This window comes from Elaeis guineensis, chromosome 13, assembly GCF_000442705.2.
Source record: "Elaeis guineensis isolate ETL-2024a chromosome 13, EG11, whole genome shotgun sequence".
Classification (NCBI taxonomy): Eukaryota; Viridiplantae; Streptophyta; class Magnoliopsida; order Arecales; family Arecaceae; genus Elaeis; species Elaeis guineensis.
The window spans coordinates 48,289,664-48,429,025 of record NC_026005.2 but is presented as its reverse complement, the minus strand read 5'-3'; the positions used below and the strand labels follow the sequence as shown (position 1 = coordinate 48,429,025).

The window sequence follows — 139,362 nt, the reverse complement described above, 5'->3', positions numbered from 1 at the left end:
TTTTAATCTGACTTGGTGAAGTCAGTGGGAGGATTGAAAATTGGCTGGATGATTTCTTCTCTACTATTTCCTTTAATAAAATCCTCAAAATAATTAGGTCCCTAAAATGATAAATTATAATGATAACTAAGTCATAGCCTCTCATTAAGTGAGTGATAATGAGTCCATTAGTTCAATGATCATTGGAGGCCCAAAGCCTGTGCTCATTGGCTAATGGAATTATCATTTATAATATGATAATTTGGTTGAGTCTTTTTGATGGTGGTTAGGTTGGCCGGCCAGTAGTCGAGCCTGATCATTTATTGGTCTGATTTACCAAATTAAGTCATGTTAATGTTGAACCTAAACCAGATTTTTCAATGGAGCCAAAGCCTACTGATTAGTTCTGAGGCAAATCAATTACTAGAAGTGTTTAGAGAAACAACTGGTTAAAACCTACCATAGATGCACATGGGTGACCAACCAAGTTGGACTCGTGTGTAGTCTGTGTGGATTCTAGTACCCATTAAGAATTAAAGTAATTCCTTGAATTGAAGGTTGAGGCTACCAGTTCGTAAAAATATTGAAAAATTTTAGACTAAGTCTAAGTCTTTAGTATTAATTTATGTACTAATAGAGGTCTAATTTTTCTTTATACAGCTATGGCCACTACCTTGTCACTCCGATCATTATTAGATAATGACAAGCTATGGGACCTAATTTCGATAGCTGGTATCAAAATTGAAAATCATCCTTGAGCATGAGCGGATCCTTTATGTAGTAACGGATCCAGCACCTGAGGAGCCAGCTCCGAATGCTAGTAAGGCGATCCGAGATACTTACCAGAAGTGGCTCAATGACTGCACCACCATCCGATATGTTATGCTGGCAGCAATGAATGACGAGTTCAGTCGCAGGTTTGAGAACGCCCCAACCACAGGATGTTGCTCCTAGATTGATTTTGATGACTACAAAACAGTTGGAAGGGATACAAATAATTTTTATGTGAAAAAGACCTTATGCTCTACAGGGGCAAAATCGTAATTTCATCAAAACTCTGATTTGATAACATCATCGTGTAGAACAAATGATATGTAATCTATTGGTGAAAGTTTCATGGTTTTTGGACTTATATTTTTGGAGTTATGAAGGTTTGAAGTTCATGAGTCGACTCATGAGTCAACTCATGAAACTATGAGCTGATTGGCACGCAAAGATTAGCCATGGCACGCTGGTTTTCTGGCTTGGCACGACCTGTGAGTCGACTCATGAGTCGACCCACAAGGCATGAGTCGACTCATGAGTCGACCTCTGCTGTTTTGGGCCAAGAAAATCCAGAAACCCAATCTCTGGACTTTGCAACAGAGGTCGACTCATGAGTCGACCCCTGAGGCATGAGTCGACTCATGAGTCGACTCATATGTCGGGATTTGCCTGTAACGGCTAGTTTTTGGCCAGATTTGGTTGCTTTTTAATGCTGCTTTTTGTGCTCTAACGGCTCTTTTTCTGCCTAGTTTGTTTTCCCTTGTCTCTTAAGGCTATAAAGGTTTCAAAAGGTGGAAAACAAAAAGTAGAGAGATCCAAATATCCAAGAGGCATTCAAGTGATTTGAAAAGAGAAAATCAAGAGCATTCAAGAGGGCATTCAAGTGCATTCAAGAGAGAGTTTTCTCAAGCCAACTTCTCAACCTCATTCAAGAGCTCATTTACAGCCTTCAAGAAGCCTTCAATCAAGCTCACCAACTCCTCAAGCATTTACTTCATCTCTCATCCACTTTGAGGAAATCCAAGAAGGGCTTCTTCATTTGAGTAAAGCGTATTTATTGTTATATTCGCTCACTTAAGGAGCTATTCTTGTACTTATTTGTGCTCTAAACTGATTTTATCTTGTGAGCAATTGTTTTTGTTTTGGAGGGTTTCCAAAACAAGGAAAGGTTGATCCGAACCTGAAATCGGAGTGTATTGGGTCGGCTTGTACCCGGAAACAAGTGGACTAGCTTGGGATAGCTAGTGTCGGAGTTTCCGACGGTTGTATTCGGGTTGAATACAAAGTATAGTGGATTGGAATTCCCAAGTAGGAGCTTGGGGAGTGGATGTAGGTGCAAGGTTGGCACCGAACCACTATAAATCATTGTGTTTGTGGCATGCTTTATTGTTTCTCTTTAATTCTCCATTATATCCTTGCATTCTTGTTTTAAGTAATTAATCTCAAACCAAAGTCTCTCTCTTCATTCATCAAGTTTTTGATATATAATTTTTACAAGTAATTAGTTAAGCCTAAAATTTTTAAAACCCAATTCACCCCCCCTCTTGGGTTGCATAGCTGGGCAACAAGTGGTATCAGAGCCCGGTGCTCTAGCCCTTCTTTGATCTAACAATCAAAGAGCCAAAGATCTATGGCAACCCACGTCGGCACTTCTCTAGCCGAGGGGCAATCTACCAACCGACCTCCACTTTTCAATGGGTCTAACTACACCTATTGGAAAGCTCGGATGAAGATTTTCATACAAGCACTAGACTATGATATGTGGAGTATCATAGTGAACGGTCCACACACACCCACCAAGATAATAGATGGTGAGGAGTCAACCAAACCCGAAAGAGAATGGGATGAGGTTGATAAGAAATTGGCACAGTTAAATGCTAAAGCTATGAATGTTCTTTACTGTTCACTTGATGCAAATGAATTTAATCGCATTTCTACCTGTGCATCTGCTAAAGAAATATGGGATAGGTTAGAAGTAACCCATGAGGGAACAAATCAAGTAAAGGAGTCTAAAATAAACATGCTTGTACATAAATATGAGTTATTTAAAATGGAGCATGATGAGTCCATAACTGCTATGTTTACTCGCTTTACTGATATAATTAATGGTTTGAAGAGTCTTGGCAAATCTTATACTAACAGTGAACTTGTAAGGAAGATTCTCAGGTCATTGCCAAGAACCTGGGAAGCCAAGGTGACTGCTATCCAAGAAGCAAAGGACTTGAACACTCTACCTCTAGAAGAGCTTCTTGGATCCTTGATGACTCACGAGCTTAGCATGAAGCAACATCAAGAGGATGAAGTCAAAAAGAAGAGAACCATTGCCCTCAAATCCACAGCCTCTCCTGATGAAGAAACTGACGATACAGAAGATGAAGAACAGGATGAAGAAATGGCACTCATCACCCGAAGATTCAAGAAGTTCCTAAGAAAGAGGAAACAGGGGATGAGAAAGAGACCTTTCACAAAAGGGGAACAAAGCAAAGAGAAAGAAAAAGATCAACCCCTTATATGCTATGAGTGCAAGAAGCCGGGGCATTTCAAATCCGAATGTCCACAATTGAAGAAAGGTCCCAAAAAGTTCAAAAAGAAGGCAATGATGGCCACATGGAGTGCGAGCGACGACTCAAGCTCCGATGAGGAGACCTCAACAGAACAAGCCAACCTGTGCCTTATGGCACACGATAATGAGGTAATTTCTGAAAACCCTAGTGATTTTACTTTTGAAGAATTGCATGAAGCCTTCAATGATTTAATTGATGAATTGAAGAAACTAGGAATGAAAAACAAAGAACTAAAACTGAAAAATCAGTCTTTAGTAAAACAAGCAGAAAATCTTTCAGTTGAAAAATCTACTTTGCTTCAAGAGAACCAAAGCCTAAAGAATGATATTAATAAGCTGAAACCTATAGTAGATAAATTCACCTTAAGTTCAAACAAACTAAATATGATTCTTGAAAATCAAAAGGCCGTATATGATAAGGCCGGACTTGGCTATAACCCCTTAAAGAAACAAAAATTTCTGAAAAATATTTATGTAAATTATTCAAGTAACAAGCCTACCAATACTACTTGTTTTAAATGTGGTAGAATAGGGCATAAATCTTACACTTGTGCAAACATAACTGTAAAGAAAATATGGGTTCCAAAAGGAACCATCTTGACTAACCAAAAAGGACCCAAGAAAGCTTGGGTACCTAAAACAAAAACTTGATATTTGTTTGCAGGTGTGTCTAGCATCCCATGGAGAAAACAGGAAATGGTATCTGGACAGTGGATGCTCGAGACACATGACTGGTGATGAATCACAATTCATCACGCTTGATGCTAAGGATGGAGGGATGGTCACCTTTGGAGATAATGGCAAAGGAAAGATCATCGGGATAGGTAACATTGGTATCACTCCCTCCAAATATATTGAAAATGTTTTGTTAGTTAAAGGTTTAAAGCATAACTTACTTAGCATTAGTCAATTTTGTGATAAAGGGTATAAAGTAGTTTTTGAATCATCTGTTTGTATTGTGACTAGTCCTGTTAATGATGGCATCAAATTTATAGGACATAGACATGGCAATGTTTATATGGTAGATCTAAATGATTTAGCCAAATTAGACATGCAATGCCTAGTATCCTTAAATGCTAAAGTTAATGAGACTAGTTGGCTTTGGCATCGTAGACTTGCTCACATTAGCATGCATTCTCTTTCAAAATTAATTAAGAAAGAATTAGTTGATGGCTTGCCTAAACTGAATTTTGAAAAAGATAGGATTTGTGATGCATGTCAATTAGGTAAGCAAACTAGAGTTTCATTTAAATCCAAAAACATTGTTTCAACTTCTAGACCATTAGAGCTTTTGCATATGGATTTATTTGGACCAACTAGAACCACAAGTCTAGGAGGAAAACGATATGGTTTTGTAATAATAGATGATTATTCACGTTTTACTTGGGTTTTCTTTTTGGCACACAAAGATGAAACTTTTCATATTTTCACTAAATTTCATCGAAAAGTCACTAATGAAAAAGGATTTTCAATTCAAAATATTAGAAGTGACCATGGAACTGAATTTGAAAATCAAGACTTTGAAAAATTTTGTGATGAGAATGGAATCGGCCATAACTTCTCTGCTCCTAGAACACCCCAACAAAATGGGGTAGTTGAAAGGAAAAACAGAACCTTAGAAGAAATGGCCCGTACCATGCTTTGTGAAAGCAACCTTCCAAGATATTTTTGGGCGGAAGCTATTAACACAGCATGTTACATTCTAAATCGTGCTTTAATTAGACAATTTTTTAAGAAAACCCCCTATGAACTTTGGAAAGGAAGAAAACCAAATATTGCATATTTTCATGTTTTTGGTTGCCGATGTTTTGTATTAAATAATGGTAAGGAAAGACTTGGTAAATTTGATGCAAAATCAGATGAAGCAATCTTTCTGGGTTACTCCTCTACTAGTAAAGCTTTTAGAGTTTTTAATAAAAGAACTTTAGTAGTTGAGGAGTCCATTCATGTTGTCTTTGATGAATCTAACGATCTTCCTTCAAGGAAGAATGAGGGTGTTGATGATGCAGATCCATTAATAGAAGGTATGAAGGAGATCACTCTGAAAGATTCAGCCACTCCAGAGGACAAGGAACAAGAAGACAAACAAGATGAGATAGGTGAGGAAATTCAAGAACAACCTCAAGGTACAAATGACCTACCCAAGGAATGGAGGTATGTTCACAACCACCCTAAGGAGTTAATTATTGGTGATCCTATGCATGGTGTAAAAACTCGCTCTTCACTTAGAGATGTGTTTAATCATTGTGCTTTTGTATCTCATTTTGAACCTAAAACTATTGAAGAAGCTGAAAAAGATCATAATTGGATTAATGCAATGCAAGAGGAACTTAATCAATTTGAAAGAAATAATGTTTGGACTTTGGTTTCAAGACCTAAAAACTGTTCAATAATTGGCACAAAATGGGTCTTTAGAAACAAATTAGATGAGCATGGTAATGTAATTAGAAATAAAGCAAGATTGGTTGCTAAAGGATATAATCAAGAAGAAGGGATTGATTTTGATGAAACCTTTGCACCAGTAGCTAGATTAGAAGCCATTAGACTTCTACTTGCATATGCTTGCTTTATGAAATTCAAATTGTTTCAAATGGATGTTAAAAGTGCATTTTTAAATGGATTTATTGCTGAAGAAGTTTATGTAGAACAACCCCCTGGATTTGAAAATCATGCCTTTCCTAATCATGTCTTTAAATTAAATAAGGCATTATATGGATTAAAACAAGCACCTAGAGCATGGTATGATAGACTAAGCAAATTTTTACTAAGTAATGGTTTTTCAAGAGGTAATGTAGATACAACCCTCTTTATCAAAAGAAATCAAAATGATATGTTAGTTATACAAATTTATGTTGATGACATAATTTTTGGGTCTACTAATGAATCCCTTTGTCAAGACTTTGCTAAGCTTATGCAGGGAGAGTTCGAGATGAGCATGATGGGAGAACTCACCTTCTTCCTCGGACTCCAGATCAAACAATCAAAAGAGGGAATCTCCATCACCCAAAGCAAGTACACCAAGGAACTACTCAAAAGATTTGGAATGGAGAACTCCAAACCCATTGGCACACCAATGAGTCCCTCATGTAAGCTTGACAAGGATGATGAAGGTAAATGTGTAGACTTAAAATACTATAGAGGCATGATTGGATCATTATTATATTTAACTGCAAGTAGGCCTGATATCATGTTTAGTGTTTGTTTATGTGCTAGATATCAATCTAATCCTAAAGAATCTCATTTGAATGCTGTTAAAAGAATCCTTAGATACTTAAATGGTACTCAAACTTTAGGGTTATGGTACTCTAAGGACTCACAAATAGATTTATTAGGATATTCTGATGCTGACTTTGCTGGATGTAAACTAGATAGAAAAAGCACAAGTGGAACTTGTCAATTTCTTGGAGTTAACCTAATCTCATGGTTTAGCAAGAAACAAAATTCGGTAGCACTGTCTACGGCTGAGGCCGAATACATTGCAGCCGGAAGTTGTTGTGCTCAAATCTTGTGGATTAAGCAACAACTCGAAGACTTTGGAATTAAACTTAATGAAACACCAATAAGATGTGACAACACAAGTGCCATAAATCTATCTAAAAATCCTATTCAACACTCAAGATCCAAACATATTGAAATAAGACATCACTTCATAAGAGAACATGTTCAAAAAAAAATATAATTCTTGAATATGTTTGCACCGAAAATCAATTAGCTGATATCTTTACAAAGGCCCTTAGTGAGGATAGATTCTGTGAAATTAGGAGAAATCTAGGAATTCTTGATCCATTTGCCTGAATTATTTTTCAAATTCCAATGATTTATGGTCAAAATCTCCTAAGAGCTCAATTTCCAACACCTTTCTTGGTCCCAAAAGCTCAAGTTTTTCATTCTAAAAACTCATCTTAGAGCTAAACTCCTTCTCCCCAAAATTCAAATTTTTCTGGAATTTATTCACATTTTTCCTGATTTTCTGAACTTCATGAGTCGACCCCCATGAGTCGACTCAATGGCAAACTTGTAATTCCCAGCAACTTCCAACGGGCTGAAGGGTTTATATGTTGAATTACTGTTCGTGAGCCGACCCTCACGCTCGTCTTCCTCCTTCCGAAATCCATTCTCCCTTCTCCCATTTGCTCCATTTCCTAGGCTTGAGCTAGTGGAACTCCTCCCGCCTCCTCTCCACCGCAAATAGCCACTCCGGGAAAGGTTCTTTTGTGACCTCTTCCCTTGTTCTTCACGGTTGGAGCGTGCCCTAGCACTCCACCGTCCCTCTCAAATCCACTCATTCTCTCCTCCAAAACCTCAAATCACTCTCTTATAATCCTTCCTCCACTCCTTCACTTGCTCCTCAAGTCTCCTCGCCTGCTATTGAAGAGGGTATGGCACCAAAAATGAAACTTCCCCAAAGGAGAAAGTCTGTCCGGGAACTTGAAGAAAGTGTCAGAAGGAAAAGACAAGCGGCACAGTCCACCTCTGCTCCCGTTCCAGATTCAGTTCAAGGTCCTTCACAGTCTTCTCAAACTCCCAGTAAGAACCCTCTCTCAGATAGAAAAGTAGAAACCGGGAAAAACATTGACTTCCGGTTCTTTGAAAGTGAGGGATTTTCTTTAGCAAGTAAGATCAAAACTCAGGGATGGAGCTTTTACTGTTTACTCAAAGAAGTCACCTTTGTTGACCTTGTTAGGGAGTTTTATCAGAATCTTATTTATGGAAATGGGTCTGTAACTTCAACTGTGAAAGGGATTGATATCTGTCTGGATCCTGTCATTTTAGGGGAGATTTTACACTTACCTAGTGAAGGTTATGCATACATGGAACTCCCCGTGAAAGAAGAAGGTATAAGTGTTATACTTGGAGGAACCTACCAAGGGAATTTGAATAAACTAGAGGCCAAGATTTTACCTATAGAAATGAGAATCTTACATCAAATGGTCACAAAACTTTTCTTCCCTAGGAGTGGTAGGCACGATCTTCTGTCAGGCAGGGACATATGCATTATGTTTCACATTATCACAGAAACCCCCCTAAACCTCCCAGCACTTATGATAGAGGCCATGAGAGAGACTCTGAACAGATCTAAGGCACATTTGCCTTATGGTATGGCCCTGACTAGAGTTTTCAGGAGGTTTGGAGTTAGTTGTGAGGGGGAGGCTCCCACCAAACTGTCTCATGTTGATACCTTCAACCTTCACACCTTGCATCGAATGGGGTTCACAAAAAGTGGTGGTGGTTGGATCAGGGGAGCTGAGGAGAGAGCAGAAGAAAGAGCAGAAGAGAGAACAGAAGAAAGAGCAGAAGAGAGAGCAGAAGAAAGAGCTGAGGATACAGCAGAAGTCAGAGCTGAAGAAGAAGAAGGTCCATCATCTCCTGTTCATGGCTTCAGGGCAGCTTCACCAGATATACAGTTCTTTCCGATCCAGAGGCTGGCCCTTCTGAGTTTACCAGGATACCCACACCTGTGCATCAGCCAGAGAGCAGAGCACCTCCGCCAGAGTTCACACTGTCCGATTATCAGATTGAGCGGATTGCACAGCGTATGGTCTCTTTGATGTCGAGTCAGATGAGCAGTACTTCATTTGTACCAGGGGCTACTTCTACTGATCAGACTTTGACTCCCCACATCTCCACAGTATATCAGATGATGGCAGATCAGTCCATGAGGATTCAGCAGCTTGAGGACACTGTTCTGAGATTGACTGGCAGAGTTCTCGAGTTACAGGGGCAGGTCTTCGATTTGGCACACCCTCAGCCTCAGGAGTCTTCGATTGAGGTCACTGATCTCACTGCAGAGGCCGGCAGACTCAGAGGAGCTCTTGAGGGCGGTTATGAGTTACTGAGGAAGGAGATCAGAGGATCAAGTGAGCAAGCTACTACTCAATTCACTGCACTTCTCCAGGCTGTCTCCAGGGCACTGACTGTACTTGACTCCATCAGACTTACCCTTTCAGTTCAGTCCCTAGCTTCTCAGCATTCTCAGCCACCCAGTTCCTCCCGTTCGCCTGCTCGTGCCAGTTCTTCCTCTCGTGCCAGAGGCAGACGGGGTCGAGGACGCATCTCAGATCCAGATCCATCTGATCCTTATCACATTTCTGATGATTCTGATCATTGATCATTTCTAGATCCTAGGTCTTAGTATTTAGTCCTCTCTAGGATCTGTATTTTTGGGGCCATGTATTGACATGAGCTAGTTGACTTTGTATGTTACTTTTTATGTTACAATCTATGTACTGAAACAATTATGGCTTTACCTTTGGAATGATGATTATCTTACTTTGGTCATATATTCTCTTTTGTGAAATATTGTCTTCTCTTTATGGTATTATCATTTTATGATTGCTGTTAATAGTTGCTTCATTAAGGGGGAGCAAACCCTACAAGAGGAAAAATTAAAGAATGCTTCAGAAAAAGGACTTAACCTTGTTTGATGATGTCAAAAAGGGGGAGAAATTAAACACAAAGAAATCCATCAAAAGCAAACACTACAAATTATGAGAAATTAATACATTGACAATTTTAAGTACAAATGCTAAATATACTGCAAATAAGTACCTTTTAAAATTACTTATACTCTAATTTGCTGTAAACCATTGAATATGCTTTGATAGGCTTTGAAATTTCAAACCTACTCTGATATATTGAATACATTGCTCTAATACTTTGACAATTTTACTACTCCGATACATTACTCAATTTTACTCTGATACATTGAAAAACTGTTTTTATTACTCTGATACTTTGTAAAATTGTTTTTCCTACACTGATACATTGCAGGATTTTCATTTCTCTTGCTCTGATACATCTTAAACTTAAATGATCTAATACTCTTTCCAAATCAACTATTCAATATGCTTTGGCACACATGACTAGTTTTGAGAATTGAGAAAATTTTTCAAAATACAGTTTGCTCTGATAATAAAATCAAATTTTCTGCTCTAACACCAAAACAATAATCCAATGAGCATATCTTCCAATCTTTAAGCAAATGGGCAAACTACTTATGCATATAACCATTTGTTTCACATGCCAAAAGAATCATACTCTTTTCAAGCATATGCTTTTGAAATTCATGATTCATATAAATGCTTTTGTTCAAATGTTTTGTCATCATCAAAAAGGGGGAGATTGTTGCTCCTAGATTGATTTTGATGACTACAAAACAGTTGGAAGGGATACAAATAATTTTTATGTGAAAAAGACCTTATGCTCTACAGGGGCAAAATCGTAATTTCATCAAAACTCTGATTTGATAACATCATCGTGTAGAACAAATGATATGTAATCTATTGGTGAAAGTTTCATGGTTTTTGGACTTATATTTTTGGAGTTATGAAGGTTTGAAGTTCATGAGTCGACTCATGAGTCAACTCATGAAACTATGAGCTGATTGGCACGCAAAGATTAGCCATGGCACGCTGGTTTTCTGGCTTGGCACGACCTGTGAGTCGACTCATGAGTCGACCCACAAGGCATGAGTCGACTCATGAGTCGACCTCTGCTGTTTTGGGCCAAGAAAATCCAGAAACCCAATCTCTGGACTTTGCAACAGAGGCCGACTCATGAGTCGACCCCTGAGGCATGAGTCGACTCATGAGTCGACTCATATGTCGGGATTTGCCTGTAACGGTTAGTTTTTGGCCAGATTTGGTTGCTTTTTAATGCTGCTTTTTGTGCTCTAACGGCTCTTTTTCTGCCTAGTTTATTTTCCCTTGTCTCTTAAGGCTATAAAGGTTTCAAAAGGTGGAAAACAAAAAGTAGAGAGATCCAAATATCCAAGAGGCATTCAAGTGATTTGAAAAGAGAAAATCAAGAGCATTCAAGAGGGCATTCAAGTGCATTCAAGAGAGAGTTTTCTCAAGCCAACTTCTCAACCTCATTCAAGAGCTCATTTACAGCCTTCAAGAAGCCTTCAATCAAGCTCACCAACTTCTCAAGCATTTACTTCATCTCTCATCCACTTTGAGGAAATCCAAGAAGGGCTTCTTCATTTGAGTAAAGCGTATTTATTGTTATATTCGCTCACTTAAGGAGCTATTCTTGTACTTATTTGTGCTCTAAACTGATTTTATCTTGTGAGCAATTGTTTTTGTTTTGGAGGGTTTCCAAAACAAGGAAAGGTTGATCCGAACCTGAAATCGGAGTGTATTGGGTCGGCTTGTACCCGAAAAACAAGTGGACTAGCTTGGGATAGCTAGTGTCGGAGTTTTCGACGGTTGTATTCGGGTTGAATACAAAGTATAGTGGATTGGAATTCCCAAGTAGGAGCTTGGGGAGTGGATGTAGGTGCAAGGTTGGCACCGAACTACTATAAATCATTGTGTTTGTGGCATGCTTTATTGTTTCTCTTTAATTCTCCATTATATCCTTGCATTCTTGTTTTAAGTAATTAATCTCAAACCAAAGTCTCTCTATTCATTCATCAAGTTTTTGATATATAATTTTTACAAGTAATTAGTTAAGCCTAAAATTTTTAAAACCCAATTCACCCCCCCCTCTTGGGTTGCATAGCTGGGCAACACTGTTCCCATCGACTAGTCGATCAGGTCTGTACTCTACCGACTTGATACTTTGGGGCCGCTGGCTAAGTTAGCAGTCAAGCTGAGAGAATTCAACATCAAATATCTATTGAGGCTGTCTATCAAAGCTTAGACACTGGCCAATTTTGTCCAGGAGTATACCATCCCAGATAAGGAATAGAATGGTAAGGATGCAGCTTCAATGATCGTCGAATGTTGGGTTCTCCATGTAGATGATTCTTCGAACACCACGGGCTTGGAAGTTGGACTGATCTTAACTAGTCCAAATGGAGTGATCACAGAGTATGCACTACAATTTGAATTCTCTACCTCAAATAATGAAGCTGAGTATGAGGTGCTCGTGATTGGTCTGAGAATGGCAAAAGAATTGAGAGTTCGGCACCTTAGAGTTCACAGTGATTCTCAGCTCATTATCGATCAGGTTCAGAGAGAATATGAAGCATGGGAGCCGAATATGATAAAATATCTACAAAAGATCAAGGATCTTGCCTCTAATTTAACTACCCTGAACATCCAATAAATATCGAGGATGGAGAATATGCGGGCTGACCTCCTCTTAAAGCTCGCAACACTCGGTATGGCTGACCTGAAAAGAAACTCATACCTTGAAACCCTCAAGAAGCTAAGCATTGAAGAATCCCCCATGATGCAAATCGATCTTGAGCTGAGCTGGATAGATTCAATTTTGCGCTACCTACAAGACGGAGTATTGCCTACTGATCAAGATGAAGCTAAGAAGTTGAGAATCTCGCACCGCAATACTTTGTCTATGATGGAAGATTATACAAAAGGTCCTTCACCTTATCCTTACTTCAGTGCCTCCATCCCTCAGAAGTTGAATATGTCCTGCGAGAAGTTCACGAGAAAATCTACGGCAATCACTTAGGAGCAAGGCCCTCATCCATAAGGTGCTACGACAGAGGTACTTTTCGCCAATAATACAGAAGGATGCTACGGACCTGATGAACAAATGTGACCAGTGCCAGAGGACCTTGAATATCCAACACTGACCTACAACCCCTCTGGCTCTGATTTCCATCCCCTGGCCCTTCACCCAATGAGGGATGGACATCCTCGGACCTTTTCCCATCACGACGGCATAAGAAATTTTTGCTCATCATAATCGAATACTTTATCAAATGGGTAGAAGCTGAAGCACTAGTGACCATCACTGAGGCCAAGGTCCGTGATTTTGTGTGGAAGTCGATTATCCGCTGTTTCGGCTTGTCCCGAGTAATCATCACCGACAATGAACGTCAATTTGATAATCTAAAGTTCATAGAGTTCTATAATGAGCTCGGCATCTCCCATTGGTTGACTTCAGTAGCTCATCCTCAGAGCAACAGTGAAGCTGAAGTAACGAACAGGACCTTACTGCAAGGGCTAAAGGCTCGGTTAGGCCAGGCCAAAGGATTATGGGTTGAAGAACTATATCATATACTCTAGACATATCGCATGGCTCAGCGAGTTCTAATCGGAGAGACCCCCTTTAAGCTGATTTTTAGGACTGAAGCTATCATACCACTTGAGATCAGCTTGCCCACGTTGTGAGTGGAAGAGTTCGACGAAGATAGCAACTCCATTGGACTGAGGGTGAACCTAGATTTTCTAGAGGAGACCTGAGAGCGAGTACGAATTCGGATGGCCAACTATCAACAAAGAATAGTTCAGTACTATAACTCCCGAGTCAAAGAAAAATCCTTCCTGACTGAACAACTAGTTCTTTGTCGAGTTGAAGTTTCTTATCCAACCGAACAATCGAAGCTTGCATCGAACTGAGAAGGCCCTTACCGCATTGCTAAAATAATTCGATCGGAAGTCTATCATCTTTGTCGGCTGGATGGAACTCTGATTCTCAGGACTTGGAACTCTAACAACTTACGTATTTATCATCTCTAAATTATAATTTTTATTTTAATAAATAATAAAGAATAATTTTTGTAGATTTACATGTTCCTCTGAACCATTGCATGCTCCTCGACCACGGTTAAGGAGCAGAACACGTCTCCAATCGATCGCCATCACGTGCTCCTCAATCACGATCAAAGAGTAGTATGCATCTCCATGCGGATCTCCATCATGTACTCTTCGAGCATGGTCGAGGAGCGGAACATGTTTCTAATCGATCACCATCATGTGCTCTTCAACCGAATGCATATCCAATCGATCACCATCGCATGCTTCTTGACCACAGTCGAGGAGCAGTACGCATCTCCATGCAGATCTTTATCATATGCTTCTCGACCATGATCAAGAAGCAAAATGCATCTCCAATCGATCACCATCGTGCGCTCCTCGACCACGATCAAGGAGTGAAATATATCTCCATGCGGATCTCCATCGTGCACTCCTCAAGCATAGTTGAGGAGCGAAATATGTCTCCAATCGATCACCATCATGCACTCCTCGACCAGAACCGAGGAGCAGAATGCATATCCAATTGATCACCATCACATGCTCCTTGACCATGATCGAGGAGTGATATGCATCTCTATGCGGATCTCTATCGCACGCTCTTTGACCATAATCAAGAAACGAAATGCATCTCCAATCAATCACCATCATGCACTCCTCGATCATGATTGAAGAGTGGAATATGTCTCCATGTAGATCTCTATCATGTGCTCCTCGATCATGATCGAAGAGCGGAATATATCTCCAATCGATCTCCATCATGTGCTTCTTGGCTACGGCCAAGGAGCAGAATGCATCTCCATTGTGCACTCCTCAACAACGGTTAAGGAGCGATCCGCATCTTCACTTGGTCTCCAATGCATGTTCCTCGACTACGATCGAGGAGCAGTGCGCATCTCCATTCGGTCTTCAACATGCGCTCCTCGGCTATAGCTGAGAATCGAATATTTCTAAGCTTGACCTTCCACCCATCGAACTACGACAGTTGGAGTTCACTTGGAGACATCGATTTTCAATCCTAGCCACCAAAAAGATGACCTAAAGATGATGAACAGCCTTCCCAATATTTGATATAGATCAGACACTATGATGAGGAAAGATTAATTTCATTAAAGAAAAATTTTTATAAGAGGTTGGTCGGTCTAGTATAAAAATACCTCGGCAAATGTGGAGGTCTACAAAATGGACCGACCTATGTTCAAGCCCAAACATGCCTAAGTTGAGGTACAAAAACTTAAGCTCCCTCAAGAGCATGGGACTCACTGACCTCTGCATGGTCAGAGAGGATGATGGCAGCTGGAGGCAGAGCCAACGCCACCTCCTTGGTCGCCCGATCTTCATGAACTGGGCTGAAGATGTCCTCAATTTGCAACCCTTCGTCTTCGACCTCACCGACCTCCTCTCCTTCGCCGTCCGACTCCAAAGATCCGAGATTGAGGTTAGGAGGTCAGAAAAATGATTCCTTACCTTTTTCTTGAAATCCTCAATCCTCTGCAGGTATGAGGCTGAGCCGTACTCCATCTTGATATCTCGAAATTCAATCGAAGAACAGAAGGCTTCAACCGTGGTGACCTTGGCGGCCTCTAGCTTCTCTTCACATTTATTTTTTCAGTAGATAGCCAAGCTTCAATGTCAGCCCGGGCCTTGGTGAGGTCAGATTCAAGCCGCTTCACCTTGACTTTTAGCAACTTATTCTCATTCTCGACCTTGAGCTTTGAAAGTTGGGCATCATCCGCCCTTCTGGTGGCCTTATCCTCAGCTTCCCTAGAGATTCACCGAGCTTCCCAAATTGTCTCTATGAAATAATCCACGTGGTGGATGAGCTACAAAAAAAAAGAAGAGAAAAAAAAAAGAGAAGAAGAAAGATCAGTATCAAACGATGAGATTGGGAGAAATCGAGGAATGATGGAAGGTCGTCACTTACCCAGAGTAAAGAATCATACGAGTCATGGACTCAAAATGCACCGCCTTCAATATTGAAGGCTTCGATGTCGGCTGGCAAAATGGCCGACCTAAGAAGAGATCGGGCTACCAGATAATCACCGTTGCCCTTCCTGATGTCCTAGGCTTCAGCAACTGATGGAGCTCCCATCGGAGGAGAGATCTCAATTGGTACATCGGTCGGATGCGATGACATGCATACCAAAATTTGGGGGCTGCCCGAACTCTGTTGAGATGAGGTGGTGGAAGGCCGGGGGCCGCATCCCCCGATACAGCAGATCAGAGGGGCACCACCACCTTTGCTGGTGTCGAGCACTCCTTCCTCGGAGGGGTGTCGCTCGACCCCGAGGATCCCCTAGTAATGGGCTAGGCAAGAACGGCCTTAGTTCGGCCACATTTGGGAGTTGAGGTCGTGCTTGCCTTCTTTCTCTTTGCGGCCCGACGAAGAGCTTCAAGGTCCTTGGGATTTATCGCTGCACAGAAGATGAGGTTAGTCAGAAGAAGAAAATGCCAAACTAAAGAAGATATAAAAATACTTACTCTTAGGGTCGGCTAGACTCAATCTGATCTTGAACAAACTCTCCTTGGTAAGAAGCTTGGATAGCAGAGGGAGAGTAAGATTGAAGATATGCACCAATTTTTAGATGTATGCCCAAGATGCCAGATTGACTCACACATTCCTGTACAAATGTAAGAGCAAATTTATAATTTTAATTATAAATGAATAAAAAGATTATTCAACTATCACATTGTGTACATTATGTCTGTGATACATTCTTTGAGTTAGTAAGAATGTTAATTCATATTTTCAAGAGTTGAAAATTTAAGGTATGAATTTACATAACTAACTCATAAACAGCTCCTAACCTTAGGATCATCACGAAGATGGTGATCGATCCGGAAGATTGGTGTACGATCGCTTCCTTAGGATAGATGAGTCTTGAGTCTACGGTGTGGAGACATCGGAGTGAGAGTATAGATATTCATTGAGAACGAGAGTACTGAGCGTGATCACCTCGAGCAGTCATAAAGAAGTCTACCTTCTCGTCGATGACAAGCTCGATGCTGCAGCTGTGTGTCTAGTTCTTTGACCTGAGGTGCATCGACAGTTCACCTTGAGTGTGTTATAATTTGACTACACCATAACTCGATCTCCTAACCATTCGAAATTCTGAGGTGTATGTTGGTTGTAGCATATTCATTATAGGAACCAGATTGCACCAAGATGGGATCTATCAACCTCGGTAGATGAGAAGAGTAGTCCTATGATGATCGAAAGATCGAGTCCTTAAGTCCATGGCCATGGCAGAGTGAAATAATGGAAAAAAAATTTCCATTGAGGTTGCACATCGAATTCAGATCAATCAATTAATTCATATGACTGATGTTGGGTTTGACGAGTTCACCTTAATCCTAATTCAGTCGAGACTCATGATAGAAGAACTCAATCACACAGATAGCTGCACCGAGAGGTTTATCTTCATTTCTGATGGGTTGCCACCATATACTGTTAGGTGTCACTAATAGATTTTGAGAGTAATTAGAATGATCTTGATGATTGATCGTTCTAATTGTCTGAATCAGAAGAGTTCTGATCCATCGAAAGGAGTTTCGATGATGTCGATGATGAGATCACGACATGTCTCATTACCATAAGAAAATGAACCTAACTGGATCACACAAATAAGAGTTAGGGTCTGGATGTCATCAATTGAGCTAGTCCAATTCGATTGATTTGGATTAGATCCAATTAGGTTCAAGAAAATCATGCTAGCACACGATTGAGCCAAACTTTTTTCTCGTGCAATCTTTTTCATCTCGACTGAGCCAAATGTGATTTGACTCACCCAGAGAATCTTGAGAAGATTTCTCTCAATCTAACTGGAGCCAGTCTAGATCAAAAAAGTCTTATCTTAATTTATGAGATGAATTTAAGACAACACCTGTCAATTTCTGTCACCTGTTATTTTCGTTTTAGGACATCGGTCAAACGTTGACTTATAGATCTTGAACTGAAGGCCACTTGATAAGAGATCATTGGAGAGCTTTTATGGAGTGTCCACCTGCTAAATTAGGCCTCAAAGTGGGTGCCAATATCAGATTGGGTGTGCACCCCAAGTGGATAAGGATAGAGTCCCATGAGATGAGGACTCTATGCCTTGATCGATTCAAACTGTTGGGCGTCAATCTCACTGTGTTTATCCAGTGTTGGCACCAATAATAGGAGGATTTGGTGGGGTTCTTATCTGATATGATCAAATGATATCACTTCATTAATCAAAATTTTTTCAGAATTAATTAGAATTTTTTGATTGATCGAATGATGTGGCACTCCATGGCGCAGCAAGGTCTATTTAAAGCCTATCTGCACCTAGGGTTATGACAATCTGCTCAATACCCAACAAAAGCCTGATATCCCTCCACTTCTCCCATCCCTTCTGGTCCTCTCTCTCCCCTCTTCACATCCAAGAAGTTGGGCATCCATCTGGTGCTTGTCCAAGGCGTGGTGGCTCCCTGATCAGAAGGCTGCAGGGATTTATCGAGAAGCTACTGCTCCAGCTTCAGAAGATCTTTTGAAGATCTTCCAGATCAGATCCAGATTTAATTTTTGGAGTAGATATTTGCAAGGAGAAGATGATCTAGATCCTGCTTGAGTGGATACCGATAGAGGACAGACGACTGCGTAGCTATTTTTGAATCTCGGGCATTGCTGCGATCATCTATAGGGTAATCTAGTTACCCTAGAGATATTTCTCTAATTCTCAAGTTTTAAATTTAATTTTAAATTAAATATCAAATAATAAGAATCAAATCTAATAGAACTTAGATCTAAAATAAAGTAGGATAATTTTTTTTAAAAATATTCTGCCCCAGATCTCATTAGATCAGGAAGATCCTACAAGAAAAAAGGTAGTTTTTTCTTCAACTGGTATCAGAGCCAGATTGATGGCTCTATTTCAGATCTAATTTAGATCTGATTTTTATTTTTATTTATTTGATATTAATGAATTTTAGATATCACATCAGATATGATTGGATCTAAAATCAAAAAATTTAAAATTAAATCTAAGTAGATCTAACATGTATGAGATACATGACTAGACTAGGAATAGTTTAAACTATAAATAGTCTTGAAGTTTTATATTTTAATATGATTAAAATATAAATTAAATCTAATTTATTCTTTGATTTTTTGATGTTATAAATGTTATATTCAGATCAAAAAACAAAAAATAAAATTTAATGAATTCATAAGATTGATCTACTACATGCCTAGACTAGTTGTAGAATTGTTCTAGTAACTGTCTAAAATAGATTTTATATTGAATAGTTCAATTTAAATCTTATTTTTCAGATATTACATGTGATGTATCAGATCTGAAAGCATACTAATTAGATCAGATTTTAATACATAAGATGTATGCAAAGCATGTATAAGTTAGATCTGAAATTATATATGTGATATGTAACTTAGATCTAACTAGTTTTGTAGTTAAATCAATATTTTTGATTAAGGTGTTCCTCATGGCCGTCCGATCATAAGAATAAAGTAGGATTTAAGACCCTCTCCTCTCATTCAATGGGGTGTTCTTATGACGTGTAGCGGTGCTGCACGTTCATCCTTAATCAGTAATCAAACTTACTTTTCTGCAAAATCCTAGATCCTGAAATCCTAGGATTTATTTTACATATTTTGTTTATGAACCCAAGACTTAATTAATGAATTAAGCTTATGAAATCAAATTAGGTCTAAAATTGAGAATTTTAGATCTAAGTCATTTTCATAAAGTTGGGTTCGGACTTGGGTAGCTCAATTAGGTCTAGTGGTTGATCAAACCAAATCAAAAATTGGTTAGGTGAGATCATGAAAGCTAATAATTGATCAGCCTAATAGGATTAAATCTAGGTCAAGGTCGAATCACATTCATATGTGACTCAATCAAGTTAAGACCTAATTTGGCTCAGTGGTTAAAGCCTGGATTGTAGACTAACCCAATTGGTTCTGGTTCGATAATTTGATGTCTAAGGTAAGTTGGGTGGATACGATCGAATGATTTTTAATTGGGAGCTACTCGACTCGAATGCGTTCTTGTCAAGTTAATGGCATATCCCTCCCACCGGTCTCACTTATCTGGCCATATGTGTCGATCCAGTTCTGATTTGAGATGATTAATAATTCGAGCTAACCCATGTCACTAGGTTAGTCATAATTGTTATGACTATGTCAAGTCAAATTTAATAAGACCTAAATTAAATCTTCCTAAAAAAATATTAAGTCTAAGGTCTTCCACCATTATGGATGGGCGGGCTCTTTCCGGGGTTGATTGTTCGCGGCTGGTTACAGTGGTTCAGTTGCACTGGAAAGATGCAACCATATTCATTAGGCATTGGATGCTACGGATTAGAGGATGGGTTGTGCTCAATATTTTGGATACGGTGAGGGACTCAATCAGGAATCTAGTTCGTGCAAATGGTGGGTCTGACTTAACTAAGGATTGGAGCAATATCTCGGGCACGGTGAGCTTCATGAATTAGAGATCAAGTTTTGGATGCACCATGATTAGAGAATCATTAGACAAGAGTTGTCCACTCATCGATTGACCCATCATCAATAACTGTTAGGTGAGGTGATGAGCCAGTCGATGAGCCCACACCACCCACTAGAAATCACTAATCACGAAGATTTTCACATCTCTACCTAGAAAGTGTAGGGATCTGAAAAAATAGTGGAAGCCTAATTTGTTTAAAAATAAAACTCCTAAATAAATTGATTAAGTCTGATTACAAAATTTAATTAAAAATTTTTAACTCTCTACAGGAAACATGTCTGCGTCCAATCCCCTGACCAAAATACTAGACACCCACTGATTGACTGGATCTAATTTTAAGGACTGGTTGAGGAACTACAGAATTATTCTGAATTCTGAAAAAGTGACTCATATCTTGGACCAGGACCCACCTGCCATGCCAGCACGTCCGACTGCTGAACAGAGAGCATCTCTGAAAAAGTGGATGGATGAAGATAACAAAGCCAGGTACTACATGTTGGGTGCAATGTCTGATGACTTGCAGCGCCAGCATGAGAATATTATGACTATCCACCAAATGTTGGCTCACCTATAAGAGTTGTTTGGTGAACAAAGTCGCGCAGCCAAGTATCAAGTCTGCCAAAGACTTTTTAAGGCTAAAATGCGTGATGGGCAGTCAGTTCAAGATCATTGTTTGACAATGATCAAGGACCTTGAGGAGCTTGAGAAGCTCGGTATCATCTTAGACAAGGATTTTCAGATTGATGTGATCCTTCAGTCCTTGTCCGATGCATAAGGTCAGTTCATCATGAACTTTCATATGCATAAGATGCAGTGTACCTTGGCTGAGTTAATGAACATGTTGGTTACGGTTGAGCTTTCTTTGAAGAGTTCAAAAGGCTCAGTCCTTACTGTGGAGCGGATTTCTTCCAATAGAAAGTCTTTTGGAAAGAAGAAAAAGTCTGAGAAGAAGCAGAAGGTGGATGGAAAAAGGAAGAAGACGAAACCGAAGAAGAAGGCTGCTGAAAAGGAAAAATATTTCCACTACAATTCAGACGGTCATTGAAAACTGAACTGTCCTCAGTACCTGGCCACCCTAAAGAACAAGAAGGATGGTCCTTCTGGGGGTATGCTCGTTATAGAATCTAATCTTACGATTTCTTCTGCATCCAGTTGGGTACTTGACTCTGGTTCTAGTGCTCATTTGTGCACTTCTATGCAGGGTCTTGAGGAGAGCAGGAGGCTGAGGGATGGGGATATGATCCTACGCATCAGAAATGGAGCAAGAGTTACTACTGTGACTGTGGGAACCTACCCTCTGTAATTACCGTTAGGATTAGATTTAGTTCTTAGAGACTGTTATTATGTACCTGCAGCAAGCAGGAATTTGATTTCTATTTCATGTTTAGCACAAGAAGGCTATGTGATTAGCTTTCATAAGAACCATTGTAACATATTTTATGAAAATAATAAAGTTGCAAATGATTTTCTTATTAATAGTCTCTATTAGCTACATATTGATGTATCTGTATTTCATATCGAGCAAAATATGAATGCCATAGGAATTAAAAGGCCTAAAGATAGTCTAAATGATAGGTATCTGTGGCACCTAAGGCTAAGTCATATAGTGGAAGATAGGGTTAACAAATTAGAGAAATTCGGACTATTGAGTCCATTGACTTTCGAGTCATATCCAGTTTGTAAATCATGCCTTCAAGACAAAATGACCAAGCTTCCTTTTGTGGGACATGGGGAAAGGGCCACAGACCTACTTGCCCTAGTACATACGGATGTGTGCGGCCCATTTGATGTGCCAGCTAGAGGCAACTATGTCTACTTCATTACCTTTACCAATGATATGTCTAGGTACGGATATATGTTTCTAATGAAACACAAGTCCGAAGCCTTTGAAAAGTTCAAAGAATTCAGGCATGAGGTAGAAAAACAAACAGAAAAGCCCATTAAGATTCTTCGATCAGATCGAGGAGGTGAATACCTTAGTCGAAAGTTCCTAAACTATCTTAAGGACAATGGCATGGTCTCTCAATGGACTCCACCTAGAATGTCACAACTCAACGGGATTTCAGAACGGAGAAATCGGACCCTATTAGATATGGTCCGTTCCATGATGAGCTTCACGGACCTCCCTAAGTTTCTTTGGAGACATTGTCTCATGACAGCAATATATGTATTGAATAAGATTTCCTCTAAAACCATTTCTACCACACCGTATAAGATATGGCATGGTAAGAAGCCAAGTCTGAGTCATCTCAGAATTTGGGATTGTCCGGCTCATGTCAAGAGACAGCAGGCAGACAAGTTAGAGTTCAGGTCTTTTAGAGCTCGATTCATAGGATATCCTAAAGAGTCATTAGGATAGTATTTCTATATTTCGAAAGATCACAATGTGATTGTGAATCGACATGCTATTTTTTTTGAAAAATAGTTTATTCAAGATAGTGGCATCGGAAGAATAATTAAGCTCAAGGAGAATGTCTTCCAAGAGCAACGAGCTAAAGAACCTGAGGAACCAAATTAATTAGAACCAGTCCTAATACAACCTCTTTCACCTCATAGATCGACTAGGGTTTTCCATCCTCCTGAAAGGTACTTAGGTACTATACAAGAAGAAGTAGAGGAAGTGTTCCTCATGGAAAATGGGGCTCATGGTGATGACCCCAAGACCTATGATGAGGCGATATCAGATATCGACTCTGAGAAATGGTTAGAGATAATGAGATAAAAAATTGACTCGATGCACTCAAACCAAGTCTGGACCTTGGTAGATCCACCTGAAAGTATTATACTTATTAGGTGTAAATGGATCTTCAAGAGAAAGATAGGTGCAGATGGGAATGTGAAGACATTCAAGGCTAGACTCGTAGCGAAAGGTTATAGTCAGCGCGAAGGCATTGACTATCAGGATACCTTCTCGCCCATAGCCATGCTAAAATCCATCCGCACATCGCTTGCTGTTGCAGCCTATTTCGATTATAAAATATGACAGATGGATGTGAAAATGGCGTTCTTAAATGGATATCTTGAGGAAGATATCTATATGGAACAACCGCTTGATTTCACATCCAGTGATGATGATCACAAGGTCTGCAAGCTGCAAAGGTCCATTTATGGACTTAAGCAAGCATCTTGGAGCTGGAATACTCGTTTCAATGATGTGATCAAAATGTTTGGTTTCATCAAGAACGAGGAGGAACCATGTATATTTAAGAAGGTCAGTGGGAGCACAGTTGTCTTTCTCGTACTGTACGTTGATGACATCCTCCTAATTAAAAATGATATTTTTATGTTGACCTCAGTCAAAATATGGTTGTCTAAGGAGTTTTCTATGAAAGATCTAGGAGAAGCATCCTTTACACTGGGTATTAAGGTCTATAGAGATAGACCAAATAGGATGCTAGAACTTTCACAGAAGATGTACATAGAGGAGGTGCTAAAAAGGTTTAGCAAGAAAAACTCCAAAAGAGGTTTCGTACCTTTTAGACATGGCATTCATCTCTCCAAGAAGATGTGCCCTAGCACACCTGAGGAGATTGAACGCATGAGCAAGATCCCTTATGTTTCGGCAATAGAGAGCCTCATGTATACCATGTTATGTACATGACCTGATATAGCCCATGCTGTGAGTGTCACAAGCAGATATTAGTCGAATCCAGACGAAGAGCACTGGACTTCTATGAAATATATCCTTAAGTACTTGAGAAGGACTAAAGATATGTTTCTAATCTTTGAGAATGAAGAATTTCAGATTCAGGGATATACAGACTCAGACTTTATGTCTGATATAGATGATCGAAAGTCGATATCTGAGAGTTTGTTCATTTGCAATGGTGGTGCAGTCAGTTGAAAGAGTTTCAAGCAGACGGTGATTGCTGATTCCACCATGGAGACAGAGTATATTGCTGCATTGAAAGCTGTGAAGGAGGCATTTTGGTACAAGAAGTTTACCACAGAGCTTGGAGTGATGTCATCGGATGTCATACCTCTTTACTGCGATAATAATGGTGCCATAGCCCTAGCTAAAGAGTCAAGATCTCACCAGAAATCCAAGCACATCAAGCAACGATTCCATCTGATCCATAATTATCTCGAAAAAGATTATGTCGAGGTTAAGAGAGTCGACTCTACAGACAATGTGGCAGACCCGCTGGCAAAGCCATTAGGCTAGTAGAAGATCAAAGCCCATCTTGAGAAGATGGGACTTAGATATGTAGCCAATTGGCATTAGGTCAAGTGGAAGTTTGTTAGATGTGTGCCCAAGATGCCAGATTGGCTGACACATTCCTGTACAAATGTAAGGGCAAATTTATAATTTTGACTATAAATGAATAAAAGGATTATTCAACTATCACATTGTGTACATTATGTCTGTGATACATCCTTTGAGTTAGTAGGAATGTTAATTTATATTTTCAAGAGTTGAAAATTTAAGGCATAAATTTACATAACTAACTCATAAACAGCTCCTGACCATAGGATCATCACGAGGATGGTGATCGATCTGAAAGGTTGGTGTACGATCCTTTTTTTAGGATAGATGAGTCTTGAGTCTACGGTGTAGAGACACCAGAGTGAGAGTACAGGTATTCATTGAGAATGAGAGTACTGAGTGTGACCATCTTGAGCAGTCATAAGGAAGTCTACCTTCTCGTCGATGACTAGCTCGATGCTGCACCTGTGTGTCTAGTTCTTTGACCTGAGGTGCATTGACAGTTCACCTTGAGTGTGTTATAGTTTGACTATACCATAACTCGATCTCCTAGCCATTCGGAATCCTGAGGTGTATGTTGGCTGTATCATATTCATTGTAGGAACCAGATTGCACCAAGATGGGATCTATCAACCTCGGTAGATGAGAGGAGTAGTCCTATGATGATCGAAAGATCGAGTCCTTAAGTCCATGGCCATGGCAGAGTAAAATAATGGAAAAGAATTTTTCATTGAGATTTCATATTGGACTCGGATCGATCGATTGATTCATATGACTGATGTTGGGTTTGACGAGTTCACCTTAACCCTAATTCAGTCGGGACTCATGATAGAAGAACTCAATCACACAGGTAGCTGCATCGAGAGGTTCGTCTTCATTTTTGATGAATTGCCACCATATACTGCTAGGTGTCACTGATGGATTTTGGGAGCAATTAGAATGATCTTGATGATCGATCATTCTAATTGTCTGAATCAGAAGAGTTCTGATCCATCGAAAGGAGTTTCGATGATGTCGATGATGAGATCACGACATGTCTCATTACCATACAAAAATGAACCTAACTGGATCACACAAACAAGAGTTAAGATCTGGATGTCATCAATTGAGCTAGTCCAGTTCGATTGATTTGGATTAGATCCAATTAGGTTCAAGAAAATCGTGCTAGCACACAATTGAGCCTAACTTTCTCCTCGTGCAATCTTTTTCATCTCGATTGAGCCAAATGTGATTTGACTCACTCAGAAAATCTTGAGAAGATTTTTCTCAGTCTGACTGGAGTCAGTTCAGCTCAGAAAAATCTTATCTTAATTCATGAGATGAATTTAAGACAACACCTGCTAATTTCTGTCACCTGTCATTTTCGTTTTAGGACATCGATCAAACGTTAACTTATAGATCTTGAACTGAAGGCCACTTGGCAAGAGGTCATTGGAGAGTTTTTGTGGAGTGTCTACCTGCTAAATTAGGCCTCAAAATGGGCGCCAACATCAGATTGGGCGTGCGTCCCAAGTGGATAAGGATAGAGTCCCATGAGATGAGGACTCTATGCCTTGATCGACTCAAACTGTTGGGCGCCAATCTCACTGTGTTTATCCAGTGTTGGCGCTAACAGTAGGATGGTTTGGTGAGATTTTTATCTGATATGATCAGATGACATCACTCCATCAATCAAAATTTTTTTAGAATTAATTAGAATTTTCTGATTGGTCGAATGATATGGCACTGCATGGCGCAGTAGGGTCTATTTAAACCCCGTCTGCACCTAGGGTTATGACAATCTACTCAATACCCAGCAAAAGCTTGATATCCCTCCACTTCTCCCCATCCTCTCTGGTCCTCTCTCTCCCCTCTTCACGTCCAAGAAGTTGGGCATCCATCTGGTGCTTGTCTAAGGCGTGATGGCTCCCTGATCAGAAGGCTACAGGGATTTATCGAGAAGCTACTGCTCCAGCTTCAGAAGATCTTTTGAAGATCTTTCAGATCTGATCCAGATCTGATTTTTGGAGCAGAGATTCTCAAGGAGAAGACGATCCAGATCCTGCTCGAGTGGATACCGGTAGAGGCCAGACGACTGCATGGCTATTTTTGAACCTCGGACATTGCTGCGATCATCTATGGGGTAATCTAGTTATCCTAGAGGTATTTCTCTAATCTTCAAGTTTTAGATTTAATTTTAGATTAAATATCAGATAATAAGAATCAGATCTAATAGACCTTAGATCTAAAATAAAGTAGGATAATTTTTTTTTAAAATATTCCACCCTAGATTTCATTAGATCTGAAAGATCCTACAAGGAAAAAGACAGTTTTTTCTTCACCAATGTCTCCTCCTCGATGTTCAAAAGTGTGGGGCCTCTGATCGCCGACCTATGAGGTCGACCCCATAATGTGTTGAAGTTTCAGGGTTGCTTGACCGAGACAAAAAAAAAACGCTCATTCCAATTATGAATCGAGGAAGGAGCACCTCGAAAGAGACGTCGTTCCTTTCGAAGAGAGGCATACCACTATCCAACCTTCGTAGGATGCTCTTTCAATGTGAAGCAAGCACGAAAGAGGCGGAAGGTCGGTTCGACCCCGAGGAGAAGGCAATGGGTGAAAAAAGCTAAAATTTAACACCATAAGTTCGGCGTTATGCTACAGGAACTTATGCAATATAAGTTTGGAAACTCTACAACTAAATAATGAAAAGATAACCGAAGATTGGCCTTCAGAGATTCCTCGTAAAGGCCTACTCAGCCCCGACTAGGAAGAGCTATTCGTTCCCTAGGAACAACAACCTCCAGCCTAAACTCAGTTGAAACTTGGTATTTCAGCTTAATGATCTCCAAGTCCTCTAGGGTGAGGATGGAGTTTATCCTAAATGATCCGAAGTTCGGGACCTCACTCTCTTCGGGTCTACATGAAGAACAGACTATGTCGAACCTAAGGTCCATACCTCTAACGTCGTCATCTGAACTCTATGTGGGCAGGGACGAACTTGATGCACTCATAGCAGGGTGACAAAAAACTAACCTAAGGAATGACGTGGCCGAGCAAGCAAGGGACAGGGAAGAGATCGACCGTAGCTTGGCTTCAACCGAGCAACCGAGTGAAGTCTCTAAGTGCCAGCATTCCCCCTCTGGATAGTGGAAGCAGTGGAAATGAAGTTACGGCGGTCCTTATTCATAAGGAGCTCGGATGGCTTCGATCTATTGTCGATTTACCTCCCTATGTCGATGTTCACCAAATGGCAGCTTGTGATTGGTCAGAATATGGCTCCCGCAGATCCGACGAATCAATGGTCCAGATTTGAAGATGTTCCACCTCAAATAATCGATCTTGGACACATGTCAGCAGAAGGCAGTTCGACCAACTTAGCCTCGACGTTGGACTGATACTCTCTTCAATCGACCTATCGTAAGATCAGCTTCGAGAGTGGGGGGCATCTATTGTGGATCTGTATCTTGGCCTTAGCTGCAATATCCTCGGCTCTAGTCGAGTTATGGAAAATGGCTGCCCATCAGATATACGCACATGTGATAGAGATGAAGGTCGCTGCACATATCCCATCAGGAGAGGTTCTCGACTCTTCGATCTTGGACGATCTATTTTAGATCGTCCTCGGCCGACGTATTCAAGATCGCGTGAAACCAACACGCACTTCATAGTCACCAAGACCTCGGCCTAGGACGATCTACCATAGCTCATCCATGGCCAAGCTATGTTCTCCACCGATAAATTCGTCTCTTCCTCTCCTAAATTGGGAAAGTCCTGATAGAATAGAATTTCTTCGCAATCAGTCTCCCGTAAAAGGGAAATATCTTATTTGAATCAATCAGCACAACAAATCCGAAAGATTATTAAGACTTCGAGATGGATACGATTCTAACTCCTCTTCTATAAATAAAAAGACTTCAGGATCCTCAAAGTAAGTTATTGATTCTGTACTCTTACTTTTCATTGTTCTCCATCTCCTAACTTGAGCGTTGGAGAGTTTTCATCGGAGAACACTCCGATGTTGGACTTTTTACAGGTATTTGAGTGGAGCTTCAGTAGTAGTCTCTTTTTCGGCTATCTCTATTTTGGTAGCCGATCTCAGATGAAAAGATCAGAAGTAATAGGACTGATCTGAATAACCTGTTGAGATAAAATTTTTATTTACGGATCCGATCTAATCTGCTATTAGATTGGGTTTGGATAGAATGTTAGAACACGACACCGACCCATTTGCACCCGTACTATTCGTTCAAACTCGTTAGTGATCTTCTTACGGCAGCACCGCCCATCGTCCATCCGTCTGATGTAAGACGGCTTCATCTGGTCTTCATGGCCGAGTTCTACCAAGAACTCTGGAGACAAAGGGGAAGAAAAAAGGGAGCTATTTTGATCTCGTTTTTGACCGCTCCTCTCGGTCGTGGAGGAGCAGGGGGAGATCACGTGGGTTTTGTGTCTGGATTTGGGATTTGGATATCGGTTTCTTGAGGGAAGGGTGCGGGGGATCGAAGGATGGGGTCGCTCACCAAGGTGGAGGAGCTGGTGGCGGAGGAAGGATGGTCCAAAGAGGCGATCATCTACGTCAACGGCTTCCGTCGGGTACTGCCTGATGGCTTGGCTCACCTCACCCTCCTTGAGTACCTCAGAGGTATAGCTTTCCTCCTTATCCTCTGTTCTTTTGGCTTCTCTAATATTTGACTATAGTTTGCTCTTTTGCCTAGGTTAAAATTATTTTTTTAGGCTTTGGATGGTTTTGGGTATCGAAAGAAAAGCTTAGATTTTTGTTTCAGTGGCTTTAGGTGGACTGGAATTGCTTTAAGCTGCATTAGATTTAATGAAATTAAACAAAGGTCGCCTTTTGCTGTTATATGATGGAGAACTTTGTGAAAGTTTTGTGGTCTTTTGATTTTGTTTTGAAGAAGAGGAATCAGCTTATGTCAAACTGCATACTCTCTTTTTTTTTTTTTTTTTTTTGGGGGGGGGGGGGCTTATTTGGTAACTTGGATTGTTATTGACACTAAATAGTGGCATGACAGGAGTGCTACTTCATTTCAAGATCTTAGACATGAAGAAAATGGAACATGTGAAACGTATGTGGTGATACATTAGTGTGAACTATAAAAGAAATTGTAATTTTGGAGAATGGAGAGGAATGATTATGAATAAAGTTAAGGTGCAAGAATGTTACTTGTAACTCCAGTTTGAATTAGACTTGGTTTTTTCTAGGTTGATTCTAGATCAGAAGTAGATCAATCCAATCTGTTTGCTGCCTTTTGGATTAGCCGTGGCCGGTAAAGGGACTGGTACTATATGTTGAGTTGTTGTGTGAATCTGCTGTTTCCATGTTTAGGGACCTAACATAGCTGAAACAAATTTTAATTTTTCATCTTCTGCTCTGTTGTTTTTTCTGGCAATAATTTTAATAAATCATATTAAACATGCAGCACAACTTCATAATCTCTAAGGGTGCGTTTGGTTACACTTTTTAATTTTTGATTTTTAAAAAGTACTTTTTATTTTTTTTGATTTTTGCTATTGAGTAAAAGCAAAAAGGCAAAAAGTATGTTTGGTAACTATGTTGCTATAAAGCAAAAAGCAAAAAAGCAAAAAAAGCATGTTTGATAAGTACAAAATATTTTGCTATTATTTTACATATTAAAAAACAAGATTCAAATCACTGAATCAAACCATATGCTCGAACTAATCTATTAGCAATTTTATCTCTAATTGCACCTATCTCTTGTCGAGAGTTAGCAGTCCTATCCATACTTGTAGTAATTTGGCTAAGGACGTCAATCTCATCTTCAACAATAATATTTTTATCTGCATATTCAATAAAGAAACTATCCTCTCGTGCCTTCTTCCTGATATAATTATGAATTGCACATGTAGCTATAACAATTTGTGCTTGCTTTTGTAAAGAATATGGAGGCATCTCTCTTAAGATAGGAAACCGCTTCTTCAACACTCCAAAGCAACGCTCAATCACATTTTGCAGAGATGAGTGATGATAATTGAATAACTCTTTGCTTGTTTTTGGTTGACGACCCCTTCCTCACTAGTCTTGAAGATGATAACGTTCACCTCGATAAGGTGTAAGATAGCCATGCATGTTTGTGAAGCCAGAGTCAATTACATAGAACTTTCCTTCTGGTGGATTAGAAAATCTATATTTAGGATTTGTGACTGCGGACACAAAAATCCGAGAATCATTTGCAGTTCCTTCCCAACCAGATATGATAAAAGTGAATAACATATTAAATGAGCAAGCACATAAAATATTTTGAGTTACTATGGTCTTCCTCCCTCGATAAGGAATTTGCTTACTAGAGGGCACATAAGTACTAACATGCGTTCCATCGACATCGATAGCTCCAACACAATCCTGTATGTAAATTATTTTACTTAATATCAAGATAATAAAATAATTTCATTAACTTTAAATAATAATATGGACATACGAAAATACCTTGAAATAAGGATAGTATTTGGGATTATAACGAATTTCTGGAAGAGTTTCAGCAAAAGAAGGTGGCACTATAAGCTCCTTTGCATATCGAACAACTGCCTTCAGTGTCTTTCCAAAATGATGACTAATTGTCTGTCCAGAATGTTGAAAACGATCTGTCACTATTCGATTTGACTCTCTTTGACCAATTATCATCAAGAATATAGCAACTTTTTTTTCAACACTTACAAATCGAGAATCATGCAATAGATTTCTTTGTCTCAAGTCAGAGCAAAAGTTAAGAAATATGCAACTATCCATCCTAAATAAATTTGGACACTTGTCTAGATTTTCAAGAATTACCCTCATAACATATTCAGCACCGGTCAAATTATCATTTCTATATGGTTGCTTGCATAGATATAAATTATCGTACTCCTCAACTGTTGCGGTAACAACAAGCTCTATAGCATCATCTTCCTTTTCATCAAATATACAAGATTTCTTTATTTCTTCTCCATCACTAGAATCAGAAGTATTTAAATTCTTTTCAACTTCTGAGTCAATCTTCTCCACATCACTATCCATATCCTGTTAATATGAAAGAAAATAAGAACACAGATATTAGCATAGAACAATTTAAGTGATACATAATCTTCATAACATCATAAATCCATAGCATAAAGTTTAAAAGACAATAGATCATCAATCCAAATAAAGCATAATATGCACATACATAATTCTTGATATAATATTCTAATACTTAAAGTCCATCTAAACAACTAAAAGCCACAAGAACATCTTACAAACTTGCCAACCAGCCCAACCTACGCTCACTTGACATCTCAATAAATGTTTCCCTCCATCTCTTATCTTGGAACTTCTCAATTGCCTTCAAATATGTAGGCATATTCACTCTTTCAATAGTTTCAAGAATTTTAATGCAATTTGCAATTGAGTACTGTCCAGAACTCAAAGTTATAGATGTATGTTGTTGTATCATCATATTATTCCTTGTCTGATTAGCCTCTGGTAGGGATCTGATGGCATCTGCTAACTCTGAAACTCTTGATTGACTTCTCACACGGCGGATACTCTCATTGGGAATTGGATCTCTTGGACGACGATGGTTTCTTGAACCACTAGACTCCCCATCTATACTAACATCATCAGAAAGAAGCTCGTTGTCTTGAGAATCACTGCTATCTGACACATCTTGGGTGCTTGCCATTGCCTCTTTACCAGTAGCAGTAGTATCCCCAAATATTATTATGAGCTTTTTATATTTGAAACAAGTGGAAGTTCGAAATCTCTTCGCTTCGGGATGAACCTACAATAACAAATTTATAGGTGAGACATATAAGATTGAATTAATTCAGCAAAAATATAATAAATTATAAAAAAGTATAAAAGAAAAGAAAAATAAATGCTTACTTACAGCAATGTAACTTTTCCAGACATCATTAGGAGCTGTAGTGGTTTCCAAGACTGAATCCCATCCATACCCGGTTGGTAACTTCTTCAAATCAATAAAAACACTATAGCGCTTCCTCAGTTGATTGAACTTGTTCTGGAATTGCTTCAACTCATATTTCTTTCTAGTTTTCATATAAAATTTGACACGTATTTCCTTCCAAGATTCCTTTGTAAATGTTGTGGTTGACCTATTCTCTTTTTGAACTTGCTCCATCATTAAATCTATGAACATATTTTCCTGTTCTACTGTCCAATTTCTGCAGCATCTTCAAAACTAATGGATGGTGGAACTCTAAAACTTGTCACTATGCAATTAATAATTATAACCAACTAAACCAATTATAATGATAAAAGTTACTTGATTTATACCAATTGTGTTATAGTAAGTAACAAATTCAGCCCTTGGTGAAACTTTAAAAACTTTAAATCAAACTCAATCTAGATTCAGCCCTTGATTAGAGTCTTGTCATATAGTCAATTATTACTTAGAAGCTTGGACTTACTTTTGTTTGGTGCCAAATAAGTTGAGGGATGATAGTGTTCAGCTTACTGGAGGACCAACCTGCCACAACACAACATTTAAAGCTTAACACATATAGTCTCACTAACATTTAAAGCTTAAGAACTGACACAGGTCATACTAATCTCATCTCTTAATGCAGAACCAACATATCTAGATTATCAGAACTAACAGTTTGAAGATTATATATTACTATAATATATAATGAGAACAGCTGCATGGATTGATGTAGAGCAAGGTAAACAAATTTCATTATAATACATAGCAGCCAGGTAGACAAATTTCAGAGACACCTAGAATAGGAATGTTAGATCCATTATAATACATAACAAATCAACCATAAGATTAAGAGCATGCTGCATCTTAAAAAAAATATAAAGACAGTAACATTCATTGGTTTACCATAAATAAGAAAACAAATTCAACCTGTCGCAGTTTTGTGCATTAACATGGAGTGTAGCTTTCAGTAATATGTAACTTGCAACATAACTTGCGAAAGGATGATGATTGATGAGACAGGATGTGCATGGTGAACTCACAAGCCTTTCTTTTAGATGACAATTGGCTTCTTTAAAATGTATTTCCCATGAAATCAAATGTCAATATCAAGTATAAAAAGAAAAATAATGAATGAACAATCCGTAAGATCATTTCATTAGTGAAGTTCCTTGGAAGTAATTTCCTAAGATCTCTCTTTTTGTTTAATATAATACAAGAATCCTGATGCATGCACAGGCTCGAGCATGTCCATTGTGAAGGATTATCCAGAGTTTGAAAGGGATGACTAATGCCACTTCTTGGTCATACTGGGAAGTATCAGTCAAGAGGGAATACAATGTGATTCAGGATGATTCTTGACCTAAGTTTTTCCAAGCATGACAAGCAACAACATCATACGGAGACATCATCATTCCATTTAATCATATCAGAAAAGAAGGCTTGTTACACCATGGGCTTAAAGTCTTTCTTCATTGATGTAATTTGCACCACATATTTCAGAGGGTCTCAGATAATATGAACTACAACATCACATAATCAAGACCCATGGAGGCATTACAATTCCATTTGATTGTGCGAACAAAGAATGCTTTTTATGACATGGAGGCAGTTTGCACCTCATATTTCAATAGGTCTCAAAGAGTCTGAACAATGGTCACTTGAGGTGAAAAAAAAAAAAAAACTTTTTGAAGAGAAAAAACAACTTAAATAAGATGAATGATACCTGGTTGAAATTTGTTGGAACAATACATGAAATTTCAGATGTGATTTAAGAAAACTAATGAGAGTTTTGATTGTAAAATTGTAAATAACTTATATAACATCAGAACATAAAATTAATCAAACCAGTGATGTCATAGAACCAACAAAATTTGTCATATATTTAAGCTTATGTCTCTAGTTAAGTAGTGTGTTAGAGGTTGCTCAGGAGTATCTTTATGGGTTAATGTATATTTGGCTGTCTGACTGCATCGGCTTAGAGTGGAGCATTTATGCTGAGTTCCTCATGTAATTTGATAATCAGATTCTCATGCTGCAGTCCATAACTCAGAGTATGAGACTTTCCATTTGTGAGTAAAATTAGATCTCCCACCAAGATTTGGAGAGTATAGGACTTAAGCAACAAGTAATCGTCACAAATCCAAGCTGCTCTTATAGCTTTAAATAAATTACATGATATATACCATGCACATAATCATCCACTTGCATAAAAAAACATCATATTTTTGCTAAAATAAAATTGATCCTTTTTTAAAAAGAATCAAAATGATGTAGAGCATAATGAACTATGTGCATCATCATTCCAAAAAACCATAGATGTTGGCAACCAATAATCCTAGCACTTGGCATATCCCAAATGCTGATATCAGTCGAACATCTATGGTGTGCTTTAACTGAAAGCAGAGAACAATAAAATAGCCATATGTTGGTTTGAGGCACCACTGTAAACAAGTCTACTTGAGAGACAAAACAACCATCTAGAAAGATAGCAAAGCCACCACCGCCATGTGAGTCAGGCTTTTCTCCGAACAGTGAGAAAGCATGTTGGACGACCAAAGTGTTTCAATCCTAACGACCAAAATCATATCTTGGACGAGAATTACATATCAGATCACAAGAAATAGCAGGAAAAAAATCTATGACAGATCAAATGGTTTGGATTTCACTGCTCCAGATCGAAACAAATTAAACCAGCAGACCTAAAAGAAAGTCCAACCAGATTTAGTTCAAGTACCAGGGAAACCAACCTTATCTCCAGCGAGGTAGAGGGTGAGCAACTTGACAGCCTAGAGGGCAGTGGAGGCTGAGGAATCAATCTCACTGATCACGAGCTGCACAGGAATGGCAGATCCCGGGAATCAGAGAAGAATAGAGAAAGCAAGAGATCAAAGATCTGGAGAAAAGAGAGGGACAGGTGACCTGCTAGGAGCCGAGGGCGATGTAGGAGCGATAGACGAGGGAGTCGTGCTTGACGACGTCGTCGAGGGAGAGGTTGGGGATTTCGCTCTTGTTGATGGCATCCTGGTACGCTCCCAAGTAGAAGCTATTGCAGAGGCTGAAGAGGCATACTTGGGCGGCAGAGGCCGGAGCCCCATCGATCGGCGGTGCTCGCCGGCCAGGCAGGCAAAGACCAGAAGGGAAGGGGAGGGGGAGGGGCGAGTTGGGTTACTCAGAAAGGAGAAAAGCAATTTTTAAGAAGCAAAAAATTTTTGCTTTCCACATAAATCAATTATTTTGATTATTTTTGATTTTGATTTTTTGCTTTTTACAGTGTTACCAAACATTGCTTTTTGATTTTTGCTTTTTAAAAATCAAAAAATAAAAAAGTACTTTTTTGATAGCTAACCAAATGCACTCTAAGAATATTACCTTTCGTAGCATTTGACACGTTTCATTACAAAATAATCTAGGAAGGGCTAAATGTCTCAATATTGCACAAAATGGACATATATGATAAGTATGATGCCCCAGGACATGAACATGTCTAACATCTGTGCTTTTTTTTTTTTCCCTTTTAATATCTTCTTCTTCTTTTTCTTCCTTTTTTTTTTTTTAATATATATAATCTAGATAAAGAGGATTTCAAAGAGAGGCCTGACATGCACTATGGAGTATTGACTGTCACTGCTACAGGCCCGCCCATTGTGTTGCTATATTTCAAGGTAGGAAATAATTAACTCGATTATATGACAGATACCTCTCATTGTCCTGGACAATGAGCGTCAAATGTGGCCCAATTTGTTTATGGAATTTGTGGCTTGCTGGTCTTTCAAATTTTTTGTGAATAATATAATAGAAAATGGCTGGAATATTGATTTTGACAGGTTGATCTTTTCAAGTCATTGAAAACATTATACAACAAGTAAATGCTGATGGGTTTTCCTAACCTATCATGATGTGCTTTGAAAGATGACTTTTACCTTGACACCAAGTAACATAAGGAGCAGACAAGATCTTGTGTTCCATTGAACAATTATTTGAAGGTAGTAATTCAAATTATATTCTCTGATGTTATTCCATTGTGGACCACCCTATGAAGTGCAATGCTCGAGTATCATGGTATACAAACACATACGGAATACAGACAAGTTCCAATATGTGGCAGCAGATTATACTTTGGAATGTATGGCAGAAGGAATTTTAAAAGGAACAAGTAAAAAGCAGCAAGCATTAGCAGGTGGACAAAAGGTTCCAAGTTAGTTTTTGTTTTACTCATTAATTTTGAAAACTAGATGCTGCTTACTTCGATCATAAAATATTGTACCTTGTCAAATTTAACAACAATAGAACTTCTTAGTCGACTTTGATACCTTAAAGATGAATTCAAGCAGGGATCAATGTGCCAACCTGCGTAGACCTGCATGTGCCAATGGCATATCAGTCTGTGATGTCTGAGCGACCATGCTGTGTCATGCCAGGTGCATGTTGATCCATTCCTTTGCATTGGTATGGGCCTGTGCACAGTACATGCCCTGCCGATTGTTAACTAAAATGGTTGTTGGCATTGGGTGTAAGTAAAACCTTGTTACTTTTCTTTTTTGTCAAGATGCTTTCCAACTGAGTAAATTTTGGAGGGCTGTTCCTAGATTGCATGAATATAATCTGCTACCTGGAGGTACTTCTGCATATATGCCAAGTAGCCTCCATGATCCGCCCTTCTGTTGCCTTGAGTTTGTGTTGGTCAGAAAATTGCCAATGATTTATAGATAGTTGCTGTAAAATTGTCAGTTGTGAAATTCTGCTCAATATTTCATGGGAGCTTTATCAACTTAAGATTTTTTATCCCTTTTTGATATGAATGGCTTGGGTCATAACAGCAAAGATACATAAACTTGTCATGTATTGTCGGTTATTCTCATTTTTATTAATTATTGTAAATTAATAAGTTATGCTTTTCTAATTGCAAATAAAGGGGCATGTTCACTTTTATGGCTATGTAAAGGTTCAAAGATTGTGGAGGTGAATTTGTTGTGGATTAGGAAAAGCAATATTATAAATGGGGTCAAACTTCAACTTAAGAATTAAAGTATGAGAAAATTGACTTTGGTGCAATAACGTCTAATATGGTGGTGGTCAAATATGGTTGGACCATCTGAAATGCTGATGTGTAAAGGTAGAGAAAGAACAGAAAATCTGAATATCAATTATTAGGTGTTGAGGAAGCTTTTTATGCCAAAACTTGACCTTTGATAGAAATTAAATGGAAGAAGATTTGCATACTAAATCTTATATAGAGAGAAGATGGAACTAAATCCATTTTGTACTTATAATTCTGTTGCTTTTCTTTCTATCTTCCACCTTACATACAATGGTTCCTTATTGTGTTTTTCTAAAATATGTTTAAGTTTTGTTGCAATTAGCTTAGTGGATAGCAAGATTTACACTATATGGCTAGAATGAATTTTTATTGTACAAATATTTATTGTTGAACCAGATTATGAATTTTGTTTTTGTATGGGAATATAGATATGCGATTGACAGGAACAAAGCTTGGTTGTGGTGAAGGTGGTTGTGGAGCTTGCACAGTGATGATTTCTTATTATGATGAACATATGAGAAAATCAGTGTGAGAGTCTTGTCCTTATGCTTATGGCCAGCTCATGTGTTGATTCTTTATTATGTCAACTTGACATTGTGAGATACAGATGTTATGGCTTTGTTTGGTCAGTAGATTAGAGCATGAATTTATTATCTCAGTGCAATGAGTTATCTCTTGTTTCGTTTTCTTCATGAAGTTCTTCTTTGTTCTTAAGTAATTGTTTTGAGCAGGGGAAGACCCTGGAACTTTTCCTTTGGGGGATGGGGCAGTATAGAAATTATAAAAGTTTACTATCAAAGAATATATTGTGAATTTATGCTTCTTTTTTTTTTTGGAGAGCTTATAGTGATTAATCTAATACATCAGAAGTCACATTTCACAGAACTTAGATTTTTTTTCTTTTATTTTGAGGGAGAAAAATGAGATAAAAAAAATGCTGAGCACATAAAATGGAGATATTTTTATTTTTTGACTTTGCTTTCAATACAGATGACTTTGTTTTGGACTATGTACTTCCCTCCCAGTTTTAGATAATTAATAGAAGAAGAGGTTAAGAGGAAAAAAATAATCATGATCTTCAGAAAATGAACACATGATCTATGCAAAATACTAGAATTTATTCTGTGTTATCTAGGATATAGAGATTCAAGTGCATAAAAAGTTACAAAAAGATTAAAAATTAGGTAATAACATGTGAAGTATTTTTACAGTCTTGCAGATAATCAAATGCAGTAAAACTTAAAAATAAAGAAATAAAATAATGTTTAAAGGCTATAAATGTGAAAAAAGATGACGAAATAAACCATAAAAGAGATCGGAAAAGATGAAAGATTTGAGAAGAATAAGAAATATACCTCATCGGTTCTTTCGTGCCACCACTTCTTCCAAACTTTTCCCCTTCATTTCTTTCTCACAGCCTTAATGCAATTGTTTCCAAAATGGAATGGGAACCTATACCACAATAGCAAATGGAATAACATTTATTAGAATTATGAGTGTATGTAATTTGTATAACTATTAATGGGAACCATCTATTATAGGATTTATACTAAAATGGATAGGAAAGGACTATTAGTGGCTTGCATGAGCTCTTGGTTTTTGGGAATCATAACTGAATTGAAGAAGCAAACATGATTGTGCAATCAGAAATCTAACAGAGATTGAAACCTCTATCAGTTAATACCAGATTTATGGAGTCCTAGAGGATTTTTTCGTTTTTTTGGTTGGACCAAATGGGGACCTAAGCACTTATTAGCAAGGAGTTTTCAGAATCCTCATGGGTTAGGGGGTGTGGCCCCCTGGAAGTTGCATATGTTGTTGTCTTCTTTTTCGTTGTTATTTGTATGCACTCTTTGGTTCAGTTAGTGCTGTTAGAATGCTTTGTGACGATAACCTACTATGCAGGCATTATGCAATCAATGCATGCTTGGCTCCGCTATATTCTGTTGAAGGAATGCATATAATTACTGTGGAGGGTATTGGAAATTGTCAACGTGGCTTGCACCCTATCCAGGTGTTACATTGTTTTCATCACCTATTTCCTTTACTGATTGCATTATGTTGAAATTTAAAACTGCTCTTTATGATTGTTTGATTGGATGTTTATTAGTGGGGGAATATTTCATTTAATAAAGATGAATAAATTAACAAATAAGGGTAGTATCTAGAACTTCACAGATGTTGATAATTTCCTCCTTGTCTCTTCTGGACAATGCAGTGTCTTGTCGGCATTGTGATATGTACAAAATTCCATAACAAGCATGATTTTATACATTCATTTTTTTTCACCATTCTAATAGCCTGGTATATTGCTTTTCCGTAGGAAAGTGACATCCAAAATTTACAAACATAATAAGATAAATGTATTTATGTGATTAGATACATGAGAAGGAAAGGCAATGTGTAGTCCAGAAAAATGGGCATTTTTACATGTATACTTATTACAACAAGGAAAATGAAATGTAATAGTTTAAATGCCAATCCTAGGATTGTTTTGGTCCAATGCTTGGTCAAGATGCTATTGGGGACACCCTGTCCCGGCACTTGTCAAGTGTTGACACCATGGCAAGTCACTAGGATGTTCTTTTTTTTTTTTTTTTGTTATCATGTGTTTATTGTTAATAATTATTTAGATGTTCTTAGGAGTTGTTTATCAAAGTTTAGGTGCAAAACTAGGGCTTTTAAAAACAGTGAATGATGGGTTTGTCGTGCCACTAGCAGTATCTGTGTCCATGGTTTGAATAAAATTGTAAAAACAACAATAGTTTTAAGTAGAACACTATTGTCAACTGTGACATGAACAAGTAACTCACGAATTTAAATAAAACAACATCCAAGTCACATCTAGTTTTAGGTGGAGTTTTTGTGGGTCTAGTATACATTTATATCTTGTTGATAGCTGGGGCCTTGAATCTAATATCAGCCAGATGCTATCTGCTCCTTGCTGCTTGTACTATGTTTGTACTGTCCTAGATAATCCTTTTGACAGGATGTTCCATATGAACTTGGCCATCCTATCTAGCGGTAATAAATGGCATTATAGTGCTATGAATCTGAACCGTGACCTCCCATAAAGAGTGTAGGGTTGTGTAGGAGTGTACCACCCCAAAATATGATGACTAAGGGTCTACAGTCTACACATGGGTCGTATGTCGAAGTAAGGCCATGATGTCCATTCTTGCTACTGATGCACTGATGGTTTGGCATATGCTAACCACAAGTATCTATTGGATCCTGAGACATCCAATTTAGCCACTTGGCATGCAACATCATTAGTATCACTGGATGCCTGGCTTGATTGAGATCCCCCTAGTCTCCTTTGACAATCTTGGTGCGAGATCTCTTTAGCTTGTGTGTCTTGTCTTTTTGAACAATTTTGTGTCACTTCACTCCATATCTGGTATTTGCATGCATGACTATAATACTATTATTTATTAATCTCTCAATATTATAACAACAGTTTGATCTTGAGAAACTAGCTCCTTTGCCTGCTTCCATTCATTTGAAGCGAGAATCTTTTCTTTATTGTCAACTTGTCACTGCAATGTGGAATTTCCAAGGACTACTTATTGGCGATCCAAGTTCATATTGTGTTGCATCACAGGGTTGCGGCTTAGAGATTTTAATAGATTTAATTTAGTTATAATTTTTCTGTATTTTTCTTTTATTCTGTTTATTTTCAGTTAGTGGGTTATTTTGGATTCTAGGGTTGAGATTAAAATATCTCCATGTTTATCATGGAACCTAATAGCTGTAATGCATTACTGTTCATGGCACTGTTCACAGTACAGTAACTGTGAAAAGTTCTTATTAGCACTTTTTTGGGATATCAAAATTGAGTTGAGTCAGGATTCCTTTTTTGTTATTAAAAGGGACTCTTAGGGTTCAATGTAACCAGATCTTTGCAGATTATGATTGAAATAATGGAGTTCTTGTTTTTCTAATTATTGTCATGTGATTCCACAATAGAGTTGTGAGGCCTTCAAACCTTTTGGGGGTGCTTGGTTGGGGGTTATTGAGGCCTGGAATGGGAATCGGAATGGATGACTCCCATTCCAGCTGTTTGGTTGGAGGGAGTCCCATACCGATTCCGATTCCAAGAAGGAATGGAAATGACCCAATCACTCGTAACTGAATCCAGACTCTCCCCAACGGCGTCAAAATCTCATTCCGGTGGAATGGGATAAAAAAAAAGAACACCCATCGCTCCTGCTTCTCCATAGGCGTGTACTAGCTCCCGAAGCAGACGTACACCACCAACCACAGTGGGCACACATCCAACCAAGCCGCCGCCACCTCCATCGGGATGGATCTTTGGCCACAGCACCCCGTCGTGGAACTAGCCGAGGAGATGGGTCTCACAGCCCAGATGCGATGGTAGCCATGCTTTAGGTTCGCAAGGGGCCCTCGAGGGTGTCGAAGGTGTTGATGATGGCTCCTCAGCTACCTATGGTGTTGGCGAGGAAGCTCTCTGGCATTGACTCCCAGTGCGGGTTGTTGGCCCTGAATCGACGCTAGATGCCAGGGAGGTGGTTGAAGGGGAAGATCGGGGAAGAGGGGAGGTTGGAGAGGACGGTGAGGGCGGCGAGGCTGTTGCCATCCTTGCAGTGGGACATGCGCAGTTAGACGTGATCGACGACGGAGACGACGATGGCGTCGGAGGAGTAGAAGACAAGGTGGGAGACTTCGAGGTCGGCAGAGAGGTGATTGGTCCAGTTGAGGAAAAAGTCGAAGAGGGCGGAGGGGGGGTTCGGGATGGGATCACATGGTATTACCCTACAAGTGGCCTCTTCGGTGGCTGTCATTTGCTGGGTTGGGGCCACACGAGTTGTTTTGACAATATGCTTCTTAAAGACTGCTCCCTCTTCCACCCTATCTAGAAAAAAAAAAGGAAAAAAAAGAAGAAGAAAAGTTTGCTCCCCAAATTGGGTCTCATACAACTCTTTCATTAGGCATTGCAGTGCTGTTAATGAGGTTGATATTTTTTTTCTATAGCATGATATTTTTGTCCTTTAGTTATACACTTTTGTAATGAAAAATGGATTCTTTTTACTACAAATAAAAAAAAAAAGATTCTTTTCTGATGGCTATGTTTGCATTGGGATGATATATTTGTTTGCTAAAAGTAATAGTTTCTGTGAAGAACAATAAAAAGAGAAAAGGAGAGAGATAGAGATAGGCTGTGTAAAGAAAATGATTGTATTCTTTCTCATATTATAAGAGACTATATATATAGAGTAATAAAGGTGTAGATACAATGAACCATATAATAGAGGTCTAGATACAATGAATCATATAATAGAGGTCTAGATACAATGAACCATTCAGATACAATGAACCATATAACAAGGGAAAGTCGAATTAGGAAAAGATAGAAATGGAAGAACTATAAACATAAAGAAATAATAGGGAATAACATTCTAACACTCTCCCTCAAGCTAGGGAGCATATATATCCAACATTCCCAGCTTGCCACGTAACAGAGAAAACCTGTTACCTCCCAAAGGCTTAGTAAACACATCAGCCATCTCAGAATGAGTGTACAGAGTACATACTTGTTTGCTTGTGATTTGATCTCTGATGAAGTGACAAGCAACCTCAATATGTTTTGTCCTTTCATGAAATATTAGATTGTTAGCAATGAAAATGGCTGCTTGATTATCACAATGCATAGGAATGGGTTTATCATGCTGAAAATCAAACTCCGTGATCAAGGAACGCACCCAGATTAACTCGCAAGCAGCATGAGCTATAGCTCGATACTCTGCTTCTGCACTAGATTTAGCCACCACGTTTTGCTTCTTACTCCTCCAAGTCACAATATTTCCTCCAACAAATGTATCATAACCAGAAGTTGATCATCTGTCTATTTTCGAACCAGCATAATCGGCATCAGAATAAGCAACTATATTAGTATGTTTATTCTTTTTGTAAAACAGCCAAGTTCGAGAGTCTTCTTAATGTACCTGAGAATGCCACATGTAGCCTCCCAATGGCAATTCTTGGGCTTGTCCATAAACTGGCTGACAACACCAACTGCAAATAAAATATTAGGTCGGATAGCTGTTAAGTAAATAAGTTTACCAACCAGTCTTCTGTACGCAGTCTTGTCTGATAACTCTTCGAAATCCTGTTTCCAGAGTGCTCCTATTTGGTCTAGAGGAATATTTGCTGGTCGAGCATCAAGCATGCCCATCTCTTGTGGTAGATCAAGAGCATACTTTCTCTGAGAAGGTATAAATTCTTGACGATTTCGAGCCACCTCTATTCCAAGGAAGTACCTCTGTCGACCTATATCTTTAGTAGCAAAATGTTGCTTCAAGTGTCTTTTAGTTGCCTTTGTGCCAGCTTGGTCATTGCCTGAGATAATAATGTTATCCACATAGACAACTAGGATGACCACTCCAATGGAAGTGTGCATAATGAACATTGAATGGTTCACATGAGTTCTGATAAAACCAAATTGACAAACAATTTAACTAAACTTCTGAAATCAAGCCATCGAACTCTGCTTCAACCCATATATTACTTTCCTTAGGCGACACACTCTAGAACTCTCCCCCTGAGCAACAAACCCCGGAGGTTGCTTCATATACACCATCTCTTCAAAATCGTCGTAGAGGAAGGCATTTTTTTCATCAAGTTGATATAGTGGCCAATCCATATTGACAGCAATAGAAATCAAAATTTGGATGGAGCTGAGATGTGCCACAGGAGAGAATGTCTCAAAATAATCAACACCATACATCTGAGAATATCCTTTTGTACTCAATCATGCCTTAAGCCTTTCAATGGTGCCATCGAGCAGATACTTGATGCAGAAAATCTGACAACATCCAACAACCTCACAATCAGCTGGTGGAGAGATCAACTCCCAAGTGGCTCTGCTCTATAAGGCAGACATTTCCTCTTGCATTGCTTGTCGCCAATCAAGGTGAGATAGTTCCTCCTCTGCATTCTTTGGAATAAAAATAAAGAGCCAAGAAAAATCATTGAAGGGCGGGACCAAGGTGATCCAAAGAAACAAATGAAGCAATAGAATGTTGAGTAGAAGAACGTTCATCCTTTCGTATGGCAATGGGAAGATGCAAATCTGATGCAGGTGGTGAAGTCATTGGATCGCTTTTCGAGGGCGAAGATGGTGGTGGCGAAAGTGCTGGGATCTGATTCTGTGGATGTCGAGTATACACCTTTAGAGGTGGTGGAGAAATAGCAGTAGGCAAAACAGTAGATTTTTTTGAAGTGAAAGGAAACACTGGAGCAGGGATAGGTGTTGGTGGAACCAGTAACTCACTAGACAAAGATTCTTCTATAGATGAAAAATAAGGCTGTTCTATAGATGAAAAATAAGGCTGTTCCTCAAAGAATGTGACATCAGCACTGGCAAATACTTTGTGATTCACAGGATCAAAGCATTTGTACCCCTTCTGATTTCTGGCGTAGTCAAAAAAAACACATTTGATGGCTCTGAGAGATAATTTCTCTAAGCTTGGTTGGAGGTCATGGACAAAAATTATACATCCAAATGTACGAGGAGGCAAAGAAAATAATGGACGATATGGATATAGAAATTAGATGGGAATTTTATCTTGGAGTACTAAAGATGGCATGCGGTTAATAAGAAAGCAAGCAGTCAAAATAGCTTCTCCCTGATATGTTTTAGGTACATGCATATGAAAAAGAATGGTGCGAGCAATATCAAGAAGATGGCGATTTTTGCGCTTAGCTATCCTATTTTGTTGAGGGGTGTACGCACAAAAAGTTTAGTGTTGAATCACATTTGAGGCACAAAAAGCACTTAACTCCTGCTGGACAAACTCTAGAACATTGTCAGTGCGAATAGAACAAATATCAGTAGAAAATTGTGTCTTTATTTCCTTATGAAAATTTTTGAAGACAGACAGACCTCAGACCATTCCTTTAATAGAAACACCCAGATGGTACGAGAAAAATCATTAATAAAGGTCACAAGATATCTATAACTAGTACGACTCTTGACTCTAGAAGGATCTCAAATATCAGAGTGAATCAACTCAAATAACCTTGTACTAATTTTATTGACTCTCATTGGAAACATTGACTTGTGGTGTTTTCCAAGCTGACAAGCCTCACAATTTGACAGAACCAACGACTGATTAAGAGGAACAATTTGACACAGTTTTGGGAGAGATGGATGCCCAAGCCTATAATGCCATTGCTGAGGACTTATCACAGATGAAAGAGCTTTCGATCTTAGAACATCTAGGTAATACAGGCCATCAGCACCTTTATGGCCCCAAACAATCTTCTTCCTCATCAAGAGATTCTGAAAAACACAATAAGAAGGATGGAAGGTGACGGAACAGTTTAAAGACTTTGTAAGAGAACTGACTGATAAAAGATTTAATAAAAATTTAGGCACATAAAGAATTGAGGAAAGTGACAAAGAGAAAGTGGATGATATAGGACCACAATCAGATATCGGTGATTGTCTGCCATCAGCTAGAAAGATAGAAGGATGATTTTTTGAAATAGAAAATAAAGAAGAGAACAGTCTAGAGTCACCTGACATATGTGATGTAGCATCTGAATCCAAGGTGTTGGGAAATATGTCCCAAAAGCCAATCATCAACCTGTTGACGGTTGAGCAACCTTGTATTGTAATTGATTTGTTAATAAATAAAATATATTTTTGGTATTTTCATCATAAGTTTTTATCTTCTAATGAACTCCGTTGTTGTGATGAAGTCTTTAGGACTATTTAGGTTCGATAAAGAGAGGATTTATCGATTAGTCCTTAAAACTGTTCATGACCAAATGATAGACTGTTAATAAGGATGACAGCTTCTATCGAGCATAGGTCGCTGTAGGCCATATGGGTTGGTTGTCCTCTTAACCAAGGAGTGTGGAGACACTGGTATGGCATACAGGTGAGAACGTGACCAACTCCAGAGCATTCTATTGTCGAGAATATCTCTGATGGGATATAGGTATAAGTGTCCCTTAGACTTGAGATCACCTCAGTGACTTGCAAGCAACTCACTGTGCTTTGGTACTGGACTAACTGAATTTCTAATTCAGTGACGGAAGGCTTCTGGGCACAGTCAAGTACTTGCGAAGTCAGAGTGTGATCAAGATGGGATTGACCACTCTAAGAGTTGGAGAAGAATGAGTCGCTGTATTTCAATTTAGCAAAATCTTGGCCAGGGTAATCTATCAGATGGATTTGATATTTTGAAATACAATGTGGACAACCTGATCAGAGTTGACAATTGAACTCTGAGGTGTCCTATGATCATTTTGGTCAAGGGGATGAATTATATGGAAACTATATCCGTATGGGTTCTAAGGATGTTGTTCTACACATTCGACCTATCCGACCGTCAGATATCATTGCTAGATGGTCACTTCGATTGGTACAGGAATTTGTTCCTGTGCTACCGACGTAGGTTCGGACCTATGAGGTCACACACATTAAAGTTCACGATCCGATCGGATGGTTGATCAACGATTAAGAATCGTTCTAGGGTTAAACGATCAATATGATTGACATTTAATCTAGTACAAGTGTTGCAGGAGGATCGATTAGCAATTCGATTGCTAAATTGGCTTAATTTGATTAAGCCAAAGAGCTGAGATTAAGTCTAATTAAATATGATTTAATTAGATTTGGTTTGGGCTTGATTGGATTAAGTCCAATTGGTTTATTGGATAAGCCAAGTACAAGGAAAAACTAGTCCTAGTTCAAATAGGATTTGGATCAACCTAATTTCTAATTTGATTAAAAAATTAAATCAGATTTAAATTTAATTTAATCTGATTAAATTAGGCTCTTAATTGGGTTAAGACCTATTTTAATTAGGTTGATTTGGTTTGAGAAATCAAATTTGAACAAGTTATAGATTGAATCCTAGTAAGACTAGGATTCCACCTTGCGCCACCTTAGCCCCCCACGCCCACTCTCTCTTATCCTACGCGATAATACCCTCTTTCCCAGGTCTTCACGCACGTCCAAAACTTTTCTCTCTTTCTCTCTTACATGGAATGTGGTTGTGGATCAAGTCAAAGTAGGAATTAGTTTGGATTTCAAATTCTATGAGATAGAGTTTTAGAAAATCAAAACTCTTTCCCTATGGCACTAATTTTACCCAGATTTCCTTTTGGGATTTTCGTGGCTTTTATGGCACATAATATGCGCCCTTTGCTGGTGGTCCACGGCAGAAAAAGGAGGGGACGCCCAAGAGTTGGGCGCCCCTTGTCTTGCTTTGTTTGGATAATCCTTGACTAGGTATTTGACCTAGACAAGGACTCTTCATATCTCTCTATTTAAAACGAATTTCTTTATGAAATTTTCGTGGAATACGGAGCATTGAGAGACCTTTGGGGCGTTCAAAAATCAAGGAGAAAGAGTCTTGGGGCGTGGAGATCTAATAGACACAAACTAGGTGTCTGGGTTAGAGCAAAGAGAAGAAGAAGAGGGTTTTCTTCTAGAGTTGTTGGGTTCATCTCTTCCCTTCCTCCATCTGTAAGTTTTCTGAGAGTGTCTCATCTAAAACTCCTCCTACTTCTCATCTTTGGAAGAGTCCAAATCAAGAAGGAGGCATCTGATCGACCATCGAAGAAGGATCAGCGTAGTACTAGCACATTGTACTGATTTTTTGGATCAGGACTTTTGATCGTGATTCGTGGGCTCGTATGGACGACTCCTAGAAGCCGGACGCGTGTGCGGCTTGCAACATCATCCTCAAGCCCGGATCAGCAAAGTTAGAACATCTAACTTGCAAGGTAATAAATCTGATCTATTATGTTTTACATACATTAGATATAGTATAGAAATATGTTGATATGATCAACATGTAGTTCTTGCTCTTTATATTTTTAATTTCTGATTTAATGCCATGTAATAATCATGTAATAGGGTCTTAGATCTAGGGATTCTCTGGTTTTATAAGATAAATTTTGATTTATTTTAGTCTTCCGTTGCCTGATCTTGAAAAAGTTTTAAGATCTAACCCTGAAATCCTAAATCTGGTTTCTTCAATTGGTATCAGAGCCTACGTTGTTTATTACATGATTATTAATACGTGCTTAGATTATTTTTTAGATTAGATCTAATTTATAATCTGATTGTTAAATCTGAAATTAAAATTTTTAGATCAATCACGAACTGTAGGTTGTCATGCTGTAAGGTTTATCCCTTACAGTGCAAAGGTTGTCCTAGTTCGTGTAGATCTATCTTTAATCATAAATTTGTTAGATGTGATCTAGATTAAATTTATGATTTATTAGATTTAAAAGGTGTTTAAATCTAAAATGAAATCTTTTTGTTAATAATTTTCGCGCAAAGAACCATCATATATTTGTCTGGGAAATTTATACAGTTTAAAGTTGAAATTGTTTCAATTGCATAAACCTGTTTAGATTAGATCTAAAGTAGTTTCATGCTTTTTTTTTACTTGCATTTTGATTGTGAATCAAACATGCATTTTACCAACATAAAAATTGTTTTTGAAAAGTCGAATTCCAACCCTCAGCCCAAAACTTAATTGAGAATTAAGAAGTTGTTTGATTAGGTTCTAGGATTGTGAATTGAAGAACCTAAGACACAAACCATAACACATTGGGTTAATGGGTTAGTGGGAATTAGGTCCATTAATTGGGTTAGACCTAAGGTTAGATTAAAGATGGACTTAATTAGAGAATTGACTAAATCTAATCAATTGTTGTCTTAGATTAGGTCAAGGATTTTCTAGATCAATTACAATAGTTGTAGTTGGTCAAGTCCATGTCTTTAACGAGAATCAAATGGATTTGATTCTTGGCTAAGCGGTCTAGCATAAACTGTTAGGTTGATCTAATCGAAACTAATTAAACCAATTGGTGTCTAAGATAAACTAGACCGATGATTTTTAATTGGCAGCCCGCTTACCTGGCCATTTCTGATGGTGTCTAAGGCAAGCTTTGCAGATCCTCTCACTGATCGAACTTATCTAGCCTTTTGGTGAAATTATGTTTTGATCGAATCACTTGACTATTCGAGCTGACCCATGTCAGTTAGGTAAACCAGTGTGACTGATTTAGGTACTCCTAAACCAGCCCTTTTAATAGTCTCCCTTAAGCTGACTTGGTGAAGCCAGTGGGAGGATCATGATAAGCTGGTTCATTTGACCTCATCCTCTAAATCAATTAAATCCTCTAAAATTATTAGGTCCTTAAAATGAAATAGTTATGATGATAACTAGATCATAGCCTCCCATTAAGTGGATGATAATGGGTCCATTAGTTGGATAATCATTGGAGGCCCAAAGGCCTGGTGCTTATCGGCTGATGGAATTGTCATTCATAATATGATTTCTTGACTGCATCTTTCTAAATGGTGGTTAGGTTAGCCAACCAAAGTTGGGCCTAATCATTCATTGGCTAGATGGGCCAGGTATGGTCATGTTAATGGTTGGACCTAACCAAACCTTTTCAGTGGAGGCCAAAGTCTACTGATTAGGGACTGGGGCAAAAATAAAATTATTAGAAATTGTTTAGAGAAATAATTGGTTATGAACCTACCCTTAGATGTACATGGGTTGGCCAACCAAAGTTGGGCTTGTATGCAGTCTAAGTGGATTCTAGTATCCACTAAGGAATTAGGATAATTCCTCGAATTGGAGGTAGAGGCTACCAATTCGAATAAAATAGTGGGAGAAACCTTTTGATTAAAGTCCAAATCTTTAGGTTTAATGAATCAATTACTAATTAGGTTATGATTTTTCTTTGTGCAGATATGGCCACTTTCCTATCGCTCCGATCATTGTTGGACAATGATAAGTTGGTGGGACCTAACTTCGGTAGCTGGTACCGAAAGTTGAAGATAGTCCTAGAGCATGAACGGATCCTATATGTGATAAGGGATCCTACACCTGAGGAGCCAGCTGCCAATACACGTGGAACAGTCAGAGACACTTAGCAGAAGTGGCTCAGTGATTGGACCACGGTGTGCTGCATCATGCTGGCTGTCATGAGCGACGAGTTCAGTCACAGATTTGAGACGACTCAGCCAAAAGACATGTTTCAAGTGTTGGAAGATGCCTTTGGCACACCCGATGATGTGGAGAGGCACAAGACTAGTTGTGCCATCTTTAACGCCAAAATGCGGGATGGTGCCTCTGTCACTGATCATGTATTGTACATGATCAAGCTTATGGAGCATTTAAGCAAGCTCGGCTTTCTCTTGTATGAGCAGCTTGGGAAAGATGCAATACTGAACCTGCTGCCCAAGTCTTATCTCCCATTCCTCACTCATTATAGAATGACAAAGCTTGAAGTAAACTACCACGGGTTACTGGGGTTGCTTTAGAATTTTGAGAAGGATCACCAACTCCACAAGAAGTCGGTGAACTTAATGGGAGGTTCGTCTTCTGGCTCTCGACCCTTTGAGAAAGGGAAGAAGAACAAAAAGGAAGAAAGTGAAGAAGGTGCAAGCTCAGGCTGGGACATCAGTGCGGGGCCAGACTAGAAAGATCAAGCCCGATAAGAGGCAAGCGTCCTAGATTAGATAGTGTATCAGATATCTACTTATGGTACTGTAGGCTAGATCATATAAACAAGAACAGGATAAACAGGTTGACTCAAGAGGGAATCCTCGAAGTCAGTGATTGTGAATCACTTTCAACCTGTGAGTCCTGTCTTTTTGGTAAAATGACCAAGTCATCTTTTACTGGAAAAGGTGAGAGAGCTACTGAGCTCTTGGGCCTAGTATATACTCATGTATGTGGGCCTATGAGTACAAGTACTAGAGGTGGATATTTCTACTTTATCACTTTCACGGATGATCTATCCAGATATGGATATGTCTATCTGATGAAACATGTCGGATTCATTTGAAATGTTCCAACCAGGGTTTGCTGTATCGGGCCGAACCGCCCGGTACGGGGCGTAACAAGCCGAACCGGTCCCTTATCGGTCCGGTTCGGGCCTGTTTTTTGAAAAATGACCCTGAATGCGGTTCGGACCCATACCGCCCGAAATCGGGCGGTATAGCTCGGTTCGCCGTCGGTTCGGGGTGAATCGAACCATACCGCCCAGGAGACCATTTCACATGGGGGAGGGGGGAAGGTGGGGGCCTTTTCACGTGGTTGGGGGGAGGGAGGGGGGAGAGAAATGGGCGTGGCCCACTTCACATGGGGGGAGGGCCTGGTGCTTTAATAAGCACCACGCCTTTGGTGTTCTTTGAGAGTTCTCAGAGCACCCATGGTCGTGGGCAATTTAATCGTTGAGACCTCCAAAAAATTAAAAAAGAAGGCAAAATTTCGTGAAATTGGAGGAGTGATTTGAGAAGAGACTGATTTTTGGTCGGAGGTAAGATAATCTGTTATTTTGTTAGTAAATATATATTTTTTATTTTTGTTGTTAGAAATAGGATAAAAATGAGGTAAAATAAAAATAGGAGAAAATCATGCCAAAATCTTATGATTTTGGTATGATTTAATTATATGTGATAGATCTTTGAAAGATCTACACGATGACATCAAAATTGTTAATTTTCGTTAATTATATATTTTTTAAATATTTTTAAATATTTATTTATTTAAAAATTAAAAAAAAATTAAATTTTAGAAAAAAGTTTAGAGTTTGAGAATCATATTTAGAATGATTCAAGCTACTTAAATCTAATTTTAATTTTTTTTAAATATTTAAAATTAAAAAATTATTTTTTTAATTATTTAAATTAAAAAATTTAATTATAAAATAAAAAATATATAAAAATAGTGTTATATTTTAGTTAATTTAAAAATATTATTTGAAGCATATAACATATTTATTTTGAATTTATAAGTTTTAAAATAATTATTAAAATTATTTTAAAATTATATATAATTATTTTAATTATCATTAAACTATCATGTTTTGTTATACTTGCATATATTTTAATTATATATATATATTGCGGACGATCTTGCATGTGGAGTAGGGTCCATGGATGTATCTGGATCATCCTCGCATTATGGATCCTATTATCCACAGCCACCTTATGATCCATATGCATATGGTGCATCCGAGGCATCATCTTCTAGTGGTTACTACCTTATGCAGCCTGGAGCATCTTACGGATCAGATTTTGCTACTGGCATATTTGGATGGGCTCCTCCACAATCGTACCATCATCTCGAGGATACTTCTCAGAGTCAGAATTTTAGTGAGAGGTTTGAGATGTCTTACAATCCAGAGAGGATGCCTTATGGGATGATGAATATTCGAGAGTACGGTGCAGCTTGGCTAGAGGGTTGGACTGATATCCCTTCAGACTATGTTGATGATTCAGATATCTACGAGCATCACAGACACTCGACAAGAAATTAAATGCAGAGTACATCTTAAGGTTCGTATATCAGTTATTGTACTTTGTACTTAAATATTTAGATATATTTTAATACGTATTTTATATATTTTTTCTTTAGTTTTAAGATGACATAGTTGAAATATAATGTAAATAAATATATGTTTGAAATTTTGGATCAAGAGTCTTTGTATCGCAATCAAACTCCAAATTGAACTCAAATATATCAATAATATGCAATATAATGTCATATTGAGGTTGTATTTATCAATTATTAACTTCAAAAATTCAAAAAAAAAATTTGAAAATCAAAAAAAATATTGTGTACCAGTACCGGACCGGTACGCCTAGGCATACCGTATGTTGGTACGGTACTGGTACCGTACCGATCCGACATCGGCATGCCGTCCGGTACCGGTACAGTGAACCTTGGTTCAAACGATTCCGAAATGAAGTAGAAAAACAAACTGGAAAGAGTTTAAAACTCTTCAGTCTGATCGAGGAGGGGAATATCTTTCTGGTGAGTTTCTCACATATCTAGGAGAGAATGGGATTCTCTCCCAATAGACTCCTTCAGAAACACCACAGCATAATGGTGTGTCTGAAAGGAGAAATCGGACTCTGTTAGACATGGTCCGATCCATGATAGGTTTTGCCAGCTTGTCGATATCCTTCTGGAGATTGTACTCGAATCAGCCTGTTATTTGTTAAATAGGGTTCCAAGTAAGTCTGTAATTAAGACTCCATATGGGATATGGACAGGGCGTAAGCCAGCACTTTCACACCTTAGGGTCTGGGGGTGCCCGGTCTATGTCAAATGGTTAGTTACAGATAAACTTGGACCTAGATCTGACAAATGCATATTCATAGGGTATCCCAAAGAGATCAAAGGATATTTTTTCTACTATGCTGATGAACAAAAGGTGTTCGTCAGTCTTAAGACAATCTTTTTAGAAAAAGAGTTCCTTGGTGAAGGAATCGTTGCCTCTAAGGTTGAATTTGATGAAGTTTAACAGGTAGAAGGATCGACACTAATAGCTGAATCTGAGCCAGATTTGATCAGATCCGGAGCCCAATGTACCTGCACCATTAAGGCGATCTGATAGAGTACCGCGTCAGTCGGACAGATACTATGGTTTCTTGGTTCGGGACGGTGATCCCATCGAACTCGATAAGAACGATGAGGATCCGATCACCTAAATGGATGTAATGCAGAGACCTGATTTCGAGAAATGGCTTGAAGCCATGCAATCCGAAATGGAGTCTATGAAGGTCAACGATGTATGGACATTGGTTGACCTACCTGAAGGGGTTAAACCCATTGGGTGTAAATGGGTCTTTAAAAGGAAGAAGGGCGCAGAAGGAAAGGTGGAGACCTATAAAGTTCGTCTGGTTGCCAAGGGATATCGTCAATATTATGGTATTGACTATAACGAGACGTTCTCCCTTATGGCAATGCTCAAATCCATTCGGATAATGCTTGCAATAGCTGTCCATCTGGATTATGAGATCTGGCAGATGGATGTAAAGACAGCTTTCCTGAATGGAAAGCTGACTGAAGAGGTGTATATGATACAACCTGAGGGGTTTACATCCACAGATGAGTTTAAGGTGTGCAAGCTTCAGAGATCCATTTATGGATTGAAGCAAGCTTCTCGGAGTTGGAACATGTATTTTGATAAGGTGATCAAAACGTATGGCTTCGTTAAGAACGGAGAAGAGCCCTGCATCTATAAATGGGCAAATGGTCCAGTTGTGGTATTCTTTGTCTTGTACGTGGATGACATTCTCTTAATCGAGAATGACATCCCCGCACTACAGGGAATAAAAGTTTGGTTGTCATCGCAGTTCTGTATGAAGGACTTGGGTGAAGCATCCTACATCCTAGGGATGAAGATCTATAGGGATAGATCTAAAAGGATGCTTGGGTTATCTCAGTCCACGTACATAGACACTGTGCTGAAGAGGTTCAGCATGGAGAATTCCAAGAAGGGCTATCTACCGATAGGCTATGGAATTTCTCTCTAAGAAGGATTGTCCGACAACTCCTGAAGAGAGAGAGCGTATGAGTAGAGTCCCATATGCTTCGACCGTGGGATCTATCATGTACGCCATGACATGTACCAGGCCAGATGTGGCATACTCACTAGGAGTAGTGAGTAGATACCAATCTGATCCTGGAGAAAACCACTGAAAAGTGGTTAAAGCCATCCTTAAGTATTTGAGAAATACTAAGGACCAATGGTTGGTTTATGGCGAGTCAGATCTGAAACTTGTGGGGTTCACAGACTTCAGCTTTCAATCTGACCATGATGACAGCAGAAGCATGTCGGGTTATATCTTTACTCTGAATGGTGGAGCCATCTACTGGAAGAGTTCCAAGCAGCATACTGTGGCTGACTCTGTTTGTGAGGTGGAGTACATCGCAGCATCGGATGCCGCGAAGGAAGCTATATGGCTGAGAAAATTTATCATCGAGCTCGGAGTAGCACCTTCTCTCGATGGTCCGGTCCTGCTTTACTGCGATAGCACTGGTGCCATAGCTCAGACAAAGGAACCCAAAGCACACCAGCGGACGAAGCACATTTTGCGCCGCTTCCACCTGATCCGGGAGATCGTGGATCGAGATGTCGTTGACCTTCAGAAGATCGATGGAAAGGAGAACTTGGCTGACCCCTTCACTAAAGCCCTGACGATAAAGGAGTTCAACAACCACAAGTCGAAGATGGGTATTAGATACTGTGCGGAGTGGCTTTAGGACAACTGGGAGTTGTTGGAAAATGTCCCAAAAGTCAATCATGAACCTGTTGACGGTTGAGCAATCTTGTATTGTAATTGATTTGTTAATAAATAAAATATATTTTTGACATTTTCATCACAAGTTTTCGGCTTCTAATGAACTCCGTTGTTGTGATGAAGTCCTTAGGACTATTTAGGTTCGATAAGGAGAGGATTTATCGATTAGTCCTTAAAACTGTTCACGATCAAATGATAGGCTGTTAACAAGGATGACAGCTTCTATCGAGCATAGGTCGTTGTAGGCCATATGGATTGGTTGTCCTCCTAACCAAGGAGTGTGGAGACACTTGTATGGCATACAGGTGAGATGTAAGGGTACATTGTCATTGAACGTGACCAACTCCAGAGCATTCTACTGTCGAGAATGTCTCTGATGGGATATAGGTATAAGTGTCCCTTAGACCTGAGATCGCCTCAGTGACTTGTAAGCAACTCACTATGTTTTGGTATTGGACTAACTGAATTTCTAATTCAGTGATGGAAGGCTTCTGGGCACAGTCAAGTACTTGCGAAGTCAGAGTGTGATCAAGATGTGATTGACTACTCCAAGAGTTGGAGAAGAATGAGTCGCTGTATTTCAATTTAGCAAAATCTTGGCCAGGATAATCCATCAGATGGATTTGATATTTTGAAATACAACGTGGACAACCTGATCAGAGTTGACAGTTGAACTCTGAGGTGTCCTATAATTATTTTGGTCAAGGGGATGAATTATATGGAAACTATATCCGCATGGGTTCTAAGGATGTTGTTCTACACATTCGACCTATCCGGCCGTCGGGTACCATTACTAGATGGTCACTTCGATTGGTACAGAAATTTGTTTCTATGCTACCGGTTTAGGTTCGGACCTATGAGGTCACACACATTAGAGTTTATGATCCGATCGGATGGTTGATCAACGATTAAGAATCATTCTAAGGTTAAACGATCAATACGATTGATATTTAATCTAGTGCAAGTGTTGCAGGAGGATCGATTAGTAATTCGATTGCTAATTGGCTTAATTTGATTAAGCCAAAGGGCTGAGATTAAGTCTAATTAAATATGATTTAATTAGATTTGGTTTGGACTTAATTGGATCAAGTCCAATTGGTTTATTGGATAAGCCAAGTGCAAGGAAAAACTAGTCCTAGTTCAAAAGGATTTGGGTTTAATCTGATTAAATTAGGCTCTTAATTGGGTTAAGGCCTATTTTAATTAGGTTGATTTGGTTTTGGTTTGATTTGGTTTGAGAAACTAAATTTGAACAAGTCATAGATTGAATCCTAGTAAAATTAGGTTTCCACCTTGCGCCACCTTAGCCCCCCACGTCCACTCTCTTTTATCTAATGCCCACTCTCTCTTATTTTGTGCGACAAAACCCTCTCTTCCAGGTCTTCATGCACGTCCAAAACTTTCCTCTCTTTCTCCCTTACATGGAATGTGGTTGTGGATCAAGTCAAAATAGGAATTAGTTTGGATTTCAAATTCTATGAGATAGAGTTTTAGGAAACCAAAACTCTTTCCCTATGGCACTGATTTTATCTAGATTTTTTTTTGAGATTTTCGTGGCTTTTATGGCACATAATATGCGCCCTTTGCTGGTGGTCCACGGTAGAAAAAGGAGGGGACACCCAAGAGTTGGGCGCCCCTTGTCTTGCCTTGTTTGGATAATCTTTGACTAGGTATTTGACCTAGACAAGGACTCTTTATATCTCTCTATTTAAAATGAATTTATTTATAAAATTTTCGTGGAACACAGAGCATCGAGAGACCTTTGGGACGTCCAAAAATCAAGGAGAAAGAGTCTTGGGGCGTGGAGATCTAATAGACACAAGACTAGGTGTCTGGGTCAAAGCAAAGAGAAGAAGAAGAGGGTCTTTTTCTAGAGTTGTTGGGTTCATCTCTTCCCTTCCTCCATCTGTAAGTTTTCTGAGAGTGTCTCATCTATAACTCTTTCTCCTACTTTTTATCTTTGGAAGAGTCCAAATCAAGGAGGAGATATCTGATCGACCATCGAAGAAGGATCAGCGCAGTACTAGCATACTGTGCTGATTTCCTGGACCAGGACTTCTGATCGTGATTCGTGGGCTCGTGTGGACGACTCCTAGAGGTCGGATGCATATGCGGCTCGCAACATCATTCTCAAGTCCGGATCAGCAAAGTTAGAATGTTTAACTTGCAAGGTAATAGATCTGATCTATTATGTTTTATATACATTAGATATAGTATAGAAATATGTTGATATGATCAATATGTAGTTCTTGCTCTTTATATTTTAATTTCTGATTTAATGCCATATAATAATCATGTAATAAGATCTTAGATCTAGGGATTTTCTAGTTTTATAAGATAAATTTTGATTTATTTTAGTCTTCTGCTGTCTGATCTTGAAAAAGTTTCAAGATTTAATCCTGAAATCCTAGATCTGGTTCCTTCACAAGATTCTCTGTACTGGTACTGTATGGCGTACCAGTGCCGGATTGGTACGGTACGGTATTGGTATCATACCGTACCGACACATGGTACGCTTTGGCGTACCGATTCGATACTGGTACAAAATTTTTTTTTTTTTCATTTTTTTTGGATGTTCAAGTTAATAATTCATAAATACAATCCTAAAATTGCATTATATTGTATATTATTGATATATTTGGGTTCAATTTTGAGTTAGGTAGCGGTACTAAGACTCTTGATCCAAAATTTCAAATATATATTTATTTACATTATATTACAATTATATCATGTTAAAATTAAAGAAAAAATATATAATTAATAAAAATTAAAAATTTTGGTGTCATCGTGTAGATCTTCCAAAGATTTATCACATATAATTAAATCATACCAAAATCACAAAATTTTGACATGATTTTCTCTTTTTTTCATACTTCCTCATTCTTATCCTATTTTTAACAATAAAAATAAAAAAAAATAAAATATTTACTAAGAGAATAACACATTATCTTACCTTCGGCCAAAGATCAGCCTCTCCTCGAACTACTGCAATTTGACGGAGTTTTTCTCTTTTTTCTAATTTTTCGGAGGTCTCAACGGTTTCGTTGAGACCAAAGCACCTTTGGGAGTTCTCTGAGACTTCTCAGAGAACTCTAGGCACTGGGCTGCCACTTAAAAACAGCCCAGGCCCCACTCCCCTCACCCCCCCTCCCCACTTTTTCATGTGGGGTTGTCGGCACGGTTTGGTTCACGCCGAATTGGTACCGAACCGCTTCATACTGCTCAATTTTGGGCGGTATAGACTGTTCGATTCGGTGCAGTTCAGAGGGATTTTCCGAAAAAACCCTCCGAATCGAACCGACAGAGCACCGGTCCAGTTCGGTACGTCCCGTACTAGGCGGTTCGGTCCGGTATGGCGAACCCTGCCTGAATCAATGACCAGGAGGAAGGTGCAGATGCAGTAGCAGACAAGAGAGCAGTACTATCTGAGGCAAAGGATGCTACGAGAGGAGTTGAGGAAGAGGAAGCAGAAGACAGTTGAGCCGCCTGACGGAACAATTCCTCCAAGTCCGTTCGAAAAATCGTCGAAGTATTAGAAGCAACTTTATTGGTAGTAAGACCTTGTAGATGTGAGAGAGGCAGAGATCCAACAGTTGAAGGCATTATTGGAGTAGTATCAGCCATCAAATTAGTATGAAGGCAGGTAGTCAATGTGGTAGATTTGGTAGTCCAGAATCACCACATATAAGCAGGCATAGAAGGCACTTAAACTGATGGCAAGCTGTAGAACATATTTATGCAGCGAGCTGCAGACCGATCCTGATAGATTGGGAAAGGAGAAAGAAGTGATGCCTCCCTCTTAATGTCGCTTAGTAGAGGAAGTCCTGTCTAGATCAGCACAAAAAAAAGAGAAGAACAAGAAAGGAGAGGAAAGAGAGAGGAGAGGCTGATGTACTATTAGAGAAGGTGATAGGAGAAGAGATGGTGGTGGATTTTACCTAGAAAACCTTAGGCTCTGATACCATGTGAAGAATAATAGAAAGAGAAATGGAGAGAGATAGAGATAGGCTGTGTAAAGAAAATGATTGTATTCTTTCTCATGTTACAAGAGACTATATATAGAGCAAGAAAGGTCTAGATACAATGAACTATCTAGATACAATAAACCATATAATAGAGGTCTAGATACAATGAACTATATAATAGAGCTCTAGATACAATGAACTATAATAAGGAAAAGTCTAATTAGGAAAATACAGAAATGGAAGAACTATAAACACAAAGAAATAATAGGGAATAAGATTCTAACAGTTTCAGTGATTTTTTAAAAAGTGCTCTGCGAGAAAGCCAGCTCAAATGTCAAATAAGATAAATTATTAAAAATAGATGAAAAACTAATATGTTTGATTCCGATTCCTTTCTTTAAATGAACCAAACAGCAACAATGGTAATCATCTGCTCCGATTCTGATTCCGATCATGAACCAAACGTTTTGGAGGATATGGCCATTCCGATTCCCATTCCAATCCACTCTGATTCCGATACTGATTCTAATTCCGGTCGTGAACCAAGTACCCCCTTGGTGTGATTCTTAGGTCCTGGAGCAGTCCAATATTATCTTCTGTATTTGTTTTGTTTCGTTTGGCAATAACTTGTTTTTTGCTTTACTGTTTCTTTATTCCTTTTGCATCTATTTCCCCCCTTGTTTTCTTCCTTGTACTAATTCTAGATTATTTCTTTTGATATCTAAAGTTATATATGCACACATATCATCTCTTTGTATCCTTTTTTTTCATTGATTCGATTTCTACCCACTTGTTAAATCTTGGTTTCATAAGCTCTGGGTACGTTGCCACATCCATCATCAGTTTCATGTTGAAATTCCAACTTCTATAGCTAAGATTTATTTAAGACTGAGATCTGCAATCGAAATTCCAGCACATTTTAGATTTCAATCGTATCCTAAATCCTTCTAGATTGCCTTCCCTCTACCATCCTACATCAGTTTGGTATCTTTACTACTTTCTACTGCCTTCAGTTTTGCTTCTGTTCTTTATTTTCTGTGGCCCCTGTTGTTGTTAATGCTAACTAATCTGCAGTAGAATGATGCTAGACCCTCATAACCTACAGACCTAATGACACAGAAAGCTATTCCCTTGCCATTGTGCTACTGCTAGACATCTGTGGAAGGCAAACAACCTCCAGTCAGGGTCTATTTTCAGGTCAGATCAGGGATGTTATCACAAGAGACCTTGTTCTGGTTTTGCCGCAAGCCTAAAGAAAACAGCCTTCATTCAGAGCCTATGGTTAGTTCGTGCAAATCCTAACCTTGCTGCCCCGAACACCACTAGTTTCTTAGATGTGTAGTTCTATAGGATCAAATTTGCTGTTACCATTTTTGTTATTCTCCTTTAACCTACCAACAGACCCCCTCTTTCTAGCCAAAGTACAACTGATTTCTTTGCTGTATTTATGACCCTAAACTTGCTGCTAACCTGGAATTTCAGGCAATTTATAGTAAGGTTAGCCAAACCGGTATCAAAGGGGGTACCAGTCGGCGACCGGTTCAGCATGGTATGGATCCGTAGTCCGTACCATGCCATTCCAAGGTGATCGGCATAGAGAGAGTCAAAGAGGGAGGGGGAGATGGAGAAGGATAGAGAGGAAAAGAGAGAGTTAGAGGGAGGGAGAGGGAGAGGAATGGATGGAGAGAGGAGGGGAGGGGGAGAGGTCAAGAGAGAGGGCTCAAAAGCCCTTGTTGTTTTCATGGGGATGGAACCCTGGCCGTAGGCTTAGGGTGCTCGTGCGCGCGCATGCACAGAGAGAGAGAGGGGGGGGGGGGATGATGCTTACTAGTGATGTCGAGGGATGGGGAGAGGATGAGTGTTGAGTCTCGATGGGGCGTGCTTGAGCAGTTGCGAGTGTTGGATGGGGGGGGGGGGTTTCTTGAAACATCATGAGCCAAAGGGGGTGGGTGAGGCTTTTAAGCGAGCTCCCCTATCAAATTGAGCTGGGCTTTTTTCTTTTTTTTTTTTGGGGGGGGGGGTGAGGGAGAGGCGTTGTTAAGCGATCAGAGCTGGTTTGGTCTATTTATTGAGCTGACATGGTGAATCATTCCGGTTTTCCATCAGCTCTGTTCAGTATACCTAAAACTATGTAGTTTAGCGGGGTATTGGCGAACTTTGATTTATAGGTTTGCGTTGCTTCCTTAGACCCTATAGATTGAGATTCAAGATATTGATGTGTACCACCCTATATTGGATACCGCACAGGTACCGAACCAAGACTCAATATGGGTTGTGTACCAAGTCTTGGTAATGCCAAATTAGTCCCCATATTGGGTGTATCGATGGTGTATCAGTATGGTATCAATACAAGATCCGATATTGAGATGACATACCTTGCTATAGACACTTACCATCTAGACTGTCCCATATCAACCACCCTAACTAGTTGTTGTCCATATCCTTCCCTCAATATCAACCCTCCTCGCTTCCGGGAAAAGAAAAAGAAAAAAAGAAAAAGGATGAGTTAATATCATGAATTGAATAAGTCTAGCCATGCATGAGCCCTTCTATTTTAATCTTAATTGATAAATTTGCAAATTTTGAGATGACTTTACAGGACAGATTCTTGATCTTTTAGCTCCTTCTCATGGTCCATGCTAGAAATTTTAGGATTGCATTCTTAGCCACATCAAATGGTTTATATCCACACAAACAGAAAACTTCTATCCTCTGATTATCGGCAACTAATTTGCTGTTTTAACTTAGAGGCATGCCTCCTATTTATATTTATGAATTTCTTCTTGACTTTCTTACTGAATATAGCAATAAGTTCATGTATCTATGAGTTATTTATCATCTAACTGATTTGGAATGTCAATTTTTGTAATGACACCTCTTTTGTTCACCTAAAATTTTCTAATTGGGTTAAGTTGGCCTTTGACATTTGCAATCTTGTGTCGTATCTGAATTTACAAGCATTGATGCAGGAATCTATGGCCAGAGCTCATGGTTCACAGTGTGGATTTTGTACTCCTGGATTTGTAATGTCTATTTATGCGCTACTTAGATCTTGCAAAATGCCACCTAGTGAAGAGCAAATTGAAGAAAGCCTTGCTGGAAATTTGTGTCGCTGTACAGGTTATAGACCAATTATTGATGCCTTCCGTGTTTTTGCAAAACATGATGATTCCTTGTATACCAATTCATCATCCAGAAAATGCTCAAATGGTGAAACCATTTGCCCATCAAGTGGGAAACCATGCTCCTGTGGAAAAGACATAGTTAACAATGGTGAAAGTTCAATTGAAGTTTGTCACAAGCAGCGCATACCCTTTTCATATAATGAAATCGATGGAAGCTCATACAGTGAAAAAGAACTTATTTTCCCCCCAGAGCTTGTTTTAAGGAAGAAGATGCCTCTTAGCATGTGTGGGTTTGGTGGTTTCAAATGGTATCGTCCTCTAAGACTTCAGCATGTACTAGATTTGAAGTCTTGCTATCCAGAGGCAAAATTTGTGGTTGGTAACACTGAAGTAGGAATTGAAACAAAATTCAAAAATGCCCAGTATCAAGTTCTGATCTCTGTCACACATGTACCAGAGCTTAATGTATTGAGTGTGAAAGAAAATGGTTTGGAAATTGGTGCTTCTTTAAGATTGGCACAACTGCAACAAATTCTTGAAAGCGTGATAGCAGAACGTGATACTCATGAAACCTCATCATGCAGGGCCATTTTGGAGCAGCTGAAATGGTTTGCTGGAAAACAGATAAGGAATGTTGCTTCTATTGCTGGAAATATCTGCACTGCTAGTCCAATATCAGATTTAAATCCACTTTGGATGGCTTCAGGAGCAAAGTTTCAAATCATTGATTGCAAAGGAAATATTAGGACGGATCTTGCCAAAGATTTCTTTCTTGGTTACCGGAAAGTTAATCTGGCACACAATGAAATATTACTATCAATATTCTTACCGTGGACCAGACCTTATGAATTTGTGAAAGAATTTAAGCAAGCACACCGAAGAGAAGATGATATTGCACTTGTGAACGCTGGAATGCGTGCATTTCTCAAAGAAGATAATGGAAACTGGATAGTTTCTGATGTTTGTATTGTTTATGGTGGGGTTGCTCCGGTTTCTCTTATTGCCTCAAAAACTGAGCGTTTTCTTGTGGGAAAGAAATGGAATAAGAAGCTAATGCAGGATACTTTGCAAATATTGAAAGAAGATGTTCCTCTTGCAGAAGATGCACCAGGCGGGATGGTTGAATTTCGCAAATCCTTAACATTAAGTTTCTTTTTCAAATTTTTCTCATGGGTTACTCATAAAATGAATGAGAAGGGATCCTTTGTGGAGGGTTTGCACAAAACTGATCTATCGGCAATCCAACCTTATTCTAGGCAGTCTTCTGTTGGAAGTCAGTGTTATGAAATGACAAGACATGGAACAACTGTGGGCCTACCCATTGTTCATCTCTCATCAAAATTACAGGTATATCACTTAATTCTAGATCTTATTAATGTTGATATGACTGTCATTTCTTATTTTGCTGGCTGTCCTGTAAATATGAGTGTTCTGGTAATGATTCTATACTGTAGGTTGTCAACCATCCTATTCCTGTGCTTTCATATTCTTTGTAATTCTTATCATTTGATTGCCAAACATTAGCCACACTGCTAGCCATGCATGACAAATGCTTGAGATGGTGAGAGCTTTTCATGACTGTGAGTTATGGAGCAAAGAAAAATTTCACTTGCGACAGAAAGTTTTGGCTTCTTAGCTGAGATAATAATTCACATATTACTGAACACAATCTGTCAGGTCATGCAGCAGTACCTGAAAGAAATAATTGGAAAGAGAAGCCGTAAGGCATTAAAGATAGTGCCTACCCATCCTCTTTGAATACCCTTTTGAATGATGCCCTCGCAAGCTACTGATTTTGAGTAAACAAAGAGGTACAAAGTCCTCAATATTTGTCTGAAAAATAATCTGAATCTGGAAGAATGGTTTCAGGTGCAGGAAGGTTTGTAGATCCCCATACCAATACCATCCTGTTACAGTGACAGTATGCCCAATATGGGGGTTGGCTTGGTGTACTGACACTCAGTATGCCCTTGGTACTATGTACCAATTTGGTACTAATACAGTACGATATGCTGGATGCACACTGGTACCGACTGTTAAGGTGTACCATGGGTGTTGGAGTTGTAATGTATTTTCTAAACTATTTTCAAATTGACAAAAATTGGAGAAAGTTTAGTAGGTTGCAAAATACAATGATGACTTTGATTTATTCTTGGCTTAAGACATTATTATTATCTCTTCTTTTTAGAAAGCATGAGAGTTCAATATTTGGGTGCATAGTTTGATCTTAAAAACTGCCGGTGGTTTAATTTCTCCCTTATCATGATCCATTGATAAATTGAAAGACAAGGTTAGCTGAATCAATATCATGCCCCATACTGATCAGCTACCAATTTGGTATAGTATTGGTTTAGTATCATACCGACACATGGTACTGGTTGGCATGCTAATTTTGGATCGGGTGCCCTTTTTTTATTTTTTCATTTTTTGAAAAATAATGATGTTTTATGAATTTTTTGCTATTTAATGATATTTTATGAAGATTTTGAGTGATTTGAACATTAATTTGATGTTTGTGAGGTGTTTTGGTATTTTTTAATGCATTATTTCTTTTTTTGCATGTCTTTTGTTTATAAAATAACTATAATTTCAATGAATAATAAAAAAAGTACATTGTAAAGAAAATCAATAAAATACAAAATAGAAAGTTAAATTTAAAATTTAAATACATATCGACATCTAAAATCTCATGGAGTGATGATGTTTTTTGTAGATGTCAAGGTCGTCTTCGTGTGTAGAGGGCTCAACCCAATGCTCTATCCATATGACCCCCTCGCTCCTATAAGCTCGTCAAGTTGCCAGAACGTACGTGGTCCAAATAGTCCTTGTATGTGTTGTGGATAATTGTGTTGCTTTGGGATGAGTCATCTGTGCGATACTGCGGCTATAAAGTGACCCATTCAAATATGCTGGTGGGAAATTCTAACCATAAGATGCTTCAAGCTGCATAGAATAGTAGCTACTAGAGGATGACATGTTTGAAGCACCATATCTATAAGAAAATAGTCGGTACCATATCCATAGGATCCCGTATAGGATTCCGAATCTGGTACATCAAGGGATCCTATCTCACATGCTGTCATGTGCACCAACCTCATATCTTCCACGACGTTAAGGATCCTATCTCTTATGTGCAATCATATCCTTGTGGTCTCTCGATTGTGCACCCTATTTCCTAACCTACATGGCATGAGTGAATTGGCTCTCTGGCGATCGAATCCCATCGTGGGGCTGTGAGCCTTACGTGGTGGTTTGCCTTCTTCCCTGGCCCTTGGATGCATTGTCTCGGCCTGCATCCAGAAGTGTTGGCTAATCATCACTCCCTCCACGTGGCTTTCCTTAGTGCTGATCCCTGCATATTTGTTCTCCTATTTCTCAACACTAACAAACATCTGGTGCAGGCTCACCTTCCTCTCAAGAAGGCTATCCAGTGCAATATAATTAGTGCCAAATCATATAACACCTAGCCTCAATACTTCTCTAGCAGTGAACTTTCTCATCAAAGCAAAAACTCGTGTGTTATTGTAGATACATCTGGTGATAGACTAAGCTATCATCATGACTTGCCTAACCCTACTAATCTTTTCGATGTCCATAAGCATAAGGTCGATATACTGTGCGGTGCATGATGTTCAGAAAATGTGGGGCTGCCTCTCAATCAATAACTGACTAGCGACTCTATATTGTGGCTCATTGTTAGTGGCCACCCATACGATGTCTTGTTCTCCCATGTGATATATCATGTCTTCCATCAATTTCAGAATGTAGTGTGCATCGTGCACCTTATTTGAAGTATCAATTGATTTGTAGAAGAAGATCTTCATATCACAATAAGTTAGAAAGTTGATAATGCTTCGCCTACTACGACTTGTCTATCCATTACATATCACCATTAATCCATAGGTTCCCCACTTGCTCCGATATGAAGTTATCTAGTTCTTGAACTTGTCCTTGTTCTTAAGGAGCTCACCATAAATAACCTTAGATCTTGGACAAGGTTAAGTATGGGATCTCTACGATCAATGCCCAGTTTGGTACCATACTAGTGCAAAACTGTATAGATGCATGGTATGCTGTGGCATACTGATTCGAAACCGGCATGTCGTGTTTCTTTTTGTTGTTTCGACTTTCGATTTTTAAGGTTTGATGAAAAGTGGTCAATTTTTTTGATTTTTTGAATGATTTTAAGCAAGGTATGCTGAACTGGATACGGCCGGTGGTATGGTTCGGTACGGTTTGTTCGGTACGGTTTTATACCGTACCGAACCGACAAAGGCAAGCGGACCCGAATCGGAAGAAAAAAAAGAGAGAAAGAGAGAGAAATAGAGAGAGAGGAGGAAGAAAGAAAAAGAGGGAGGGGAAGGAGCCGGCAGGGGGAAGGAGCCGGCGGGGCCGCCAGACGGCCTCCGACTGGCCGTCGTGGCTGTCGGAGGGCGCAGTCCATGCGTGCGGCACCGCGGGCGTGAAACAGGGGCGTCGCCTCTGTTTCGCGAGTTTTTTTAAAAAACATAGTTTTAAGTGAAGCTGGCAAACTATTTGTCGGCTTCATGATTTTTGTTTTTTTTAAAAAATCTCTTAAGTCGGTAACTGAGTTACCAACTTCATGAGTTTAAAACAAAAAAAAAAAAAGAAAAATCGAAACAGACGATCGTCTGTTTTGAAAAAGGAGAAGGGGCTCCGCCCGCTCGACCGCCCTCAGGCCGTCGGTGTCGGCTCTCTGGCCACCGGGGGCCTCGCGACGGAGGCACTGTCCGTCCGATAGGTCCCTCCCCCCAAGCGCTCTCCCTCTCTTTCTCACTCTCTTGAAAGCCTTATCGGGCGATACGGAGCTTGGAAGCCCTCTGGCGGCCGCAGCTGGCCACCGTCGGTCTCCGACGGATCCCACCTCCCTCCCTCTCCTCCTCTCTCTCTTTCTCACTTTTTTCTTTTTTTCTTCCGTATCGTCGGTGTACCGACTTTACCGACTGAATTGTGCCGGTTCCCCATCGGTCCGGTACGATATGGGGTGTACCGGCCGGTTCGGCACGATATGGCAGTCCTTGATTTTAAGTCTAATTTGAATTTTTTTGATGTTGCTATCATCTCGATATATCCTAAATGATGCTTCTGGATGTTTTGGAGTGATTTTTTTGTATCATCATGGCATTGCACTGAAACAATACTATTTTTGGAGAGACAAATACTTGAAAAATCAATATCATTGGGTTTCCATTGCCAACCTTTTTGTTAGTGTCAGGCCAAAACCACAAAGTTAAAAAAAACGGCAGTGATCTTGGCTTTACATGCTAGGAGAAGCAACATAAAATATTCTAAAATCAGTTAGTGAGATACAAAACATAAAATGATATAATCAATTGCATATATTTAAAGTACAACATCATACTAACATCTAGAATCTCATCGAGTGGCTATGTCTCTCGTAGATATCCGGATCATTTGCATAATTAAGAGGCACATTAGCCCACTTCTCTAACCAAGTAGCTTTGTAATCCTATATGCTCATCCCATAAGATCTGCGCTTAGGTTATAACTAGTCTCGAATCTCTCATTGAAGCTCTGGCTTTGAGAGATGTCCTTTGGCTGATGATACAACTATGGAGGAGACCATTCAAATATGTCGATAGCAAAATCTGACCTGCAAGATGCTCTGGTTTATGTAGGATAGTAGCTAGTAGAAGATGATGCTTCTACGCACTATAACCATATTCGTATGGGTCCTAAGCTATCTGTGGTTGCGGATAATAGGATCCAGCATACAACTCAAAACCTGATATCAGTGGATTCTTCTCCACATGTGAGGTCATCTATAGCTATATCATGTCTTCAATGACCTCGAGGAGCTTGTCTCCTATATGCAATCATATCCTCATGCATTTTATCAGTTTGTGTACCAGTCTTTATTCTATTTGGCATGCACAAACTGGGACTCATAGGTAAATCAAAGACCACCTTTATGGTTGTCTCATAAATGGTGGTCTTGTCCTCTATCCCCTTGCCACTAGATCCATGATCATTGGAACTATCATTGTTGCTTTCCTTGGTCCTTGAATTTGAGTGAATTGACTCATCCACTCTCCTCATTAGGGTTGGAATTGTCTTTCCTTTTTCTTTCAGGCTACACCGAGCAATTGTCTGCTTTCCTTTCGCGTCCCTCTGTTTGGTTATGTTGGGAGGATAGATGTCATCCTTCTGATTGAGTTGATCGAGTAGTGTAATGGCCTTGTCAAGCAACTCTTGGTCATTTCTTTTGGAGGATGCCTTGGATGCGATTTGATGATCGGCTCCCTAATAATCCCTTTGGTTGCGGCTGATCAATTGGAAGGATCCATGGAATATTGCGATCTATCTATTGCTCTACATCCATCCTAGCCTCAGTGGCTACAAAAGTGGTTAGTCATAGAGGTGATCTTAGCTTATCAAGCTCCGGCTCCTACTGCTGATCGCAAACCATCTGATCATGGGATCATCCTCATCCTTACAAAAGCATTGTGGATCAGATTTGAGTACTTCAGCTCCACTTCCTCCTGAATGCACTTCAGTCTCAACCTCAGATTGTGGTAAACTTATACGAGATTGATGCCTTATTTCAGACGGTTCTCTGCTTGCTACTGATGAGGCTGAAGGTGGACCAGTTCCGCTCATAGCCACTTGAGGAGACCATTTGGGAGAGGATCCAGTTGGCTAGCTGCTTAAGATTTCTCCCCAACAAACCAAAATAAATCTGCCATTTAGCTAGAAATGTATTTTAAAAAATTATATATAAGATAGGATCACATTAGTAAGTATCTAACATCAAATTGATATCCAATATACTTGGATTCATACTTTTCTTACGACAACTACTGTGACTCGAAAGCTATCTGTGGCTTCCCTAAATATTTTTATCTGTGAAAATGATATGTGTGATAATATGTTGATTGAAAATAGAGTTAAGTTAACAAAAGCATGTAGCTTAAGTTAACTTATCTCTTATAGACATAGGGCCGCGACTTTTGGATCAGGCTCCATCTTGTATATCACATTACATATGATGCTTAGAAGTTTCTCGTCCATGTTAATCCCTGGTACAGTGTACTAGATTCTTGAGTTTGGGTAGTAAGGTGCAGATAGAGTTTGTATTGTTTTAATAAAATTGTACAAGTACAGTAATCAAATTTTTAATGTTCTTAACTTTTTGCTTACATGCTAGATTCAAGTCCCTACCCATCTAGTAGTTTTATTGTTGTTAAATGATGTTGATGTACTTGTAGGCATGCTTCGAATCTATCTCCTTGATTTGATTCTTTGCTCTCTCTATTATATAATATAGAAAGCCCATTTAGAGGTATCGCTGGCTATCTATAGCCCAAAGCACTATATATAACAACTTAATAGCCTTGACTGTCTTTTCTGCCTGTTGCTAGAATGTTTGCCTCATCGCTAAATTCTCCACATGACTCCCCTCAAGACCAGTCCTCACAAATCTGTTCTCTTGCCACTCAGTATTGACAAACATCTAATGGAGGCCGTCTTTCCTCTTAAGGAAGCTATCAAGTGCAATGTAAAAGCAAACTATGTTACACCTGATCCCAAGATCTCTTTCCCTGCATACCTTCTCATTAGTGATAGGATCCATGTGTGGTTATAAATAAATATGATGATGGATTGGGCTATCTCCATTGTCTGCTGCACCCTATGAATCTTTTCAATCTCCATCAATATGAGGTCAATACAATGTACAGCACATAAGATCTAGAAAATATATGGTTGCTACTCCATTAGGATCTCCTACATGCATGATATTTTTCTTCTACCTGATCGATCATCTCCTCCATCAATTTGAGGATGTATATGGCATCGTGTACCTGATTGGAATTATCAACTACTGAAAAAAGTCTTCGTGTCACAGTATATCCTTCTAATTCTTCTTTAGCATGGTATCAATCCTTTATTGCTTTGAATTCCTACTGAGGAAGGCATGTGGATCTAAATTATAGATGGTGCTTTTAGTGGAATTTTTTTGGAGGACTTCTTTTTGCTGCCAAAAGCCCCAAGTATAAATGCCATATGGCCACTACCTCTACTAATGGCATCCCCAAGGAAGTCCTCTTGAACTTTGGATATGCCTCGTTAGTCACAGAATAGGAGCCCGACTTGTAGTGTGATGGACCAAATCAAGCCATATGTCTGGCCACCTCATCTTGCTGCCATTGATCATCCAGGCTTGTCTGAATGGCAGCGTGGATCTGTACCTCATAATTTAAAGTAGAGGTGTTCTCTGACTTTCTAGAGTGATAGGAAGATTGCTCTATTGCTCGATGGTCGACCTCTATCTTCTTCTTGGCAACCCTCTTTTTTGCTGCTTTAAAATCAATGAAGTATTTCCTCATCAGCTGTCAGATCTCTTGTGGGTATTTTTGCTATAGATATGTCGGAATAGCCACTAGTTAGGTGCTGCTTCAACTTGGTTACCCATTCTTTGAACTATTTGTTGCATCGATTGCATCTCCAGTGGTACCAATTCGAGAGTATTTGCTCATAATACCAACCAATGTCATGTTTTGGATCTTTTTTCCTTAATGGATCTATTCTTGTAGGTTTATTAAGCACATTGATTTATTAATTACTTAAAAATAGTAAAGTTTTGTTATCATGAACAAATATATTTTCTATTTCAGAAAGTGATTTTGAATTATCTAATACATAGTACTAATTTTTCATATTTTTTGTATTATTTATACACTTATATTATTTTTTAATTAAAAAAATCAAATATCATAAATTCAGAAAAATATGTTTTGTTGCTTTAGAAAATACTTTTGAATTATCTAATATATAGTACTAATTTAGAAAATATTTCATAAATTCCTCTTTCTTGCCCTCTCTCCTCGACAGAGAGGGTGGGAAAGAGGAAGAAGGTGAAGGGTCCATCTGGAACCCTATTTCAATCGTTGGGAGGGCGGAGACCCTCCTTTGGCCCTTCGCACCTTCGGTAGTGTGCGCGGCCCTCCGACGACCCACCATCTTGCTTCCTCTCCCTTCCCCCTCTCTTTTCCTCTCTTTCCTTCTTCTCGTTCCCCTCCTTTGCTGGTTTCTCGTTTTGAATGCCAGAGCTGTCTCAATCCACCATTGACACGGCTTGAATGCCTCGAACCAGTTTGTTCGGGATGGTTCCACATTCCTTGCTAGGACCATAATAATTTTTTATAGAAAATGATTGTATTCACCAAAAAGTTTGCAAAAAGATAGCAAGGGCAAAGCTGGCCCTTTGGCTCAACTTAGCGCCTGACTTCATTGTAGCGCACCGGTAACCTGGTTTAGACCCATTTGGGCATTCTCTTGGGGAACCATTTGAGCACTCTATATTATTTATATATAGTCTACAGGGTAGTTAATGGAAAGCAGTTAGACTCTAAAGATCTATGTGATAGCTAGAACACTTAATTACTCATACCTATTGATGGCAGTGTTGGTCCAACCATGCCAAATTGGCTAGTTTGGGGCATGCCAAATTGGCTAGTTTGGGGCATGCCAAATTGGAAGATCATTACATTGACATGGTTTATCACTTCGTATTTTAATTCACTTCAAAGCCCTCAGTTTGCAGCCCCCTTGACTCTGAAATGAAGGCTTGAAGGTGAAGCTCCTTTGGGTCTCCCAACACCATTCTAAGCCCTCCTGGCTAGGTGAGCACCCTTCCCCCTGAAAAAGAAAAAGACTAACGAAGGTCGAAGCTCCTGCAGTGATGACATTCGAAGCCCTCCCGGCTAGGTAAGCCCCCCTCTCTCTCACTCTCCTAAGACTCTAGAAGTAGGAGAAACGAGTAGGGTGAAACCCTAACCCTAGCTCTTGAGGGCTTTTCGATTGGGGGTGTGGCTTCGATCCTCTCTCTCCGCCTCTTTCTCCTTCTTCCTCTCCCTCCCTCTCTTTCTTCCTCTCTGCCACCCCCCCTCTCTCTTCCTCCTTGTGGTTTTGGCACTCATGGTTTGGTACGATATAGACTGGTATTATATCGTATTGGTTGCCGATAGGCATGCTTGTCGGTACTGGTTCTGCTAACCTTGATTGATGGGTTTAAGTCCACTGACAAAGCACAACCAAATTCTCATTGTAGATATAGAGATAATATCTTGCCAATAGGTGTATGTGTTCATATTAGATGAGCAGTTTCTATGTTTCAAGTTTAAAAGATTATTCTGAATCTCTGATTTATAACATAGCAAATGAAAAGCTGATATAGATATTGCTTTTATTCTTGTTGATATTCTGATACTGCATTTGTATCCAGGTGACTGGTGGAGCTGAATATACTGATGATGTGGCAGTACCTCCGCATTGTCTGCATGCTGCTCTAGTGTTGAGTAAAAAGGCTCATGCACGCATTTTATCTATAGATGATTCACTTTCCAAGACTTCACCTGGTTTTGAAGGTCTTTTTCTTTCTAGAGACATCCCTGGAAGCAATAAAATTGGAGCAGCTGTTCATGATGAGGAACTTTTTGCCTCAGAAATTGTCACTTGTGTTGGTCAGGTATTCCATAATTTGTACTGTGTTAACTGCATGTAACTGTTCTAATTATTTGATTCAGAACTAATGGACAGGAGCAACCACAGCTATTTTTCACTTGTCTAAACCATGGAATTTTGCATGATCTCTCATACAGGTCATTGGGGTGGTTGTGGCTGATACACATGAAAATGCAAAAATTGCTGCAAATAAAGTACTGATTGAATATGAAGAACTTCCAGCAATTTTATCTATAAGAGAGGCGGTTAATTCTTGCACTTTTCTTTCTAATACTGAGAAATGTCTGGTAAAAGGAGATGTTGAATGGTGTTTCCAGTCAGGTGCATGTGACAAAATCACAGAAGGCAATGTTCAAGTTGCAGGCCAAGAGCATTTTTACTTGGAGCCGAACAGCAGTCTGGTTTGGACAGTTGATGATGGAAATGAAGTTCATATGATCTCCTCTACACAAGTAGGTTGAAGTTCTTTGGCTGCTCAATATTATGCAATGAACAATTTGTGATGCAGCTTATGATTGTTCAATACATAAAATATTGAGTGATTCAGTTCATTTCTGATAGCTTGAAAATTGTTCTAGCATTTTTGTATCGACCATTATCTTTTTAGCAGCCCAAGTATTCCATTTTCTTCATCTAGAGAATGGATTCATTATAGAAAATGGATTCATTTTGTGAATCATTTTCCTAGGTAATCTCTAACATTTGCTATCTTTTTTATTTCTTATTTCTTATTCCTCTGTATGTTTGTATGTATATACATATGTACATGTATATATATGGCTACATGAAGTATGATGCCTTTTGGGCCTTGCATAATGCAGATCCAGTAAGGGACTTCATTGCAATAAGTTAAAAGAACAACAAAAGGGATGAAAGCAGTGTTACATGCACCAGTCTGAGATCTCCATATAACAGTATAGTCGATTAGATAGAGTTCATCGGAGATAATATAAAGTCTGAATCATTAGGGATAAATACCAAGGAGGTTGTTTGGAGAAGCCTCTTAGTTTGATTTTTTTTTTTTTTAGTGGTTGGAGTTATTGTTCTCTTGTTTGATGAGCTGGTTCCATAGGAAAATTCTCTGACTTGTTTTCTAAGGTTTTAGGTTTATTTAGGCTGTAATACATGCATGAGACTATAATTCTTACTTTTGTACCACATCACTCATTTGCAATATTTGTTCCTTGTAATGTGCTCTTTCGTAACAATTTTTTAGATAGTAGCCACATCTTTCTTCTTCTTCAACTTCTTCAACTTCTCCTCCTCCTCCTCCTCCTTTTTGTTTCTTCTTCTTCTTATGCTTCTCCTTCTCCAGCTCCTTCTTCTCCTCCTTCTGCTCCTTCTACTTCTCCTTGTTCTACTACTCCTCCTGCTCCTCCTCTTTTACCTTTTTTGGCCTTTCTCTATGTTCTTCTTCTTCTCCTTTATCTTCTTCTTCTTATTCTCCTCCTCCTTGTTCTCCTCCTCCTCCTCCTTTTGCTTCTTCTCTCTCCTCCTCCTTCTCTACCTTCTCCTCCTCCAACTCCTCCTTGATGGAGGACCATCCATTAATAAGGAATCTAGTGCATTTATGTTACATGCAAGTAAAGAAATTAGGAAATTTTATTTTATATGAAAATTAGGGAATTTGAATTTTATTTTGTTTGGGTCCTAAATTTATTTGGATTATTGTATTTTATTTTTTATATGGGCTCTGATTAGGGTTTCAAGTTGTCCATATAAATTTATTGCTGTGTTAATTGAGCATACAATTTGCATTATTGAGAATACAAAATATTGAAATATCCTCTCTTCTCCCTGCCTTCTTTTCTTCACTTCTCTCTTCTTTTTCTTCCTCTCCCCTTTTCTTCTTGTTCTCTCTCTGTCCTGCATCAATTAGTATCAGAGTAGGGTATAACAGCTGATCCTGAAAAGGTTAGAGCTTTTAGAGAGTGGCCTGAACCTTCTGTTCTTAAGCTTTGTAGTTTTTGTGGGTTAGCTTCTTCCTTCAGGTGCTTTTTTAGGGGTTCTAGCACTATCATGGCTCCTATCACTGATTGTATCAGGAAGGGTTTCATTGGACTCCTGCAGCTGCTAAAACTTAGATAGAAATTCAAAAAAAAAAAAAGATGACTAAGGCACCTGTTCAGAGGCATCCTGATTTTGATAAATTTTTGAGGCTGCTCGTGATGCTTCTATGGTAGGTATACGTGGTGTTTTAAGCCAGAAGTGTCATCCCATAGCTTTATTTAGAGAGAAACTTTCTGAGGCTAGGTAGCAGTATTCCACATATGATAAAGAGTTTTATGCTGTGATCCAGCCTCATTGTTATTGGAGATATTATCTGCTACTCAAAGAGTTTCTACTCTATTCTGACCACTTAGAATTGTGGTACTTAAAGTCACAAAAGAAGTTGAATTGTAAGCATACTGAGTGGGTCGAGCATTTGATTGAGTACTCCTTTTATTCTCAAACAGCATTCAGGTGTTGAGAATAAAATAGCTAATGGCCTTACTAGGAGTAGTTGCTGTCCTTCACTTTATGACTATTGAGGTTACAGGATTTGATAGGTTGAAGGATGAATATGCCATGTGCCTTGATTTTGGTTGATTTATCAGGAGGTTAGTAGTGGTAACCATAGGGAGTAAGCTGACTTTTTTATCCATGAGGGTTACCTATTTAGGGCTACTAGGTTATGCATCGTGCATACTTCCCTTGGGGAATTCTTAGCATGGGAGATGCATGCAAGAGGTCTATCTGGGCATTTACGAAGGGATAAGACCATTGATTTTGTTAAAGATAGATTTTATTGGCCTTCATTGAAAAGGGATGTAGGTAGAATAGTTTTCCAATATTGTACTTGTTAGTTAGCTAAAGCCAAGAAACAAAACAGTGGACTTTATATCCCCTTGCCTGTGCCACACATGCCATGGAAGGACTTAAGCATGGATTTATCTTGGGATTACCTAGAATAGCCCAAGGTCATGATTTCATCTTTATTGTAGTTGATCGATTTTCCAACATGTCATTCCATGTAGTAAGACATATGACACCTCATATGCAGCCAAATTGCTCTTTAGGAATGTCGTCAAGTTGCATCAGTTACCTAGTTCGGTCGTGTATGGTAAGGATGTTAAGTTACTTTCGGAAGATACTTTGGAAATTATGTGGTACTAATTTGATGTTTTCCTCTGCATTCCACCTCCAAACCGATGGTCAGACTGAAACACTAAATCATAGTTTGAGTAATTTGCTTAGATGTATCGCTAGAGACAAATAGAGTAATCGGAACTTGGTGCTATCTACTGCTGAATTTGCTTTAATAACTTTGTTCATAGGTCTATGATAAGAGCCATTTGAGTGTATTTATGGATATCACCCCCGTACCCCTATTAATCTAGTTCCGTTGCCACCCAATACCGGCGTCCTTGAACCTGTAGAAAAATTTGGCCAATGTCTATGGATATTAGGAGTGAAATCACAACGAGTAATGAGGATTATAAACTTGCTATTGATGTATGTTGTAGGCTGAGCTTAATGTAAGAGATAGTGTCATGATTCACCTTCGTCCAGAATGCTTGCCTAAACATTTCTTCAAGAAATTTCATGCTCGAGCCATTGGCCAATTCCCCATCATTAGAAAACTTGGACCCATGGTTTGGCATGCCACCTTGTACTACCCGAAATGGGGTGTACCATACCATACCAGTACTATATCGGTATGCTATACTGACACTGTCATACCATATCGTACCATGTACCGACGCTATAATAGGATTTTACTAGTGGGGGGGCCGGTATCAAGACAATAATTCTTGCTTGGACCTAATGCATATTTTCTTGATTTACTTGGTCATATGAACATTAGTCTTGTTTCCAATATGGAGGATTTAGTACTTTATCGAGGTACTTTTGAGCCTCCTGCTTTGCCATCTAGTGTTCTTGCTGGTATTTTAGTTTCTAATGCGCTACATTTTCCTCACAAAGAGATGAGATTGAGACAGTTTTAGATAATGAGATTGTTACTTCTTCTGATGGTGGCCTCGATCCTTATCTTGTCTAATGCCGCTTTTCATCTGATACTTCTTGGATTTAGATATTAGAGTTTTATGCCTTGGATCTTGAGCTTCTTGAGCGGTACTTATAGTCAAATTCTCAAGAGTTAAGGTTTTGCCAATTGAGAGAGTATGACAAAGGACCATTCATCAATGAGGAATCTAGGTGCACTTATATTAGACCTAAATATAGAAATTAGAAAATTTTATTTTATATGAAAATTAGAAAATTTGAATTTTATTTTATTTGTATTCTAAAATTTTATTTGGACTCTATTATTTTATTTTTATACAGACTATTTTTAGGGCTTTGTTGATCAAGAACACAATTTGCATTATCGAGAATACAGAACATTGGGATAACCCCTTTCTCTTTTCCTCTACCTTCCTCTCTCCTCCTCCTCCTTGATGGGATAAAAATCATCTATAAATCATGTCAATTGCTTTTCAAAGGTTTTTGCCTGAGTTTAAGTCCCTTATTTGGGTTTTGATAGCACCTATTAATTTTTTATTCTTTACAAATATAACAATATACACGGCAAAGTTATGAAACCTTGTTGAACCCTGATTCTTGTTAGTGAGACTCCATGAAATCTCTTAACCTGAGGACCTAATAGCATATAGATTCTGCGTTAGGGTTCGCCGTACCGGGCCAAACCGCCCGGTACGGGGCGTATCGAGCCGGACCGGTGCTCAAACGGTCCGGTTCGGACTTTTTTTCGAGAAACACCCCGAACCGGTACTGAACCGCTCGGTTCGGTCCGGTTCGCTTCCATACCGTCCAAAATCGGACGGTATGGTCCGGTTCGGTCCGGTTCGACGTGAACCGAACCGTACCGACAGCCCCATGTGCCAAAAGTGAGGAGGGGGAGGGGGGGTGGGGTCGGAGACCACATGCATAAAAGAACCCTGTTACCCTGGTTTGGAGTTCTCTGAGATGTCTCAGAGAACTCCCGAGGGTCCGAAGGTCTCAACGAAACCGTTGAGACCTCCGAAAAATTAGAAAAAAAGAAAAAAACTCCGTCAAATTGCAGGAGTGGTTCGAGAAGAGGCTGATCTTTGGTCGGAGGTAAGATAATATGTTATTTTCTTAGTAAATATATATTTTTTATTTTTGTTGTTAAAAATAGGATAAGAATGAGAAAGAATGAAAATAAGAGAAAATCATGCCAAAATCTTGTGATTTTGGGATGATTTAATTATATGTGATAGATCTTTGGAAGATCTATACGATGACATCAAAATTATTAATTTTCGTTAATTATATATTTTTTAAATATTTTTAAATATTTATTTATTTAAAAATTAAAAAAAATTTAAATTTTAGGAAAAAATTAGAGTTTGGGAATCATGTTTAGAATGATTCAAACTACTTAAATCTAATTTCTAATTTTTTTTCAAATATTTGAAATTTAAAAAATATTTTTTTAATTATTTAAATTTAAAAATTTAATTATAAAATAAAAAATATATAAATATAGTGTTATATTTTAGTTAATTTAAAAATATTATTTGAAGCATATAACATATTTATTTTGAATTTATAAGTTTTAAAATAATTATTAAAATTATTTTAAAATTATATATAATTATTTTAATTATCGTTAAACTATCATGTTTTGTTATACTTGCATATATTTATAAGAAAAAAATTTAGAGCATGACGTTCGTTCACTTTAATTAATCAGCTATTTTATAGTATATATTTATTTATATAAAAATTATTAAAAAAATAAAAAAAAATCAGTGTTAGTTTTGAAATTGAGAATAATGTTTAGAATGATTCAAAATAATTGAAATATTTGAATCTAACTTGAGATTTTTTTGAAATTTTTTTTGTAAATATTTAAATAGTAAAAAATATTATCAAATAAAAATATATGTAATTAATGTTATATTACAGGTAATTCGAAATAATTAGTATTTTGTTATATCTGCAGAAATGAGTAAGAAGAAAGATCAAGAGCGTGACATCGGTTGGGATCATGGCGAGATGCTCTCGGCTCGGCATCATTGGAGATACAAATGGTGCAACACAGAGTTCAAGGGAGGAGGAGTGACTAGGTTGAAGCAGCATCTAGCTGGTGGTTATCTTGATGTGTCGATGTGTCGGAAATATCCGCAAGAGGTTCGACAATTGACGAAAAAGTACTTTGCTAATTCGAATGCAGCGAAGGAAAGGGCAAAGCAGAAAAAGACCGAAGTAGACCGTCGAGCTGCAGAGCCATCTTCTTATCACTCTGGAGAGTCAAAGGAGGCTTCTGCTCCAGATGATGAGGAGGCACAGATTGAGGCGCCATTCATGCGAGCTTGGCGGATCAGTACCAGCAGGAGGAGATGGCCCGGTATAGAGACCGATTCGGGCCATCATGCTACGAATCAGGATCTGGATCAGCGACTGGTAGGAGAGAATTTGAGTTCAGGAGGACTACCTCAGTCAGAGAGCCTGGTAGTAGAGGGAGCAGACGCAGCATGTCTTCTTTGTTGGAAGCTTTTGGCAGTAGGAGGAGGTCCTTTAGAGATATTCCAGCAGGAGCCAGCATTCAGGATTTAGATCCACATGTTTTGCCCAGCAAGGATTCAAAGCAGCAGAGAATTGACAGTATGCTGAAAAAAGATAAGAAGAAGGATATGTGGCGAGCTATTGGATCATGGTTTTATTTCAGTCATATTCCAGCAAATGCAGCAGTCAATCCTTACTACCGATTTGCTATTTCAGCCATAGAGGCTGCCGGCCAAGGTGTAGATCCTCCAGGATCTAAGTACATCTATGGTCAGCTTCTTGACAGCAATAAGGAAGATCTGCAGAGATGGATTGCTTCTTACAAAAATAAATAGCCTACATACGGTCTGATAGTGATGTGTGATGGTTGGACAGATCCTACTAGGCGGAGCATCATTAATTTTTTGACATACTGTGATGGAAAAATATTTTTTTACAAATCAATCGATGCTTCAGATAAGATGCACGATGCCACATATATCCTTGGTCTGATGGAGGAGGTGATTGATTCAGCGGGTGAGCAGCATATCGTGTAGGTCATCACAGATAACGGACCACAATATAAGACTGCTGGAGAGTTGCTGATGGAACAGCGACCGCAGATATACTGGATCCCATGTGCTGCACATTGCATTGATCTTATTGATGGATATCGGAAAGATTCGTAGGGTGCAGCAGGTAGTGGAGATTGTCCAAACCATTACTAGATTCATTTACAACCACACATGGGTTCTTTCATTGATGCGGATGTATACTGGAGGGGAGATCTTACGACTGGGTATCACACGGTTTGCTACCAACTACATAGCACTTGATAGTCTTCTTCAGAAGAAAATAGCCCTACATCAGATGTTTGTCAGTGCCGAGTGACAGGAGAGCAGATATGCGAGGGCCGACACTGATGGAAGTTATGTGGAGAACTTGGTGACGAGTCAGTCATTTTGACAGCGGATTGAGAAGATAGTGAAGGCTATCAAGCCTTTATATGAGGTGCTTCACGCCGTGGACAGCGAGAGATACCCCCAGATGGTCTTCCTATATTACATGATGGAGAGGACAAAGAAACAGATCAGTGAGAATGATCCCAAGCATGCTCAAGAATTCATTAACATTATTGAGCGCCGTTGGGACTATCAGATGGGTAGAGATTTGCATCTAGCTGGTAAGTTTGGATTCAAGAATGTTTTAAAATATTTTTTCGAAGCATGAAAATAAAATTGTGCTTAATCAGTCTTGAAATTTATCTGCAGCTTATTACTTGAATCCGAGATTTCAGTATACTATTCTGGGGATAGATATGGATAGCGAGCTTCTTGCTGCTCTTCGCAATGTCATATATAAGATGGTGCTCGATCTAGAAATCGCGTCGTTATGTCTGCAAGAGGTATGCTAGTTTAAAACAGATGTAATTATTCAACTGAATTCGATTTAATATATTTATAAATAATAAATATATTTTATTTCAGACGAAACAGTTTAGAGAGAGATCAGACAGTTTTGGAGTCCCATCAGCTGTCGTAAGCAAAAAGCAGATGAATCCAGGTAAATTACATATAAATAATGAGCAATGTAGATTGATATGTAATTTTGCTTAATAATATCATCAAATTTGATATATAATTTTGCTTTTGTAGCTGAATGGTGGATTCATTTTGGAACGTCAGCAGAAAATTTGAGACATATGGCTGTCCGTATTCTTTCTCAAACGGTCTCTGCTAGTGGCTGTGAGCGTAATTGATCCACTTTCGCCTTTATCCACAGCAAACAGAGAAATCGTCTGACACAAAAATGCCTCGACGATCTTGTATATGTTCACTACAATCTGAGGTTGAGGCTAAAATGTATTCAGAAGAAAGTTCAGTTGAAGTACACTGATCCGACGCTGGATGATTATGCCGACGAGGATGACGATCCGATCATCGGATGGCTTGCAGGTCAGCAGCAGGAGCCAGAGCTTGATGAGCCAGGATCCCCTCCACGACCAGCCAGTGTGGTGGCAAGGGAGATCAGGGTGGATCCAGGGCAATGGGCAGAAAAAATATTCCATATAGGGTTCCAGCTGATCAGCCACAGTCTGAGGGGACATAAGGGACTCGTTCATCACATGACTCGTTATCCGATACATCTTTCCAGAGATTCGAGCGAGAGATGTATAGACGTTCCTCCCGGCAGCAGCAAGAAGGCATCCATCCTCCCAATCACAGAAAACTCAGTCACAGAGGGGCACAAGGGGGGAAAGGAAAAGACAGTTGCATGTGTACCACTCTCGAGAGTACAGGAGCGATCTGGTTCAGATACGGATATCAAGGAGAGTGATGATGATGCTGGTAGTAGTAGCCATGGATCTGATGATCAGAGAGGAACTGGAGGATAGGAGATCATCGTTTATGAGACACAGCCACAGGGTGATATTCGATTCATCGGTGAGTCTCAGTTTACGCATGTCATACAGAATAGTGATCATGGTGGACGAGTCGGTAGAGATCGTGGGGAGTCGATTTCATATAGACGATGGGCTCCTAGAGGTCGTCCAGCATATGATGCAGCTGCGGACGATCTTGCACGTGGAGTAAGATCCATGGATGTATCTGGATCATCCTCGCATTATGGATTCTATTATCTACAGCCACTTTATGATCCATATGCATATGGTGCATTCGAGGCATCATCTTCTAGTGGTTACTATCCTATGCAGCCTGGAGCAGCTCCAGGATCAGATTTTGCTACTGGCATATTTGGATGGGCTCCTCCATAATCGTACCATCATCTCGAGGATACTTCTCAGAGTCAGAATTTTAGCGAGAGGTCTGAGATGTTTTACAATCCAGAGAGGATGCCTTATGGGATGATGAATATTCGAGAGTACGGTGCAGCTTGGCTAGAGGGTTGGACTGATGTCCCTTCAGACTATGTTGATGATCCAGATATCTACGAGCGTCACAGACACTCGATAAGAAATTAAATGCAGAGTACATTTTAAAGTTCGTATATCAGTTATTGCGCTTTGTACTTAAATATTTAGATACATTTTAATGCGTATTTTATATATTTTTTTTTTAGTTTTAAGATGACATAGTTGAAATATAATGTAAATAAATATATGTTTGAAATTTTGGATCAAGAGTCTTTGTACCGCAACCTAACTCCAAATTGAACCCAAATATGTCAATAATATGCAATATAATGCCATATTGAGGTTGTATTTATCAATTATTAACTTTAAAAATAAAAAAAAAATAAAAATCGAAAAAAATTATGTACCAGTATCGGACCGGTACGCTCGGACGTACCGTGTGTCGGTATGGTACGGTACCGGTATCGTACTATACCGGTCCGGCACCGGCTCGCCATCCAGTACCGGTACAGCAAACCTTGTTCTGCGTCTTTAATATTTTGAGGATTCTCTACTATCAGGTCTGGATTGCACTTCCAGATTTAGATGAGCATTGGTAAATTTTGCCAATGTGGGTGTGGCATAATCCCTCAATTATGGCAATTTTGTCTATTTCTTTAGCAAAATAATGTTTAGATCTTCTTAGATAGGCTCTCAAATTATTTCTAACATATAGTTGGACTCTAATATTTTCAAACTGGATAGTAAGTATCAAAGCAAAAACTTTTCTTGATTAGCCATGAAGCTAGCATATTTATACTTTTAAGTTTTAACACTTCCATCCAATGTACATGACTATCATATCTTGTACATAGCTATGATATATGCTCAATATGCATAGATTAGAGGGAACAAAATATACATCAATTGATAGCATGATGTCACAACCCAAAATTTGAACTTGATTGAATCTCGAGAGCCACCAACATAATTGATTAAAACTTCATTGAAATATAATATCCTCAAAAGCAAGGTCTATCGGACTAGTACTGAGGCTCGTTCTGGCTGGTGACTGGTTCGATATTGTTTCAGTAAGCATGGTACCAAGAGGTGTACTAGACTCGAGCAAGGAAGAGGGGGTGGGGGAGAGGGAGGAGGAAGAGAGAGGGAAGGGAGGGAGGGAAGGAGAGGGAGGGAAAGAGAGGAGGGCTTATGGGTAGGGGAGAGGGAGAAGGATAGGGAGGGAGGTTGGTAGGGAGAGGGATGGGAAGAGAGATAGAGAAAGGGATGGGGGCTTATGGAGAGGGGAAAGAGGGAGAAGGAGAGGGAGGAAGAGAGAGGGAGGGAGGGGGGAGGGTGGGTAGAGAGAAAGGTGGGGGCTTACCTCGATATCAGTTAGCATAAGTCAACATCAAAGGGGGAGAGCGCAAGTGAGCGGAGAGAGAGTGCTCCCTCACATGTTTGGTAGAGGGATTTATAAATCGAATCGACCCATTGAATCATTCTAATTTTGTGCTGGTTCAGTTCGGTACAACTCGAATAACCCGGTTAAGGTTGGTTCGGTGAATGGTGCTCAAAGAAAACATGGCATTCAATAATACATAACTAAAAATGCAGATAAAAAAATAACTCATCATTTAAGATGAAATATACTTTACAACTTGAATATATCCTCTAATACACAATACTATACCTTCAAATGATATTAACAAGTTTTGAAGTCTCGTCAAGATGGGGAATGTCCCATGCTGTTCCCATGAGATAACGGGACCTAGGATGGGTGTGGGACCCCAAAACCATGTCCATTGGCCATTCCACATGTCCCACCTTCATCCTAGCTGGGACACTCACCAATATGGTCATCTTGCATCCACCTTGCCAACGAAAATGTCGATGGTAGTCATAGGCCTCTCCGCTACTGGTGGCGATCAATTGCCTCATCTCCTTCGCTGCCCGTTCCAAAATCTGAAGTCGAGGACTTAGGGTTCAACTGTTCAAGGCCTTCGGTGCCCAACCGGTGGGACTCTCCTATGTCAGCTATCATTGGGTTGAGCGGGATGAAGAGATCAACGAGGAAGGGATCAATGGGGAGAGAGAAGGGTGACAGGAGGGAGAGAAAGAGGGAAAGGGCTGAATGGGAGGAGGGTGAAGTAATTAAAAGAGGTGGAAAGGAAGGATCAAGAAGGGGCTAGCGAGTTTTTTATTTATTTATATTTTTTCATAATTTGATTCGTATCTTTTAAGTACATTTAGTTATTGTAAAAACCTTGCATTGCATTGTGTTGGTTGAGTGGTTAGGCAGGGGAATAAAGAACTCCGCATATGTGAGTATGCTTAAGGTCGTTGCATATTCTTTTTCTCAAAAAATTGTATAAAATATTAAACTATCTGTAAAAAAATAGTATAAAAAAAAGAAAAAAATTGACTATAGTTATTTTTTTAAAATAATATTATGTAGAAGAAAAATAATATAAAAAAGAGGATATATGTATATATCATTGTATATACATCTCTAACATTATATATTTAGAAAATAATATTATATAAAAATCAAGAAAATTTTTCGAGTAAGTTCATCCTTTGTTTCTTATAAAAATTTATAAAATCTTTCTTGCTCATCTTGATTCTCTTTAATAGTGGTATTTTCAAACTTAGAAAAATGGTCACCATGTTAATTGTTTGAGCAATAACTTATAAACATGCACTTATTTTCCTAATTCTTATTTTGTTACACAATATGACAGTTTTTCTTCATCCCCACTCGATATCTAAGTATCAATTGCAATTGTCAATACTAAAGTACTGAAAGGTAATAGTGGCTGATTACGTGACAAAGCTTATGTAGTAAAAATTGCCACTTTTCATCCAACCACATCATTTTTGCCTTGTCAATAACTCATCCGCTATTTTAATTATAAGAGATTGTTACTTGGTAATGAAAAAAGAATCTCTAATAACCTAGAAAGCCACAAGAAATTATAGTGTCAACTTTATATATGTATGAATATATGTATGATTGAGCAAATCAATATATATGATAGCATATTAAGTAGGACCAATTTATTTTAAATATATTACTTTTGAAGGTCAAGTATGTTTAAAAAATAAATAAAAAAATAAATTTTAATAGATGTTGTAAGCAAAAACTCAAAAAATATAAAAGGAGGTTCAAAGCAAATATCGGGACACTCAATCGGCACAGCCATCGATATGGGGCAGGATGTGGAGTATCTTGTTATGTGGGAAAATCAGGATGCTCCTATCCCATAGGATTTAAAATCTTGTACAAGATTTTATGTGTGGCGGGACTGGGGGCATCTCGACTGTTTTAGTCCATTCCTGTGAGAAAATAAGATCGGAATAGGGTCAAGCACCGAGACCCATGCACATAGGGAGAAGAAGAAGACAGAGGAAAGAAAGCAAGGAAGGAAAGATGAAGAAAGGAAAAAAGTGAAAGGAAAGAAAAGAAGAAAAATGAAAGAAAGAAAGAAGAAGGGACAAGAAAAAGAAAGGAAGGATGAAAGGAAAGAGAAAAAAGAATAAAAAGGAAAAAAGGAAAGAAAGGAAAGCATAAGAAAAAGAAATAGAAAGGAAAGGAGACAAAAAGGGTAGAAGAAATAAAAAGAAAAGAAGGAAAGATAAAACAAAAGAAAGAAAGAAAAAAGGAAAGGAGAAGGGGGAGAAATAGAGGATATCTACCAGGACTATGGTTAGAACAGGACAAGATAGCGGGACGTTTTGTTGCATGGAGAAATCAGGACATCTCCATCCCATGGGTTTTCAAACATTGACCTTGTATATCAATACAACGTGAAAAACTATGTTTATAGCAGGGTTTGCCATACCGGGCCGAACCGTCCGGTACGGGGCGTGCCGAACCGTCCCGACGGGGAACCGAGATGGTTCCGGCATGCAAAACGGTACATGCCGTTGCCGGAAAGAAAAAGAGAGGAAGAGAGAGAAATAGAGAGAGAGAGGAAGGAAGAAAAAGAAGGAAGGAGATCCGCCAGAGGCCCTCCGACGGGCAGCCGTGGCCGTCGGGCGGCAGAACGGCCTCCCGCGGTTCCGCGCGGAGAACAGGGGCGGATCACCCCTGTTTCTCGGAATTTTTTTTTAAAAAAGCTTTTTCAAAACGAAGTCGGCAAGTGGTTTGCCGACTTCACTTAATTAAGTCGGCAAACCACTTGCCGACTTCATTTTGAAAAAGCTTTTTTTAAAAAAAATCGAGAAACAGGGGTGGATCGCCCCTGCTCCCCGCGCGGAGCCGCGGGAGGCCGTTCGGCCACCCGACGGCCACGGCTGTCCGCCGGAGGGCCTCCGACGGATCCCCTTCCTTCTTTTTCTTCCTTCGTCCCTCTCTCTCTATTTCTCTCTCTTTCTCTCTTTTTCTTTTCCGGTTTCCTTCGTCGGTTCGCCTTGATTCGGAACGGAATGGAGGCGTGCCGTATCGTACCGCCGGCCGGCCGATCCGGCCACCGGTACCGGTACAGGAAACCTTGGTTTATAGTGTCACTTTGATCATTGCTAGATCTACATATTCACTTTGAAATATCAAGTCCACCTCAAATAGGTCCACTCATGCTTTGACTGATCAGTTTGTAAAATTGATACAGAAGAGCGCAATAAGTAATTTTTTAATGTGGTCAAGAATTTAAGTTTTCACTGAATCTTAAAATCACACCATATATTCAATTATTATTGAAAATCCAAATCTTGGTTCCTTCAGATAATGTAATATCAAAAGGTTTCAATCAAGGTTCGCAGACTCGGAAATGGATCCTATGCCGGCTGACTAACGGTATGAGTTAGTATGCCCCGAACCATCCGGAGGATCATGGAGCTCGGAAGACCTCGGCAGCCCCCCAATGCGCCATCGCCAGCCTTTCCATCTCCTTCTGTCCCTTCCTCTCTCTCTCTTCCTCTCTTTCCTTCTCTCTTCGTTTTCGTCGGCATTCCGAATTGAATGTCAAAATTGCACCAATTGGTGGCTAGTATGGTTTATCATGCCTCGAACCACCCGGTTCAGGGTGGTTTAGTGAACCATGGTTCCAATTAAAAAAATACAAATTTAGTGAAAGAGTTAAAACACTTGATTGTAAAGAAGAGTTCTGATAATTTATAACAAGTCATATGTTCTTGGAACCCTGTACCGAGCATTTTGACACTGCACCAAAATGGTAGCATTATGGGGTCTTGTACCAAGATGGCAAATCTTATGGAAGAACTTCTAATTAGAATAGAATGTCAAGGCAAATATGTGTTTAAAATATCAATAAATGATTCATACAATTTCATAAGAGCATATAGAACATAAAACATGAATTGAAGGTAGCATAGGACGACGAACAATTCAAAATCATCAAAAGAGAATATGGTTTTAGAAACTAAATTAATCATAAAGTCCATAGTTCAATAAAACTCTAGGTTTGAAAAGTGGCAAGTGGTCCAGGGCATCAAAAGTGGCTAGTGGTCCGAGATATAAAGATATACACCATGCACAGGAAATTCCTGATTTCTTCATGGCATAGGTTACTGATCCCATCATTTATCAAATATTTGATCAATTAATAATATTGAAATTATCATCCAAACTAAAATTTGATGTCTGTCTATGCGCAATTTCCCTTTATAAGAATGCTGACAGGAGATGCTCCTTAATCTGTCAAATAGAATTTGAAAAAAAATGCTGTGGACCTCATCATTTTGTCATGCTGAAGCATAAATAAATGGGAACTACATTTTAGTAATTTTTCCATTTCAGTACAACTGGTAAAATGATACTTGAACATCCATCCCAATGTCCCATTCATGACCTCCCACCCACCTTTTTGGCCACCTCTTTTAGCTGGGACAATTAGATGTTTGAGACCTGGTGATCACTGTATCTTGTGGAGACCAGATAGGCTTATGTTATTCACTAGTTTTTATGCTGATGATAACCTCTCATCTTGCTGATGCTACAATATATATTCATATGTGCCATGGTAATAAGGCAGGAAATGGTATTGTACCAGAGGTCCCTTCCACCATTATAAGGGCGCCACAGAAATTTCATATCCATAGGTTTTCCGATTGTCTTGATTCTTGAAATATGAGCATAGTGTTACCATGGGGTTGTTCCTTGGCTGAGAAACAGGGTAAAATTAGAATGAGATAGCTAATAACAAAAACATGGTTGAGTCTCCATTTCTGTCATGGGGTAGGATGAATCTTTGTGCTTATTACATAGATCCATGGTATTCTAAACCGGCTCGAACCAGCCGGTACACCCAATATTGTACCGTACCAGTAGGAAACTGGTTCGGTTCAAGTCGGATTTTTGGAAAATGGCATGAACCAGACCAAACCGGTCGGTTCGATACAGTATTGGCCCGAACCGCCTGATATCGGGCGGTTTGGTCCGGTTCGGCTCGGTTTTCTTTATCTTTTTCTTTTTTGTGCTGTTAGGTGGGATTTTTTTATATTCGGTACGGTACAATATGGTTCAGAATGGTACTGAGCCTGCGAATCTTGCATAGATCATTAATTTTTAAGAAAATTTTAACGTTTGAGATGGTAAGTACAGTTATCTGCACATGGATGTGAAGTTAGGTGCAAGCTGGATGCAATGTCGGTGAAATTTTGAATACATAGGGATCTGTTATATGAGGAAGCTAACCAATTGAGTGCTAATATTTATTAAATGAATTTCAGTTAGATGACCTTTGGGAAATAAACTAATAGCATGCAGTATGTGGCTGTTTGTACAAAAGTAGGTACTACGTTGTTTATGCACAGTTCAAATGATGTCTATATTGGGAGCACATATATGAGTTTCTATATGGCAAAGATTCCTGCTTTCTATGTCTTTGCTTTCTTAATCTTGTTTATTATTGCATGCAAAATTGAAGTTAGGAGCCTTCTTCTTGCTGATATTATCTTTATCTTTTTCTTGGTACTCAGTCACCCCAAAAGCACCAGGACTGTGTTGCTGGTGTTCTTGATCTTCCAATGTCGAAAGTTGTTTGCAGGACCAAGCGCATTGGTGGTGGATTTGGTGGAAAAGAAACGAGATCTGCCTTTATTGCTGCTTCAGCTTCTGTACCATCATATCTTTTGAAGAGACCAGTGAAAATTACTTTAGACAGGGATATAGACATGATGATAACTGGACAAAGGCATAGTTTCCTTGGGAAATACAAGGTGCTAAATTCAAAATAATGTAATGAATTTCTAATTGTTGTTGCATTTCAGGTTTCTTCTACCAGCATGTCCTGTTGACATTGGAGAATGACCGCAATTATATTTGAAACTGCATTTGTAGATTGCCATGCATGTTCTAATAAATTTGCTGTGGAGGCATCAAAATTTAGACTGCTGTATCACTTGAAATTCATAGAAATTCATTGGCTTGTGGCCAGAAAGGTGGAAATTTACTTGTCTAATAATATAATGATGAAGTGATAAACTGTTAACCTTGTTTAGTGAAATAATATTTTCAAGTAAGCTGATCATTTGTTGAATAACAAACAACAAATAAAATCTTTCATTTCTTTGTTGGAAAACATTAATTGATTGCTATTATGCATTTAACATGCTTCGTTAGGTGAAAGAACGTATTGATGCTGTATTTTGTTAATTTCTCTATGGCTATTGATATGAATAGGCATCTATAGAATGATATAGCTGATGGTTGTTTCAAAGTTTTAATTTGAAATAAGTACCATGGTTACAGCAAGCCTGAAAATAGGTGCTTTCAGCTGCTTAGAAGCTGTAAACTTCAATTGGACTCCACATATAGCATTTCATATCAAAGCAAGTGAATAATGCTACAATGGAATCTAATGGGAAAAGAACTTAAGTTTATTTACATGAGAGTAGAATAACCAGAGAACCTTGTTGTGGGAGAGTTGCTAATTCAAGTATTTGAAAAGTCTGTGCATGTATGCTATCCATGTTATATTAATTTTGATGCTAAGAAATTTGAAATGACTTGTTATTTTGATTTGATTCCATAAGAAATTGCTGATCAGTTGTTGAGAGAACAGTTTCGATAGAAGATTGAAGTAGATATTAAAATGCCAATCTTAGGGCAAGCTTGAAAAATAGAGTGAAGAAGGGAATGCCAATATCCTGAGGATTATGGTACCCACAAGGTAGCAAAGAGTACAGATGACTAAAACCCAGTAGACGATTTGCCTGGTGATGGAAAATTTGGTCAAGCACATGCTCGACTTAAAAATGTTGTATGGAGAAACTGAATGTAAATTAAAGTCCTTATGACAGTAGGTAGGATCATGAAGTGACTTGCCTTCATTTGTGAGAAGCTCCAAATGATGTTTGATGGGGAATCAGGCTAAAGTTGGTGTCAGGCATGTGATGAGAGAAGGGATGCTCGAAGTACACTTCTGCTGAAAGGTGAGCACTAGGGGAAACCTCTAGGCCCAAAAATTAGCGAAATTGTCAAGGTTATTCATGTTGTTGTATGATTGCTGTTTCTCCTTTATTGGCTTGACGTGATTAGGTTTAAACAATATTATGTTGTTGACGTAATGAGGCAGATGATGAAAAATTTATTATCAACCAGTGAAGAGCAAAAGCATATAATTCAGAAAGTAACATGCAAGACAACTGAGAAGCTATTAGGATTAAAAAGTTTTAAAATGGAGTTGCACTTTAAAATACCGTAAAATATCTCAATGAATAGGCAACAATGAAGGTTGAAAATAATTTCAAAATATTCACAAAAAGCTTGTGTTTTCACAGATGTTTCCATAATCAGAGCATATTTTTAAAGTTGAAAGTAAATCCTAACTAAGTTTTTAAATAGACTTTTGGAGATTTCAAATAATTCTCATAATTCTCTCTAGGATTGTCATAGACCTAGCTTGAAAGATTGCTGACTGGACTCCTTAACCAAGGGATGAAGGGTCTGTTTGAGATCAAAACCTATTGTAGATGGCAAAACATAACTAGAATGATGATAGAGAGTCCATGAGGAGGTTATGGACAAACCTTCTGTTGAAGATCTTTTTGGAGAAATAGTCTCAAGTTAGGCTAATAAATAATGTACTAACCAAGGTTCACTGTCTTAGTACCGGGCCTTGTACCAGTGCCAACTTGTTACCATGTCGGTATGGGGCTGGTTTGGTATGCCAAGTTTGGTACATGCCTTGCAGTGCACACTGGTATCGAACCGGTACGATATGGTATGGAAAATCTTGGTAGTAACAAATTGTGGGTGTGGTAATCAACATGATTGATAATTGGGGCTTCAAATTATGCTCTCATTCAAAACCATGGGTCAAACAATCCTTCTATTTGACCAAGCCATTATACTTGTCTTTTTGTTAAACTTCATGCAAGTAGTACACTTGTTCCTAGTTCACCTTCTTCCTATCTTAGCTCACTAGATGTTCATTTTGTCTCACTGAGCATCGATTTCTCATGCTTGTCTACTTTAACCTTACTATACTTCTCTTGGCACTTCGGATGTCTGCTTGTTGCGACATTGGCTCCTGGTCTATTTGTGGTGCACTTGTCCTAGTGGAGTCTGCCTATTACAAAGTTCTGGACTACATCATGAGTGTTGTTTTAAGTAGTTTCACTGTAGTTTTAGCAGTTTTGTTGAATTTTGTAAAGAAATCTTAAGATTCAATTACAGTAAGTAACCTTAAAAAATAGTAAGAAAACCACAGTTATTTAAAGAAAGATAAATTAAACATTATTATGGGATTTTGTTTTTTCATGTTGGGGACCTTTAGATGCATTGGTTAAGTACTTCCGGGTGGAAACCAAAAGTAATCATTATCAAAAATGATAGTTTCAAGAGTCATGTGAAACTTGTACTATATTATTGGTAATATAACATAGATTAATAGAAATGTCTACGAAATTTGAGCTCCTAGGATAACCAAAACTACAGTAAAAAAAATAATTATATTTTTATTTCAAGTCTAGTTTAGAAAAAAATGCTTTCCAGTCCAATAAGTTAAGTTGCTGACTAAAGTCAGGAATCAGCCTTTTTCAGATCAGGTTTGGGCCAAAATCAGATCTTTAGCTTGGTTTCCACTGAGTAAAATTTCAGACCAAGGCTTTAAATCTTTGTATTGGGTGATTTCCCAATTTGCTCCTAGGATGGTATGGAGTTGGAATAGGAGGAAGCATCACAACATCCCAAAATAGTCTTAGCAATTAGAAAAGCTGAAGAAAAACAAAAAAAAATGGTCCCGGTCCATCTTGATTTTCTTGGTTTGTCTTGAGTGTCGAATGCAATTGCGATGGTTAGGATCATGGTGAGCGGAACGATCTCAAATTGTCTGGTTCGGAGCATGCCGAACTGTACCCATGGTGGACCAGGACGGTTTCAGCCTTTGAAACAAAACATCGGCAAGGAACCAGGGAGGGAGAAGGAAAGAGAGGAAGAGAGAGAGAGAAGAGGAGGAAAGGTGAGGGAGAGGAAGAGAGGAGGAAAGGTGAGGAAGAGACCCCTCTGGAGGCCGTTGGAGGGCTGCCAAGGTTGCCGCAGGCGCTACCTAGGGAGAGGATCTCCAGATTGATTGAAATAGTGGCTCAGATCTTTGTTTTGTTTTTTGTTTTGGTGTTATTGAGGGAAACGGCAATGGCCTCCGGCCCTTGCTTTTTTTGCCCCTGCTTCGACGCTTCGACGGCCTTCGGAGGCTGTCTGAGGTCGTCTCTGTCTTTCTCTCTCCTTCCCTCCCCTTCTCTCTCTCCCTCTTACCTCTATTTCCTTCTCGCTCTCCTCCTCTCTGCTTTATTAGTTCGGGTCCGGCACAGAATGGCACGAGGTGTATTGAACCATGCCATCAGCCAACCAATATGGGCTCCAGTATTGGCACAGCCAACCTTGTTTGAGAAGGACCAAGACAATTGGGATGTCTCATTTCAGGAGAAACCTCTCTCTACACCTATCCTAGTCGCATTTTCTTGTTAGAATGGTATGGTACTGTTAGTACCATCCTGGTAGGACCTTAAATCTTACTTCAAATTGTAAGCCATTATATGCAAGGCCATATGGATCACTCAAATCAAGGTTCATACTGTTTGCAGTATCAAACATGTCATTTACATTTTGTGCATTTTCTTGCATTTTGAAACCTTGGAAGCATGCATGAAATTATTAATTAATTGGCTCTCTTTAATTAATATATAAGAATTTTTGGTATGCAAAAATGCTACAAGATTTTGAGATGCTATAGCCCTATTGGGAATTGGCCTCTTTACTTTTGCAAGCTTGAGAATTTTTAGGATTTTTATGAGAGGAAAAATGTTAAGATTTGGACAATGGCTAGCTAGATCTTAAAATTTGGACAGAATGTTACTCAAGAAGGTTCATTGTCTTATAGATTAAGAAATATTTCCAACCTTTTGTTGCTTTTAAGAATCATACCTAGTGAATACTGGAAGGCAATAAAAAACCTGCATATTCTTCTCATTTTGTTTTGTGATCTTATATCTTAGATGCTTAAGTTGTTAAAGCATAGCTTTCATGAGCTTTTTTGTGCTTTGTTTATGAGCAAACTACATAATGATTCAACTTTCTTCAAATATTAGTTTAATGCTTTTGAGTTCTGTAGGAAGAAGGAATTTTTATCCCTATTTAGGTGAGGAATTCATTGATGCTTAACTATTTAAGGGGAAAAAATAATTGGTTAGACCATCACTTTCTCATGTTTTCCATGTGCTATGTAATTTATTTATGTTTAAAATATAATAAATGTAAGAACTTCTTCCAGATTGGGTACACAAATGCTGGGAAGCTGTTGGCATTGGATCTCCAACTCTACAACAATGCTGGAAATTCTTTAGACCTGTCTCTTGCTGTCCTTGAGCGTGCTATGTTTCATTCAGATAATGTTTATGCTATACCACATATCAGGGTTCGAGGGCAAGTTTGCTATACCAATTTTCCAAGTAATACAGCTTTCAGGGGTTTTGGAGGTCCTCAGGGTATGCTTATTGCAGAAAATTGGATCCAGCGAGTTGCTGTAGAGCTTAAGAAAAGTCCTGAAGAGATAAGAGTAAAGTGTTCTTCAATTGCATGTCATCGTGCTCTGTAGATATTATTTTAGTTATCGTGGTCCTCATCATGCTCTGACTTCTAAATCAATGAATATCTGTCAGGAACTTAATTTTCAAAGTGAAGGATATGTGCTGCATTATGGTCAGCTACTTGAAAACTGTACATTGAGGCAGGTATGGGATGAACTAAAGGCATCTTGTGATTTTTCAAAGGCTCGTGAAAGGGTAGACCATTACAATCTCCAAAATCGCTGGAGGAAGCGAGGAATTGCAATGATTCCAACCAAGTTTGGTATCTCCTTTACTACGAAGTTCATGAACCAGGTAACTGAGAAGCTGCAAAAATAGTTTGCTTTCTACATTTCTCAATCACCATTTGGCTTTGATTAAGTCCCTTGGGGTTTTAAATAGCTCCAAAATTGTACAAGGCCATCTGTCTCTGTCAACCAAGTTCTACTTAATTAACTTCTGATGTTTGGGATGACCATGTTGGTGGAATAACTATTTGGCCACCATAATAATTTTTTTCTGTTAGCTTGTGCATATGAAATAAGTCCACCATGTATATCAATTTTGGAGTTCAATATTCTGCTGCACACAACTTTTATAGTTTTATTATCACATATTATTTATTGTATAGGCCGGTGCTCTCGTACAAGTGTATTGTGATGGGCATGTTCTAGTGACGCATGGGGGTGTTGAAATGGGACAAGGCCTGCATACAAAAGTTGCCCAAATTGCTGCCTCGTGCTTTAATATCTCTATAAGTTCGGTATTTATATCAGAGACAAGTACAGATAAGGTGAATTTGTTCCTTAAGCTATACCATGTATTCTGCACGTTTGCTCTTGATCTTTAGAATATAAGATGAAAAATAAATATGTTAATGTGCAATAGCAGTGAATAAAATCTTAGCGATGGCAACAAGAGGTTTACATTCATCAATCTGTTATCACATGGACTTTTGTCTAAATTCTTTTTTGTTTTTTTGATCTAGATTCCCAATGCATCACCGACAGCGGCTTCTGCAAGCTCTGACATGTATGGTGCAGCAGTTTTAGATGCTTGTGAACAAATTAAGGCACGCATGCAACCTATTGCTAACAGACACAAGCACAGTTCTTTTGCTGAGGTGATGCATCTTATAGTAACTGAATGTCTACCTTTTGGAGCTTAAGATTCCAGATTTATTCTCTCAAATTTAATCATTTCTTGCTAGAAAGAATGCTGTTCATCTGATATGATAACAACCAGGGCATTTGTTAATACGGGTGTCACCCATTGTTGCAATGAAAGGTTCAACATTTTTTGATTAGCTAACCTCCACATTGTTATGCAAGGGATTGGTCTTCAAGTCGGCATAATTCATTTACTAACTTCCTTTAGACTCGACAACTTGATTATGAAGCACTGTAATACTTTTTCCATCATAAATAATTTTATATCATAAATACTAATTAAAACTTTTTTACATGCATTAATACTGAATTATGATTCCTGTCATTATGAAATTTTAATTTTGACCTTTATCTTTGTTATGTTTTTATTTCCAGGTATGTTATTTAATGTATTATAAATAGTAAGCCATCTACAATGCTTTGTCATTAATATAACTTGAACAAGAGAACAATAAACTATTAACCTTCTAAGATGGTCAATGATTGTTCTTTTAGAGCCATAATACATAAATACTAATATTTAATTTTCAAGTACATTTTGCGCACAACCATAACCATAACCACTCAACTTAGCCCTAATTATTTGGTGTTATGCCAAATTTGATGTTACTTCAATAGCTTTTCCATGTCTGTTTTCATAACGTCCATCCTTGTTATGTTAGGTCTTCCCTCCATTCTTTATCATGTTTGTCCATTCTATCTCAATCAATTCTCCATCAATTTCTCCTTAATTTGTGAAACTTTTATAGTTCCTTTTATTATACTTATTTCTTCACACCTTCATTGCTTTAGAATAGTTCCATCTCAACCTTCATTTCTTCACCCTCTTTATTGCCCAACATATTGAGAAAATATAACAATCCAAGCTTTTTATTGATGTTTAGCTACATATTTTCTATATGCAGGAAGTCTGACTTTCGGGATACGCATGCAGAAATCAGATTGCAGCGAAAACTAAACTGATCTAGATTTAAAACCTTTTAAAATCAAGCATGCATACAAAGTATAGATCTAATCTATACATAGCCAGGAGCGTTCACATGTTGAAATTAAGATTCTGAAATTTAAAAAATCAGATTAGGGATTTCACCTTATGCGGGTAGTTTTCACCGCAATCTGATTGCCGTGGTAATCCGATGAGGTTCCTGCAAAGCCATACGCATCTGGCCTCTATAGGTATCGACACGAGACTCTCGAATCCGATCAGAGGTTTGCGACTTCACCGGGTTGCTAGCTCCTTTGTAGAAGATGCCTCCTGATGGTTGATTGAAGATCCTCTTCGTATCTCTCAGACTCTCTTAGAGAAGAAGAATAGGAGGAAGAAGAGGAAGAAGATCAAGGAGACTCTCTCCTTTTTTTCCTAGAATCTACGCACAAGATCTCTACGTTAGAGATCTATCATGCTTGAGAAAAGAACTCTTCTTTTCTCTCACACCTAAGAAGAATTTTTCTTCTTTTCTTCTACACACAAGAGAGAACCTTTCTCTCTACTTTTCCGCATGCCCAAATCTGATCTCTTATCAAATTTTTTTTCATGTTGAAAACCATGGTTTCCCACACCCAAAGACCATCTATTTATTGGTGTGGAATAGGGCTAAGAGAGGAGTTTGGGGGAGGCGTCCAAGAAACCATCTATTTATTGGCGTGGAATAGGGCTAAGAGAGGAGTTTGGGGGAGGCGTCCAAGAGTTGGATGCCTCCCTATTTTCTTGGCGTGTAAGAAGAGATTTTGGGGTGCTAAATAATTCTTTGGCATGGCCCCCTTTTTTAGCGTGAAGTTCCTTACGCCAAAACCCTTTTGGGCATGGGCTATTACACGCTAATTCAAGAGGTTGCATGGATGGGGCATGGGGCTTTCTTAAGTGGCATTGGGAGAAAGAGTCCCAATCAAATTGGGCTCTCTTTTGGTGCCTCAATTAAACCCTAATCAAAACCCAATCTAATTAGGATTTGATTGGACCTAAAGAGAATAAAATCCTAATCCAATTATGAACCTAATTTTTCTTGATTAAATCGTAATCCAATTAGGGATTAGATGGCACCCAAATCCTAATCTAATTAGGAATTGGTCTCCCTTGCAATTGGGTTATCTCATAATCCAATTAGGCTTGATCTAATCAAGTCTAAGTCAAGCCAAATTGAATTCAATTCAGTTAGACTTGATCCATGCCCCATTGCTCAATCATATTGAGCCAATTAGCAATTCAATTGTTAATTAATCCTCTTATAACTCATTAACTCTTAGCGAATTGCTTTATTGCAACTCTTGCAATGGATTAATCATCAATCATATTGATGATTAGACCTAATGACGATTCATAATCGCTAATTAACCATCTAATTGGACAAAGATCTCTTTTGTATGTGATTCCATAGGTTCTATTCTGTCTAGTAGTGGGATACATTGTGATCTCCATCAACAATGTCATTGAAACTTCTTTCAATGGACGAAACTCTTTTCAATTCAACCAATTGAGAATTATTAATTATCAAAATAATTCTCATTGGTTCCACAATCCACCAGTGACATCTAGCAGTATGTAGTGGCAATCCAGCAGAACTGAAAATGAACCTCTAAGTGTAGTTATCGTGTAGTTCGATTTTTCTATCGTGAGTCTTGATAAGATGCAGATTAACTCGTCAAATCCATTCGTCCGTCATATGCCAAATTCAATGGACTCGAATCCATGTGAAATCTTATAGAAACTCCTTTCCATCATTCACTTATAATGACTATGAATTTTAGGACTCAGTCTTATGAACTGCATTGGACCTCTTCCTATCTATTAGGATCGGCAGATCCCATCTTAATGCACATCTTACTCCTACAATGGATCTATTGTAGCCAAGATACACCACAAGATTTCGAATGGCTAGGTAATCAAGTGATTGTGCAGTAAAACTACAGCAACTTCACTGTGAACAGTCAAGACATCGCAGGCCAAAGAACTATCTACACAACTGCAATATTGAGTAAGTTACTGATGAGTAAGTAGGCATTTAAGTGACTTCTCGTGCTGGTCACACTCAGTATCCTTAATCTCTATCAAATACCTGCACTCTCGCTTCAATGTCTCCACACTGCAACTTCGAGACTCATCTATCCGAGAAGAAAAGCGATCCGTGCACTAATCTATCTGGATCATTCACCGTCCGTGTGATGATCCATCGATCTGGAGCATTTAGGAATTGACCTCAAATTACACGTGCCTTAAATTCTCAACTCTCGAAAATATGTGTCATTGTCAGGTCAACTTAGACGATTCATAAACATAAAAATACATAACATGAATTAAAAAATATTTTAATTTTATTAATTTTAAAAATTCAATGATAAAATTATGTCCTAGAAAGTGTACATGTGTCGGTCCATCTGGTTTCTAGGGCATACATCTAACAATCTCCCACTTGACCTACATTGGCGATAAACTAAAGCTCCATCTTCTCAAGGTGAGCTTCAGTCTTCTGTTGGCTTAGCGGCTTGGTCAACGGGTCAGCCACATTATTTGTGGAGTCGATTTTCTGCATCTCGATGAATTTTTTCTCGAGATATTTATGAATCAAATGGAATCGTCGTTCGATGTACTTGGACATCTAGTAAAACCTCGATTACTTAGCGAGCGCTATGGCACCATTGTTGTCGCAAAGAGTGGAACGACATTTAATGCCATCACACCCAGCTTCGCAATGAACTTCTTGAATCAGAATCCTTAGCAGCCTCCGACGCGGCGATATACTCTGCCTCCATGGTGGAATCTGCAATGATCTGTTGCTTGAAACTCTTCCAACTAACCGCACCACTGTTACACAGGAAAATAAAATCTAATGTAGACTTTCTATTATCAATGTCAAACATGAAGTCTGAGTCAGTGTATCCCTGCACCCATAAGTCTTCTCCTCCAAAGATCAAGAATAGATCCTTAGTCATTCTCAAGTATTTAAAGATATTCTTCACAGTAATCTAATGTTCTTCTCCTGGATTCGATTGATATCTGCTCGTGACACTCATAGCAAGAGAAATATCAGGTCGAGTACATAGTATAGTATACATGAGGCTTTCTATAGCAGAAGTATAAGGGATCTTACTCATATGCCGAATCTCCTCAGGTGTGCTAGGACATATTTTTTTGGAGAGATGAACTCCATACCTGAGGGGCAATAGACCCCTCTTGGAGTTTTTCATGCCGGACCTCTTTAGCACTTTCTCTATGTACAGCTATTGTAAAAGATCAAGCATCCTTTTAGATCTATCTCTATAGACTTTTATTTTCAGAATATAGGACGTTTCTCCAAAGTCTTTCATAGAGAACTCTTTAGACAACCATAACTTAACAGAGGTCATCATGGGAATGTCATTTCTAATTAGGAGGATGTCGTCCACGTACAATACGAGGAATATGATAGCCCTCCCACCGACCTTTTTGAAAATACACGGTTCCTTCTCGTTCTTGATGAAATCAAATGATTTGATCGCATTATTAAAACGAGTATTCCAACTTCGAGATGCTTGCTTTAGTCCATAAATAGATCTTTGCAGCTTGCAGATCTTGTGATCTCCATCACTGGACGTAAATCCCAAAGACTGCTCCATATAGATATCTTAAGATCTTCATTCAGGAAAGCAATTTTCACATCCATCTGCGAAATCTCATAGGCATGAGCCGCTGCAATAGCAAGCAGTGTTTGAATGGACTTTAGTATGGCAACTGATGAGGTCTTCTGATAGTCAACACCTTCACGCTGGCTATAACCTTTAGCCACAAGCCTAGGTTTAAAGGTCTCCACCTTTCCATCTGAACCGATCTTTCTCTTAAAGATCCATTTGTATCCAATAGGAACTATTTCTTCTGGTGGATCTACCAAGGTCTAGACTTGGTTGGTGTGCATTGAGTCAATCTCTGATCTCATTGCTTTCAATCATTTTTTGAAGTCGATGTTTAACATCATTTCGTCATAGGTTTTAGGATCATCAACATAGTCCATATCACCCATAAGGAATGTTTCCTCTACATCCTCTGTCAGCATATCGATGTACCTTTCAGGAGGATGTGAGATCTTAGTGGATCTATGAGATAGAATGGGTTCTTTAGGTTCTATGACTCGCTGCTCTTCAGAGACTCTCTTCAAGCTCAATTTTTCTTCTATTGCCTCCATCTTGGATAAATCCTTTTTTCAAGAATATGGCATGCCGGTTCACAATCACATTGTGATCCTTTGGAAGATAAAAATAGTATCCCAAAAACTCTTTTGGGTACCCTATGAAATGAGCTCTCATAGACCTACTCTCTAACTTGTCCGCCTGGTGTCGTGTGACGTGAGCCGGACATCCGCAAATTTTGAGGTGATCAAAATTTGGTTTCTTACCATGTCATATCTCATATGGTATGGTAGGAATAGACTTAGAGGAAACCTAATTAATTAAGTAATTGGCTGTTAACAAGGTATGTCCCCAAAGAAATAGAGGGAGATTGTGAAGCTCATCATGGATCGAACCATATCCAATAGGGTTCGATTTCTCCATTCTGAAATCTCGTTGAGCTGAAGCATTCTAGGTAGGGTTGGCAAAATATGACCTGACCCGCCAATCTAACTCATGTTCGACCTACCATAAATAGGTTTGGATTTAGGCTAAACAGGTTTGGATCTAGGCTAAACATGTTTGGATCATAAATAGGTCAATCCATTTAATCCATTTAATAATTAGGTTGGATTTGGATTTTAGATATATGATCTGTTTAACCTGTTTAATCTGTTTAATATTCAGATCGGATTGAGTCATAAATGGGTCAACCCATTTAATCCATTTAATAATTAGGTTGGATTTGGGTTTTAGATATATGATCTGTTTAACCTGTTTAATCTGTTTAATATTTAGATCGGATTGAGTCAGATAATCCATTTAACCTGTTTAACCTATTTCTGACCCATTTAATCTGACCTATTTAACCACTTTAACCCATTTAAGATCTGTTTAATCTGTTTAAAATCTGTTTAACCTATTTTTGATCTATTTAACCCGATCTGTTTAATTCATTTAACCCATTTAATCTATTTAATCTGTTTAAGCTAATTTGACCTATTTAATAAACAGATTAAATGGGTCAGATCGGGTCGGGTTACCTATTTAATAAATAGATCGGGTTCATGTTTGAATTTTTGATCCATTTAACAAACAAATCAGGTTTGGATTGACGATTTTCTGATCCAATCCGCATTGATCCGACCCATTTATGATCCGACCCGATCCGATTGAATCCCTAGTTCTAGGTGGAGTCCATTGAGAGACTATGCCATTTTCTCTGAGATAATTAAAAAAATCCTCCACAGGTATTTTTTTCTTCGATCTGATCGAAGTACCTTAAGTGATTTTTCAGTTTGCTTTTCTACCTCAGATCTGAATTTTTTGAACCTTTCACAGGCTTTAGATTTGTCTCATAAGAAACACGTATTCATATCATGAAAAATCATTGGTAAAAGTGATGAAGTAGAGATAACCTCCTCTGGCTGGCACATCAAATGGACCGCACACATCTGTATGTACTAGAGTAAGTACCTCAGTGGTTCTTTCTTCGTGTCCTACAAAGGATAGCTTGGTCATTTTTTTTTGAAGGCAGGACTACTGGATACGGCTCATCTGAAAATGAGTTTAAAAGGCCACTAGTCTATTAATCCTTTCATCTCCAATGTGACCTAGCCTAAGGTGCCATATGTACTTTAGGTTAATCTCATATCTGGATCTCTCAGATCCAACGGCAGTCACTATTTGCTTGGATAGGTTAATTGATTCATCTGCATCGACATGCAAATGATAGAGATCATAGAATATCATACCGCCCCGTATCGCTTTATACTACCCATATCGTACCGTACCAGTCTCGTACCGGTATGCCATACCGAAGCGTACCGACATTATCGTACCATATCGAACCGTGTACCAACATTAAATAGAATTTCACTGGTACGAGGTCCGGTACCGGTACAGCGAACCTTGATGGAGACCATTAATTAAGTGACCACGTCTAACCATTTTATTTTCAAAATAAATAGTACAATAGTGCTTATTGAAATTGATTTCATAGTCATCCTATGCTAAGCTTAAAATAGAAATCAAATTTCTACTAGCAGTAGGTACACAATAAGTCTCTTAATTCTCGATAAAAATCAGATAGTAGTCGAAGAGGATAGGTTCCTACGGCCACAGCAGCAACTCTTGCTCTGTTGCCTACTCGTAGGGTCATCTCTTCTATCCTCAATCTTCTACATTCCTTAAGATCCTGCGTTGAAGTGCACAAGTGTACACTAGAACCAGAGTCTATAACTTAATTGGTGGTAGAAGAAATTGTAAGGTTAGTCTCGATCTCGAGCAGATCTGACATACCTTTTAAAGGTTGTCTCTTGAACTCTTCAAGATCTTTTTTGTAATTTCTTGATCTAAGACACAACCTAATTACTCGGAATTCAAAACACTTTTCAAGTTCTTAAGCCAATTCTTAAAATTAGAACCTAACAATCGGTTGTAATCAAAGAAGCAGGCAAGTCACTTAGAGACAGACAATTTTCTTACAGAGAGACGAAGATTCTAGTTAGATTTTTGTAATTGATAATTAGTTTGTTTTAGAAATTTTATTTTAAAAATAAACTACCTCCCACTATTTCTGCGAATCCCTGCACTCGGGTGGAGAAACGAGAATCCCTTCGTGAGTTAGGATTTCTAGTGGGTATTGCGGTCCCATCGATTAGCATGCTACTTCACCTGATAGTTATTGGCAAATGTGTCAACTAATAGGTGGACAAATTTTGTTCAATGCTTCTTAAGCAAATTGTAGTAGATCTGGTCTCTAGGTCCTGAAACCTCATCTAACAATTATTGATCTCATTTTTTAGTTAAATCAGATCCATCGTTGAATGCGAGTGAAGCCGTCATTGGGATCCTCACATGATAGTTATTGGGCCCAACCCTATCTCCACCCCACAGCATCTTATGCCAATAGAGTGGTTGCTTCTTTCCTAATGCAACTAAACCACTGTGTCCAGTCAAGAATAGTTAACATCAGAGAGGGTACGATACTGTACAACAATGGAAGACCCTATAACTCAATATTAACGAGGAGATTTTTAATTTAGGTCTCTTTAATCCTAATTAGTCATAAATATTATGACTAATCCTAAGGGTGTGGGCTAGCTCGAATTCCCAAGCAACCACATCAAGACTAATCAACCAAATTGACCAGGAAAGTATAAGATCGGTGGGGTTTCCTACGTTGCTTTTCTTAGATATCAATAAATTGGTCAGATCAGCGAACGGAACTAATTAAATAACCACCGAGCCAAACCATTTTCTTTAGACATTAATAGGTCAATCCATTTCAAATAGGTTAGCTTATGTAACTCAGGCTTGAGCCATTGGGCCAAATCAGGTCTTTGAGTTAATCGATCCAACATGTGGCTGTTAATTGATGTGACCAATTTACAATTATTGGGTTGATCTCGAGCACTCTTGATCTAATCCTAATCAATTCTTGATTGGGTTGGATCAACTGCTCATCTCGATTGAGCCCTATCATATACTAATCGATTATCCAAAAGTAATCGAATTACTAGACTAAATTGAACTATCCAAGCCCAAACTCTCATGTTTTATGCTTAAGATTAAGATCTTAAATTCTCAATTTCAGATTTTAATTTTAATTTCAGATCCTTAATACTTAATTTCAGATCTTTAATTCACAATTTCAAATCTTTAATTAAGTGCATTATGAACATGAGATTTAGTTTGGATGTCGAAACTACTTTCATATCTAAACATTTAATCATGTATCTCATACATTACCATATAAATTTCAAATTTATGTTAGATCCTAAACGGTTTTGGATCTAGGGTTTTGCACAAAAGTAAATTTTTTCTTTTCGCGATTTTTCTTCTTGATTCATACAGACATCCCTTCCATCATAGTCCTCTATGGCAGGACGGTCTTTACTATGAATCTCGAAGAGTACTAGGCTACTAAGAATTTAATCTACATCTACACAGATCACATATGCATAAACTAATACAGATTTCATACATCTCATATATAAACAAGATCTAATACATCACATGTATTTAAATTAGATCTAATCTAATTTACCAAATCTGATTATCAGATCTAAAGATCTGATTTTTAGATCTTAATAACATGCATGTGAAACTAATCCGTAGCTCTAATACCACTTGTAGGAAGTCTGACTTCCAAGATATGCATGCAGAAATCAGATTGCAGTAGAAACTAAACTGAATTAGATTTAAAATTTTTTTAAATCAAGCATGCATACAAAATATAGATCTAATCTACACATAACCAGGAGTGTTCACATGCCGAAATTAAGATTCTGAAATTTAAAAAATCATATTAGAGATTTCACCTTGCGCGAGTAGTTTTTCACCGCAATCCGATTGTCGTGATAATCCGATGAGGTTTTTGCAAAGCTGCACACACGTCCAGTCTCTACGGATATCCACATGAGGCCCTCGAATCCGATCAGAGGCTTGCAACTTCACTGGAGTGCAAGCTCCCTTGTAGAAGATGCCTTCTGATGGTTGATTGAAGATCCTCTTTGTATCTCTCAGACTCTCTTAGAGAAGAAGATTAGGAGGAGGAAGAAGAAGAAGAAGAGCAAGGAGACTCTCCTTTTCTTCCTAGAACCCACACGAGATCTTTACGTTAGAGATCTATATTGCTTGAGAAAGAACTCTTCTTTTCTCTCATGCCTAAGAAGAACTTTTCTTCTTTTCTTCCATACACAAGAGAGAACCTCTCTCTATTTTCCCTTATGCCCAAATTTGATCTCTTATCAGATTTTTTTTTTCATGTTGAAAACCATGGTTTCCCATGCTCAAAGACCATCTATTTATTGGTGTGGAATAAGGGTAAGAGAGGAGTTTGGGGGGCGTCCGACTCTTGGATGCCTCCCTATTTTCTTGGTGTGTAAGAAGAGATTTTGGGGCATTAAATAGTTACTTGATGTGGCCCCCTTTTTTAGCATGAAGTTCCTCATGCCAAAACCCTTTTGGGCATGGGTTATTACACGCAAATTCAAGAGGTGGTGTGGCATAGGGAGTGGGGCTTTCTTAAGCGGCGTTGGGGGAGAGAGTCCCAGTCAAATTGGGCTCTCTTTTGGTGTCTCAATTAAACCCTAATCAAAACCCAATCTAATTGGGATTTGATTGGACCCAAAGAGAATGAAATCCTAATCCAATTAGGAACCCAATTTTTCTTGATTAAATCCTAATCCAATTAGGGATTAGATGGCACCCAAATTCTAATCTAATTAGGAATTGGTCTCCCTTGCAATTGGATTATCTCATAATCTAATTAGGCTTGATCTAATCAAACCTAAGTTTTGCCAAATTGAATCCAATTTAGTTAGACTTGATCCAAGCCCCATTGCTCAATCAAATTGAGCCAATTAGCAATCCAACTGCTAATTAATCCTCCTACAACTCACTAACTCTTAGCGAATTGCTTTATTGCAACTCTTGCACTGGATTAATTATCAATCATATTGACGATTAGATCCAATAGTGATTCATAATCGCTAATCAACCATCTGATCGGATAAAGATCTCTTTTGTGTGTGACTCTATAGGTTCTATTCTGTCTGGTAGTGGGATACATTGTGATCTCCATCAACAATATCATTGAAACTCCTTTCAATGGACTGGAACTCTTTCCAATTTAACCAATTGAGAATTATTGATTATCAAAATAATTCTCATTGGTCCCATAATCCATCAGTGATATCTAGCAGTATGTAGTGGCAACCCAGCAGAACTGAAAATGAATCTCTAGGTGCAGTTACTGTGTAGTTCGGTTCTTATGTCATGGGTCCCGACAAGACGCAGGTCAAGAATAACTCATCAAATTCGTTCGTCCGTCATATGTCAAATTCAATTGACTCGAGTCCATGTGAAACTTTATGGAAACTCTTTTCTATCATTCACCTATCATGGCCATGGATTCTAGAACTCAGTCTCATAAACTGCATAGGATCTCTCCCTGTCTACCAGGATCGACAGATCCCATCTTGGTACATACCCTACTCGTATAATGGATCTACTGTAGCCAACATACACTGCAAGATTTCGAATGGCTAGGTAACCAAGTGATTGTACAGTCAAACTACAATAATCCTACTATGAACAGTTGACGTACTGTAGGTCAAAGAACTATCCACACAACTGCAGCATCGAGTAAGTCATTGACAAGTGGATAGCCATCCAAATGACTTTTCGTACTGGTCACGTTCAGTACCCTTGATCTCTATCAAACACCTGCACTCTCGCTCCAGTGTCTCCACACTGTAGACTTGAGACTCGTCTATCCGAGAAGGGAAGCGATCCATGCACCAATCTATCTGGATCATTCACCATCTTCGTGATGATCCATCGATCGAAAGCATTTAGGAATTGACTCCAAATGACACGTGCCTCAAATTTTCAACTTTTGAGAATACATGTCATTGTCAGGTCAACTCCTCGGACGATTCATGGACACAAAAATACACATAATATGAATGAAAAAATAACTCAATTTTATCAATTTCAAAAATTCAATGACAAAATTATGTCCCAGAAAGTGTACATGTGTCAAACAATCTGGTTTCTAGGGCATACATTTAACACTATTTTCACATATATTTATCGATTTGTAATTTAAGAACTTTTTGGCATTCTTTGCATGTTGGCAAGCACACCTTGTAAGGCTTGTATATATGCATTGTCTGCTTGTATTGATATGAATGTATGAAGGTTTTACTTTCAAGTGTTGCTGTTAGCATGTGCATTAATGACTCAGGAGTTAACACTAGCCCAACTCAACACATGTCAGCTGGCATGGTTGGCACTTGAAACATATGTAGCACATTGGACACAAAATGGCTACTAAGGCTTTATAACCTTGTTGTTGGAGATCCCTCCTAGCCAGTCTTGGTATCCTAACTACAATAAACTCAATTATGAACATAAAAACCAGAGACATGATAAAATAATTATTTTGTAGGGCAATATCTATCTCATTGTATGCTTGGGAATGGTAGTTTAAAGACTTGATGCATGTTCTCTTTAGTTTCCAGGTATAGAATAGCTCACTAAACTAAACTTTCAAAGAACAGACACATAGTGAGGGCATAAAAATGAAAAGTTTATTGATTAGTAGTGGTCTGATTGATTTGTTTCAATTAAAGAAAAAGAAAATAATAGTTATTGGAATGCTAGGAAGGCCATTTATTCCCCCCCACTTCATATTCTTTCTGCCAAGAAAGTATTTTATGCTAGTTTCTCCTGTCCTCCTTCATGCTACTTCATGTCAATTTTCATGAAAATCATATAAACTTGAACTGTAGTCAGGATACTTGGGAAGGATTTACATGTTTGGAAGGAGGCTGAACGTCACCATTAGTTGTAAACCTAGGGATTAAATTATTATTTAATTTATAAGGGCATTTTTAATAAACGGTGGATTGGTGAAACCTTTTTTTGCTGCCAAAATCAAAATTTTAACTTCAAAACATGTAACATACATGCATATCCATGAGACCTAGAAATAATTGTCTTAAAAATTCCATAATCATATGACAGCAGCAGGCATCTTAGTTGGATTTTTGTATGCTAAACAATTAAAGATTGCCAAATTTTTAAGAACTCAGAAGCAAAGAATAATGAACTCATAATTATTACTCGATGGTCCTGTTAGGATTTCTAAACAAATATACAGTCTAATTTTAAAGGTTTTTGCGGGGGGGGGGGGGGGGGGGGGGGGGGCGGCCAATTGACTCCACCTTACCCCTTTTTTATTTTTTTAATTTTTCATTTTTTTGATTGTTAGGGTTGTTTAGGGTTTAGGATACTTGGAATTGGTAATTTGTGCGTTTGTCATAGGTTTGTGAATATTTTTTTTCATATGCGGCAAGGAAAGCGGAACTGGAACTGGGATTTGTGCCGGTCGGTTGGCGGTATGGGTCCGTACTAGACCGGACCGGTGCGAACTGATATAGAGGAGAAGGGAACCGGGGAGGAGGAAGAGAAAGAGAGATAGAGGGGGGAGAGAAAGAAAAGGAGGGAGGGGAAGCCGCTAGAGAGGCCGTCGGAGGGTTTTCGATTGGCCGTCGTAGCCGTTGGATGGTGCAATCAAGGCCTGTGATGCCGCGGGCTTGAAACAGGGGCAATTGTCCCTGAATCATAGGGTTTTTTAAAAAATCTCAATTACAGTGAAGACGACAATGGGTTCGCGAGCTTCACTTAAGTGAAGCCGGCAAATCTGTTGTCGGCTTCACTATTCATTATCGTTTTTAAAAAAATGTGGTGGGTGAACGGGGCGGTTGCCCTCATTCCATGGCCGCAGCTCTGCTCGCATGTTTTCCGCTACTTGGTGGTCACAGTGGCCACCTGGTGCCCTTCGGCAGTTTCTTCGCCGGCTGCACCTCCCTCCAGTACCGTCGCTCCCTCCCCCCTCTCTCTGTCTCTCTTTCTCTCTCGATTAGCTAGATCCATCCATACACATGTATGTACATGCATGCATACATATGTACATACATATATACATATGTACATACATATATACATATGTATGTACACATACATACATGCATATCATATATAGATACAGACAAATATGTGTGTGAGCGCACACATGCATGTGTGTGTGTGCATGTATGTATGTATGTGTATATGTACGTTCTTACGTATGTATGTATATCATTGAATTCGTTATCTTTACATCATTCCACTAGCTTGTTAGCCTTTCTTCTGTCACAGTTATTGGGGGGACAACCATAAGGAAATGTCTTGTTTGACCTAGCATACTTGTGAGTTGTGACTATCCTCATATTTCTAAGCAAAGTGTCAAAATGTCTAGGTGTTATTTGGTCTTCTTAGCAACTATTGGGCATCAATTCTCTACAGCTAGATCCATGCATCGGCACTAGTATTTTCAAGACACCACAATCTCTGCAACTACCTATTTGCTAAGACTATAACCATGTATAGTTGATTTCTTAGGAGACTGAATTGCATTTGATAGAGTTAGACTCCTTTTGTATTGCTTTTCCTTTTGTTTCTGTGAGTGCAAAGGACTTTCGGCCATTTGGTTGAGGCTTGGTTCAACCTATGCTAGAGGGAGGACTTTGTACTAGTACAAGAGTTATATTTTCTTTAAGAAGAATGTTTTTTTTCAATTGGGTTTGTGGAGGGTTCACTCAACCAATGGGACCTAGGGCCTCTCAAATGGCCATCTATTCCAATCTTGGAAGATCTTATAAGGCCAGGTTAATGATGAAATGGCTGTAGCTTTTCTTATGATTTCACTATCAGATGGCTAGGACTTGGCAAGTCAAAGAGAGAGTCTCGCTTCAAAAGCATCACAAAGTCTTCTTAGAGGGAGTACGTATTTTAATAATCAAGATACTATATATTGAGGCAAAGTTTGATCAAGATATCCTTTGGTCTAATTTATCCTTTTAAATATCAATTGGAAAATGTTAAATATATTAAAGTTTGTTCTCTATTCTATGTTATCATTGTGTCAAACTTTTGATACTTTCAACTCTCCTAAAGCATTCTGGTATCTTTTTGACAAAAAGTAAACAAGGTGGATATGCACACTTCAGGTTTAGTTTATGGGCAAAATATGCCTATGTCAGAGGAATTTAGTTGTGGATATGTATGATCTGCAATAGATTGACAAATTTTGTCCTCCAATTTGTTAATTCCTCTTTGTTCACCTTTGTCAGTAAATTTACATGTGAAAGTAGTGACAGATGTCACTGGACTGTAAACAGAGGCCTTAATAGAAGAAATTACATTACTTGGCACTCAAATAAAAACTAATTGAAATTTTATAATGATTAGTTGTGAACCTAGGTGCTAAACCTCTGTTTCATAAACATTTTGATAAGCTGAAACATCATGATGACTATTAACATACTTTGTGGTCCTTAAGCAATTGTAAATTGAATTGCTAGTTAACATGTTTGTAATTGCATGCAAAAGGTGTTAAGTCATGTTTGATAAGCTTGAGATTGAAGAATGGATGGTTTACCACATCTACTCTGGTAGGATTGCAACAGATACATTTGCCATGTTTGCAGTTTAGAACCATCTAGGATCTCAAGGGAAAAACTTTCTTAATAGAGGCGATGTTTCCAATTCAAATTCGTTATGTCATAGGTGTCATTTTTCATGCATTTGGCTTTTAATCTATTATTTCCTTTTGAACATTATCTATTATCCTGTTCCTGCACAAAAATACACACACATAAAGGAAGACTGTACCCATTCCACTTGACGAAATCTTAGATTTTACAATAAAAAAATTATGCTACACTTACCTTTTATTATATAGCTGAAATTTGTTGTTACTCTGTAACTGGCCAGCTAGCAAGTGCATGCTACAAGGAACGAGTAAACCTCTGTGCCAATGGATTTTATATCACACCTGATATTGGCTTTGACTGGAAACTGGGGAAGGGGACTCCTTTCAACTACTTCACCTATGGAGCTGCATTTGCAGAAGTTGAGATAGACACTCTGACTGGAGATTTCCACACCATAGCTGCAGACATTGTTATGGATCTTGGAAATTCTCTTAATCCAGCCATTGATGTGGGACAGGTTCTCTGATCATATCGTTATCATTTTCATAACTAAAAATTCATTATTTTAGTTAATGTTAAAATTTATATATGAGGAAAAATCATATTTGATGCCAAATTTTTGTTATTGTTGTATTAAAGAGTTAAGTTTTCCAAGGCTGCGGAGATTGTTCAGTGGCTTTGAATTAAATATAATCCATAGTATATGCATATGTACATACATACAAAGATGCATGCATGCATGTGTGTGTATTTACAAACTTCTGTACTTGTATGTATGCATATATGTGATGATGACAACATTGCTTAATGGCAAAATATCTTCTTTGCTTATTTCATTCATCTTTAGCTAGTTTTGCTTGGAAGCACTAGCATATGATTAACTTCTCACTTTTAATGTCAGTTTTTGGCTGCAAATAATTGGAAGTCTAATGAATAAATATCATGCCTTGTTTTTTCTTTAAAAATGTAGTATCAAGATTATTTGAAGGGTTTGCGATGCCAATAGAAATTGCTAATACATTGGGATGTTATTGGCAGAGTTTCTGAAAGTACCTACATTCCACAATATGGTTCGTCGTACTGCCTCATATCAGGTGGTATGGGGCATACTGTATTATATTGGTGCACCGAACTGTTCCATACTGATATGGGTGTACCATATTTTACCACATACCAACATCATAGTGAAATTTCATTGGTATGGGGTCCGGTATTGAGATGGTGAACCTTGTTCCATATTATGCTTGAACAAGTCCTATATTTTGACTTGACTGACATGTGAAGGAAGACTTTGTAGTGTTAGGAATAGGAAGACAGGAGGAATGTGCAATCACCACCCCCCTCCCCCAAAAAAAAAATCATCTTCAAATTATAAATTTCAATTCTTCAGTTTGGATCCTTTGGAATATGTACATTCGTACATACATAGATGCATGTATATATATGCATATATGATATATTTGACATATACATATATTTGTGTGTATATATACACACAATTGTAGGTACAAAAGTATGTATGTATGTATATGTGTATATGCAAAGCTTATGTGAACGAAAGTGTTGGGTTTTTCTGCCAATAATCCAATAAAATGTATGGTAATACTAATAATCAAACAATCCATATTGCAAGCCCTCATGTATTTTGTAAGTGAACAAAGCACATTGAAGTGGACTGTCATTTTCTTAGATAAAAGGTGGAGTGTCAAGAGAAGGAATCAACTTGCAGATGTTTTCACTCTTGGGGGTATTCTCAAAGCACGCTATTGGTTCCAAGTCGGGCATGGAGAATATATATTCCAGCTTGAGGTGGAGTGATAAGGATCAGTAATGGACTTTGTTTCTTATGGGTCGTATGCAGATGATTTTATTTAACCAGCCCATTAGTGTAGGGTTAATTTTGGAGTTTTAAAAACTGGATGCCCTAGTTAGATGAAAGAAAAAAGAGAAGGGGGTGTGACTTTTCTGTTTGCATCTTTTTCCTTCTTTCTTGTGTTTTTTTTCTTTCTCCTGTTTCTATCTTCCATCTCCTATGCAAATTAAATCAGCAGCCTTAGCCTTTACAGATATCATTGCTGCCAAATAAACTTTTCAGTCCTTACACAATAAATCATTTCATTTAGCTTCAGTTTTTCTGTTTATTTTTCTAGTTTTGGTGTCTCAAGATTTTTCTTATTTCCTAAAGGCCCAAAAATTACTGCATATTACCTGGAAGCTGCTGCAGTTTAAGCTATTATTAGTATGAACTGTTTCATGTTACACAGTAAAACTTGTTTTTCTGCATCTACTTATTTGAGAAGTTAAGTACATGGAGAACCTGGAATTCTTTTTCATGCATTTTGTTGATTTCTATATTTGTTTTTTGCTTCATAGATTGAAGGAGCCTTTGTTCAAGGTTTGGGTTGGATTGCCTTGGAAGAGCTAAAATGGGGAGATGCTGATCACAAGTGGATTAGACCTGGCAACCTATACACTTGTGGACCTGGAAGTTATAAGATTCCTTCCGTGAATGATATTCCTCTGAATTTCAAAGTTGCACTTTTAAAGGTAAACACATGGTTGCTTCATTTGGATTATTATGTGTTGCATCATTTAGTTTCATTGTTTAAACTTACTGCTTCCACACATTTTGCTTCCTTGGATTAGCGATCTGAAAGTGATATTTTAAGAGATTTCATGTCTCCAGTATGGATACATGATATAAGTGCAGTTAGAAAGTTCAAAGATGCATGACATAAGTTATGACATTAAGTAACTTTAAGGGGCTGGATCTATTTATGGTATTGCCATACAATAGGAAGCATATTGGAAGCTAGATATCTTGCTCTGGTTGTTCAGTTTCTATGCTCTGATAGTTCTGTCAAGTCAGCAAATCATAACTAAAAATTTATAATCATGTCAACATGTTTGACAACTGCTTTCTCTATTGTTTCCTAAGATTTCATTTGTTAAATTTTTCATACGACATATTACTGTCCAGAACATCAAAAACATGCATAAAAGAGAGCTTGCAAAAGGTTGAGTTCAGAATAGAAATTATATCTCAGATCGTATGAGTTTGGGAGTGTTCAATCTCATTTTCTCTATCAAGGATAAGAATATTAAATTGGATCTCATTTACAGATAGGCACCTCATGCTGATTTCTCCACATCTTCCCCATTTTGATTACATTCAGGGGGTGTTTGGTTGGGGTAATTAAGGCCTGGAATGGGAATCGGAATGGATGACTTTCATTCCAACTGTTTGGTTCGAGGGAGTCCCATTCCAATTTTCATTTTAGAGAGGAATGGAAATGATCCATTCCTTTCATAATTGAATCCGGACTCATCCCAACGGAGTCAAAATATCATTCTAGTGGAATGTGATTAAAAAAAAAAAAATCGTCTTCCTCGTCTGCGACATATCAAAGTTCTCGGTGGAATTTCCGGTGAGGGAGTAGCTGGGGTTCTCCGTCCATCACTGTCCATCCCATAGACTCGCCCTCCTCTAGTCGCCGCCTCGCGTGGCTACGCCCAATTGGCCCGTTGTAGCCCGCCCGTGCAAACCAAGCCGGAGGAGGATGAGGAATCCGAGTTCGAGGAGGAAATGGATTTGGATTTGGCATCGGTGGAAGAGGCAGAGGACGTGGAGTCGGAAGAATGGGAAGGATTCGTTCTAGACTTTGGATCTGATGGGAAGGATAAGGACGAGCGCAAGGACGAGCAGGACTCGTAAACACGGATTACCCTCGGAGCATCTCTCATATCATTCGCTTTTTACTCATCTCCGATCGTGAATGGTAGGTGGTTGAGCCCATTTTTACCTTTTTGCAGTTGCATGTAAGGTGTTTGTGGAAATACCGACCGTCGCCTCTCATGTCCTCATGTCGCTTTTACTCTGTCTTTGATTGTGAATGGCTTGTAGTTCATCTTTTGATCCTATGCAAGGTGTTTGTGGAAATACGAATGGCCCAAACGGCTCAAGTGTGTGTCTAGCTCTACTCGCATAGCTAACGATTTTCTTCGTAAAAAAATTGGTTTGGATTATATTCTGATGACGAGGGAAAGGTGATTGTCGAGGGGAAAGCAGTGATCGTTGAGTGACATCTTAGAGTAACAATTTGTTAGTCATTGTGCAATTACTCAATGATATCTACATTTTTTTTAATGATATTTATATTTTTTAAATGATATTTTTTTTAAAAAAATTAAAGATATTATTATGTTTAATTTTTATTTATATCAATTTTTAAAATAATTAATTTTTAAAAATTTTAGTTAAGAATAAAAATAAAAATTTGAGTTGACTCCAATTTCTATCTTTATATGAAACAAACAACAACAATAGGAATCATCCACTCCGATTTCAATTCCGATCACGAACCAAATGCTTCTGGGGATTAGGCCATTCCAATTCCGATTTCAATCTATTCCGATTTCGATTCCGATTTCGATTACGAACCAAACACCCCCTCAAGTGTTTTGTTGGAAGCCAATCAGCAACCCTGTTGCCATCCCTCACTACGTATCTCACTGATCCATTTTCCATTATATTTCTCCACATATTTGTATTGTATAGATTCAGTTAAGATGTACCATGGTTAAGCTGTGGATTATCCACAAGTTGACATAAGATGTGGTTTTCACTATATATTACTGAGGTCCAAATTCCTTGATATGCTGAATTCTTCTGAACATGGCTTTAGTCTACATTTTGAATATTGGTATTGAAGGTGGTATTGGTTTTTCTCAAGAATGGTATGGTACCAGACCTTTCTATACTGGCTCTCAGGATGATTTTGCATATTGCTACCATTCCCTTTTTATTTTTATTTTTGCTTTCTCTGGTCTTTTTGTATCCACAAATCCTCGACCACCTTTCTTTCGTTGATTTTGATCCAATCATTGGTAGGGAGGTCAAAATTGCGATGCCAAAGGATGGAGAAGTGAGCAAAGGCTTTGAGTGAGAGGAAGCAGAGGATCTGGAGAAGAGGCATAGGAGGGGTTTAGGGGTTATGACTTATGAGCTTGAGTTGGGTTTAGGTTGGACTTGAATGGGTTGTTTTTAAGTCAGGCACTTGTCTGTAATGCACGAAACTCAATTTAGGACTCATTTTGTGCATCTAGGGGAATAAGGAAATATAGCTCTCTGTTGCTTCCTAAACCTCCTCTCTCTCTCTCTTTCTTTCCCTCCCCATGCAGCCATCATTTGCCCCCGCTAGGCTGCGAATCATTCGTCATGTCCCAATGCTCGTGAACACCATGAACTGCCATGATGGTGGCTATTGATAGATAATTAAATAGAGGCAAGGATAACTTCAGCCTGCAATTGAGCAAGTAAATGAGGAGACTCATAGGACAAGCAGTGAAAGAATGTGATAATGTTTTGCTTGGCAATATACAAGGCATGTGAGAAAAAGTTGTTATTGGATAAATTGTCATGAGGGTGGTTGTTGCCATGAAATACCAAATAATAGCTACCTTCAACATCAGAGTTCAATCATTTCACATTATCGAACCATTCTAATGATATTGTGATAGATGTGGTGAACATCACATCAATGATGCATAAGTAAAGGCTGGCGTGGAGCAGATGGTCATGAGCAAGGATTGACAAACCCATATATTTGAAATGGGACTTTGGGGATTTCCTTTGAGGGTTCATTTGTATCTCAGTTCGCTTGTGCTCATCTTGCCCTTGCCAACCGACATCACCAACGATCATCCTAGGTATGTCTCTTTCCCCCCTTCCTCACTCCCTCCCTCCCTCTCTCACCCCTTCACGATCGCACGTCCCGAGCTATCTTTCTAGTGGTTGGAGCTCACATCTCCCCCTCCTTCCTCCCTCTGCCTCTCCTTCTCCCCTTTCCTCCCTCTCCTTCTCCCTCTTCCCCTCTCCCTGTTTTGGAACACCTCAGCAGTGCAATGTACGGGCCTGTATAATACCATGCTAGTAGTCGATCAATATGGGTCATGATACTAGTTTGGCGAGCCTCAGTGATACATAATTTACACACAAAATGTAACAGCTTATTATATGATGTGATGATGGATGTTTCAAATGAGCTATTTCAAAAGATTCTGTACAAATGTTTCAATAGAGTCAAAAGAGGTGAGAAACAAGTGCTTTACCACAAAGAAGCCTTACCCAATAAACTTGCAGGGCTGTGGGGTTTTTTTTTCTTTCTTTCTCCTTTTTTTTTCGGAAATTGGTCCTTTTTTTGACCCCGCTCTAACCAAAAATCTCTGTTGACTATCAATCCCTCTTTTTAGGCCTACCATGATAGGATATCCTTTTGATGTTATTTTACTTTAAAAAATATTGGATATACCCTTTAGCTGGGTCTAATCATTTTCAGAGGCAGAGGGAGAGGGAGGTAGAGATGGAGGGGAATGAGATGCTGGAGATCGTGTCAGGAGAGCACTTCCTAATAAAGACATCATCGGAGGCCACAAACGATGAAGGCGGGTCGCTAAGGTTGGCGGCAGGGGAGGACAAGGAGCACACGATCGTGGTGGTGGTGGCGGCGACGATGGCTGCGACGAAAGGTGCTGAATTTAGAGGCTAAGAGGGAGAGATGGGAGAGGGAGAGGGATTTGCCAAGGGAGTAGTGGTCCTTGAGGAGCTGGCAGCTGAGGGGGAGACAGGGGGTGAAGCCATCGTAGAGAGCGGTGAAGATGGTGGAGCGGGGTGACAGTGGAGAAGCGATCGAGAGGGAGAGGAGAAAGCCAGCAATGATCGAGTGCTAATACATAGCTTTATCCGGCCATAGAGAGGAGGATTACTAAAGCCTACCTCACCAAACCTTTATCCGGCCACAAGGAGGATTACCTAAATAGAGGGTCCTTCCCCAATATGTAGCTAGAGCCCATATGTCACATCATATTAATTAGAGTCCTTTCACATCGGCCATTGGATTTTCTGTACCGGATTGCCTATGGATTCGGATATCAGACAATCACTTTCTAAAGCTATGGGTAGTAGGGTAGGAAGGAAGAAATGGATGGGAGTGATGGAGATGTAGTGGGATGAGTGGGCCTTTTTTGACTCGTGGTGTATTGGTTTGGATGGTAGATCAGATCAATAATATTTCATCACATCAGCAAAGATTTTTATTACCTAAAATAATAATAAAAAATAGAAATTTAAATCCTGATCCCCTTTTGACACCACTCTAACAAAAAATTCTTGTTGACTAAAACTCAAATGTCTTCAGATTGCAGTTAAATAAATATGGTACATAGTTAAATAAACATGATATATAGTTAATTTGTTATTATGCATAGTTATATATATATGATATATAGTAATTTATCATTGTACACAGTTAATTTATTATTGTACACAGTTAAATGAATATTGTATATAATTAAATTAATGTGATACACAGTTAATTTGCCACTGTATATAGTTAAATTAATATGGTATATAGTTAACAAAATATGATACATAATTAATTTACTATTGTATATAGTTAAATTAATATAGTATACAGTTAAATGAATACTAAACATAGTTAAATAAACACTGTATATAGTTCAATTAACATGATACATAGTTAACTAAATATGATGCACAGTTAAATTAACATGGTACATAGTTAAATGAATATTACACACAGTTAAATGAATATGATATACAGTTAACTAAATATAGTACACAATTAAATTAATATGGTACACAGTTAAATAAATACTGTACGCAGTTAAATGAATATTATACATAGTTAAATTAACATGATACATAGTTAACTAAACATGGTACATAATTAAATGAATACTGTATACAGTTAAATGAACACTGCACATGGTGTACACAGTTAAATTAATATGGTACATAGTTAACTAAACATGATACATAACTAAATTAATATGGTATATAGTTAAATGAACACCGTACATAGTTAATTAAATATGATACACAATTAAATTTATATGGTACACAGTTAATTTGTCACTATACACAATTAAATGAATACTATACACAGTTAAATTAACATGGTACATAGTTAATTTGTCATCGTACATAGTTAATTGAATACTGTACACAATTAAATTAACATGGTACACAATTAACTAAACATGGTATATAGTTAAATTAATAGTATCCAATTAAATGAACATTGCATATAGTTAAATGAACACTATACATATTTAAATTAATACTGCACATAGTTAAATAAATATAGTATATAGTTAATTTGCTATTGTGCACAATTATATATACATGGTACATAGTTAAATTCAAATGGTATACAGTTAATTTGCCACTGGATCTGGAGGAGGGTGGCCCATTGGGCGCCGTCGAGGTCGACGACGTGGACTACGCGCTCCCCCTCCATTGCCCCGAGGATGGCTTGGATGGAAATGAGGAAAGCGAGGCGGATGAAGGGGCAGAGGTCGAAGAAGTGGCGGTGGATGAGGAGGGCCTCGGGTGTCGGTTGGCTCGGCGCTGCCGACGGAGGATGGAGGGAGCGGTAGAGGCTTTACCAGGAGCAGAGGACGTGGCAGCTGAGGTTTTTCGTGAAGTAGGACACGATGCACTGCATGGTGTCGCCATTAGCAGCAACAAGCAAGAAATGCACGAGAGATGTGTTGTTATGTTTGAGCTTGCTAGCGGCGATGTGCTTAGCATAGTTGAGGAGGAGATGGATGAGATACAGCCCCCTCTCGTCAGACTCCAGCTCTTCTAGCCAAGTCACTGGTGGCAACATCAGCTGCATTGTCGATGAGAAGGACATTAGCGAGAAACACTGCAGCAGCGATGATGTCACTGACGATGATCCCTCGTCCTGCACCATTCCTCCCATCAACAATATTACTTTACGTTAGATGGATTTTTCAGTCAAAGCCTTCTGTAAAAGTCCAAAACAACGAAATAGAAAACTCTATGCAATCTCTCTTTACAATTGAGACTGCAACTGCAATATCTCTCTTTTAGTGAAAAAGAGAGAGAGAAAGAGATTTTGGGTTTGGGATGGGGAGTCAAATTTTCTTATAACAAAATGGGTTGGAAAGGAGGGGGTTTTTAGGAGGGCTAGCGACAAATACCAATATGGGAGGGGAGAGCCCACATCTCCACATCCCGCCAACTAGGTATCATGTGAGAGGGACGTGTGGGATGGGAGAACCTAGTTGGCAGTGGTTTGTGAGAGGGAGAGCCCGTGTGGGAAGGGGAGAAGGAATACGGAGGGTATTTTTGTCCTTCATGGATTAAAAGTTATAAGGGCATTTAAGTATGGACCGGCTGTTATAAAAGTGGTCCACAGGGATTAAAAGTTAAAGTGTGGTCAATGAATGGACCGGCCATTAAAATTCCCAATAAATATGGGTCATGATACCAATTTGGCAAACCTCAGTCATACATAATTTATACATAAAATGTAACAGCTTATTATATGATGTGATGATGGATGTTTCAAATGAGTTATTTCAAAAAGTTCTGTACAAATGTTTCAGTAGAGTCAAAAGAGGTGAGAAACAAGTGCTTACCACAAAGAAGTCTTACCCAATAAACTTGCAGGGCTGTGGGGCTTTTTTCTTTCTTTCTTTCCCTTTTTGTTTTTTGGTGGTGGGGGTGGGGGGGGGTTGTAGAAATAGAAATGTCTCATAGCCTTCAGTGAAATAAATTAAAGACAATTTTGTGATCCAAATCAATAAATGCATGGTGAAAGAAGGTGATGTGGAGTAATGTAGATGTTTCAAATATGAAACTTCCTGATTCTTTTCTCCTTATTAGCATAAATCTTCTGCTTAGGGTGCTGCATCTTCTTCAAATCTTTCTGGAAGCATGTCCCCCACCCACTTACATTTTTTTTTCCCGAAAAGAAAAAGAACGAAACCAACCTCCAGCTTCCCTACACCCTCAACTAAATCTACTCCTACATCTGCTCCTGGTAACTAGCTTTTCTCACTCACATTCTTTACTGCTTGTCTAAAGATCCATACATGGATTAAGATGATGGAAAGTGATATATGACGAGACCAGAAGAGTGCAAATCGACTAACTGATAAATCAATTTTAAATGATTCTAAAAAGTTGACTGACCATTGAAACTGAAACATGGAGTGGTGGGCCCCCTATGCCATATTCAGTATGATTCTACAAAGAAGGGACATCAAAGTGCAACTATCGGGGGAGTTAGTGGCATCTGATATCATATGGTTGGTAAACCCAAAGCTCAATTTTTATAAAGATCAAAGAATCAGTTTCATCACATTTATTAGTGAGGCACTGAAGGCTTGATGCATATGCTACTCATTCTTGACAAGTAATGGACTCATGGGACTTGTGGAGTTGCAGATATAGATTGCCACACGTTGGTCTTCTTTGACCAGTTTCAGCAGGCTTGAGTTAGCTTAAGTATTTATAATAGCGTACAACCAAGGCCTAGATATGCAGCAAGTTGAGGAAAGAAGGATGAGAAGGAAGAAACTAGCTTCATGTAAGTGCACACACTGGCAAGGTTCCATTAAGTTTTATGGTCAAGGGATAGCCAGTAGTTGGCAATAGAAAACTGGAGAAAAGGTAGAAATGGCACTAAGTTGGTCTAGAGAAATTGAATCTTTGATTAAATGATCTTTCAAATGAGTATAAAATTGCCTTGTTTGATCTTACAAAGAATTATGAATACTTAGGAGAGTGGGTATTAATTATGTGGGACTGTTTTGGTCAACTACTGTAGTTATGACATTTAAAATAGCCTCGGGCTTCTACTGATGCCAAGGAAATACGGAAAGGATAAAGATATTTTTGCAAGCATTTGATAGGATATCATCATTGAGGATATGCAAGTAGAGGAACTACCATATGGAGCATCCAAAAGTGGATCATCCACTGGTGAAGGATCAGAAGATTCCTACAAAAGTGAGGAAGCCCAAAGTGGGAATATTATCAAGAATAGGTGAAACAAAAGCTGTGGACGTGGAAAAGACGGCTAACGGACCCAAGTGAAACCCCAAAAGAGCCAAACAAGATGAGCCAACCAAGACAGGATCTTGGCAATGTTTTGACAAAGGAGGAAGGGAAAGGGGTCCAAACTGAAGAACAGCCCTAATAAAGTATAAGAAAATAGAGATTAGTCATTGATTTTAGGTGCAGTTGGACCAAAAATCTTGTATGAGAATGTCTAGGTTATGTGGTAGATCTAAAAATGACAAGGCTAGAAATGAGAACAATATATTGCCAAATGTGCAATAATTAGACCTCGATGATGGTTTCTCAGATGGAATCTAAGGTCATTTATTTAATTGTTGTCAAAGGATGTAGGTAAAGGTGTAGAAGTCCAGGGCAACATGGAACAAACTTGTGAGTAAGAATATAGAAACACTTGAAAATAAGGATGTAGAATGCATGGTGAATGAGGAATGATAAAGCTGCTCCTATTAGATGGAACAAGATTTGTTCTTTAAGGTTACGGTTTATCGTCATGTATCATTGGCGAATACTCCCTGACAAGTTAGTTTGATCCATGCAGGAAGTCGGGAAGGATGGCACTACATAAGGTGTGAGGGTGGATTCAATAATATGGTCTTCAGTTCTAGGGTTTATTCCTCATGGGAATGAATGGTTGAAAAACAATTATCAAGGCTGACCAAGAAAACAACACAAAGCATTTCAAATATTAATTTGTCCCATAATGTGTTTCTCTGACTTATGGTGTCTACTTTTGGATTTCCTGTTGTTTCTGCTACAAGCAACTAATATGCTGTTTATGCTTATTCACAGGGTGTGCCAAATCCAAAGGCAATTCACTCTTCAAAGGCTGTAGGTGAACCTCCATTCTTTCTTGCTTCTACAGTATTATTTGCCATCAAAGATGCAATTATAGCTGCTAGAGCAGAGGAAGGTTATCATGACTGGTTTCCACTTGATAACCCAGCAACGCCTGAGAGGATCAGGATGGCTTGCATAGATGATTTCACCCGACGATTTGCAAGTGATAATTATCATCCCAAGCTCAGTATCTGATGTCTTGTCTCTGCGATGGACATGTTTTATTATTATGTCTGGTGATTTTAGCCATTCAGACTTGTAAAGTCCCTGCATGTCTTTTTGTTCTTACCAGTAGTTGCAGGGTGGGGATAATATTGTAATGAAAATCCCGACTGCTGATTAGATTGTGTCTAATGTGCATCTTGTAATGTAAAAGATAAAATTCAGATAGCAGCCATGTACATCTAATGATAACATTGCTCAAAATGATGCCTTGTTCAGGAATTAGACACAACTCATGCTAGAATCTTACTAGTACCTTGGGCTTGTTTAGAAGATAAACAGCCAAACTTTAGTTATGGGCCTCTTTTTTCTTCGGAAAATCCGAAAATGATTGATATAAAGGATACGCAAATAAGGGTATAACAGATTACCAAAACAAAATAAGGGTAGAACAAGAGCTGCAATTGAGTATCCAAACTTTATTTGCAGTGAATTCGGATTAGATGGCTAATATTTCCAGCTAAGGTGTTTTGCGAGAAAAGTTAGAGAATGCGTGCACGGAGATTGACATAACAACATTGCATGGGTATCGCTACCAATGTTAAAATCTTCTCTCTAACCAGCCGATGTCATTCTCTTGGGAGCTAAACCAGGGATTATGTCTGATATGCGTACCAGGTATCGTTCTGTGAAGCAAAGTTTGATAAGGGAGGAGACAAATCGAAGTCTTGGTACGTTATTGATTCAGTACAATATGGATTGGTACATCATGCTATGCATCTATATTAAGATAATTTTTGATCTCTTCCTTATTTTTTATCATGCTTCAACTTGATATGGGTTGGTATTGGAATTTTGTGTCTATATTGACTTGAATAGCGTTTTCGTGCTTGTTCTGATCCAGTACGGTATCATGCACGTCAAATCGGACAATTTGGGGCATACAGTAAACATTGCATAGAATTGATGGGAAATCATAGACAAGTGGCTAGGCAGAAATTTGCAAAACTTCTATTTGTCGGTTGGATCGGTATAGCTTGCATCCATCCTTCTATTATATTTTAAGTTGATAAAATATTTTAGCGGGAAAAAATCCGAGAATTTGTAAAGTTTGAGTTGCATATGTATTGATAGTTACCAATTCATCATTGCCAAGAGGAGTCAGTGCAGTGCATGTATGTGTAATTTATGTCAGCTGTCTAGACGAGCTCTAACTAGCTATCAGATTATTTGCATTAAACTCATCTCTAACTTTTTATTTAGAGAAAACATTACAATGTATTTTTCAAGAAGAGATTTGTCTGCTCGAAAGCAATGTAGAATCATCATTTTATGATATGATTTAAGGAATGATTCATTATGTGTCCAATTAGTGATGGAATATTTAAATTGGAAGAAAACATATACAGTTGATGCAGCACCCAATATTTAAATTGTTATATAGCTTCTCTCTCGAAAATGGAAAAAAGAAAAATCCTTTACGTACCTGAAATTGTCATACTTTGAAGTTTCCTTATTTAGCATCAATTGGTCAAAACATTATAATTTTAGTGTGTTCCAATTGATTTATGCATTAAAATTATTTTCTGATTGATCTAGTAAGCAATGATTCCAACTATGAAAATGTTTGTACCATATGGCCGGTAACCTCTAGTTAACAATGCATCAAAGTGGTAATGCATAACTTCTAACCTAATGGTAAGATATCTAAGTGCCAATATATAATTTTTATTGGTATATGGTATTAACGTGCCAACATATAATCCATATTGATAGGGTGTCAAAGTAATATATAATTTTTATTGGTAAGATATCGAAGAGCCAATATATAATTCTTACTAGCATGATATTAAAATGCCAACATAAAATCTCTATTTGTAAGATATTAAAGTACAAACATATAATCTCTATTAGTACAGTATCAAAGTGCCAATATATAACCTCTAGTTGTAAGGTATTAAAACATTGCCGGTTGAGAGTCTAAATTTGAAACGTAAACTCTTTATATAGAACAATATAAGTCATTCTAATCAAAATGTGCACATTTCATGTAAAAATTATAAATAATGCATAATAGTCTATAGAAAAAATAATACTTCCAACTTCAAATTTATTTCCATTTAGAAACACAATTTTATAACATTCACAAATCACATAAGAAATTTATATTAATTTATTGAAAAATCTAATGTAGATAGAACATTACTTACTTTGCCGGAACAACTAGTAGGCAAATGCAACTAATTCCAAAAGTCTCCTTTAGAATCTTATATCTACAATTATATTTTAGTCAAAATATATCCATAATAATTTTAAAATAAAATCCTAAGTCTTGGCACCCAACATAGGATTAAGAGATGGAAAATAGGGCAGTGGTAAATAAATATGAAGAAAAGCTGGATAAAAAACAAGGCTGACTAGGTGATTTTGTCCAATGACCCTGATCTGTTCGACCTAAGTAATCCATCCAACCAAATCATGCAATAAGAATTATAAGGTATAAATAACACAATATGGATTAATGATGATGGAATCTAGTGGTGCCTGAAGAGGGCTTGGGTGGGAGTTGATAGATAACCTCTTGGATCCTCCCAATATCAGAGAGGGTTAGAGAAAAAAGGAGCAGAGAGAAAGAGCAAGATAGAGAAAAGAAGAACAAAGATGAGCGATGACAAGTGAAATAGGAGATTTTGCCACCTCTCTTAGGAAGAGAGAAAGGCAGACCATGGTGGGTTGTGGTGGTGGTGGTGCTAGTGGTTATGGTCAGTAATAGGTGGTGGCAGTTAGGGAGAGACAAATAGATGACTGATGGAAGGCCAAAAAAATTAAGAAAATAGGAGAGAAGTAGAGCTCAATACCCGATGACTCATAGCTCGATTTTGATTGTCAACATCTAAAGGTTCATCGTGGAGACAATGATGACTCATACCTCGACTTTGACTGTCAACATCTAGGAATTTGTTGTGGAGACATTGACTCCAAGAAGTCTTTATTGAAGGTCCAACATGAATGTATTTGTCACAAAATCAAGGTGAAAAGTTGTTGACCAATGGAGCATGGGATGGCATTTGTGATATGATGTTTGGTGATTCTATGTTGGAATCCACGTGATGATGGCAGCTTGAAGTAGGGACAAGTGTGATGAGGTGAAAGGGTTAACATGTTGACTTCGATGAGAATCAACCACTGCCAAAATGATAGTGCTAGATGATAGCAAAAATACGAAGAGGAATATGAAGGAGAAATGAGGAGAGAAGCTTGGGGTACAGTGCCTCTTATGAAATGGATGGAAGATCAAATAGCTAGTGGAGTGAACAAGATCATATGGGGTGGACAGGAATATGGGATGGATTTCTAATTTTACCATGCTTCTTCGAAACCTATCTTAAAGTAAAAATCTAAAAGTCAAAAACTTCTTCTACTGATGGAGTCGTCTATCTCATAATTAAGAAAAGCATTATATTGTTAGATGTATGCCTTAGAAGTCAAGTTGAAAGACATATGTAATCTTTCTAAAAAAATAATTTTATAATTAAATAAATAAAATAGGATTAATTTTTTATTTATATTATCATGTGTCCATGATTTGTCCAAAGAATTAATAAGATGATGACATATTTTCTCAAGAGTTGAGAATTTGAGACATATGTCATTGATGATTAATTCTTAAATACTCTCGATCGATAGATCATCACGAGAATGATGATTGATCCGATGAGATTGGTGCACAAATCATTTTTTTTGGATAGACAAATTTCGAGTTTATAGTATGGTGACACTAGAGCGATAGTGCAGGTGATTGTTAGAGAACAATGATACCGAGCATGATCAATACGGATAGTCATATGGATGTCCATCCACTCGTCAGTGATATACTCGATGCTGCAGTGGTTTGAGTAGTTCTTAAACCTACAGTGCCTCGATTATTCACAATAGGGCTGCTATAGTTTAATTGCGCAAATACTTAATTAACTAGCCATTAGAAATCTTGTGATGTATATTGGCTACAGTAAGTTCATTGTAGGAGTAGGGTGTGTATCTAGAAAAGATTTATCGATCTTAATAGAAAGAAGTAGTCCTATATTACTTATGAGACTGAGTTCAGAAATCCATGGCAATGATAGTATGGATGATGGAAAGAAATTTTCATAAGGTTTAATATATGAATTTAAATCGATTGAATATTACAAATGACAAGCGATGATATTTGACGAGTTATCCATAATCTCTATCTTGTCCGGACTCAGATAGAAAGATCGAATCACAAGGTAACTGCACCTAAAGATTCATTATTCAGTTCTGTTGGATTGCTATTACATACTGTTAGGTGTCACTGGTGGATTATGAGATCATTAAAAATTATTTTGATGATTGAATAATCCTTACTTGGCTGAATTAGAATTGTTTCAATCCATTGAAAGGTATTTCAATGATATTGATGATAGAGATCACAATATATCTCACTATCAGACAGAATTGAACCTATGGGGTCACACAAACAAGAGATTTGATCTCGGATTGATCAATTGGGCATGTGAAGTCCTAATTGGATTTGGTGAAATCCTATTGAGTTTAGGAAACCATGCTAGCACATGGTTAAACCCAATTCCTCTTTGAATTTGGACTTCCTATTGGATCGAGATTTCAAGCAAGTCAATTGCATGCACTTTTGGATAAAGATGAGGACTCATCTAACCATATATGAGCATGGAATATATGGAAAGAAGCAGTGCAAATTGTTGGCACCCCCCCTCCCACCTTTCATCATGAGAAATGTAGAGAGGAGCCATGCACCCCTTCTTGGATAAGATCTAGGGATGCACCCCATCACAATTACCATGAAAAGAGGGAAAGGGGCATGCACCCCCTTCTAGATAAGATCCAGGGGCGCACACCTAGGGTTTTCTCAAATAAGAGGGCACCTTGGTTTGTTCTAGTGTGGAAAATAACAAGAGGGTGGCTAGTTTCCAGAAGCAGAATCCTTCTGCATTAAGTCTTTGACCAGTCAAATGCTTAAAGCCCTAGGACTCCTCTTTTATTTAAAATCCTTAGAGATTAGATCAAAAAGGATGGATGAAATAATCTTATGCCAATATGATTGGCACCCCCTTCCTCTCATGCAAAATAGTTGGTGCGTCCTCTCTCTCATGCTCCTCGATATCCATGCCCTCCTCTATCTCTTTCGCTCTTTCTCTTACATGCCCAAGTGTTGGGTGAATCTGATTCTCATGTCTAATAGTTGGGCATCCTCTCTTCTATGCTCAAGGGTTTGAGGGCTGATTTACATGTTGATGTAGATCTATGCCATGGAAGAGGAGATCCAGATCTAAGCAAGGAAAGAGAGAAATTAGATCTAGGATCAAGAGTTGATCCAAAGATCTAGGATCGAGAGTTGATCCAATGATCTAGGATCGAGAGTTGATCCAAATGATCAGGATCGAGAGTTGATCGTTGATCAAAGTGCATGCAAATCCATCATGGAGATGATGGATTCAAATCGAAGAGGATAATTTCAGATTGATCCTGAGTGGATACCTATAGAGACCGGACACATATGCGGCTCTACAAAAAATCTAAAGATTTATCACGATCATCAATCGTGGTGAATAGCTATTCATGCAAAGGTTAAGATACGATCTTCATCATTACATTATTTTTTGTTTTATGCTTCATTTTTTGATCTTAAAATCATTATCCTGACCTGGACTTATGAGATGCGATCTCATACACGTGCATGTCGGATCGGATCCCTTCGACTACAACAATTCTTGATTGGGAATTGATGCGTGCGGCGAAAAAGTTCCTTCAGGTATTCTCTGTTCCTTGTTTTTAGAACATACCTTTTACCAATACATACTACATGACAAGATAATACACATCAAGTAAATTAATTATCAAGTAAGTCAATATACACTTCTAGATAAATTTATATATAATTTTTAAAATATAAAATTTATCGATACATAGTACTTGGCTACATGATATATATTTAGCAAATTAGATATCTAAAAATGGAATACATATTTTCAAGCAAATTGATACATAGTTTCTAAAACATTATGTTTAATAGTATATACTACGTAGCTAAGTGATATGTAATTGTTGACTTCAATTGTCAATAGCCAGGGATTCATCATGGAGACATCGACTACAAGAGGCCTTTGTTAAAGGTCCAACATGGCTGTGTCCCAAAACCAAGGAGAAAAGTTGGTGATCAATGGAGCAAGGGATGGTGTTTTGGATATAAGTTTTTGGTGACTTTATATCAGAATCCAAGTGATGATGGCAACTTGAGGTAGGGATGAGTGCATTGATAAGATGAAAGAGTTAACATTTTGGCTCAATGAGGATCAACCATAGCCAAAATGATGGTGGTAGATGATAGTGAAAACTTAAGGAGGAACGAGAAGGAGAAAAGAGAAGGAGAGATGCTTGGGGAATAGTGCCTCTTATGGAATGCGTAGGAGATTAAATAGCTAGTAGAATGAAGAAAAATCATATAGGTGGGCACCAGACAAAGAAATATAAAGCGGGTTTCCGATTTTGTCATGTTTTTCTAAAATCTATCTTAAAGCAGAGACCTATAAGGCAAAAACTTCTTTGGTTGTTGATAGCTAAGGATTCATCTTGGAAACATCGACTCTAAGAGGCTTTTGTTGAAGGTCTAACATGGCTATATTTGTTATAAAACCAAAGAGAAAAGTTGGAGATCCATGGAGCAAAGGATGGTGTTTTCGATACGATTTTTAGTGATTCCATGTTAGACTTCAAGCGATAATCGCAACTTGAGATAGAGATGAGTGTGTTGATGAGGTGAAAGGGTTAACATTTTGGCTTTGACAAGGATTTACCACAACCAAAATATAGATGGTGGATGATAGCGAAAACCAAGGAAGAATGAGATGGAGAAAAGCGAAGGAGAGAAGCTTAGGGTACAGTGCCTTTTATGGAATGGGTGGGTGATTAAATGGCTAGTGGAGTGAACAAAAATTATATGGGCTGGGCATTAGAAAAAGAAATATGGGGTAGATTTTTGACTTTGCTACATTTTTCTAAAACCTATCTTAAAGTAGAAACCTAAAACTCAAACTTTTTCTACCAACAAAGTCATCAATTCCATAATTAAGAAAAGCATGGTATTCTCTTTCTTGTTTTCCGTACAAACTTTTTATAGATACATACTACATAGTCAAATGATACATAACAAGTAAATTAGCTATGAAGCAAATCAATATATACTTCTAGGTAAATTGATACATAGTTTTCAGAATATTAAATTCATTGGTACATAATAGTTAGCTCAGTAATACATACTTAACAAATTAGTCATATAGCAAACGAATACACATCTTCCAGCAAATTGATATATACTTTTTAAATATTATATTCAATAGTGCATACTATATAGCTAGGTGATATATAATTATTAACTTGCTGATATATACCATAACCTCTTTAATATATATCTAGCAGTAATCTAGTATACAACTCCAGATAAAAAAGAATGTTCTGAAAACTATATATCAATTTATTAAGAGGTATGTATTTAATCACTGTTGGTTGTGTATTAAAGAAGCTTATAGTGTATATCAGAAAGTCGATAAGTATGTATCACCTGACTATATAGTATGTACTAGTGAATATGATAGTTCAAAAATCATATATTAATTTATTTGAAGGTGTGTATGTGGTTGTTAGATAACTAATTTACTAAGTATATATTATCTAGCTATGTATCATATATCAGTGAACATCATGTCCTAAAAACTATGTATTAATTTACCTAGATATATGTATAGGCTTTCCAAAATCTATATTTAGTAATAAACAAATAAAAATAATTCAAAAACTTTTGACTTCATATTTATATATTTTATTATTTTATACCTTGTATTATGCTATATGCTATAAAATGGTGGCAAAAAAGTAGTACAAGTCTAGAAGATTTGCCAATCCTGGATTGCGCTCATCCCATATATTTCTTATCTATTAATCCAACATGATTGTTTTTGAAGATGCATATCAGTTTCAAACCCTTGGCATGGCCTTCATAAGTCAAAGCACATGCCATGATGTGGAACCATATATTAATCCAGCATAAGTGATTTGGAGAATTTTTGTTTGAGTACAAAAGTAGTGAATGTTTTTAAGGCCCTTGCAAAGACATGCTTTCATCCTATTTGCTTTCTTAAGAAAAGAGAAAAGCAAATAAGCAAGATTCTTCGGATGCTAGTAAATTCTATTTAAACTTATTTTTTGATGACTTCGTGGTTAGTTTATAAGCATCAAATATTCAATCTCAATAAGCTTCATTGAGATGTCCAAAATGCAAGACAAAGCAAAGGTTGCAACCCATTCTCTATGTCTAAATATTCATCACATGATCCATAAAAAGAAGATTCATGAAGATGTAAAAATTCTCATTTACTCTCTTGAGCCTATCAGAAACAAAGGCAAAATAGAATTCATATTGTCCAATTGTGAAGATTCAATCAGAGATGTGAACTCTAGTTCTTCCATCAAATATTATGATTTCTCCTAAATAGTCGAGTTCAAATACACATTGATTTTTTCCTTTTTCTTACAAGCTTCATATATTTCATAAAATAGCAGTTTTCTCGAAGAATCTTATTCATTTGTCATCTAAAGGTGTTAATCTATAATATGAGATAATATTGTAAAAATCTCATATTATTTTATGAGATAATTTTTAAGAGTATTTCTGTCTGTGCTTGCTATTTAACAATAACTAAAAGAGTTTACATAGTGGCTAGCCATACCCGTGCACAAGACATCTCATCAAAATATCATATAGTAGAATAATTAATCAATAAATTATATCTAAAATTTAAGAAACTAAAATCTAAATTTTAACATCTTATAAAATTTTAATAATATTCATGGTCTTACATCAGACTTTAAAAAATCCTAATCTAAAAATAAAGAAAAAATCAAACTTTGCTTCTAATCACTCTTTTGGATATTTTTATAATATCTCACAAAATTTTAGTAATATTGAAGGTCGTACATTAGATTTTAAGAAACTCTAATCTAAAAATGAAGAAAAATCAAACTTTACTTCTAATTATTCTTTTGGACATATCCCGATACCATTTTAGTCATCAAGATCTATAAACTGATAAGATTTGAAATAATGAGCTAAACAACCTTGTAAATAATGAACACTTCAACTAGATTAATCAGACAATAAAATAAATTTTAATTTAAATATAAAAAATAAGTATATTAAATTCAATTTAAATCCAAATGCAGATATATAGCATTATCAAAATATTATACATGCTAAATTTAATCCTTTTCAACATTTAAATTTCATTTGTGTTCAATTTTTTTCATATCATCAAAACATGATGAATTTTTTATATTATTAACTATGATTAAAACATAATGTATCATATTATATTTTATATCTTTAGAAATATTTACAAGCTATTATATGAAATATGTTAGGGCTTAATCAATTTAATGATAGAGGGCAATGATGGAATTCTCTTAAAATTAATATGGGCTAAATTGCCTTGGTTAGCCTTCTAAATCCCTCAATTACAGTTATACCCACTCAACTTAGGTCTAAGTTACATCCATTTAGCAATTCTTGTCCAAAAGTCATGATTAAATAATTCCTGACCAACAACCGAAACTATTTGCAATGTTGATTGGGATAAAGTGGGGACAAACCTCCTTCATTCTATTTCTAAATGGGGATTGTTGCGTCCAGCTCCCGCGCTTGAGGTCGGACGGATGAGGTGGCTGCGTATGTTGGAGGTGTTGCTCGAGCTCTGACTTCAAACCTACAAAAAGTCCTTCCAGAGTATTATTCGATGAGAACCCTCCGATTACTAAGTCAGGAGATGAAGAACAACGAGAGACAGAGAGTAAAAATGGAGAACTTACTTTGAGGATCTTTATGTCCTTTTATTTATAGGGGAGGAGTTAGAGTCGTACACATCTCGAAGTTTTGATTGCCTTCCAAATTTTGCGTGTAGATTGAGTTGGTGAGGGTTCTTTCTTTTTGGAGAAGATTTGATCATAAAAAAGTTCTTTTCTATCTGGACTTTTTTAATTTGCTAGAGAGGTGGATTCCATCAATGGCAGTTCTCCTACCGTAGTCCGATTTTAGCTGATCTAAAATAGATCATCCATAGCCGAGGTGAACTCCTCGGCATAAGCCGAGGATCTAGCTACTACTTTCAGTTTAGCATGGCATACCGGACAACCTTTGGATCAATTGTGGATATGTGATCTAATTAGATCCATCTTTCAAAGTTTAATCTGTGCCAAGGATACATTTAGCCAAGGCTGAGGTGGAGATCCACAACAAGGATAAATGGGACATTGGCATTATAAGTTTGTATCAAGTTAGTTTGTACAAGAAAAATCACCTCACAAAAATTTTGATTACCTAATATGCTTAAGAAGTTCAATTATTTTGCTGCTTTTCATTGATCTTGTATGGTGCATGGATTTATAGAAATCATTACTAAAACACACACAAAGAGGGTGTTTTACTAAACTCATATAAACAGAAAGAGTAGTTCTAATTAAACCATATTTTGAATTCAAGTTTGAGAATCATTATTGTTTACTAGACCTTAGGCTTTTCTTTTTTTTCTTTACATGTATGTGCAAAGATAATAGTATCGTATATATTAAAAGAAAATAAAATGTAAATATAGTAGCATTATATATTACTTTAAATTGAAAAATGAAATTAAAAATGGATAGAACTTGGGAAGAGAATAATGCTCCCTTCTCTCTCTCTATCTCCCTCTTTCTCTACTCTATCCTAAATGGTCCTATTCCGCTATTCACTGCCAACCTCAATCATAAGCCTCCTCACCATCACCTTCAATACTTAATTAGTGCCAGCTTCATCTTCAAGAAGGGGGGCCTCATAATCTCCTTCGAAGCTTGTTGTAGTTACTCTTGGAGCATAGTCATTGTAAAAATTGTTTAGTCCCATTCATAATCTTAATGCACGATATATGATGTGATAGGTAGGGAGAATAACAAAACAAGAAGGAAAAAAGAAAAAAAGAAGAATAGGAGTATACAAAATTTATGTGGTTCAATTTATTGACATACGTCCATGAAAAGAGAATGCAAAATCTTTACTATAAAAAGTTGAAGAATATAGAACACAAAATCACCTCATAAACTCTAGCCTCCAATATACCAAATCTTTAGAACACTCAATTATGTCTCTACTTTTAGAGTTATAAGGGATATATGTAATAGTGTAATTTGATTTGGACTTAAACTGGTATGCCTATAATAATCAACTTAGGCTAGTGTCCTAATTCGATGTAGACTTGAATTGCCATCCAAAATAGACCTTCTTGAATTTTACGTTGACTTGTTCTACTAGGCATAACATTCAAGATATGCTCAATAAATCTCCATCTTGACTTGAAGTTTACCAAGTCAAATATATTGAAACTTTTCTCATTATCTCTTTCTCACCGCCCTTAAAGGATCAACTTCTACAAATAGTAATTAAGTCCAAGCAATACTTGAACTTGTTGACTAAAACTGGCTTTATCAACTTATCTGTTTGAAATCTCTATAGACTCCTTATTCTTCACTGCATCTTGATATGAGGAAGGTTCCTCATATTCAATACTCTCAATTGCTGTGAGAGTATAAGCAATCATGTCTGTATATCATGAAGGTGGCCTAATTTGCCTCCTTTCCCTATCAATTATAATATTGTGCTGCTATTGTTATGGTGATGCATCATACTATATAGAATCCTGCATTTCTCTCTCATTGAGATGAATTGGAGAGTTTTATGATACTCCCCCTAGAGCTTCAACATCAAACTCTACCTATTTACTGACATAGCGATCATACATGCATTGTCAATAGATTCTTTCTTTTTGTTTAACATGATAGACTCATCAAAAATAACATATCTACTAATAATAATTTTGGATGACCTAAAATCATCTGTATATAGGGCCAGGCCGACTTCTATTTGGGCTTCGGGCTCAACCTGAAATAATTCAGGCCAGGCTTGAGCCTAAATATAAGGGCCATTTTTCTTTCAGTCTAGGCTTGGGTGTACCTTCGGCTAGGCTCAGGCCCAGGCTTGAGACCAAATTTCAACCCAAGCCCAATTCCCTTCTCAAATTGATTTAGCCCAAATACTTGATCTGAGTTAACTTGAGCCTAATCGATTAACCAGTTAGCATTAGCTAATTAGTTTAATCAACTAGCCTAAGTATAAGGACCTTCCAAATTCTGGTGTTCCATCTTCCAAACTTCCCCCACCAAAGTGTCTTAGCCCCTAGTGCCGTGTCCATCCGTTGGTCCATGTCTTCCCCCCTTGCCGACCAACTTGTCGAGGAAAAAGAAGAGGTGGAGGCCATAGCAATGGTGGAAGGTGGAGAGGCAGAGGTAGGAGAGGGAGGAGACCACCATCAGTGAGAGCTGGATAGCAAGAACGTGGGGGTGGCAGGTGGGGGAGTAGATCAAGAGGAAGTGGGAAGTGGTAAGGATGAAGAGCCCCTGGAGGAAGAAGAGGGACCTGGAGATGACAATGCAGGGGGTGTCGGATTAGTCGACATAGAACCAGTGGAGGTAGGAGTGGAAGCTCTTGAGCTTGTCGTCGACATGGGAATGGCCACATGTGTACGACACCTTTTGGGGAAGAAGGGGTTCTCTCACTCAATCAAATACTTCTCCTCCTTGGGCTGGGCTCGGGCCGACCAGCTTGTCGAGGAAAAGGAAGTGGTAGAGGCCGTAGTGGCGATGGAAGGCAGAGAGGCAAAGGCAGGAGAGGGAGGAGAGCGCCCCCAACTCAGGCCAAGCAATGTATTGGACTGGCCCAAATGGATTTGAGCTGGGCTCGAGCCTCGGCTTGTGTCAGGCTCGGGCCTAGTTTTTATAAAATTATCGGACCGAAGCTAGTCTAAAGCCCAAAAATAATTTTTGGATCAAGTTTGGGTAGAGGTAGGGCCTAGCCCAGTCTGATCTAGTTCTATCCCTATCTGTATACCACAATCTATATCCCTTCACCCTATCTATATAACTTAGGAACATGCATCTTTTTGCTCTCAATTCAAGTTTACCATCATTCATATGAACATATGCAGAGCAATCAAATATTGTCAAATCAAAATAATTACTAAAATGACTAGACCACACCTCATTCAGAATCTTGCACTTAATTGCATTTGATGGAGACCAAACTATTAGGTACTATGGTGTATTAATTGCTTCAACTTAGAAAGTTTTATCGAGTCCAGCATTTGAGAGTATACAATAATTCTCTTTATAAATATCCTATCCATCCAATTTTTAAATCCATTCTACTATTGTGCTCCTCGTACAGTGTGATATCTTACTTTACATTTGTTCTCATATAACTTGTCAAACAAATCCAAAAAGTACTCCAAGCTATCATCAGTTCTCAGTATTTTAATCTTCTTTCTAGTCTGCTTCTCAACTTAGACTTTTTACTATTTTAATTTGAGCATTGAGTAATGCTATGGTAATCATATGATTAATAATATAATATAATATATAACATATCATACATAAATATATAATGTTAACAAAATATAATATAATATATAGTATTGATATAATATATTAACAGTATATTGATATACTAATTTTTTTGCTAGACTAAAATATATTTTTGTCTTCAAATTTTAGTTCAAGATCACTATCCTAGATTAATTTTGGATTCCCAACCTGACGAACAAGTATTCCATCATTAGGTCGGATGGTGATTTGAGAATATATGGGTAATTTGGAATCACTTTCATATAGAATCATTATGGTATAACTAAATATAGTAATCTTATCACCTCCGCCTACATTATCTTGATATTGGGACAATCATCCCATACCAAACACCCCCATATAGGGGTGAAAGTAGATTGAATAATATGTGTTCAGAATTTTTATGTATCCAAATCTATCCAGACATGAAATAAAAATGTGAGCATCCAACTAATACCATATGGATAGATTACTATCCGATTCGTATCCGAATATCTAATTCTATTTATAACTTTAATATTATATAGCACTCATGAATCTTTAAGAAAAATAAATTGCCACTTTAACATAGTATTAACTTTATTTATGATATACCTGTTAGATACATATCCTAGAAGTCAATATGACTGATATATTGTAATTAATCTATGATATAATTTTATACTTAATACATTATTTGATCAATAAAAGGGCCAGTTTATTTTTTATTCAAGTGTGATGTGTCTTTAAATCGTCCATAGAATTAACTTTCAATATATATTTTTAAAATATTGAGAATTAGATATATGTATTTAATTCCTAAATATTTTTGATCATAGAATCATCATAAGCATGGTGATTGATTCAGATAGACCGACGCATAGATCATTTTCTTTGAGATAGATGAGTCTCTAGTCTACAGTGTAGAGACACTAGGCGACAAGTGTGGATAGTTTTAGAGAACAACTGAACCGAGCATGACCATACGAGAGATCTCTTAGATTTTTACTCGATCGTCAGTGATCGTCTCGATACTGTAGTTGTGTGACTGGTCCTTTGACTTGAGATGGCACTATTGCTCGTAGTGAGGTTGCTGAAGTTTGATTGACATATAAACATGGATCTTAATGAGCCCTTGGATGTGCATCAAAATGAGATTTATTGATCTTGATAGAAAGGAGTAGTCCTATGAGATTTAAGAGGCCAAGTCTGAGAATCTGTGACCACGGTAGTGTGATTGATAGCAAAGAATTTTTATAGAAGTCATAATTGGACTTGAGCTGATTAAATCTATCGTATGACTAATGTTGAGATTTGATAATTTATCCATGATCTGCCATCTAGTCGGGACTCATGATAGAGAGACTGAATCATACGTTAACTACACCTAGAGGTTCATTTCAGTTATACTAGGTTGCCACTACATACTGCTAGGTATCACTGATGGATTGTGAGAGCTCACTAGGATTATTCTGGATCGACAATCCTTGATGAGTTAGAGTAATATTGTTCCGATCCATTAAAAAAAATTTCAATAATACTTTGATAGAGATCATTGTATATCTCACTACTAGATAGAATTGAACCTATGTAATCACACAACAAAGAGAATTGGTCTGAAATTAATAATTAAGCTTATGAAGTGTCAATTGGGTTTAGAGAAATCCAATTGGATTCAAGAAAATCTTGCTAGCACATGGTTGGATCCAATTTTTTCTTTCCGTTTAGATTTTTTATTTGATAAGATAATTCAAACTTAATTATCTACTAATAACCTAAATGAATAAGATTCATTGAACTCCAATCGTTGGATGTCTAAGATTTTGGATCAAATGAATTAAGGATGCAAGTCCCTAATTAATTTTTTTAATAGTTATTCTTGGGTGCCACCTTAATTTGATCAAATTGGGCATGTCCCATGATTAGAAGGCTTATGGATCTCATATGGGGCATCCCTTGGGTGCAAAAAAGGGTTTGAAATAATGGGTGCAAGGGCTCCAAAAGTTAGTGCCTAATAGGATTCCTAATGGAAGTTGAATAATTTAAGTTATTAGAAAGCCTAATGCAAGTAGGACTTGTATTATAAGATTGAATAGGATTCAATCCTTTTGCTTATTTAAAGGAACATCCCCTAAGATCTCTAGAGCATCCAACCACCATCCCACGTCCATCTTTGGAGACCCCCATGCCCTCTCTTCCTCTCACCCTCTCTTCTCCCTTGGCATCCCACACGCCCCACCTCTTAGGCATCCCAAGTTCTTCCACGCCCAAGGCTGTTGGGCGTCCCCTATTTGCTGGTTTCTTGGTGCTTGGTAGCAGCACAAAAGGAGAAAGATAAGAGAAGAAGAGAAGAAGAAGATCAAGAAAAAAGATTAAGTATTGATCGTGATCCAGACTTCGTTCAGATTTAGTAGGCTGAATTTTTTTAGAAAAAAAAATTTAACTTGAAGAGGACTGTTCCAGACTGATCCTGAGTGGATACCTGTAGAGATCAGATATTTGTACAGCTAGAAAAAAATCTCTTCTCTTTCAGATCCAAATTCAAAAAAAAATATTGCGAATCAGGTATGTGATTTGATCATAATCTAAATTTCAGCATATGTCAATTTCAGCAGATAAACTAGATCCTTGTAGTTTTATACTTTTATGCATACATGATTTAGATTAAAAGTATTTTAATCTTATATTTTATTATGATATTTAAAAAATAAAAATTTTGAAACACGCATGCGTACCCCAAATCTCAAATTCCAACAGTGGTATCAGAACCATAGATTTTATATGCTGAAAGTTGACATACATATTTTAAAAAGAGTTTCAAAATCTGATTTTTTCTTGATACATGAGATGTATAGATAAATCTTTGAATCTAAAATTTAATTTCGAATTTGATTTTATATCATATAAGTTGATATGTGAAAGCATGCATAAATCTGAATTTTGATCTAGAACGATTTCTAGTTCATGTTCACATGATATGTAGATGCATCCATAAACCTGAAATTTTATATGATTTGATTCATGATTCATGTATGAAATATATGATTGCATATTTAGGTCATAAAATTACTTTTGATATGATCCATAATTAGTATATGAGATATATGATATCATGTTGTAAATCCAA

General features: G+C 38.1%; 2 protein-coding genes and 1 long non-coding RNA gene across 4 annotated transcripts; 2 read left to right on the top strand and 1 right to left on the bottom strand.

The window, feature by feature from the left end:
- Positions 1 to 28,705: 28,705 nt before the first annotated feature.
- On the top strand, positions 28,706 to 122,987 carry LOC105056188 (xanthine dehydrogenase). Of its 2 annotated transcripts, XM_010938299.4 has the most exons (14): positions 28,708 to 29,077; positions 37,839 to 37,938; positions 39,316 to 39,424; positions 62,448 to 63,950; positions 72,871 to 73,113; positions 73,247 to 73,561; positions 89,422 to 89,661; positions 94,215 to 94,499; positions 94,603 to 94,824; positions 95,141 to 95,302; positions 95,498 to 95,632; positions 111,087 to 111,323; positions 113,180 to 113,353; positions 122,514 to 122,987. In XM_010938299.4, the coding sequence occupies exons 1-14, from the start codon at positions 28,942 to 28,944 to the stop codon at positions 122,754 to 122,756; spliced, it is 4,104 nt and encodes a 1,367-aa protein (XP_010936601.1). In that variant the 5' UTR covers positions 28,708 to 28,941; the 3' UTR covers positions 122,757 to 122,987. The 2 variants fall into 2 exon arrangements, with proteins under 2 accessions (XP_073104161.1, XP_010936601.1); XM_073248060.1 differs by lacking the exon at positions 111,087 to 111,323 and having other exon boundaries at positions 28,706 to 29,077.
- Positions 32,775 to 35,502, bottom strand: LOC140853423 (uncharacterized). Its single transcript, XR_012136478.1, has 3 exons — positions 35,292 to 35,502; positions 35,120 to 35,203; positions 32,775 to 32,915 (listed from the first exon to the last, which is right to left on the bottom strand). It is a non-coding gene; the product is annotated as an uncharacterized lncRNA (long non-coding RNA).
- On the top strand, positions 79,097 to 83,599 carry LOC140853202 (uncharacterized). Its single transcript, XM_073247295.1, has 4 exons — positions 79,097 to 80,808; positions 80,897 to 81,030; positions 81,113 to 81,188; positions 81,281 to 83,599. Exons 1-4 carry the CDS (start codon positions 80,673 to 80,675, stop codon positions 81,382 to 81,384), a joined length of 450 nt encoding a protein of 149 aa, XP_073103396.1. The 5' UTR covers positions 79,097 to 80,672; the 3' UTR covers positions 81,385 to 83,599.
- Positions 122,988 to 139,362: the final 16,375 nt, after the last annotated feature.

Coding starts and splice junctions, on each gene's coding strand:
- LOC105056188 (XM_010938299.4), top strand. CDS start 28,942: ATGGGGTCGCTCACCAAGGTGGAGGAGCTGGTGGCGGAGGAAGGATGG. Junction 94,500..94,602: donor AAAGTCCTGAAGAGATAAGA/GTAAAGTGTTCT, acceptor AATATCTGTCAG/GAACTTAATTTTCAAAGTGA. Junction 111,324..113,179: donor CAGCCATTGATGTGGGACAG/GTTCTCTGATCA, acceptor TTTGCTTCATAG/ATTGAAGGAGCCTTTGTTCA.
- LOC140853202 (XM_073247295.1), top strand. CDS start 80,673: ATGGTCTTCCTATATTACATGATGGAGAGGACAAAGAAACAGATCAGT. Junction 80,809..80,896: donor TAGAGATTTGCATCTAGCTG/GTAAGTTTGGAT, acceptor ATTTATCTGCAG/CTTATTACTTGAATCCGAGA. Junction 81,189..81,280: donor CAAAAAGCAGATGAATCCAG/GTAAATTACATA, acceptor TTGCTTTTGTAG/CTGAATGGTGGATTCATTTT.